The sequence below is a fragment of the Mytilus edulis genome, chromosome 13, assembly GCF_963676685.1.
Source record: "Mytilus edulis chromosome 13, xbMytEdul2.2, whole genome shotgun sequence".
NCBI classification, from domain to species: Eukaryota; Metazoa; Mollusca; class Bivalvia; order Mytilida; family Mytilidae; genus Mytilus; species Mytilus edulis.
The window spans coordinates 65,158,032-65,302,210 of NC_092356.1; the positions used below are offsets into that span (position 1 = coordinate 65,158,032).

At 31.4% G+C, this 144,179-nt stretch overlaps 1 protein-coding gene across 1 annotated transcript; it reads right to left on the reverse strand.

The window, feature by feature from the left end:
• Positions 1 to 15,102: 15,102 nt before the first annotated feature.
• LOC139502368 (feeding circuit activating peptides-like) lies at positions 15,103 to 65,088 on the reverse strand. Its single transcript, XM_071291829.1, has 2 exons — positions 64,533 to 65,088; positions 15,103 to 17,053 (listed from the first exon to the last, which is right to left on the reverse strand). The coding sequence occupies exons 1-2, from the start codon at positions 64,617 to 64,619 to the stop codon at positions 15,710 to 15,712; spliced, it is 1,431 nt and encodes a 476-aa protein (XP_071147930.1). The 5' UTR covers positions 64,620 to 65,088; the 3' UTR covers positions 15,103 to 15,709.
• Between the last annotated feature and the right edge of the window lie 79,091 nt (positions 65,089 to 144,179).

Here is a 144,179-nt window from a genome sequence, read left to right on the forward strand (position 1 = left end):
CATGATGTTAAAATTACCCATTTATAACTTTTCTTACAAGCTATGATGGATATCAGGTTCATCTTTAAAACACTCATATTTGTTTTTGCGTTATCAAAATATTCTGGCTGTATATACCGACCTTGTATCCGTATTCCGAATATCAATTTCAAACGTTTCCCCCTAGTTATGAGAATTGATCTTAGAAAAATTAAATGTGAATATGTTTCTGTTTTTTTTGTCCTATTTTGTCAGAATATATGCTTATTTCGCAGAATACAGTAATGTGAGATTTTATTTGAGAAGCATGTAATCAAAAAAGCATTAACCCTCTAACAGAGCAATAAACTGATGGAGGAATACTCGATGGGCTAATAACTAGCTTACATAATATTAGATGCATGCAATACATTTAATGGTAACAATTACATAATCATGTAACTCTCAATCCCTTGTCGCACAAAGTATTATAATTCGATCTTATTGGCAAATAAAAACCAACTTTATGATATGATAGCAATTATTTGTTGAAATATCTTATAACAAAATACCCAGGGACCAACATACTCCTTGTAAGCAGGAGGAACGTACGAAGTTTAGAATAAATTTATACAAATTGTACGTAAACTGTCAAAAAATGTCTTCCTTCTTATAAGTTCACGGCGTCGAGTCAACCACCACTGCAATGTTTAATGGCAACGAAACCACGTTAAACGTTCTTAAAAAACAACAGTTTGATAAAGAGTAGCAATATCAGAGGTTGGTTTGTTTTAGGTCTCCAATATCAATTGTAACCATCTGAAGGTACATATGTGTTTCATAGCGAATGAGAACTGTATATCGCTTGCTATCAACTCGGATTATATAATTTCAAGTAATAATAAAGTTTTAACAAGCCTTTTGGAGAGTTTATTTATACTTTTTAAATTATATAATGATAGTTTATATCAAGCTGTAGTCATTTTTACAGGTTTTTCAATAGACGTATTTACACTTGTATGCAAATTTGTCCGCCATTACGTAAAATCACACAGGTTCCCGTAAACTTTGACATCATAATTTAAATTATTTGACGTCACAATTTAAAAGTGATTGTTGCTTGACGTCAAAAGGTGATTTGGAGTAGATCTAAGGTCATTCGGAGGCAAGATTCAGCTAAATACCAAAAGTGTAAATACGTTTATATAGATTATATCACTGCATCGAGTTTAATACGGGATTTATCCACTGTAGACCGTCAAATTTAAAAATTCAAAATTTAACTGCCGAGAGTTGGTAAATACCGTATAACACGAGAGTACTGGGATCTGTCACGCAAATGACATTTTCAGACATGTAAACATTTTCCTTCTTTAAGAATCATCTGCAAAAAAAATGTGTCATTCTATTTGACGTCACCAATCAAAGTTGCCATTTTTATCTTCGTAATTTTGAGTGTCTTCATAATCTACATCCGATTAACACAATCCCCAGAACATGTAGCCTGAAAACTTCATTAGACTGTGTAGTTTTATAACGTCTCTAGAATATTTAGTTTTGACACCGTCCCTAGAATATGTAGTTTGATAACGTCCTTCGAATATGTAGTTTGACACCGTCCCTAGAATATGTAGTTTGATAACGTCCTTCGAATATGTAGTTTGACACCGTTTCTAGAATATGTAGTTTGATAACGTCCTTCGAATATGTAGTTTGACACCGTTCCTAGAATATGTCGTTTGATAACGTCCTTCGAATATGTAGTTTGACACTGTTTCTAGAATATGTAGTTTGATAACGTCCTTCGAATATGTAGTTTGACACCATTCCTAGAATATGTCGTTTGATAACGTCCTTCGAATATGTAGTTTGACACCGTCCCTAGAATATGTAGTTTGATAACGTCCTTCGAATATGTAGTTTGACACCGTTTCTAGAATATGTAGTTTGATAACGTCCTTCGAATATGTAGTTTGACACCGTTCCTAAAATATGTAGTTTGATAACGTCCTTCGAATATGTAGTTTAACACCGTTCCTAGAATATGTCGTTTGATAACGTCCTTCGAATATGTAGTTTGACACCGTTCCTAGAATATGTCGTTTGATAACGTCCTTCGAATATGTAGTTTGACACCGTTTCTAGAATATGTAGTTTGATAACGTCCTTCGAATATGTAGTTTGACACCGTTCCTAGAATATGTCGTTTGATAACGTCCTTCGAATATGTAGTTTGACACCGTCCCTAGAATATGTAGTTTGATAACGTCCTTCGAATATGTAGTTTGACACCGTTTCTAGAATATGTAGTTTGATAACGTCCTTCGAATATGTAGTTTGACACCGTTCCTAAAATATGTAGTTTGATAACGTCCTTCGAATATGTAGTTTAACACCGTTCCTAGAATATGTAGTTTGATAACGTCCTTCGAATATGTAGTTTGACACCGTTCCTAGAATATGTCGTTTGATAACGTCCTTCGAATATGTAGTTTGACACCGTTTCTAGAATATGTAGTTTGATAACGTCCTTCGAATATGTAGTTTGACACCGTTCCTAGAATATGTCGTTTGATAACGTCCTTCGAATATGTAGTTTGACACCGTTAATATGTAGTTTGATAACGTCCTTCGAATATGTAGTTTGACACCGTTTCTAGAATATGTAGTTTGATAACGTCCTTCGAATATGTAGTTTGACACCGTTCCTAAAATATGTAGTTTGATAACGTCATTCGAATATGTAGTTTAACACCGTTCCTAGAATATGTCGTTTGATAACGTCCTTCGAATATGTAGTTTGACACCGTTCCTAGAATATGTCGTTTGATAACGTCCTTCGAATATGTAGTTTGACACTGTTCCGAGAATATGTAGTTTGACACCGTTCCTAAAATATGTAGTTTGATAACGTCCTTCGAATATGTAGTTTAACACCGTTCCTAGAATAGGTAGTTTTACACCGTTTCTAGAATATGTAGTTTAACACCGTCCCTAGAATATGTAGTTTGACATCGTCCCTTGAATATGTAGTTTGACAATAACTCTGAATCTAAATACCGGCTATAAATTTGATTAGTAATAAAATCGGTTTTATTATTATTAAAAAAAGAGTTTTGAATTTATGGAGCTTTTGTTTTAAAATACACAGCAATATAACATTGTAAGAAAATAAACTAATGTGATTTATGTATCCAACACTGAGAAAAGAGATCCAGTTCTAAAAAATTACGATAACATCTTTTTAAAGTTGTCCACTTATAGATGATACCAGGTCGTCAAATCTTATCCATAATTTTTTTTAGACACCTCGTTACAATTCTGAAAGAAAACACTTTATTCTGAAAGAATACACTTTCTGTTCATACTTTTATGAAGAGTTGATATCAATTTTGACTCTACAGCATATCTTTAAGAGTAGCATGGGGTCATTATAACAACCCCTTTGATTGGAATATGAATATTGAAACAGACATAAAAATCCTTTAATTTGTTGGTCTAGTCTGTTGTTTGGTGTAATATTCCTCTACTCATATCGAATGGCGTGTATGACATGAACCATTTGTGTCTAATATTTCTGAAAAACTAATCATATTACCTATAAGCGAAACCCGAAAACTGTAGCTACATGTCAATTCAATTTGTACGCACAGATAAATAAATTCTAGAAACACATATTTGCTATTTATTCACTTTAGCTAGTTCTTAATTATTTATGTTTTGTCAGTTTTTTTCAATTATATACTTTCTCCCAAGCTTAGACGGCTATTTAAGAAATAAATATCTCGTATGCAATTATCTGATTGATACTCGATTATATATTTAAGATTATATAGAAATACGCAGGCTGTTATTTACAAACTACATATTTCCCTACCATATATAAATCACTGCTTATAGTACAACACATCCAGAAAACTTATGAATTATATTGTCCCAATTATAGGTCAAATAGAAGTGATTTATTGGTCGATTTGACAATTAAAGCTAGGAAAGAGTGAAGCTTGACCGAGAGAGCTAACCTCTGAGACTTCAGATTCAGAGCGATCTCGAGTATAATATATATTTGCTTTAGAATACACCAACCGTGCAATACCCATATGGGTAGTCAAAGTAGTTTAAAAAAACACAAACTCTATAGTAGTATGCTTAAAACACTCATATCCCTCTTAAATACTTGACATAGACATTGAAAAAAGCTTTTGAATTTGGACAGGCACATAAAAATGTGGCGGGGTTATATTGTGCAAATATTCAAATTGTTTTAACGCCAACCATTATTTGAAAGTCAAACTTCCGATTTCTAATATTAAATTTTCCTGATTAAGTGTAAACAAGATTTTGTCCATCTTTATCAGTGTTAGTTCCCCTAACAACTCTCATTAAAGCGCTTTAAACTTCCTTGTTTAACTTCTTGGCTGACATTCAGACAATGTGATATTTCTGATAGGAATTTACAGTTTACTTATAGGACAAGCCGCAATTAAAATTCTTCAATTATAGCTCTTTTAAAATTGATAAAATACATCAGAAAGAATAAGAGATATCTTGTATTCTATATGAGGTATTTTATTATGTTTATTATATATTCCTATAAGCCTTACCATGTTTTAAGAGATATCTTGTATTCTATATGAGGTATTTTATTAGGTTTATTACATATTCCTATACCATGTTTTAAGAGATATCTTGTATTCTATATGAGGTATTATGTTTATTACATATTCCTATAAGATTTGCAATGTTTTAAGAGGACTTTTTAGTGATGATTTGTCAAAGTAATTCATCCACTGTGATACCATGCTGCAAACATTCCGGTTATGAACTCAAACCACACACGTGACAGGTGCGTTCAATGTGAATCTTACTTGATTAGGATATGGTCATTTGTTCTTTTCAGGAAATCAGACTTCCGTCAGGAATAAAACCTTTGCGTCAATAGTGTTGAAATTAAAGCCATGTTCGCCTGATTGGTGTAGTTTCTTCACTGTGTTATTTGACTCTGTATTTGTGTATTTCTGTCTTTAATTTTTGCTAATATGCTAGGTCTTTATGCTATTTTGTGCTTCTTTGTAAAATATTTGGTATGATGGTTTTTTTTAATGATTAAGACTATAACACAATTTTGACTGCTGTTTTACATATTATGTCTGTTCGTTTTGTTCACACATCGTTGTCTATATATTGGAATTTGATGCGACTGACATACAAGTAAAATGTTTAGGTAGCTATAAAACCAGGTTCAATCCACCATTTCTACATAAGAAAATGCCTGTACCAAGTCAGGAATATGGCAGTTGTTATCCATTCGTTTGATATGTTTGACCTTTAGATTTTATCCTATTTGATTAGGGTCTTTTCGTTTGAATTTTCCTCAGAGTTCAGTATTTTTGTCATTTTACTTTTGTCTATAGATGTTGAATTATTTTTTTTGCAGTTCAGTGTTTCTGTTGCTCCGCTGTGTTTCCGTTGTGTTCATGTGTGTTTCCGTTTTGTTCCTCTTTGTTTCTGTTGTTCCGCTGTGTTTCCGTTGTATTCATGTGTGTTTCCGTTTTGTGCCCCAGTGTTTCTGTTGTTCCGCTGTGTTTCCGTTGTATTCATGTGTGTTTCCGTTTTGTTCCTCTGTGTTTCTGTTTTTCCGCTGTGTTTACGTTGTATTTATGTGTGTTTCGGTTTTGTTCCTTTGTGTTTCTGTTGTTCCGCTGTGTTTCCGTTGTATTCATGTGTGTTTCCGTTTTGTGCCTCTGTGTTTCTGTTGTTCCGCTGTGTTTCCGTTGTATTCATGTGTGTTTCCGTTTTGTGCCTCTGTGTTTCTGTTGTTCCGCTGTGTTTCCGTTGTATTCATGTGTGTTTCCGTTTTGTGCCTCTGTGTTTCTGTTGTTCCGCTGTGTTTCCGTTGTATTCATGTGTGTTTCTGTTTTGTTCCTGTGTGTTTCTGTTGTTCCGTTGATGAGATTGTCTTGGTTTAAATTTATCCCGTATTCGCTTAATCGATTTATGACTATTGAACAGGGAATGCTACTGTTTCCTTTATTTATATACTTCAAAAAGTCAATACAATTTAATTTTTATTCAGCGGTACAGGTTGCTGTTGAAAGCAGCATTATTTTTAAGAAAGTTTGCATTAATAGTTGAATCTAACCAAAATAAGATCTTTTTCATTAAAAGACAATCTGTAGCTTTACTTCGAAGATAATTTTGGCTTAATTTGAGGGTGTCCTTTCATTATTGTGTATGATTAAGAAGGCAATTTTCAAAATTTTTGGTCGCTGACTTGTTGAGCATTTATCTATACTTTTAGTTTAAACAGTATTTATTAATGAAAAATGTCAAGACAAATATTACAATGTTACATAAAGTTCAAATATGGGATTCGGAAAAATCTATACTTTTGATAAACCTTTATATGTCAATACACTCATGGATGTGTATTTCTGTATCATTATCAACGGACTACGTTTTTATATTTTATTTGATTTTCCATATAGCACTTGTACTGATTACAGTCAATGTACAATTCATTGTAGGCATCTATAGAATAATTAACAAATTATTTCATAGAATCTAACTGATTTCGTTTTAGTTTAATGTCACAAAAAAAATGTACAAACCTTGGAATTAATAGGAAATCACGCTGTTCTTTATTTAAAAAAAAACCAAAAAAAAAAACCAATAGTACACTAAATTTAGCAACCATTTATCTAAAGTATTTTCGTCGTCGTGGACTCCTAATTTGCTTTGTGTTGTTGATTGTTTTTACTTTTCATTTTCTGGACTTATTGTATGTGCCTATCCCAGGTCAGTAGCCTGTAATTCAGTGGTTGTCGTTTGTGTATGTGTTATATATTTGTTTTTCGTTCATTTCTATTATATAAATTAGGCCGTTAGTTTTCTCATTTGAATTGTTTTACATTGTCATTACGGGGTCTTTTATAGCTGACTATGCGGTATGGGCTTTGTTCATTGTCGAAGGCCATACGGTGACCTATTGTTGTTTATTTCTGTGTCATTTTGGTCTCTTGTGGTGAGTTGTCTCATTGGAAATCATACCACATCTTCTGTTTTATAATATTTGTCTTTTTTCCGTGTCGACTAATCAGCTTTTGTAGTCTATAAAGTCATATATCGGTTTTTCATTTTTCTGTGTTTGTCGTTAACTTTTGAGGGTTTGTCTCTTGAAATAATCCAATTTTAATCCTTGTAATAGAACTAGGAGCTTATTTCCAAAACAACAGTTTAACTATACGAAACAGTTGCGATGTTGCTACGCTTAACTGTCACGTGAAAAGTTGAATGAAAAGAAACCATTCAGGACATAATCCTATGTGATTTCTGTTTATATTTATGCAGAATATATAATTACAGTTATTCTAATCCTTATCAAATGTTCAATAGGATTACATGCTTAACCGGCTCGTTGATAAAAGTTGTCAATGAAATTATGTTTATGTAAATAACAACAGCGGCTATAGCTAATTTTGTGGGAATATTAATGAAAGCAAATTAAACACAATTTGTTTATTACAGCGTAAAAATATTACAGTACTGTTAGTTAGCTTGGTTATCATCTAGAGTTATCATATATATGTGTTATGTTTTGGATTAAAACTAGTATCGATACCGTATAATATAACAACGTTACATTAATTTCAATACCAATCGCAAATAAAGAACATTTTGGTATGCGCATGAAAAATAGCACTATAAAATAAACACACAAATGAATTAAATAAAAGCAATAGACATATCATCAGTGAACAAGAATGTCATCCTGTATGCGGTCTCATTAGTTACATAATGGTTATTTTTAAAAATGGCTATGTTAACCTACGTTGGTTTATTTACTTTTTTGGTTTAACAATGACTCTGTTGTCATTTCCGTGAACTGATGTCTTTAAATACGTAATGGTCATTAACAAATACTTCCGATTTCCATTTAAATTTTACGTTAAGAATTCATTAACCTACAAGTAGTGTTGCTTCATTTTAAGCGACAGTTTGTTACCAATAGATGTGAATTACTTTCCTAGATTATGTATATTTGATGATGAATTTAATTTCCTTGCTCAAATGAATGGTCGTTTTGTTAGAAGCTACACTGTGTAGGATGTTTTATTATGTGTTTTTTCTCACCATATTGTTTTGATATGCTAACTGTAGGATTGTGAATATACGTTACACTTGTTTGCACAACTAAATGGTACGTTTATTCGAAGCTAAGGTATCTGGACCATGTGTTGTTGATTTTTACCATGCTGTTTGTTCGTCTTTTGTGTCGGCGAAGTCTTGGTTTGAATATTGATAAGGTCTATCATGTCATTTTTATAAATTTTTGGTTTACAAAACTTTGAATTATTCGAAAAACTAATGATTTTCCTATCCCAGGAATAGATTACCGTAGTCGTATTTGGCACAACTTTTTGAAATGTTGGGTTCTCAATGCTCTTCAACTTTGTACTTGTTAAGCTTTATAACTATTTTGGTCCTAGCGTCACTGATGAGTCTCATGTAGACTAAACGCGCGTCTAGCGTATTAAATTATAATCCTGGTACCTTTGATAACGTTTTACACCACTGGGTCGATGTCACTGCTGGTTGATGTTTCGTCCCCGAGGCTATCACCAGCCCAGTAGTCAGCACTTTGAAATTCGGTGTTGACATGAATATCACTTATATGGTCATTTTTATAAATTTTCTGTTTACTAAACTTTGACTTTTTAGAAAACCTAAGGATTTTCTTATCCAAGGAATATATTACCTTAGCCGTATTTGACACAACTTTTCGGAATGTTGGGTTCTTAATGCTCTTCGACTTTGTACTTGTTTGGCTTTATAACTATTATGGTCTGAGCGTCACTGATGAGTCTTATGTAGACAAAACGCGCGTCTGGCGTATTAAACTATAATCCTGATACCTTTGATAACGTTTTACACCACTGGGTCGATGCAACTGCTGGTGGACGTTTCGTCCACGAGGCTATCACCAGCCCAGTAGTCAGCACATCGGTGTTGACATGAATAATAATTATGTGGTGATTTTTTTATAAATTTTCTGTTTACAAAACTTTGAATTTTTCGAAAAACTAAGGATTTTCTTATCCAAGGAATAGATTACCGTATCCGTATTTGGCACAACTTTTCGGAATGTTTGGTCCTCAATGCTCTTCACCTTTGAACTTGTTTTGCTTTATAAGTATTTTGATCTGAACGTCACTGATGAGTCTTTTGTAGACGAAACGCGCGTCTGGCGTATTAAATGAAAGCCACATGTAAAGTAGTATTTTGCACTTTCAGTCCAAAAATCAAGAGCAGTTATGAAAAATATTTTCAACATCCTACATCCTTAATATCAATGTCGAGCACATACATACGTTGACCGAAATTCCCGTTTTTAGTGACCATTGCATCATTTTGTAAGCTGTGTTTTTCGTTAACGCTTTTTAGTAAGGTGCCCAGTATAGAAAAAGACGTCTAGTTAACCAGTTTAAGATAACGGACAACACACGGCTATATTTATATACGAACTATTGGAAAATCTTTATATTTTTCAATCATGAATGTCGTCGTAAGATCCCGTGGTGACGTTTTTCGAAATTTTATGGTTTCTTATGGTACCCAAAGATACCACATTATACACTTCAACACGAAAAATAAAATGATTGATCTCTGTGTTATTTGCTCAAATGAGGGTCTGGATGGGGGTTTGTTATTCTGTAAACATTTAATTTTCACCCCTTTTTTCTCTAATCTTTAAAAAAATAACCCCTTTTTCTCTAATCTTCAAAAAATTAACCCTTTTTTTTCTCTAATCTTCATTTTTCTTGCCCTTTATTCTTTAATCTTCATTTTTTTAACGGCATTATTCTTTAATCATTTAACCCCATCCAAACCCTCTCAAATGGTACTTAGCATTTAGCTTAAAAATTACGTTAATCATATAACTAAATCTGAAAAATTTTCATATCATTTTTAGTATAAATGTTTCATGATTTTTGTAGAACTATTTTATTTCGCTTATATTTTCCACATTTTGAACGAAATAAAATTTATTACGTGTTACTTTCACAGGATTTCTACTCTGATTAAAGCAATACGAGATTTTTCATATGTGTGCCAAATATCTTCCGTGTATTGTCAATCGATGCGACGAAAATAGCAATTTAAAACACACATTTAGTCTGAATTTCTGCCTTGATTTGGGGCAATATGCGCAATTGTTTCTACATTGGCGGTAATGGTAACGTTTTCTTCTGTTGCTCAGCCCATATCATAAACTTGTATATGTATGATGGCTTGTTTCGAAGCTGAGACATATTTACATATGTGGTTAAATTTTCGGGGTACGAAGTGTGATTCATTTTCCCGTAAATTAGCAAACCCCGAGTATCCTTTTGCGATGTGGCTCCTCATGGTAAAAAATCCCATTTTTGACACAATAAGTTCTTTAAAAATTTAATACTTTGAACACATTTAATGGCTCCATAGTTTATACACATTTATTCTGTGTTCCCTTACTTTCTAAATTAACACAAATGGTTCAGCTCAGTCATTTGTTTATCATAGAAATGTGTCAAATATCACTACACAGAGATTTTTTGTTTACACGTGACTTTTGAGTTCCTCTTTTCAAGGCGCATTAGGGATATTGTCCCATTTGAACACGCCTTATCTCGTGTCGTTAACCGTTTTGTAACTCACACGATCAGGTCATTAACTAAGACAATTGTCATTTACTTAGTTTCACTTTTCTGATAATTGTATGGTCGTTTTGTATGTTTTGAATGGTCCAGTAAATTTGAAGATCGTTGTTTTGTTTTAGGAATATTAAAAAAAAAATGTTAAAACTTTAATTGTTTCAATTGATAGCTAGTTTTATTATAATTGTATTGTAACAATTGTTATAATACAAATGAAATCCTTCGGTCACGTTTCAGTGGCGGAGGGAGCACAGAAAGATCCTGTATATTTTAGTATGTTACATGATGCTTCCGACCTAGATAACCTCCGGCGTACTGATGATTAGAAAATATTGTACCACAATTCTTGCTCTAAATTTTACATTAGTAGACACAAATGCAGTTATTTTAGAGATGAATCAAATTCTTGTTCATCTGTAAACGAGTTTCAGGTCATATATAGAATGTCGTCAAATTCCTGACTGGAAAAAAATTCTTGGAGTCGGTGAGAACAAGCAGGCCTAAATCAGATTTCGAACAAATGTACAAATTTATGTCCATGTCAGGCAAATGACATCTGTCAAAATGTAAATACTCGTCTGGTTGTAGTTAGAAACATCGATGACGACGAAGATGACGATGTATAAGATTTAATGTTTCTGTTGGTATCTTATTGATCATTGGTAGCAATCGAATGAAAATTGAGCAGTCACCATATATTTCCAACAATTGATAAAATATCTACTCAATTTTGAAATATCGGGAAATATGGTAATCATCTATGTAGTGCGGAACGATATGTAATGCCAAAACAATCCTGACATATGGTCTCCAACCTTGACGTGGTTGGTTGGCTTTTAAACTTACAAGAGTCCATAGAACGTAGTAGCTTCGATCATAATTTTTTATTTGCATTTGACATTTTATTTTTCGTTTTCGTCGTTTTTGCCATGCTGTTGTCGTTAGCTTGTCATCAATTTATGAGTTTTAAATATCCCGTTGGTTTTTGTTTGCTATTGTTTCTAAAACATAACATCATAACCCTCTCCCTGATTTTATTCTTTGAATACTTGTAAACATTATGGCCAATTGCTGCTTATCTAGTCATGTTTATATGTAGGATTGGGTGTTTTAATTGTTTCGAACAGAAGTTTTGTTTTCATAACTTTATCTCCCTTTTTCTCCATTTGCTGTAACTGATATTTAACCAAGTTCGACATTTATGTTACACAAATTTAGAAACAAATCAACAAAATAGACGCTTTCACACTCAATAACAGAAATTTGACATTAACCTAGAAATTGACGAACACTTTATTGCAGAAAACGTGATAAACACATTTTATTTTCGACAAATTATTAAAGTTAAGATCTAAAAAGCATCTTTAGATCTGACTTGTAACGAATTGAATATAAAAGTACCCAATTTTAAAATTGAAATGGGTCATGGTTACTGTTATTTAACAGATGTTGAACATTTCAGATTTGCACCCTATAGGTAAAACATATCAATCTAAATTCATTTTTGGTGTCAGATAAAAATTTAAAAAAAGAGGGGTGAAAGATACCAGAGGAATTGTCAAACTCATTAATCGAAAATAAACTGACACCGCCATGGCTAAAAATAAAAAAAAACAATTACAGACAAATAATAGTACACAAGAAATAACATAGAAATTAAAAGACTGAGCAACACAAACCCCACCAAAAACTTGAGGTGATCTCAGGTGTTCCGGAAGGGTAAGTAGATACTGCTCCACATGTGGGACCCGTCGTGTTGCTCTTGTTTTTACAAATCCGGTAAATAGTCTAATTCGGTAGGTCACATTCGTGAAAAGGGAAGGGGATTGTAGTTAAGACGTAAGAAACATATCCGATATCAAATGTGAAACGGTTATTCCATAACGGTAAAACAACTCGTGTTAACATCCGTGTAAATGAAGAAACAAAAGATATTTTTTCCATTAATTAGTTGTATTAATTTTACTCAAAACACATGTATGTAGTAAAAACAAGCCCTATAAACGTGACTCTGCATTTTCCTAAAAAACCTTTTTTACCTTTGACCCTTATTCTTAAGAACGTGACCACTGCAGATTATTTCACTGCTACTATTTTCCGATGCCCGTCAATGGAAGAAATAATGTGACAAATGCTGTTTTAGTTATTTAACTACAAAATATACTTATCTATTTTTTAAGAAGTAGTGTTATATCGAGCGTAAAAAGCAGCTATACCAACATTTTTTAACAAATACTTATTTTGCGGACGCCGTCTTATTCTATAGCGTATTTTAAAAAGTAGTAAATAAACAACATTTGTCATAAAAAAAACATGAGTGATTTTAATCACTGTTTTCTGGTACATTTTTGAAGCTGCTTTTAAAATTGTAGAATAACAAAAATACTGAACTCCAAGGAAGATTAAAACAGAAAGTCCTTAATAAAATGGCAAAATCAAATGACAAAACACATCAAACGAATGGACAACAACTTTCATATTCCGGACTTGATACATGCATTTTAAATTTAGCTATACGGTTATCCAGAAATCCTATCTCGTTCCAGCATCTAAAAAAATGTTAGCGATTTAACCGTCCCATCTTTATCCTTAATAAGTAGAGATACAGTTTCCGTTAATCGTCATTTTCATTGAATATCTTAATATCTTTCTAGTATGTGTTTTGCGTTTTTTGTCTGGTTTGAATTGTATGTTTGAAGGTGTTAATTGAACTGTCCATGATTGGATATTATGTATTTAATTATTGATTCCTCTGTGGCTGTTATGTTGTTTGTTTTTTAGCTGAACAACACGTGTCAATCTTTGATCATGATTTTAAATAGTGTATGCAATTATTGATTCATATGATTAATGATTTTAAAACTGCATCTCCTGATTATATCATAGGTCAGTCTGTGTTCGTGTTGATATTGTCAATATTTAGTTGCTAATTTTTGTGTCTGTCTGTTTGTATTATGTGGGCTGTAATCAGTTCTATATGTCTGATTGTAATCAAGAGCGGTACAGTTAGTATTTCAGATTAAGAGAATATGCATTTAAACTCTTTTACTTTTAGCTTTGATAACTGTTTACATCACTAGGTCGATGCCACTGCTGGTGGACGTTTCGTTCCCAAGGGTATCACCAGCACTTCGGTGTTGACATGAATATCAATTATATGGTAATTTTTATAAATTTCCTGTTTACAAAACTATAAATTTTACAAAAACCTAAGTTTTTTCTTATCTCAGGAATAGATTACCTTAGCCGTATTTGGTACATATTTTAGGAATTGTTGCTCCTCAATGCTCATCAACTTTGTAGTTGTTTTGCTTTATAACTATTCTGATCTGTGCGTCATTGATGAGTCTTATATAGACGAACATCATGATATCATAGTATTCCTTTTTTCTCTCTATCCAAACATCTGAATAAGGTACAACATGACTTTGATATTTATGTTGGTACTAACTGAATAAAATTATGCTACTTTCCAAACACCTAAGCTCACATTCAATTTGAAGTGGATTGATTGTCCTTATTCTTTGGGATTATGTGTAACTTAATTTGTTTTACATAAATAAGGCCGTTAGTTTTCTCGTTTGAATTGTTTTACATTGTCTTATCGGGGCCTTTTATAGCTGACTATGCGGTATGGGCTTTGATCATTGTTGAAGGCCGTACGGTGACCTATAGTTGTTAATGTCTGTGTCATTTTGGTCTTTTGTGGATAGTTGTCTCATTGGCAATCATACCACATCTTCTTCTTTTTTATATTACACGAATTTTGTTATTTTTACAAAGTCCTGGTCCAAAGATCGATATATTCAAAGCTGGTTTGCCTCTATACAGGATTTTAAGAAACTTACTATGTACAGAATTATAAAATTCGATTTTTGTTTTGAAGATTACGTAGATTATAATTATAATTCACATTTTGTGACAAAGCTCCGTAGTAGTTCTATGAAGTAAAATGTTAAATATACCAAGAGAAACCAAATTATGTACTTGTTATTATATGAAAAGTGTTGAGGCTGAGTACCATTTTACTTTAGTATGTCCTGTGTATAGATTTGTACGGCTGCAGTTTTTACCAAACTATTACTATTCGTGGCCAAATGTGACAAAACTTATGTATTTATATCAAACAAAATCTAGATCTTTAGATGGAACATTATGTAATTATTTGAAATCTGCCTGGCTGATTATATAGCATCCAAAAAGTTATTTGTATTGTTTCTCTGTTGTTTATTATGTGTCACAATGTAAATATGTTTGTGTTACTATAGCATGTAACTACTGCTGTGCAAATAAAGAATTCATTCATTCAATTAATCATTCAATTAATGAACAAAACAAGACTACTACAAGAAAAATGATGAAATAATATTGATAGATCATACACTCAACAGTAAAAATAAATAAATGTATAAACATGACGATTGTTTGGTAGTTTAATAGCTGACACTTTAACCACTTGCTTAAAGAGTTTATTTTATCATTCATATATTATCGTATACATTTTAATTTTAAATTCCATCCATGATAAACAGAAAAAGGATATTAATCAATAGACTGTGTGTGTGTGTGTGTTTTTGTATGTGTGTTGTAAAGGTGACTTAGTTAAGGTCATCTATTCTGAAATGGACCAATGCATGTCGTCTTTAAGTTAACGAGGAACACTTTTGTAAGTGCAAAATATTGTTTTTTCTAAGAAAACCAATATACGCCTGAAAAACTAATATTTGACTTTTATGAAAATTGATTTCTTTATTTTTCTGAAAAAATCTTTTAACGGTTGATGTTTTTTTTTATATATGTTTTCTATTTCTTTCGTAAACCATACTATCTCAAGTCAAAGGAATGTATAAGTGAACAATTTCAGTCAGTCTGAATATTTTATTCAGACCAGCAATGCCACGCCATCTCGCCATGGCCGGTCCAAGCAAAACCATATGGTTTGAACAACGATATCACAGTTAGTATGAACTTGCACCAAACTTTATTTCCTGAAGGCAGCAGTTGTTGTTATTTCTCTGAAATACAGTAAACAAATGCTGGAATGGTTTTATCCGTCAACTTGACTTTGCATTTTCTTCTACAGATTTGCTAATATCGTTATCTGTTTCACGTTTGATTCTGTCATTATCCATGCTGTCCTCTGTATCTGTTAAAGCTATATCGTCATCGATATCATTTCCTTGGTCTCGTTTCCTATACCCATATAGAGACATACCACCTAAAGAGTCTATTCCTCGTTTCTTAAAATCATGAAATCCCATATTACCAAGAGTATCAAGTCCTCTTTTATAATTGTGGAACCCCATATTACCAAGTGTATCCAATCCTCTTTTGTAATCGTGGAACCCCATATTACCAAGTGTATCTAGTCCTCTTTTGTAACCATGGAATCCCATATTTCCAAGTGTGTCAAGTCCTCTTTTATTACCATATAACCCCATGTTACCTAGAGTGTCGAGTCCTCTTTTATAATTATGAAATCCCATATTACCTAGAGTGTCAAGTCCTCTCTTGTAACCATGGAATCCCATATTACCTAGCGTATCAAGTCCTCTTTTATAACCGTGAAATCCCATATTACCTAATGTATCTAGTCCTCTTTTATAACCATGAAATCCCATATTACCTAAAGTATCAAGTCCTCTCTTGTAACCATGGAATCCCATATTTCCTAGTGTATCTAACCCCCTCTTTTTAAAGTCATGGAAACCCATATTTCCAAGTGTGTCCAATCCTCGCTTCTTATAATTATGATATCCCATTCCACCTAATGTGTCAATGCCTCTCTTTTTTAATCCATGGAAATTCATTCCTCCAAGAGTATCTAAACTCCTTTTCTTGAAATCATGAAATCCCATGTTACCAAGAGTATCTAACCCTCTCTTTTTAAAATCATGAAATCCCATATTACCAAGTGTATCTAACCCTCTCTTTTTAAAATCATGAAATCCCATATTTCCAAGTGTATCTAACCCTTTCTTTTTGTAGCTATGAAATCCCATATTCCCAAGTGTATCTAAACCCCGTTTGAGGTAACTCATTCCACCTAACGTATCTAGTCCACGTTTTTCCTCATTGTTTTTCTCCATATTTGATTCTAAAAACATTCGGAGTTCCTCAGCACTATTTGGATTCACTGTATCTTCCAGAACTATTTGATCACCCGGTGACAATTCATCTAGAAGTTTTGCATCCCATGATCCATTATCAGAATCAAGTAACCTTTGTAGTTGTTCCTTTATTTTAGTCCAATTAATTTCTTCTTCCGTTTCACGGACGTGCGTACGGTGATTATTAACGCCGGAAATCCGGTCCAATGGTGTAATTGGTGTTGTTGTTAATGTCCATTTCTTTAATTCTTCCAATAGCCTACTTGAGCGTTTTTGTCTGAATTTGTCCTAAAAAAATAAAGACGAACATTGAATAACATAATATATATAGGAAAATTAAAACATAAAACATCAAGGGCAATTTCGTTTGTAATATTTGGAATTCCATGCCCCGTTTGATAATCGTTAAAAATATAGCAAATATTTTTACAATCTATATGTGCCTGTCCCAAGTCAGGGCCTGTTATTCATTGGTTATCATTGGTTTGTGTTTGTCCTTGTTTGGTGTTTGTTGATTATTTCATAAATAAGGTTGTAAGTTTTTTTGTTCGAATTTTATAACATTTTCATCTCGAGGTCTATCATAGTTGACAATACTGTATGTTTTTTCTCGTTGTTAAAGTCGTATGCTGTCATATCATTGCTTACATCTTCCCCATTTTGATTCGGATGGAATTGCAATTCAATGCATTTGTTATCATACCACATCTCCAAATCATTATACCATTTGATTTGTTTTGTTTTTTTAAATCTCGACGATCACCCGCGTATTCTTTCAATTTCTGTTTAGACAAAACATTGTACAATTTAAATAACTCTTTTGTAGGTTTGTTTACAGAATATAAAGCATCATATGGTACCTATTGCAATCATTTAAAAAAAAACTTTCTACATGTGTAAGAGCAGATAATTCGCCTTTTCAGAATCTAAAGGATTATGGGTAATCTCATTGTTCGTACACCAAAATGAAAATAACGTTACGTCATTGGTTGCATTTCCATTGTTTAGAACATTTTAAACCAATCACAAAGTTTTGATGTACGCTTTTGAAAATATTACCCAGAATGCATCAGATTCTGATTTGCCTAGTAACGTAGAATCTGCTAATAACTGTAAAATGTAAAGCAATGCAGAATCTTGTAATAACGACTAAATGTGTGGTAATAGAAATTCTACTAGAAACAAATCATGTTTCAACAACGCTTGTACGTGTAGTGACTTATATTTCCCTATCATCGACGTTTTGTGATAGTAACGAAGATTATCTTAGAAATAGCTATAGGTTGAATGAAAAAAACTATTTCGTATGCCCCATTTCTGAGCATCATATTTTCTGGTCTGTCCGTCCGTTCGTCCGTTTGTCGTACTTTCTTTCGTCCGTTCGTCCGTCCGTTCTTTCGTCCGTCTGTCTCGCTTCAGGTTAAAGTTTTTGGTCGAGGTATTTTTTGATGAAGTTGAAGTCCGATCAACTTGAAACGTAGTACATATGTTCCCTATGATACGATCTTTCTAATTTTAATGCCAAATTTTAGTTTTTATCTCTTTTTCACGGTCCACTGAACATAGAAAAAGATAGTGCGGATGGGGCATCCGTGTAATAGGGACACATTCTTGTTTTAAATGAAAATACAAACCTAGATTTTAAATTAATTCAAAATTTGTTTTGAGAAGATTGAATTGTTTAGTCATTAGTTGTTGAACATGAATTTAAATCTTATTTCCCCTGTAATTACCACTGTTTCATTAACTAACAACTCCATGCAAAAAAATAGGGTAATTCAATTTTGTTAATTGCTTGCATAAACAGACTTTGATATTTAATAATTTTACTGAATTTGATCATAATTCTATTTAAAGATGTGTTGTGTTGTATCAGAAAGTACTTTAAAGTCAAATTCAGTTAAATGCATTGTTAATTTTGACTATAATAGAATAAGAGTTGAAATTCACAGTTCAATAAGGTTTACCAGAAAATTTAAGAAGCGCAAACTATCAATATAACAGTATTCTATGTAAAACACGTTTCATAATGTTACCGTTGATTAAAATTTGTGGGTTTTTAAGCTCTACACCTGCGTATTGGACTTGATGTTTCAACTCAGTTAAATAGGGCACTACTGATGAGTCTTTTGTAGACGAAACGCGCAACTGGAATTACAAATTATAACCCTGTTATTGGATGAGTTTTTGGTCTGCACAGTAATTAATGTGAAGAAAAGAGTCATCTATAACATACAACCAGATAAGGTTTTACTGCATACGCTCATTGAACTTGAAATGAACATTCATATGAAAAAGTAAAATGACAAAAATACTGAACTCATAGGAAAATTCTGTCCGGAAAGATCCTTCACAAATGGCAAACAGCCAAAAAATTTAGACAGAAAATATAATGTTTTGTTACTAGATACAGTTAGTATGCTATCCTTGTTCCAATGTCTCCAATCGGGCGTTAGTGTAGTTAGGATGCTATCTTAGTTATAATGCCTCCAATCGAGCTTTAGTGTAGTTAGGATGCCATCTTAGTTCTAATGGCTCCAATCGGGCATTAGTGTAGTTAGGATGATATCTTAGTTCTAATGCCTCCAATCGGGCGTTAGTGTAGTTAGGATGCTATCTGAGTTATAATGCCTCCAATCGGGCGTTAGTGAAGTTAGGATGCTATCCTAGTTCTAATGCCTCCAATCGGGCTTTAGTGTAGTTAGGATGCTATCCTAGTTCTAATGCCTCCAATCCGGCGTTAGCGTAGTTAGGATGCTATCCTAGTTCTAATGCTTCCAATCGGGCGTTAGTGTAGTTAGGATGCTATCTTAGTTCCAATGTCTCCAATCGGGCGTAAGTGTAGTTAGGATGCTATCCTAGTTCTAATGCCTCCAATCGGGCGTTAGTGTAGTAAGGATGCTATCCTTGTTCCAATGTCTCCAATCAGGCGTTACAGCCCTTGGATGGTGTAAACTTCCTCAAAAAACGTGTATGGTGTAATGATGTATGACGTATGGTGCAATGGTGTAAGGTGTATGGTGCTATGGTGTATGGTGTAAGGGGAATGGTGTAATGGTGTTTGAGGAATGGTGTGATTGTGTAACGTGCGATCGGGAATGGTGTGAATGATTGTGTACGACATTTCATTGGTTGAAAACGAAGTTCTTTTTATTTTATTTTTTCGTATTGTAAACATAAACAAAAATAATAATTTTAATATTTGAAATTTAATTGCATTATGGGTAATTTCGGATCGTGTAGATAGAATGGGAAATGGTGTATGGTGTAATATGTAAGGTGTATGGTGCAAAGGTGTAACGTGTATAGTGTTATGGTACAAGGTGTATGGTGTAATAGTGTATGGTGTATGGTGTAATGGTGTATGGTGTTAGTGGGAAGTTTACACCATCCAAGGACTGTAGTGTAGTTCGGATGCTATCTTATTTCTCATGCCTCCAATCGGGCGTTAGTGTAGTTAGGATGCTATCCTAGTTGTAATGCCCCCAATCGGGTGTTAGTGTAGTTGGGATGCTTTCCTAGTTCCAATGTCTCTAATCTAGTATTCAAACTTGGCACACCAGGAGGTATTGACATTTAAATCTTCAATGCTACAATAATCAACTTTAATCAGATCTCATTGTGTAAAGGATGTACACCCTTATAAACGAGCTTATTGTATTCCAATCAAAGCATATTTCCCTTGAGAACATACGGTCGCAGTTGTAATTATTATATTTATTGTCACCGGAAGACGCGTGGAAATTAATTTTTAAGACACGGACAGTCAACGTATGAAATGATTCATTAGTTTAATTGAAACATTCAGAAATGAATGATCACTTGATGTGATTGGTCAATCATTTATTACTTGTACCTGAGGTTTATTCCGTTGGAATCAATAGAAGGAGATGTTTCAGTGAGATAGAAACCAAACAGAAGTAATATCTAGAAATATAGCCACTGTAAAGAATTTCCATTGGTTAAGTACAAATTTTATAACCAAGTCGAATTAATTGATTATTTACATTAAAATTGTAAAATACTGTGAGCTATAAAATTGATTCAACATTGGGATGAAAATACCAAGGGGACAATCAAAAACCATAATTTAGTCGACAATACCATGTTCAATAAAAAAGTTAAGCAGACAGACAAAGAAATCACAAAACGTAAACCTCTATAAAATGCTGGGTTAACTCATATCTACTAAATTACCAATAAGTGCAATATATATAAGTGATAACACGCATTCCTAACTAATTGTGCATATTATATATGAAAACATTTACATTACGAATTACAAGTACGAATGATTCTAAGCGTTTACATAATGAGGCATTTTATCTTTGAATTCATGATAAAATTAGTTTGTCTCTATAAATCACATAACATTTAAAATTGAAAGATTGGATCTTTTCATTAATGAATTGCGTGACGAGAGGCGTTTCACACCGATTAATATTGAGGTTTTGGATGACGGCCTTCTTTTCAGTATTTTTTTATTTTTATAGACGAATTTTCTCCATATTTGTCATAAATGTTGCTTGTCATTCTCTATTTTTTTTATTTTTTTTTTATTTTAGCATCTTATTATTTTCCATTCTTTTGTTTGCCTATTTTTATTCATTCGTTATTTATTTGGCATTTTATTTGGCAAATTTTTCCCATTATTCTTAAAAAAAAAAAAAAACTTTCAAGACCCTCAGTGATGTGTCTTCATTAAAGGTTTTTTGTATTATACTGTCACCGCTTTTTCGCAATGAAAATCTGAAATTTCAGATGTTTTTATACAATTCATCAATTGAATTTAATTTTCTCTATCTTTTAGCTGAACCTTGTATACGTTACGTTATCATGAAATGCTGACTGATTAAAAAAAGACTTGACTACAATAATTAAGCGAATACTTAACCACATACTACGAGGAGAACACAAATGATACCTTAAACTCGGTCAAGGTAATAGAGCTCATTTGGGTTAAGTGATTCAATTAAGATAATAGTCACGACAAGGCTAGTGTAATAAATTGATGTATAGTCTTTAAGCTTAATCAATTTGAAACATCTGCTCTATCGTAAAAAATAAATGAGATACAACTATTTGATGCTTAGTTCTTAAGAACTAACTATAAATTTAATAAAAGTTACTACTTAACTAAACAAGAATATGTCATTTCTGTGGAATACGATTTTGTAAGCAGAAAAAACGTAGTGCATTTTAATGTCTTGACGGTGTATACAAATTATGTTGATAGTCATTCCTTTTGCGATTTCACTACTTGTATTGCCCTAAAATAAAGGACCGTACAGTAATATTTGTACCTTATCTTTTAAATTCACCTTTTATGTCACATTTTGTTTATTAAGGTTCTCATTGTTCCCCATATATATATATATATATTAAAAAGTAAATAACAGATATACCGAACTTCAAGTAAAATTCAATACGAAAAGTCTCATATCAAATGGCAAAAAGAAAAGCTCAACCACATCAAACAAAAAATAAAAACAATGTGTGTTTGAAATTGAGCTTTCTAGTTAAAGTAAAGTTGATCAATTTCGTAAGTGTCACTCTGATTCATGTAGAAAAGAATGAATTGAGATATTATCTAACGGATATACGTTAACGCGTCATCAGCCCAACAAACAGTGAATGTAAAAACATTTATCGTTTACAAGCAAACGATATGACAATGTCACATCATAATATTATGTCAATGAAGACTTCGCGCAGTATATAATTCTATTAATATATATGTCATAATTTACAAGCAGACGATATGACAATGTCATGTGATATGTCAATGAAGATTCCGTTCGGTAGATAATTCTATTAATACATATATCGGATAATATTTTGAATAACGATTTTGAATTTTTTCATAATTATGATTATTTTCATTAGTAAAAATGTGCTTTCCTTCATTTTCTGTGGAATGCTATCACGACAAGACAGAACAGGAAGTAGGAATTCTCATTAGAAATAAATTTAATATCCATTCCACACTTTACAAATGTGGAGGAAATAATGTCCCAATAATGGAAGATAAAGCTTGACAAATGGGACAAATACTGTAGATGGCTAATTCTTTTTATAAATTATCACTTTCCTTACGATGTGAAACGGACGAAAAAACAAGAGTAATGGAGGGTCAATAGTCATTAATAATTCAATGTTCATTTCCGTATTACTGTAGTGGACATCAACTTCGTCAATGGCTTCTTTGGTCAAATTAGTATTCACAAGGCGTATAGTTGATGAGCTGTTGTTGCTGCTCTAATTAGAACACAGTCCATAATTCAAGAGTTTTACAGAGAGCAATATAATATTAACAGCACCATTTTGAGATCATAGATAAAGTAAAATAGTATACATATGCTATTTTTCTACTATTCATGTCAAAATAAGCATAGTCTATCTCAGTATGTAAAACAGTGATATTTTATGTGAATTTTGAGAGGATTTTATGTGAATTTTGAGAGGATTTTATGAATGTTTCGATGGGGTTAATGCCATGTTGTTGAGAAAAAGGGAAAGTCAAATATCTTTTTATCACAATTCAAGATGATGGCTTAATATTAGATACGCAACAAATTGAATTACACATATATGTTGCATTCCCCTGGAGTGGCAATTGTACTTGGTAAACGAGTGCCTGCTGTCCACAGCGTCATTTTCTTAAAAAGCGGAAAAAAGAACGAAACAACATCAATAAGTTAACTAATACGTTGTCAAGTAGACAAACTTTCAAACAATACTTAAAAGTTTACACAAATTACATTTGATATTCACTATAAACGAAGATGAATAATCGAAGGTACTTGTCGAAATAGAAATTGCCACTTATATACTTTTATATACGATACCAGCTTACTGAAGTCATTTTACAGAAACTGGTAAATAAGATGTTATCAATTGGCTCTTGATATCGACGCGATCACTCGGCTGTTGAGATCGACGCAATCATTTTTAATTTGGATTGACGCGTTGTAAAAGAGTGAACAAATACAAAAAAATATTTACGGTGAAATTCATATTGCTCAACCTTTATTTTTCTATGAAGCGTGTTTCACTGTATTTTCATTTGATCAAACTGATTTCAGTTTTTCTATGACTAATAGGTTTAATTGCCCTTATCTTTCACATACTTTTTTGGAGATAGGTAAAAAGTACTTCAAAAATGATTAAAACTCTCATTTAAGACATAGTCTACCTTCATATGTTATTCCATCTCCAGGGAATCAATAACAATCTAATCAATACAAGCATTAGCCTTTCAAAAAGGGCTAGTCGACTCTTAGCTGATGAAAATGGAAAGTGCTCTCGCTTTGTAGATTAATTCATTTACTGGAATAGCCACGTGCATCAATCAACAAATTTTACCACACACGTGAGGTCACACGTTATGAAGTAGTATATATCGTTTAACGTTGTTGTTTACGAAACTCCAAAAGATTCGACTATTTATAGATAAAAGTTACCTGTGTACCAATATCATGAAATGCATGATAAATGACCAGGCAAAATCTAATTGCTAAAATAGAGAGGACAAATCCGATACTCTACGGGATTGAAGGACATTTACTATGTTTGGATTGTCCTAACCAATCAATAAACTTTGATTATTCACGTCTCGTAATATCTTCCAATCAGGTAGCAAGAAAAATTCACGCACTAACTGTCCATCGTTTTATTCTTTATATCGACTCCTAGGAGTCGATAATAACATATTCACGATTTACTAAAAATTTGGACTTAATTTTAGTTTTAGTTTAAAATACCAATTGTACTTTTTGAATACTATCATAATTACATTGTATTGCATCAGTTTTGTACTTTTGTTCTATTAACAATTACTACTGAGAAAAGTCCATTAAAATCACGATGTCATTGATATATTACATAGAATCAAAATGCCAATATCTGAAACATATCTTAGTAAACATGTTCACTTTAGTATGATTAATTTTCTGTATAATATATAGCAATATTTCATTTTGGATGCTATTATTACATCGTTGTTACACTTTAAACGGTGACAATTAAGTTTGAAATATAAAACGGTATTATTATATAACTGTAAAAATAAATAATATTTGTGAAATAGAATTTTCAAATCAAATTTTTACAATTACCCAACCGTTGCGTAATTTCATTACATTCATATGACAGTGTTTTTCGCAGATCGACAGTTTTATTGAGCATTGTTGTAGAATTCATATTATAGACTTCTATTTAGATCCTTTTCATTGATATTTATTTGTAACAGATTATGTTACATGAGATTAATATCGGTGATAAAGTCGAGACAAAAAGAGGGGGAGTGATATCTGAGGATTGTCACAAAATGAGTTGGAATTAAGGATACTAAAAGACGAAAAACGAAAATAAAGAGGTGTGAAATGATAAATGAAACCATTTTTCAACATAAAGACCAAAGAACAAACATTTAAACAATTACCAGTGACCGTTCTTCCTTTAAACATTTCTTAAGAGACAATCATCACCACTGTCGATGGTACAACAAAGGGGAAAAGACTTATACTGAAAACAAAATCAATAACCAAACCACTGGATATCAGTTTCTAACACTGTTTTATCGGAAACCATTGGAGATTGAACCATTGTACTAGGTGGAAGTACAAGAAGCCAGAGCAACTCTGTAAGATATTAAAATCCACAAAAAGAAGAACAGATAACAGTCTGACCAAAAGAAGAAACGAATAGAAATATTGATTGCTACAAAATATATCCAATTGGCATATCAAACGTAACATGTTCTATTCAATACAGAAAGGCTTAAATTATTATGCGAAATAAGTAAAATCTGCATGATTGTTTATTTCAATAGTTGTGAGGTTATAAAGGTAAACAAGGTCGCAAAATGTATTGTTTAGTGTACAGGGTCTCTAACTATGTTGTTAATATATAAAAGAAGATGTGGTATGATTGCCAATGAGACAACTGTCCACAAGAGACCAAAATGACACAGACATTAACAACTATAAGTCACCGTACGGTGTTCAACGATGAGAAAAGCCCATACCGCATAGTCAGCTATAAAAGGCCCCGATATGACAATGTAAAACAATTCAAACGAGAAAACTAACGGCCTTATATATGTATGGTAAGTATGATTCTGGTATTATTTCTTAAAGGTCAGGATAAAAACAAGGTGTCTACCTGCGTTGTTTACAAGGTTCTTGGTACAGTTTTAAACAGTGATTGAGTTGTGCATTATTTCTGGATATACTGTCGTATACATTCAATATGATTTTACTAAGTAGGTGATATAAGTTTCATTAAATGCGTCAGCAATTCTTATAGAATTTGATTGCACAAACCGTAAAACTGTGAAGTATGACAAAAGCTATTTTCGTTTAATTATTGTATTTGAAGTGAAATGAACAACAAGTACAGAGTCAACGTATTATCAGATATGTCAATGGTTAAGTATGGGATATTTTGTTTATAAATAAGGAATATGCAGCTTTGATATTTACTTTTAAAATAATAAAAAAAGAATTAAAGAAATTCCGACAGTGCTAATATATATTGATTATGTTATTGGAATTGTGCCTTTGTATCCTGGATCAAAATAAAGTAAAAATGGTATATAGAGCAGTCGGTACACAAAGTAAAAAAAAAAAGAATATAGCAAGGTCAGTGAAGAGAGGACATTCTTAGATAAAATCGGACAACATTTACGAATCTTTCAAATACAGAAAATAAGAAGATTTCAAGAAGGCAATTAACGCATTGCATTTAAAATACAACAAGATATATTAACAAAAAAAAACATCAAATGGAATTACAAAAAGAAGTAAAAAGACAGCTGACTAGGAACCATTTCTTTGGAAGTAATAAGGCAAAACTTTAAAAATATCAACTTATAATTTGTTTCTCCAGACTGACGTTTCGTCTTCATGAGACTCATGAGTGGCGCTCGATTTTAAACAGGTGAAAGGTCAATCGGACAATTACCGAAACGTCCGAAACTTGTACCAAACACGTCTAATGAAATATACGCATTGAACTTATATCTTTTTTGTTCAAAACACGGCTAATAAAATATATGCATGGGATCGATATCTTTTGTTTAAAGATAAAATTACAAGCCTGTTTTTGTTAATTCCCTAAGACTTCTGAGAGATTATCCATTTGATTACATCTAACGTAGAATGGTATCAGTTAAAATGTAGTGCTTTACGATAACAATACAAAATCCTTTTGCAAATAAGACTGATTTTGGACCATCGTTTTTGTGTGTGTTTTTAAACCACATAAGACATTCTTACTTCCGGTATTTCTCGTTTTATCTACATTATATTTATCCAACTCTAAACAGGGTCCGGACGCGATCTGTTAAAGTTGCAAGGAAAGGAAAACATGGCTGTCTCTTTCCAACAAATCGTAATTTTCTAATTGCACTTGTACTTTTATTGGCCTTTTAACATTTTCTATTATAGCGTCGCAGATGAGTTTTTTGTAGACGAAACACACGTCTGGCTTTCAAATTGGTCAGCCTGGTTTCTATGATGAGTTTATTTATTAATTTGCCAATTAAAATATTAAAATAACAATACAACTTGTAAACTTTATAAAATATCGGCTTTCAATGTCAATAATAATTTTACTGAATGTATCTAATGATTTTGGAAGTGACTGCACCGTAAATGATAAATCAACCATACATGTGAAGTAATGTCATACAATAATAGTTATCAAAGGTACCAGGATTATAATTTAGTACGCCAGACGCGCGTTTCGTCTACATAAGCCTCATCAGTGACGCTCATATCAAAATATTTATAAAGCCAAACAAGTACAAAGTTGAAGAGCATTGAGGATACAAGGATCCATCTCATTTGAAAATTGTATGCTGTTTGAACTTTTGAACATATAAATTCCATTTGAGTTTAAAAGATTGATTATTTTCTTTTTCGGTAGAAACATCCATGTGATTTTTACCAATTCCAATTTAAGTTTTGTAATGAAATTAGAAATTTGTATGTCAGGTTTTCATGACAGTTTCATTATTTGTTTCATTAGCCCCCAAAAGCATATTGCAATACAGAAAACATAAATGATGAAGAATTTTCTGGTGACCTTCTACATTTACTTGCATGAGTATTAAATAAAATGATTTAGGTTTTCAATTTGTCACGATGTTTAGAGCAATTGAAAAGATTTTTAATATGTTCGTCCTTGATTGTATCAATAGCCTTGTTATCAGAGATCTTGTACTGACAAGGCCCGATGGTGACAAACCATTTGATGTTCTGTTAATTTACTGTTTTTAAAATATTAAAAATAATCATAAATTCTATTGATTATTTAACCACAGACGAAAGCCTCAACCAGATTCGACACAACCTTTATATAAATTTAAGTTTTCAACGCAAATGCAACGATAATCTTGCTAACGCGATACGCGAGTCGGATGTACTTAAATATAATTCTTGTGTCTTTGATTATTTTTGTCACTAGGTCATTATGCGGCCATCAAGAAACAAGACCCAATTAAATGTAGCTAATATTGAAATAAGAAAATGAGGTACGATATGCAATGAGACAACTCTCCACAACAGACAAAATGATATGGAAATTAACAACTATAGGTCACCATACGTCCTTCAGTATTGTCCAAAACTCATACCTCATAGTCAGCTATAAAAGTCCCCGAAATGACAATTCAATCGAGAAGACTAAGTGCCTAATCTATATATAACAATAAAACAAATAATGAACGAAAAACAAATAAGATACGTAGCAAAAAACAAAAACCACTGAATTAAGTCTGATTTTAAATGGAATGCAATCGGAACAGTTACACAAAGGTTTCGTTCTATAATATGAAATAATACGAAGTTACAAACAGGCATCCACAAATTATGAATTAATGGTAACCAAGGTTTGAGAGAAAAAAGATGAAAGAATATCTACTTATCGTTATACATTGTATACACAGAAACTAACGACAGAGAAACTTGTCACGTGCCCACTTAATACTCGCGTATACTTTGGATGCGTGACATGTTAGAATAATTCATATAATTAATCGCATATATACCTTTTACTGATCCCATTAATAAATTACTTTTCAAACGTTCTACTTTGTATCCCGATCAAATGCAATAGAAGATACTTTTATACTTTATTTAGATACATTATCTTTCTTGTGCTTTCTCGAAATTGTTATGCATACAACATTTATTACATTTTCTATTCGACCAGTTTTTCTTTCCTGTTCAGTGATCAATATATAACATGTATCACGATACCCTCTGACTGTAGCTAACATAATTGAAGTCAAATATACGTAAATATCTACAATTTAAGCTATAAACAAGACTAAACGTTTCATATACTTCAAAATAAGTTAAGATCGTACATGTCGTAATGGCCAGCTTGAGATTGAAATTCATTTACCATTGTACACACCACGATTAAGTTTTATGGTAATGCATCGCATTCACACACCTTAATATACACCAAACAAAATTTTTGACTTACATATATTAAGTACAAAACATGCATAAAATTCCTATTCTATTATATAATTTATCGAAGGATAAACGTAATTACAAATAAAGTATGGGGCGAACCAGGCGAAATGAATGTTGGGTATTTATTCTATCATTGTATCAATATTAGAACATGAAATTTAGGTACAAACAGTTCAAGTGTAAGTAGCATATTCTTATTCACTGTCACCTTTCTATGACATCATTATATATGTACTTTATATGACGACTAATTCATCTTAAGTATAATTTAAGTAGTGTGTTCTATCTATAGCTGATAATTTCTATCGGAAACACCTCCAATAAGCACGTAAAGAGTCTCAATGATATAATAACTTACCACCATTCATTTTACCGGATGTACCACCATAACATATTTTTAGTAATGCCCAGCCTTTGATAATTCATCTAATCAAATAAATAATTTGGTGCATGTTTTAAACTTTTAATCATAAATACATATCTGTAGACACAGTCTCATTGAAACATCTGTATCAAACGCTTTCATCAATTATATCGGAAATAAATTTGAGACCATGCATTGCCTCATCAATTGTATAATGATGGATGTATTTTCTTCAATAGTTTACATGATAGAAATAGTTGGTTTTGTCACCTTTGTTGACATCGACATATTTCATTCATAGATGTCCAACATCCTTCATTACTTTATTGAGATTGGATCGTAATCTATAACATTTAGTTAAGCTTTTGTATTTGTGGTTTTATCATCAAAATGAACCTTTAGACCTTCAGAAGTGTTATTCATCATGTTACGAAAAATTATAACGTAATTTGTAATTTATATACTAGTATTTGTTGCAATTTCGTTAAAATGTTCCATTGCAGACATCAGAAATGGAACAAGAAAAAGAAGATTAAAAGGAACTAATGGCAGACTCTATATGATACCATTAAATATAACTTCTCATTGGTTCCGTCGTTACTAATTACCTTTTGATTTTCTCTAATTAGTGCATTCGATTTTAAAACATGACAACGTATTTCTAAAAGTTGATCATTGTTCCGATAACGTTAATCAGTGCATGATTTTTCTTTGAGCAACACTCCTTTTCATGCTTTTAATGCTATGCTAAGTGCATATAAATCCTCTTCAACAAAACCTTTGTCCTATGAAGTGAACATGAGTGAAGAAATGTAATCCAATTCATTTAAAAATTTAAGTACAGTACAGTTCCTTCATTGTCTCTGACTCTTCAATCTTAGTGCGTTCCTTAAATCTAAAAACACTTTCTAAATGTGTAACTTACTAGGTCTACCATAGTTATAGATTAAACACAAAGGTAATCAAAGTGACTGTGATGAATATCCGAAATAAAATATATCCAGGTTTTTTGGCGATATTACAACAGTTACTGTATTTTTATATTCATTTATTCATAATTTGAAATTTATGCTTTTGCTTCAAATAATTCATGATTTAGGTTTGAGAGTTAGACTTTGAAAATGATACTTTCATCAGTGTTGTGTTGTTTACTTTCAGATTACATTAAGTTCCCGTATCATATATAAAGATTCGAGGAAGACATTTTAGATTCGATGTCTTTCTGAGCAAACACTGATGCGACTGTATTACAAGATTTATGAAATTCGTACACGGTATCACAACAAATCTTAAAGTAAATGTGATCTCTGGTTGGTTTAGTAGACCTTGACAAATTTGGACAGGGCGCTGTTGGTCATAGTCGAAGTTAGTGGGATGAAGTCATCAGTTCGTGGTAGACTTAATTGGGCGAGACGATATGACGAAGCTATAAAATCAGGATTAACCCACCATTTTATTCGGCAAATGCATGTACCAAGTTTGGAAAATGGCAGTTGTTGTTTACTTTTTATTGTGATTGATAGCGTTTGATTTTTTTTAGTTTTAAGGACGTTACCTTTTTGAATTTGTCTTGTAGTTAGATATTTTTGTTATATTTTGTCTTGAAATTCAGATTTTTTTTATTACCAAACACACATCGAAAAAATACGTTTTTGTTCCCTTTAGAGCAAATCCCCTTTTTAGTGAAAAGATTTCCCTAGGAGTCATTTTTATCTTATCTTTTTTGTAATGGTTTATATATATTCTCATCATTTTATTTTATATAGAAGTACGCGTGTTTTAATTTCTATCTTATATTTATAGCTTATATTCAAATAGTTTTACAAACAATAAAACCTTTAAATTTATGAATACCTTTTCCTGATTAGTACAGTGCCTACTTACATTGCAGAACCAAATATTTGTTATTGAATTTATACAAATTAATCGTCGTAGAAACCTAACAGCTGGTACTTTCTATTGATTTACATTCATTCATTCATAGAAACATTGTTTTACATCTCTCTAGGAAAGTTTGTTCCTGGATGTTAATAATAATCACATTTGTATTCTGTCTTTTTATATGCAAATAAGACATAGTTTCTTATACAGCATGGCCAATAAATCATATTCGAAAAGAAACCTTATATAAGTTTGTGGCCGCAAATGACAAAAGACTTCAAGACCAACCGAATGACTTCCGGATCAATCAGGAGCACTGCCGGATCAAACGAGAGTACGTCAAACTGGAATGACACTACTGATGTCTTAAGTAAATGTTACATGATTTAATTTAAAAACTAACTATTTAGCGACCTTACTGTCCAGAAAATTACTCTGAATGACTTGTTTTAGAATTAAGTTTGACATGATCTCACTGTTTTGAAATCAATGATCAACTGTGACTTGATGTTACAGATTTAAAGAAAATAGTGTATGTCATCTAAATATTCAATGTCACAGATAGATTCCTAACAAAATGATTTGATTTGTGATATTATTTCTGATAAAACTTTTGTTTTAACTAACACATTCACTGGTGGTAAGCGGATGGTCGTAACTAAAAGTTACGACCATCCGGAGATGGGAGACAACTCTAGGCATAAGTTTTTCTTTTCCGATTTTCGTGCACTAAAAGGTTCATTTGAACCAAACCGCTTGTCTCGTACATACTGTTCGGCAGTCCGGTGATATTAAAACCAAATTTGATGCATTAAAACATTCCAATTTTCGTAAAATAGTCATTCAAAAATTCAAGCATGATGGTCGTAACTTTAAATGTGTGATGGTCGTAACTTCAACTATAGTATTTTGGATGATGGTCGTAACCGACACAAGATGGTCGTAACTTTGAAAGATGACCGTAACTCGAGTATTTAGACAAACTTGTATTAATGTATTTTAATTGTTAAGGTAATAGACTCAGATGTAATATATGATTTGCTACAAACAATACTATTTATCTTACCTCCTATACATTTCCAGGAATATGATTGGTTAAAAGCGTCCGCGTGCAAACCGTGTATATTTGATATTAGGTTAGTAGGGAGGCGGGGCTTATCTCATACACGGTTAGTAGTGGAGTTACGTCCCTTTATATTCCTTATTAGGTAAGAAGGGGGCGGGGCTTATTTCATACACGGTTAGTAATGGTGTTATGTCCCTTTATAAAAAGCAAAACGGTACTGAGAAAAAAAATCTTAAAAGTTCCAACAGACGAAGAAATTGATGATTAAGATTGAAACAAATTCATAAAACACATTTAAACCTTACAAGTTATTGTTTGCATCTGTTTTTGTAGGATCAATGGAAGTATTTTCTTAGTGCTTACAGTATTGCAGACTTGCTCATTTTGAGAACCACTAGTCTTAATTTCACACGTTAAGATAGTCGGTAAGATAAATTCGTTACATAGTGTGCTAGTGACGTAATACGGTATATATGGGGTCAGTAAATTCCATATGGGGATTCGAGCTTCGCTCTCACCCCATATGGAATTTACTGACCCCATATATACCGTATTAGGTCACTAGCACACTATGTAACTAATATTGTAACTCTGGTAATGATATGCAGAAATCAAGCTAGAGAATTATTAAACATACACATTTCTGATGGATTTCAAACGCTCATCTTATAGGAGCAACAGTGAAAACTAATAAATAAAAATAAATAAATAAATAAATAATCTTTATTTGAAGAGGATGATCCCATTAGTTAAAACTAACCTTCCTGAGAGTCCTCAAAATAATAATAACATAGTTATAAGTACACACAGTATTATAAAGTTATATTATACACAATATACAATTATTATTGAAATAATAATGAAAAGGCATAATAATTTGCACAATTGATGAAAAATTTGTAACATTTTGTTTTAAAAGATACAAGTGTATCACTCATTTTGATTTCATTTGGTAAACTGTTCCATATTTGAGAACCTGAATATGTAAATGTTTTCTTTAAAAAAATTGTTTTTGGTTTTGGAAGATTTAATAGTTTTTTATCAGCTGAACGTAAGTTATAGTTTTGATTATCAGTAAAATGAAAATTTTCTTCTAAATAGTTAGGAACCATACCATTAATTGATTTAAATACAAGTATTTCCTTTTGGTATTGAATTCGTTTTTCCACATTTAACCAGTGTAAACTATTAAACAATAAACTGGATGATGTCATTATGTCAGCTTCTACTATAACCCTAGCAGATTTCTTTAATAATTGATTAAGTTTATCTATTCCACTCTCACAACAACTTCCCCATATATTGCAACAATAATCAAATAATGGCAGAATATAAGCATTAAAATAGATAATACGTATATGCATAGGTAAATATTTTCTTATCTTTTGTAATAAGTTGATTCTATTTGATATAGTAATTGACATTTTATCTTTTTGCTGACTCCAATTAAAGTTTTTGTCAATATATAAACCAAGTAGTTTTTCACAATCTACATTTTCTATTTGTTCATTTGAAATATTGATATCAAAACTGTTTCCAGTTAAACAAAGCCATTGTTTTGAACCAATAATCATTGATTTACTCTTTTTTTGCATTTAATTTCATACAATTTTGCGAGCACCAGTTTTCAATTACATGAATATCATTTTGAAGGTTAGAAGCTAACTGAATTACATCATTACCTTTACAATGTAATGTAGAATCGTCTGCATATAAATCTATTAATGAATGTTCTATGTTAAGTGGTAAATCATTGATATATAAAATAAATAACAAAGGGCCCAGGATAGAACCTTGTGATACACCAGTGTTTCTGCATTTAGTATTAGACATGACGTTATTGACCTTAACTTGTTGGCTTCGTTCAAACAAGTATGACTTAAACCAGTCAAGTGTACTATTAGACCGTTGATTTTCCCGTTTGAATGGTTTTACACTAGTAATTGTGGGGCCCTTTATAGCTTGTGGTTCGGTGTGAGCCAAGGCTCCGTGTTGAAGGCCGTACTTTAACCTATAATGGTTTACTTTTTAAATTGTTATTTGTATGGAGAGTTGTCTCATTGGCACTCACACCACATCTTCCTATATCTATTAGAAACATTATAATATTCAAGTTTTTTCAATAAAATTATATGATTAACCAGATCAAAAGCTTTCTTTAAATCTAAAAATATAACTCCATTTATCTCTCCATTATCTTTTTTTGCTAACCATTCATCTACTAATTTAGTATGTGCAGTAGTATACGAATGTTTAGTTCTGAAACTTGACTGTGTAGTATTAAGAAGGTCATTACTATTTAAAAATATATACAAACTATTAGCTATATGTCGTTCTATGATTTTAGATAGACAAGCCAAAACTGCTATTGGTCTATAATTATCAGGATTACAGGCATTGCCACTTTTAAAAATTGGGCATACTCTTGCAGTTTTAAAAATACTTGGAAATTTACCATAATTGATGTTTAGATATATGTCAAAGCTGGTAAAATGACATTGCTGCACATACTCAAAATAATTGGTCCGACATCATCTAAACCAGTTGCTTTCGACTTGTCAAGTTTTTTTAAATACATATTTACATCTAAAATGCTCATTTCTGGTATAATGAATTTTTCACTACCCCTTTGTAACTTTGATTTTACAAATTTATTAAGTGCATCAATTTAATCAACTCGCATTAAGCCAAAAAGTATGTTAGGGTTGAGAATTGATATATTTTTTACTGTACGTTAAGACATTAAATTATTAAATGCACGTGTATTCCCTTATATTTGTTTTTAGTATTTTTTATTTACGACTTTTTTTTTTATCTGCAATCATGTCGGCAGATGAAATTATTAAACGTACAGTCTGAACAATCATCTTTAAATCATTTATTGCAGCTCTTATGTCTTAGAGTTTTTGAGTCTTTGTTTACTCCTTGACTTTTTTAAAATTGTTATTGTCTTATAAACTATTGGCCTTCAAATATTCGTCTTTTGGTCGTTCATGAGGAAATAGAATCCACAAATGCACTTCTGAGTCAGGATTGAGTTCAATATCGTAGCTGCTACGTAGTGCTACGTAGATCTTGACGATTGAACATGCAGCTATAGACTAGTTGTTACATAGATATTGATAGCAGCTACGTAGCCGCTACGATATTGAACTCAACCCAGGATTTTATTACGTGTTGTCGTTATTTTTTATCGATTACATAACGATTATATATTGCTGTATAGTATTGATATTAGTTCTAAGTATTGGTACGGAATGAAAACTGAATCCATGGTGTCGCAATGATCATTGTGTTAACTTCGAAAGTAGGAAAATTGTTGATATATATTTTACACTGCTACATGCACTGAATTTAAGAGTAAAATAAAATACTTGTTTGTAGCCAGGATAATGTTACAAAGACTTAGGTCAAACTAAATGTACTGCGGCAATTATTACATACAAATCCCGGTATGCAGGTTGAAAATCATGTGTAAGTTATATGTTTACATTGTATGAATGGCTACAAGCTACTCATGGACTTCGTCATTGGGCATTACTGTGCACCTGATTATCAGCTTGATTTCACCAAACAACAATATGACGTCTAAGCATCCAGGCTAAGAATAAAGCGTATGTTCTTTTTAAAACTCAGGTACGTTCCTGCAAATTCGCGGGTATGCTCTAGTCTCGATAACGACCTTCATAACCTATCAATATGTTAAGCTTATTTTGACTCCTTATTAATACTCTTTCGACTTAATGTATCATTCTTCAATTGAAAATTTAAAAAAATCAACTAGTAAGTACATCCTCAAAAAGTTTATGTTTGCAATAGATGCGAATTCCAAACGGAAAAAAAATTAGGATACTGCTATTTCATGTGATGTCCAATTTGTTAATTTGTTTCTTAAACTCATTTATTTTGTAATTAAAACAATTACATGTATTTGATACATTTTGTGCTTTTTATTTCTAACAAAGAATGATCATAACCAGAGCTGTGTTTCTTGTTTTAAAATGATTTCTCCACTTTTGAGAAATTTACATTGTTAATGAATTTAACCGCTTACATTAATTCAACTATTTGCCTCTTTATTAATTTTATACATTATATTTTAAGAATATATGACTGTTCATTTCATTTTGTATTGTTTCGTTCGATTCGTTCCATTTTCTTCTTTACAGGTATCCCTCTCTCCATCTAGTTTTTATTATTTGGTGAAAACAACTTCACAAATATATAATATGATATATGATATATTCATATAACAGAAGACACGTTTAGAACTCTTGACTGGTTCGGTTACATTTGAAAAATTTGGAATTTTAAATCGAACTTTAATCAAAGTTCCCCAAAACTAATATTTGAAAACTTTTAAAATTTCTGAATTGATAAGTGTTACACGCATTGACATTGCTTTATTTTACATTGTATGTAAAAAATGAAAAAAAAATCTTCAGAAGTACATCATATGAAATACTAGTATGCATATAATAAAAGACACGTTTAAAACTCTTGACTTGCCTTATTCGGTCTTATTTAAAACAGAGTTACGACCATCACAAATTTAAGTTACGACCATCCTCAATATTTTGTTTTTTTAGTTACGACCATCATGCTTGAATTTTTGAATGACTATTTTACGAAAATTGGAATGTTTTAATGCATCAAATTTGGTTTTAATATCACCGGACTGTCGAATAGTATGTACGAGACAAGCGGTTTGGTTCAAATGAACCTTTTAGTGCACAAAAATTGGAAAAGAAAAACTTATGCCTAGAGTTGTCTCCCATCTCCAGATGGTCGTAACTTTTAGTTACGACCATCCGCTTACCACCAGTGCACATTGGCTCCTTTTACTTCTTGTGTGTTTATATGAATATCGATTTTCCTTTTAATGTTTGTCAATAACAGGAGTTGTAAATTATGAGATAAAAATAACAGTTACCTATCGGTAAAAACAGTATAATAATGTTAAAAAGAGATTTCACTTATGTTTTCTACCCGGGTCAAGAGTTTTGAAAAGATACTAGAGTCTATAAAACAGGTCCATTAACAACAAGTTTCATTTAAGGACAGACACATTGATACATAATTTGAGACAACACTTTTGAAAAGATTCCTCATATGGGAAGGACTCGTCAACATGTTGAACCAATTTTTAATCACTTTTTTATGACATGGAACTCTTCTATCTATAGCAAACAAAACAAAACAAATTACTGTGAATGACTTTACTGTTTTAGATTTAAGTTTGACATGATTTTACTGTTTTAAAATAAACTGTGACATGAATCAATTATTATGGTTGTAAAGATCAACTGTGACTTGATGATACTGTTTTGTAAAAAAATAATGTAAAATTATTTTATTGTCACAGTTTCATGTAAAAATATTTCGTGACATTTTTGTTCAGACTTTTGTCATTACTAACATATACAAGGTATATCATATGGTTATACCAATTTCTATTTTCTTTTTGTTAATAACTGAAGATGGAAATTGTGAAATGCTAATAACAGTAACCCTATCAACAGAAATACTAAGAAGATATTTACTAATGTTTTCTACCTCCAACCTATTCAAGAGGAGTTTTGTTGTTTTAGATTGTACAGTCTAAAACAGGTCCATTAACAACAAGTTCCCTTTAAGGACAGACACATTTATAAATTATTTGCGACAACTCATGTCAAGATTCCTCATATGAGACTGACTCGTTAGCATGATTAACCATTTTCAGTTACTTTTTTATGATATGGAACTATGCGGTAAAACAAAACAAAAATAAACGTTACAGTATTTGTTAGATGGCATTTTTCAATAATTTAGTATTTGATATATTGGATTGCTTAATAACTCATTATTCATTAGAATGTATTTCATAAGTTTTCGTTATTTTGTTTCAAAGGTTTACAGATAGAGGCACTAATTTAATTATTCAGAATCTTTAACAAATCAAGATGTTCCAGGATGCCAATGAGACAACTCTTCACCAGAAACTAAAATTAAAAGGAACCACCAACCATATGTCATCACACGGTTTTCAATAGTGTACTAAACCCATACCACATAGTAAGTTATAAAAGGTCTAAATGACAAATTTCAAACGATTCAAACGAAAACAAGAATATGATATACAGAAGCAAACTAAAACCACTGAATAAAAGACTCCTGACTTGGGACAGGTACACACAGAATGTGATGACAAATCTATATAACCTTATTTATAACAATCCACAGCTTCTACAGTTTAAACACAACTAAAAAATATCAGTCAGATTTTACAGAAAGCAAACAAAACTCACATTACTGGCTAATATACTATCATGATGTTCTACCAAAGTTTACTACTGTACTTCCGAGAAGATTTAATACATGTACAAGTGAATTAAAGAGATCTACTCAAGGATCGTCGATTGAAATTCCAAATAGATTGTATACATGTACAGGGAAATTAAAGATACATGTAACCTACGCAAATGTTGACAAATATTGTTCTGACCAAAGTTTGGAAATGTATACAGGGTATAGGGAAATTATAGAAATTGAATCACATAATGAAATACTAGACACGATATTAACTTTCAATTGTGTGTTATCTCAAATGATTTCCTAAATAACTGTTATTTCATCTGCCAACAGCTAGACATTTGATCCTCTTTTCAACAATATTACGACTTGTCATCACTTTAACAATCAATATATTTTCATTATCTTTCGGAAATGAACAACTACAAATTAAAAAAAAGTTATAACAATACATGAATGTCATTTGGTTTAGACATATTGTTGGGGAAAAAAATAACCTGAAATCATTAGAATTTCTGCTGACATGTTCATAAAATGCATTTTATCTAGATGACATGAAAACACTAAATTTAACAGAAATAATAAGTTATCCCTTTTAAGATCATCACAAAAATCATCTATATTTATCAAAGTCGAATTTTGTCAATACAGATTGCAATGATATCAAAGTCAGTGACGTTTTCATCTGCCTTTTATTTACTCCTTTAGAATAATTGATCCTTTTAACCCCGAGACTAGCAGATAAATAGGAGCATCTAATATATTAAAGCAGCTTACACAGCTTATTCTACATGAGTAATTCCTTTTAACATTAACTTTGTATAACATATAGTTTGTAATACAATTGTCAGTGTTTTAAAATTGTCTAAATACAAGCCCTTAGAGATTGCAAAATACAAGGTGTAAACAGTAGCATTACGAGATTCAGTTTTTCTATAATTTGATAATTTGTTAAAACCAAGTATCAAGCCAAGAATTGTTTTCCATTCGCTCGGTGTGTTTTGTCATCTGATTAAGGACATTCCGTTTTTAGTTTTGCTCGGAGTTCGGTATTTTTGTTATTTTACTTCAAATGGCAAAATAAAAAGCTCAAACACATCAAACTAACGAATAACAACTGTCATATTCTTGAAAATGGTAGATTGGACCTGGTTCTATAACTAGACATAATAGATCAATCTAAAGCACATTCGTTCAACTAGCGCAAGCAAGTTTAAACCATTGAACTCAAACAGAATTTGTCATTGACAGATTTCAGAGATCTAGATGATGAAAACAATCTATCACCTTTTACCTAATACAACATGGCAGATATCCTTTATCATTTTTTATTGTCAATGATGATATTTGAGCCGTGAAGATAAAATCCGACACATCGGACTATTACAGACAGAATAGAGTATTGAATAGAAAAGCACAAGACAAGGACTATTAAACACGTCATTGTATAGTTATAAGAGGTAATAAATCGTAGAACAGTTGTTTACATTACGGTAAGGATTAAACTAGGTTAATGATCAACATAAATATAGCTTAATATTATCAAACGAATTATCTTATATAAAAAGTCGAACTAAGAGTTTAGCAAAGTTATCTCACAAAAATGTATATTTTATTTCACATTTTCTGGAAATGGAAAACAGCAAAAACAAATACAAACCAAACAAATTAATAAATGGAAAAAAGAATTAAAAACAAAACAAAAAACAAGTAACACACACACACACACACACACACGCGCGCGCGCAAACAGAGGAAAACCTTTATTTCACTATAAAGGAGAGTAATTTGTTGGACACCTTTCCCATAACGGTCTTCTCAATAAAATTGATAAAATGTGCCTACTTGATAAATGTGTTAACCCAAAAGGTGATTCGAAACCAGTCAAAACACTTATATGTTTGGATAGAGGGTTTAATTGTCGTTTGATCCACTCAAGACTTATTTAAGGTATACGGTATGTTGACACTTATTTAAAGCCGAACGTCCACCAGACATCAGCGATAACATAACGGGGAAATATCTAGCATATATAAATATTTATATCCTCTATTATAGCTATTAATTATATAGTACTTGACTTCCCTCGTTATACTATTTCATTGCCGCGTGTAGTTTTATGATTGAACCAATCTATAGATACCACGAACTGCTGTATAAAACAATCCTGTCGAATGCAGAATTTGATAAAAAGATCAAATAGCAATAAAAATTCTCCTTTCTTGTCTTCTCATTACCAATAATTAACATTGAACAGAATGTCAATACTCTTTTGACAAAATCGACAATTACAGACATCAAACGTGGCATTACTGCTTTGATTTTGAGTATTAAACCAATGAATTCCTAGTTAATCACCTATCGTTTATTGCCTAATTGACACACGTAATTAAAGTACATAATTTGTCAACTGTAGTTAAATGTCCGTGTTATTACATGATAACATATAAATTAAAAACCTGTATTTTATCATGATCTGAATTAGGATATGCCTCTATCTATAGTAGTTAAGTGGAAACCAAAATACGTTTCTCAGTTATTTAATACAACATGCGTTTTAATTTGAGATTTGTGCAGTCGCCTAAGAAATTAAGATGGAAAACACCGATAGAAGCCGGTGTAATGAAATTATATATGCACTCTACATGATTTACTCCTTAGTTAAACATTAGGTTTTGTTTACCATTTAAATAAAGACAATAATTAGTAGGGCGTGATCTCTCTGGTTAGGCTTGACTCCGCGTTTATTTAATAGGACGAAAATTCAAAATACATGTAGAAATAATTGGTGTCAAAATGTTCTGATATTTGTACAATGGTTTTATGCCATTCAAAATAATCTATAGTAAATAAAGTCATGCACAAACCTCTGTTTTATGTTTGAGTACGAAATAATCATTGGTCCTTTTAATTAGGATAAAGCCAATAAACTGGTTAGTTCAATACCTATAATATTTACTTGAGTTTCAATGCAAACAAAGGAAGAATCCAGTTTCAAGCAATACTAATGAATATTATGTCTTTTGACTAAATTCGTTTTATAATTTAGAAAATACTGTACGAGTTTTCAATTTTTTACATCACTGGGTCGATACCTCTGCTGGTGGACTATCAGTACCCGATGGTATCATCAGCTCAGTAGTCAGTACATTGGTACTGACATGATTTAACAAACTTTACTAAATTTGCCCGTTTATAAATTTTGAAATTATCAAGAAACTAAGGTTTCAACTCCCTCAGGCAAAGTTGGCTTTAAATGAATTTGGCTATTTATTTTAGGTATATTTGACGTATAGCTCTTCAACGGTTTCGGCACTTATACATCTTCGGATTTCAAGTGTTTAGCTTTGAGCGTTCCTGATGAAGGTAAATCCAGAAAAGCGCTTCGGACGCAAGAAATTATTAAACGCGTTGTTTTCTTTGTTTTTAATATATAAATGGACATCGGTACCATATCGAGCTGATAAGATAAATAGTTCAAAGTGCTCCAAATTCATGTTTGATGCACGTCTATGCACATGTTTTCTCTGACTTCTACATGTACGATTTTGAATGTTAACAAACCATTTTTACTACGAATTTCACTTTTAGAATATTTTACTCTAATCCTTTCATGTACGACGGTTTATTTAATATCTTTAAAAATGGTTTGAATATAGAGGCGGATCTTTCCATTCGATTGGTGTGTTTGAGCTTTTGATTTTGTCATTTGATAAGGGACTTCTTGTTTTGAATTTTCTTGCTATTTTACTTTGGGACTATGGTTCCTGTTAACAGTTTTCATAACCAACGTATCGCAATTCTTAAGAACAGAAAACACCAAATATACTGATCTGCAAGGTGGTTCCCTAATCAATTATTCAAATTTCCATGCATGAAATTTAATAGAAACCTAGAACTTAAATGAAAGAATGTTAAAAATACCGAGTGGTTTGCTTCATCTCAAAACTTTTAATACATTTATGATAAGTTTCTGTGTTACGTATAAACCCTGCACTGAAGACAGTATTTTGTATAAACTGACTCACGATTTATTTATTGTTTGATTATAGTCAAGAAAGTCCAGTCGTTGAGTTCACTTACATTAAGTACTATCATGCATAATCAAAAGTTGTCGAATATATAAAATTCTGGATATAATTGGCAGCAACTGTCATTATTTGTATGATATAATTTTTGATGAAATAACATTAAAAACGATTTTAGTCCTAAAAAGGCGACACAATAACTTTTGAGGCAAATTAATCATATCTATGTCTGGTATCAAATTGTTTCTGTTTTTATACTTTACTTGGAAATAATAAAACGCTTCATATTACACCTATATAAGTACTGATGCCCGTTTATGAATTTTGAAATTATCAAGAAACTAAGGTTTCGACTCCCCCAAGTAAAGTTGGCTTTAAATGAATTTGGCTATTAATTTTAGGTATTTTTGATATATAGCTCTTCAACGGTTTCGGTACTTATACATCTTCGGATTTCAAGTGTTTAGCTTTGAGCGTTCCTGATGAAGGTAAATCCAGAAAAGCGCTTCGGACGCAAGAAATTATTAAACGTGTTGTTTTCTTTGTTTTTAATATATAAATGGACATCGGTACCATATCGAGCTGATAAGATAAATAGTTCAAAGTGCTCCAAATTCATGTTTGATGCACGTCCATGCACATGTTTACTCTGACTTCTACATGTACGATTTTGAATGTTAACAAACCATTTTTACTACGAATTTCACTTTTAGAATATTTTACTCTAATCCTTTCATGTACGACGGTTTATTTAATATCTTTAAAAATGGTTTGAATATAGAGGCGGATCTTTCCATTCGATTGATGTGTTTGAGCTTTTGATTTTGTCATTTGATAAGGGACTTCTTGTTTTGAATTTTCTTGCTATTTTACTTTGGGACTATGGTTCCTGTTAACAGTTTTCATAACCAACGTATCGCAATTCTTAAGAACAGAAAACACCAAATATACTGATCTGCAAGGTGGTTCCCTAATCAATTATTTAAATTTCCATGCATGAAATTTAATAGAAACCTAGAACTTAAATGAAAGAATGTTAAAAATACCGAGTGGTTTGCTTCATCTCAAAACTTTTAATACATTTATGATAAGTTTCTGTGTTACGTATAAACCCTGCACTGAAGACAGTATTTTGTATAAACTGACTCACGATTTATTCATTGTTTGATTATAGTCAACAAAGTCCAGTCGTTGAGTTCACTTACATTAAGTACTATCATTCATAATCAAAAGTTGTCGAATATATAAAATTCTGGATATAATTGGCAGCAACTGTCATTATTTGTATGATATAATTTTTGATGAAATAACATTAAAAAAAGATTTTAGTCCTAAAAAGGCGACACAATAACTTTTGAGGCAAATTAATCATATCTTTGTCTGGTATCAAATTGTTTCTGTTTTTATACTTTACTTGGAAATAATAAAACGCTTCCTATTACACCTATATAAGTACTGATGTGAACCCGGACATATGTAATCATAACATATATATTTCCATTTTAAATGATGTATGGTTTCGTGATTATTTTGTTGGGGATCTACCTCTCAATTTCCCCAACTTATGAACACTTTTGTTTTAGAAATGTCACACCTATAATTTCAAGACACAATTAAGTACTTTATGAAAAATTATCGTAGTTTACTCACATATGATCGAATAAAATGTCGTTTGTTGCAATTGATGTTCTCTAAAACCTTATATCAAAATATAATTCATATTATTCATTAATTATATTTATTGTAGCGGTTTTGTGTTTTAGTGATGACTGTTATGTAGACCTGTAATTTATAATCTGATAAGTTGACATTAATTTGTTTTGTATATGTACTTTTGTACGATATAGGATGGTTGCTTCAGTACGAAAATAATTCCATGTAATATGTTGTGCAAATGAACCTCCATTATACAGAATCTTCAAACAAGTATTGAATAGACCTACAAACAAAACATTGCATGAAATCCTCAACTTTTTTTTTTTTGGCTAGCCATCAAACTCAAAAGTTTTTTAAATTTCCGGTACCAAATCAGGAATATGACAGTTGTTATTGTTTCTATGTATGCTGGCGTTTGTTTTAAATGCACTTCTATGTTCCTGTTGTTCCTTTGTTTTCCTCTTAAAAATAATGTGTCTCTAAATTTTAGTTTGTAACCCGGATTCGTTTTCTCTCAATCGATATATGATTTTTGAACACCGGTATACAATAAGACGTGTCATGGTACTTGTCTATCCCATATTCATGTATTTGGTTTTGATGTTATATTTGTTATTCTCGTGGGATTTTGTCTGATGCTTAGTCCGTTTCTGTGTGTTAGTTACATTGTAGTGTTGTGTCGTTGTTCTCCTCTTATATATTTAATGCGTTTCCCTCAGTTTAAGTTTGTTACCCCGATTTTGTTTTTTGTCCATGGATTTATGAGTTTGAACAGCGGTATACTACTGTTGCCTTTATTTATTCAACTGTTGCCTTTATTCATGTGAATAAAACATAAGGGTATTTAACATTCTAAACATACCCATATTTAAAGTTAAATGATCGACCCCTTCTTAAACAAAAGAAGTTTTGAAGTCTTTCGAATTTTGCACGTCTGGTGTCGGTTGTTCAAACGGTAAAAATTCAGGGCACAAACTATACTCAGATAAACAAAGAATATCAGAGAAAACAGGTCTACAAAACAAACCTCGCAAAAATATATTGTTAAAAACAAAAAACACTCATAACCAATTCTTAGGAAATTTGAAGCTATTTAAAAAGGTGGTACTCATCAACCTACAAACAATTGTCACAATATCAGAAACTTTCCGAAAAGATCTCGGTTGTCTGACTGCATCCTTTTGTATCATCGAAATAGTATATTATAATATAGAACTAAACAGCAAAGTATTTGTAGCGTTTCTAGACAGTAGGAAGACCTTTGATACGATATGCCGTTATGCACTTATGTTGAATTATTCAACTTTGGTATCAAAGTTAAGCATGATCTCTGATAAAAGATATGTATAGTATAAAAACCAAGTTATTGTTAATCAATGCAAATCAAATATCTTTGCAGTTTAAAAAGGGGTTAACCAATGAGGGGTATTGTCTGGGTTTTTTAATTTAGTGAATTGGTACGATATCACCTATATATATCATGTATATTAGTGATGACAACTTTCCAGATGAGGGGAATGTAATGTTTCGAATGTAGTCGAGTCGAAACATGACAATGAATTGTTGATTCGCATTTACTCAAACAATGTCTTTAACTAAATATTTCTAAGTAAATACCACTTTTTGTTTAATATATTTCAATAGCAATATGGTATATTGGGTTATGTTTAAATAGAAAATTTCATTCGTATTTCGATGAAAAACAATAACATGTATTCTACTGAAATATATAATGATTACACCGAACGACAGACGACAGTCTGATATGACGTCACATATCCTGTTTAGACAGATTCACCATATCACAATAATTACCAGTAATGTTTCATTATTTCTTTATTAGATATGATTCTTACATAAACTATGCATAAAGAATCACTCAACAGAAATAAATTCAAATGTCAAGAACTTACAAATTATTTGTCTGAATATGATATACCACGCAATCTCAATAAAGGCGATTTACTCGCTTGTCGTAAGCAGATGAGAAGTTAAAATTTCTCGGAAAATGACAAATGAGCATTCAATTTAACCTTAAAATTAGCGTTCTCTCGTTCTATACATATAAAATTGTTGTCGTTCCACGACATATTTTGGCGACTAAAATTTAGCATTTAACTTTTGGTGCCATTTGATTAATGCAAAACAAAAATAGTTATGCTTCAAATGCCTATAAATGAGGGTCTGTATTGGGGGGGGGGGGGGGGGGGGGGGATCTGTTATTCTGTAAACATTTAATTTTCACCCCTTTTTTCTCTAATCTATAAAAATTAACCCCTTTTTTCTCTAATCTTCAAAAAATTAACCGCTTTTTTCTCTAATCTTCATTTTTTTTTGCCCGTTATTCTCTAATCTTCATTTTTTAAAGGGCATTATTCTTTAATCATTTAACCCCATCCAAACCCTCATAAATGTAGATTAAATTTAAATAATGGTTTTGCGGTCAAATTAAAAAATGCTCTTTCAAAAATAGGGTTTAATCATGTATGGGAAAATCAAAGTACGTTCTCTAAAAAATGCCTTATAAATACTGTAGGTAAAAAATTGGCTGAAAGGCATACAGATTTCTGGAAAGACAGTCTTTTTAACGACCAAAACAACCCTAATGGAAACAAATTAGGAACATATAGAAAATTAAAAAAAGAGTACAAATAAGAAAACTTTTTATTCATAGATTTAGATCGACACATGATATCAAATTTTATAGAAATAAGAATAAGTAATAGTTATTTAAATATTGAACAGAGTAGACACCGTAAATTACCGTTGGAAAAAATAGTATGTCATCTCTGTAAAAAGGATGTAGAAGATGAATATCACTTTACTTTAAAATGTCAAATTTTAGAAAAATGTAGGCAAAATCTTTTTCAAGAAGTAGAGAATATAGTTCCAGATTTCACCAAAATGTTGATGAGGAAAAATTTGTATTTATGTTTACTTTAAATGAGTATGACGTAACTAAAATTATTGTCATGGGAGTTAATGGTTTATATGTGTTAAGAAACAGCCTAGCTGATAAGAAAAACTAGTGGATGTAAAAAAATGATGACTATTTTATATTTTCCTATAGTATTTGTTATGATATATTTTATAACAATTACAATAATATGAATGTTTGTAATTGTACTTTCAAATTTGCAAAGGTATTACCTCCTCCAAAACATTTAAATATATAGTCTTATAAGAATATGAATGTTGTTTAAATTTAGATATTATATGTTTGTAATGATTGTCATGCTTGTCTTGGTAACAATCCAATGTTTGGATTTTACACCAATAAAATGATTTGATTTGATTTGATTCATGATTTCGAACTTCAAGAACCGATACCCCATATATACATGTGTCTACTCCGTACTAGGAGGGAAACATAAAATGTGACAATAAGTTCATCATTACGACAGAAGAGATAAATTCGGATCCCTTGTTGAACATCACACTTAAAATGTGTTTCCTGAAAACCTTGATAATCAGTCATACGTCCATTTACTGATGGGTTATACATCTGGTAATGTACAAGAATTGGAGGGTTCAATACTCCTAAAACTAATTTGTCTCCGCAAACAGTGTATGCCTCGTTCCAAGAATTGTCTTGTGATGTTCGTCTGTAAATAATTGATAAGTCACACATTATTCGTCTGTTAATAATTGATTGGTTACACATTATCGGTGCTGTCCCTTAATTTGCAACTTAATCTCTATTTTTAGTGATTTACTTCCAAATTGTGCAAGGGTACGAAAATTGTCTGGGAAAAAAATTTAATAATGATTATAATAGAAATAATAATAATATCATGCATCCTGGTGGTTGAAGGTCGTTATTCGAATAAGGTAAGATACACAGTAAGATAAACACTTTAATTTTTATTTTAAGAATTGAAAACGTATCATCAAAGGCATTCGTTTAGACAAACCACAACAAATCGGATAACTCTTAGAGAAATTCGAAGACAAACCACAACAAATCTGATAACTCTAGAGAATACACAAACTTTAATTTAATGAACTGCTTTTTGTTAAGCCTTATGACATGCGGAGGACATCTCTGCTCGCTGCGACAAATAAGACTATTTAATACACTGGTTCCCTGTTTATTGCTTCTTATGAATTCTCTGACTATAACACAAAGACTTTCTAATTATCTCCCTAGGGAAGAACACTCCTTTGTTACTAATTGGACAATAGACAGTAAATAGTGTTTATGAGATTACAAAACAACTTATTTTGCAAAAACTTCAATCGCGTCCTCGTAAACAACATAGTTTGATAAATAGGTTGCTGATAATACTGCACTGGTACGGCTTTACAATTTCAGATGACCTTTATAGATGCGTTCCTCGATGATAATCAACCGAAACAGGCAGGTGACCATTTTTCACTGCAATTTACACTAGTGCCATTTTCAAAAAGGTTCGTCAGTCGTTAGAAAAAATAACAGAATCATAGTTTCATTTATGTACTTGTAACAACATTAAGTACTTTCTTCTGTTTTTGATAGATTATCATAATTACAATGCCCGTAGCTCTGAAATGTTACAAAATTTTTAGAATACTTCTAACTGTAGAAAACTTCTCAAAGAGGTTCGGTTAATGCATGATTCAATGAAGAATATCGTTCATAAAACGGATTCGTTAAGACAAAATTCAATGAAGAAAATATCATTCGTAAAGATGATTGGTTAAGTCAGAATTCGATGAAGAATATCATTCGTAAAGAGGATTGGTTAAGTCAGAACTCATAGAAAAATACTGTTTGTAAAGAATCTTGGTTTGGACAGAATTCGATGAAGAATACCGTTCGTAGAGATCAAAAGATTGAAAAAAATTAAAAAAAGATGGAAGGTTTGAGAGCATAACAACAAATTGACTCCTTATTTAAAGACAAAAACATTTAACGAAATACTTTTCCTTAGTGAGTTGCGCGCCTTTTTTTTTTATATACAATTGAATAATTTCATGAACTGAACATTCATCAAACAAAATATATTCATTAACATCATGCCAAATTAACATAAATAATTCAGCCGTTATATTCTGCTGTTCTATGGTGGTTGGTCAATGGTAGACAGTCGTCTCCTTGAAATCATACTACATCTCCTAATGTTATACAGCAGACAAAACAGTAGTTAAACAACTATAGTAGTCACATTAACTCGTACCAAAGTGAGATATTTACTTCAGATTAACAATCTAAGCTTTCTAAGTATGTAATAAAAACACAAGTTTTTTTTATCATTTACATATAAGAATATGTCATCCATTTTGTATTATTTAGGAATTGCATCATATAAAACAAATTCTATGAAGAAAAAGCGGATATATTGATGTCACTATTCTTTTTTATGCATATCCTGTTATTTTATAAAAGTAAAATCACAAAAATACTGAACTTTGAAAAAAAATTCAAAACGGAAGATCACTAATTAAATAGCAAAATCAAGTGATGAAACATTTAAACGAATGGACAACAACTATCATATTCCTGACTTGATACTGGCATTTTCAAATGTAGAAAATGGTGGACTGAACCGGGTTTTATAGCGCTAATCCTTTCATTTGTATGACAGTCGCATCAGATTCTAATTTATTTACAACGATGCGTGAACAAAACAGTAACATTGTCAAAAAAGGTGTACAGCAGTCATCCTTATTTCCATGCATATTTTTTTTAGATATATTTTTAACGTCTGGAATTTCTCATAATTGTTTATCGTTTTTGCTATGGTATTGTTTTTCGTTCGTCCGTTCGTCTGTCCCGCTTCAGATTTAAGTTTTTGGTCAAGGTTGTTTTTGATGAAGTTGCAGTTCAATCAACTTGAAGTTAAGTACATATGTTCCTTATGATATGATAAAGCGTTTGACCCCATTTTCATGGTCAACATAGAAAATGATGAGTGGGGCATCCGTGTACTATTCTTGTTATAGTATCTTTTGATTTTCTCAGTCTGATGTTTAATCTCACGTGATGAAATATATTATGATGATATAATTTCTTTATTATATATTTGTAATACCATTCTTTGTCACTCAAAGAAATCTGCATTAATCTGTACAAACGATACTTCAGCACGATTTGTAAACCTAGCTTTACTTTTTGGAAAAGATAATCAAAACTTCATAGAAACTCGATTTAAAAATGGATGCTTAATATTAAACAAATATTTAGAATGATATAATTTTAGGAGTTACCTTTTAAGTTGTGAAAAGAATGACTTAATTTTTAGGTATTTAAACTAATGTTTTAGTCCCAATTGATTTGAATTGTTGATCTAAATGTAATTGATATTTGACAAATTTTTGTTTGATGTTGGTAGATTTTGAGATATTATTAATTTGAGATATTTAATTAATTTTTAGCTAACAATAGCTATAGAATTTAGAAACAATTACTTCTGTCAATAGCGAATCACGTATTTTAAGTATATATAAATTAGTCTAAGCAATCTGATATTCATGTTGAGTGTAGCTGAAAGTTCTTAAAATTAATAATTTAAAGAAGGTGATAATTTGTGTGTATATTTGAGTTTCCTTGCTTATGATGACTTTGAAAAAAAACCACATTACAAATACTAAAGTAAAACAAACAATTTAATTGTTTTACATTGTCATTTCGGGGCCTTTTATAGCTGACTATGCGGTATGGGCTTTGCTCATTGTTGAAGGCCGTACGGTGACCTATTATAGTTGTTTTAAATTTCTATGTCATGTTGGTCTCTTGTAGAGAGTTGTCTAATTGGCAATCATACAACATCTTTATATTTTAGGTCTGTTTGATTTCATATTATAGGTAAAACAAATATGTTAGTCATCGTTTTTACCCTTGTTAGAATGTGTTTTGTGGATCGAATAAGTCAACCAAATGGTTTACACTTGCTTCACGTCCAATGTTGACGTTCGTTTACTTTTGATAGCTAAATACGCCTAGTTCACGCTCACCTCATTTCTAGCTAAGGGGTTAATTTAAAGGTAATGGTATGAAAGGATTTATGACGTTTTTAGAAAAAATTAGAAATTCAAATAAAATAGATCTCAGTTAGATAATAGTATATGTTTATAGTTTATTAAGATACATGTAATTAAAAGTAAATAGGATACATATTTCAAATCAATCATAAGAACTTTATCTTAGATGCAAGGTGATCAGTACTAGTACAAGTCAAGTACCTCATAACATAAGTTATTTGGCACGCTAAATGAAGGTTATAAGGTTAGTATTGTCAAGGATTTGTATAGTTTGGTATTGTCGGACTGAGGTGTGAGGAATTCGGTGGTAAAATTACTATTAAATTCAAGGTTATAACCATATTCACAAAATGTGTAGATACTACAGCATCATGAATATTCAGTTATACATTTAGGCACAAAGGATACATTTAGGCACAAAGGAATGTTATTAATAACCAATCATAAAGTTTAGATACGAAGATTGACGTATAAAAAGACACTGCTTAAAATTGAACAAATCTTTAATTATCTACTATTATAAAGATCAGAAATTGAAATTCTTCCAAAAATATTATTCTATTTAAATTAAGAAATAATAATCCTAACGCTTTTCAAAAAAAAATAAATACATTTTGCATATTATGAAGCAATAAATGTTTTGGCAACAAATTCCATCGTTGCAAAAGAAGCTCAATCTTGTCTGGGGAACAGGAATGTCGGGTAATGAATAGTGACTATAAAAGCAAATATATTAAGTCTACTGCCCGTATATTACAATCCTTGTTCCTACCAGCAAATTGAGTTGTCTTATTTATTTCATTAAAAAGGTAATTTATATACTGTTACGTAAAGTTATTTAATGAAAGAAATAATTGCAAATTATTAGGAAATAATTCAATAAATATAAATATATACGGTCGGGGTCGAGAAAATTACAGAGGTCAGAACGGAGTTCAAAATCAGAATAGCCGTGGTGTGCATAAATAGGTAAATTGCGGATTTTGGAATATTAATGGTTGGAAGTCTGATGTAAATAGCGATAAATATATATTTTTAATCTCATGTGTAAAACATTATAATTTGGATATACTTGGGACTAGCGGAGACGCATCTTGCTGGAGATAAAGTTATTAGCGTTGAAGGTTATCAGTGGTTTGGTCTTAATCGTAAAAATATTCATGTCCGAGCAAAATCCGGATCGGGTGGTGTTGGAATTTTAGTACGAAATAGCATATGCAATGTATTTGATGTTACAATTGCAGATAATGACACTGAGGGAATTTTATGGATTAAACTTGAGAATAACTATTTTACGATCAAAAAGAAAAGAAATAATAAACATAACAGTCCTTGTTCCTACCAGCAAATTGAGTTGTCTTATTATTTCATTAAAAAGGGAAAGAAGGCGCGAGTCCCACTCTCGCTGCCAAGCCAGTCCATAACAACGACATGCAGTCCCCAGATGTCCAGACATTCTTCTACCTACAAGAACCGTAGAAGAACTGAGCAAATGAGTGGAGGCAAATCAAAATCATGTTTATCAATTTCGAAATCACCAAAGACAACCATAAAAACAACAGTAACAAGGGACCTCCATGTGAAGTCCTCATTACAACAAAAACTATAAAATCCCCGTCACAACAGTAACATGGAAACAGATTCAATGAGGTCGAATTATTCTCCTTTTTATTAGTGAATATTTCATCAGCGATGTTTCTTCGCTTATTTTAACAAAACTGAACAGAACTTGCGTTGAAAGCAAATTATTATTTTACTTTCATTAATCATGATTGAACAAAAAAAAATCACATCTTCATTTTTTTTTATATCTCGTATCTAGTGCCCATGTAATTAAGACAAACGTCGACTATTTGTTTGATGAGTTAATCTAGAAGCTTAATACACTGTGCTGATTCAACCAAATACACCATCTTACAATCTGTCATGTTTTTTTTTTATCTGTTTTTTACTTGTCGTCTTACCTTATACTAATATAATATGTTCTTGTTCTTTCTACTAAACTCCTTCATTTCAACGGTGAAAAATATCTTCCTCTTGTTGTTTTAAGGGTTTATCGAAAGTTTATCTCAATTTCAATTAAAAACTGTCCAATGGAGAGCTAAATTTATCTTTTCATTAAGATGCTCGTGGTCGTAAGTTTAAGCCTCGAGCAATTAATCAATGTATTATAAACTTTGTATTTTCTGAAGCTAATGCACTGAAACTTTTGTTTAAAAAAAGGAGTGGATATGCCAAAGATGGCTATCAGACTGCACCTTTGTCAAAAGAAAAAGGACAAAAAGAATAATGGTTACAACCACTAGTCATTAGGCATCCTGAATCACACCCTACAGTGTGAGATTCTCCAAGAGGATAAAGAATGAATCTTGGAGTAAACATTTAAATTATTTGCCCTTGTTGATGTGAAAATCAAAATGTAATTATACTTGAGAATCAAAAAAGGATTTATACATGTGTTAGCGTGAAATTAAAAATTCATGAAATGTTAAGTTATCATATCATAGTGAAGTATAACACACGTGAAGTGTTTGTTTTAGCATGTATATACAGCTATGGTTCTAGCTGGTTAGTCAGTGCTTGATAAGAAGTATTTAAAACCCCTTTCTTATTAAACCTATAATATATAGTAATCTGTTTTACACATTCCCCATTTATATTATTAATTTTAAGTTTCACATTCGCCCATTTCTTTGGTTTCCAGGAAAATTAATCTGTAGCATGTTAATGTATCATTCTTATTTTCCTAGACAAGGATCTAACTTGTTCGAAAGTTTTTGAAACTATTATAATATATAATTAAAAACAATTAATTTTCTCTCAACCCACCTACACACGACAAAAATCTAATGTTTCAACACCGATGGTAATTGAAGTTATACTGTGTTACATCAAGAACATTAAATTAGAATTAAATAGGCCTACAGTAAAGGTGATATCTAGTAAACAGGTTTATACGGCTTCAGTATACTGCGTAGGATTTTCTGGATAGGACTAGAGCTATAATAGTATCATGAAAGTTCATCTCACGTATCCTTCATTCATATCTAATTCTCATATTTTTGTTGGCAAATAAAACTACAAGATGTTCCTGATAGAAGTATTGACAAATTCCTTGATGGTTTGATACGATGTCTTGATTAATATTTCTTATATTTGTTAATATTGAATTTTTAACTTCATAATATGGAAATACGGAGGAAAATACGGCTTATAGTTTTAACATTTCAAATACAAAAACTAAATCAAACAGATGAATATGAAAATTTAGATTGTAACATTTGTTTTAGCATTATGTCGTCATACGGTGAATTATTAAACAAAAGGAAACTATTAGATATATCGTTTCCAAGGTATTACAAGATAACGCAAAATTAATAACGCGGGGAAACAAGAATAATGATATCAACTCTTCCGATCTAAAAGGAAATACAAGGTTATTAATTTTTTTCTATTAAAAATGTTAATATTTTACCGACTATATTGCAATGGTTTCAGCTAAGGGCAATCCACAGGAGAGGATGGTAGCTTGAGTCTAGAGTAGATTGGTGGATATTATTTAAATTGACATTATTCTGAACATTATTCTTGAGTGAACACTTTGATCATCGAACTAAATTAGACATGAAAAGGAATACCGAAGCAAACATTGTCAATATTTTGTTTTTTCAACAGTACAGCGAAAAGCTTTTTCGATTGCATAACGTTTAAGATTTTTGTTTTTTCTGATAATTTTCAACAGGTTGACATGAACAATAAGTAATACACATTAATTTAAATTAAAACATTTAGACAGAAAAAAAGAACACAAAGCAAAGGAAGAAAGATCCCAAAACCCGCCAATAGATATGGGGTGATCAGAAGAGGTTTGTTTTCTCCTTTGATTTTTGTTAACATTTGTTATGTCAGTGTCTTTTATGGCTTGCTGTATGTGGTATGTGGTTCGTTCATTGTTGAAGGCGAATTCCGGTTAATTCTCTGAAACCAAAAAAATGGACGAAAAACTTAATATACCAAATTATCTAACCTAAAAATGTGCACTAACTAGATATAGGAAGATGTGGTGTGAGTGCCAATGAGACAACTCTCCATACAAATAACAATTTAAAAAGTAAACCATTATAGGTTAAAGTACGGCCTTCAACACGGAGCCTTGGCTCACACCGAACAACAAGCTATAAAGGGCCCCAAAATTACTTGTGTAAAACCATTCAAACGGGAAAATCAACGGTCTAATCTATATAAACAAAACGAGAAACGAGAAACACGTATATATTACATAAACAAACGACAACTACTGTACATCAGATTCCTGACTTAGGACAGGTGCAAACATTTGCAGCGGGATTAAACGTTTTAATGGATCCAAACCTTCTCCCTTTTTCTGAAACTAGTATCGATTCTATCAGTGTAGTGTGGAGTATTTTGTGAACTTTTTTCTTCTTTTTGCCATTGTGTTATATATCTTTTTTCGATTTTTGTTGTCATTGTGTTGCGTTTATCTCTTCAATAAAAGTTTTAGTATTTCGACGTATATATATATAAAAGCCTAGTTTTATAGGTTAATCTATAAGTTCGTGTTTTTATACTCTCCCTATGATATCATGACTTAAAATTTCGTTTTACAACAATATGTATTTTTAATTTCAAAGAAGATACTTCCGAATTTAGATGACAAACAGATGTTAACTTCTGCGTTATTTGCTGGAAATGTATTTCATTGGCAATCATTACAAATCTTCTGCTTTTTATAAGACATTGGATGTCATTGTCATCACAGATGCCTACCATAATGCATTTGTATTTCAGAGAGACCACGAGGTTTGATATTCAAATTTCAGGAACCACATACCCTTCCGAAGCACCTAAAGCCACCCAGAGTTTTAATGAGTTCGTGTTCCTTAATTGTTAGTTTAATTTGTAGTTAAAAGCAGCTTTGCTAATGAATCTTAACGATTCAGTAAATTGTCGAACTCTTTACCACTACGTTACATTGCAGAAAAGACCACAATGCAGGGATTATCTTTTTAACAATTGTTTATCTATAAAAAAAAATATTTTAGAAAAAAAAACTCAGAAGTCATTAACGCTACATGTAACTGCCTTTCTAATTACACGTTTAGATGGCATGCTTGTTTTGATTGCAATTTAGAAGACTTATGAAGAATATCTCTTGTTTTATACTTGTATTCGGCACGTTGTTGTGTATACCGTTTGTATTTGTTTATAATGAACGGCATACACAGATTTTTAATTGAAATTCACTGTAAAGTTAAACATGGATATATTTTTTACTTGGATAAATTCTACTAGATTAGAGAAATCTTTTTCGGTTGGATTGACCAGTAATATATTTAAGTATAATGCAAATTGATTGATATTTCGTGTTATTGGTTAAAGATAAAGGACGAGTATTTTCTTAGACATCTAAACAAAATATCACCATTCAATGATTCATATAATGGCTTACATATTTCACTAAATAACCCGTTTGCAACTGACGCGATTCTTGCTGGTTCTAGATCTTCGCAAAAGAAAATCATTCATCATAACTATACTTTTTTCATATTTAATATGACTTTTATATCTTCACTAAAAAGTTCATTCCGATTAAAAATAAAGCTCGTTTTGTAAAATACTACCTAAGCTCCCCATAATACTTAATATATTTATTTTCTCACAATTCATTAGTGTACATTAAAAGGTAAATCGGTTTACTACTGGGTATCATCGATACCATTCGTATAGCCTCGGTGGTTATCTTTATATATCTTGTTGTTTCCGTCTGCTAAGCCTTATTCTCTGTGGATTGGTATAAATAATTTCAGCATAATGACATTTAAATAAAGTTTGACGTTTTCAAATAAGATTGACGTATTATTTCAATTGTTCGTAAATTGAAACAAACCTTGCAGAGATTAAGTTAAAATATTGATACAGACTTTGATCAACAACGACGTAATTTACTGAAAATCATTGGCAATCATACACCATCTTCTGATTTTTATGTTTTTATTGTAATTAAAAAAAATCAATTTGGTTTTAAAAACTTTTATAAAGAGGTGTCTATAAATAAGAAAATCCTTCTTTTTTTATACTGTGACTTAAAAAATATAACTTTGTAAAATTTACAAAACCTTTTATAGCTGACTATGCGGTATGAGCTTTGCTCATTGCTGAAGGCCGTACTTTGACTTATACAATGTAACTAACACTTTCTGTGTAATGTAGTGTTTTGTGGAGAGTTGTCTCGTTGGCAATGATAGTTTAAAAAGAACAATACTTTTTATGAGTTATGTACTTTCTTGATTCAAGTCCCAATAATCGACCATCTACATGTGTGAGAGTAAAGTTCGAAGGCCGTACGGTTACCTATGATTGTTGATATCTGTGTCATTTTGGTCTCTTGTGGAGAGTTATCAAATTGGCAATCATGCCACATCTTCCAACATCTTTTTATTGTTTCTGTGATGTCATTTACTTTAAAATAAATGGTACGGATGCGATCGACATAGTCATGACACTTGGAACTATTTTAAGTAAAATGGTTAACTCTCAAACTTAGCTATCAGAGCGTTGAATTGTGAAATTCTCCCTAACATCTCTTTTGTTCTAATACAAGGAGTCAGAATATCATTTTCTTGTTAGTATGCGTCAGAACTGTGTTGTATTCATTTGTTTGCGCATGTCATTTCTTGAATTTTACAGATATTTGTCATACCATCCACAAGTATGAAACTCCGGAATGTCCAACATAGACGCTGTCAATTATCAAATTCGATACATATGTTAGATTAAAACTGCCCTTTATAACATTTTATGTTCTTGTAAGTCTATTGGATGTTACGGTTAATTAGAGGACAACAAAATAAAAGATTGTATAAAAAATGTAGCCTTCAGTTGAATGTTAAATTCTATAAAAGTCATTTAATTTATTCTATTAAGTTCCTGCTTTTGTAGAAGTCATTAGAGATGAGGCCGTAAAGCTTTCAGTCAAATGTTCAATATGATAAAAGTCATTTGATTTACCGAATAAGATCAATTTGTAGAATAATGTAGGGAGGTTCACGATAAATCGCCGAGGTCTTGTCACTTTATTCTCATGTGTGACGAATGAAGACACCCATCTTCTTCATCTTTATACAAAGCAATGTAAGAAATAGTCAAAATATGCATTAAATCCTGAAGCGTTAAATTAGAAAGGTCTTGATGGAAGTTTATTGAAAAATATTAATCAAATTATTATGTTATATATGTACTTCCATTACTTGTTATTACCGAGAGAGATACTTGAATCATCTCTTGTGAACAATCCTTTATAAAGCCCCAGTAACACTTTCACGTTTTACTACGTTTTAAAATGCTACGTTTCAACTACGTTAAAAAAAAATGTCCCGTTATTTTGAAAGCTAGGTTTTACTAGGTTTTAGCTACGTTCTTATCACGTTTTGCTACGTATTAGTACGTGTAGACCCACGTTTCCACCACGAATTGATACGTTTTGACACGTAGTAATATAAGCACGTTTTGTTGAGTTCCGTTAAGCTTTGATACGTATTTACTAGTTTTCTATTTCGTTTCAATTTTCGCTACGTTTGTTGTTTAATTTTCAAAACATACGGGGCAGGTTCCGTTTTGAACAAAAGATCACTACGTTTCGATAAGCTTCGTTACGTATAGTCCCGTTTCGCTACGCTTTAAAAACGTAGTAAAACGTAGCTCTTGAAACGTGAGTGTGTGACTGGGGCTTAAAAAGAACACCAGTTTTGTAGGCGATTCAGTCTTTTAACTAACCTTCTTAGCAAATACAATTGTGTCACTCATTTTACTCTCAGAACTTAATGTAGAAGGTCAATTTATTTTCAAAATTCTTCCTTTTGACAATTTCATTTGGTATAAAAAAATAACTTGACTCTGACTACCACGCGTACCCTGTCGACGCACTTGACCTTTCTTTTTTAAAGGTTCAATCTAAACCGATTGTTTTTTACTCCTACTTTTTACTGTTTTATACAATAATTACATGTCATGTATCCTTCATTGGAATTCGTTATTTTGACAACAATCACGAAGCACTCTAATACCGTATGAAATACAACAGCTATTATTACACGTGCTATTGTGCAAAATTAAAATAATGCATTAAAAAACAAACGAAAAACTTGACATCACTCATAATTTCATGTTTGAAGCATTAAAATGTAATAATAAGAATTGGATGCATCTTTTTATAATAGTATAGCGTGTGTAAATGCGTTGATCGTCAGCACATTTCTTTATATAATTAATATACAAAATATGCTTCGGTCAATAAGAGGAACATTTTTCATTCTTTACGAGTTAAGGGTTAACTGGTAACCTACCTTACTCTTACATTTAATTTTAATACTTCGTACAGGTTTTCGATTGTGTGTTATGTATACATACTTTCTACCCCGGAAGGTTACACCAAACGCTATGTCAATACCTCAACGGAAGAGATACTTATATCTCATTATATTCTCGTGCCTAAGTACTGTTCACTTAACATGTTTTGAAATAAGTCATCTTCAATTTTCTATATTCAAATGTACTTTTGACAGACTCTTTTCTAAATCTACTTAGTAAACACCTCCTTTTAACAAAAGAATGTTGAACATACTACAAAAGTTGTATACCAGAGTAACATATCAGACAATTAAGTGAAACATTTGGTATTGATTCTTGTAAAAGCAACACGTGCGGCTGGATTACCCACGCGCGTCTGGAATACCCGGATGTTACAGGTACATCTCGCGGGAGCAGGTACTGTGCGCTCCAGGAAAAGATTTTGGTAGGTTTGAAATTTAATAAGGCGATATGGTATGATTCCCAATAAGACCCAGCTATTCAACTGGTTCAATTTATGTGAACAATGGCAACTATAGAAACAATGAGCAAACCCCATTCCGTATAGTCAACTATTAAAGGCACAGCCGTGACATGTTAAAATGTGTGACAATCAGCATACTGTCGGTACAAAGCATTATTGGTTATCTACTAATGATAAAGAAGTTACTTAATGTGTAAATGACAAGTAGCAGGAAAGAATAGGACAATATTCAGTTATATATGAATATAATTTTGTATTCGATTTGTTCCTTAGTAATTATTTGTGACACATTCTTTTGGGAAGATGAGTCGAAAAACCTATTAAGTATATACTATTATGGCTTGATACATATTTGGAATTGACAATGACAATCATATACTAGGTGTATAAGGCTAAATTGAAGATAGTTATGGAAATATGTTTTTCTATATGATGGCAATAGTGATTATGACCAGCACGCAAACGTGTAGACTAGAAAAATAACAACGATGCTTTCTCATGCTCAAAATCATTTTCATTATTCTAAGTTAATATATTGAGCTCATTTGTGAAATACGATGATAGCAAACCCAGCGATAGACGGATGCAACGGTGTGAGGTCAGATACTTAACAAAGCTATGTAATATGAACGTAAATTCTATTCTTCTTCTCCCGTAGGGAAGTAACTGAAATGTCCTTTATCTGTTCATATATAATTCGAACCTAATGCATGTATGGAAGATTATTAACTATTATTCACATTATTATTGAAATAATAAATCTCCTAAGTAAGAGTTTCCACGTAGCTGTCTTTTCAGCAAATACAGAATAAGTATAAAACTATCACCTATACAGATTTAAAATTCTCTACGAGAAAACAGAATCTCCGGAAAAGTTCCTCTTTCTTAGCAATTTGAAAGAAGGAACATGGCTTGGGATTTTTGAAGTTTAACTTGAGAAGTACCGATAATTCACATGAGAAAATTTTGAGAAGTACCGATAATTTACATGGCAAAACCTTTAGAAGCATCGCTATTTCAAATTGCAAAACCTTGAGAAGTACCGATAATGTACATGCAAAACCTAGCAAAGTACCGATCATTTCCATGAGAAAACCCTTATTACAAAAGAACTGGCGACAAAAAACGTATGGAGTATAGTGACTTAAACCAAGATGACTTGTAGAAATCTAAAACAATAGACAGGTGTTTTAATAGTTCATTGTACTTCGATTTAAAAAAATGTAAAAGCTACATGTAAATTAAAAATTATTGAAACAGTCTGAACCAAGTAACCTGGTCATTTTTACCCGATGTTATTCACATTCAACAGATTATCCTAAATTCAGATTTAGTAACTTGATCACAGTTTTACCAAAATTATCAGACTGCCATATTCGGATAACTTTGCATTGTATTTCCTGAGATCCGACAACGTTTTATATTATTTCAGTCTTTTATATAATTCACCAACACATCTAATAGATCTATGATATATGATGAAGTATATAAAGTTTAATGAAAAAAATAAGAAAATCTGTGTTCACAATTCATATCACTTACAATATTCTAAATAAAGATTAAAAAAACTATATAAACAGTATAGCAATGCCACTATTGATCATCATAATAAAATAAATCATCGTAGGCTGCTTACAAGATACAAGTTAACAGAACTCGGTTAAACTGTTTATTACAAACTTTAGGTAAATACTTGTTATTTTTGACAGTTGAAGCAGTTATAATGAACTAGCTCAAGGTTCTTAATGTTATCAAGTAGATAATCAACGTTTTTGTTCACTTTCTAATTTTGTATTCTGTATTCGTTTCTCATGCTTTCAAATTTGACAACTAATTGAATGATAAAATGATTCAATTTCAGTTCAAAATAAGTCATTGAAATAATTAATTTATCTAATTTCAAGTTGAAACAATAAATTTATCTTTTGATATGAGTCGAATTTATGAGTCAATTTTGTACATTAATCTTAGTCTGTTTGTCTTAGTATGAAGATACATGTACTAAGAATGGACGATCTAACTATTATCAGTGGAAAAAAGTGTTACGGAAGGAATGAAAAGACGACGGTCGAGTAATAGTAAAAAAAACATTCAACATAAAGATGAAAATCGACCAATACTAACGCCACAAAAACAATATTTCTTTCTGAGATGATAACAGACAACAGATAGCAAAAGAAATAAAATTATAAAAAATGGTGAAGAAATATACGAAACTAAATGTCGGTATATACGTGAGAGAACGTCAACTTGAGAGAAACAAAAGAGGAACACGAGGAGCACTTTTTACAATGAGGTGTTTAAAATGGACTAAAATTAAACGACTTTTATAGAAAAAAATTACAGAATTCAAAGCATTGAAATAAGCAACATATTTGTATCAAAAGAAAAAAAAAACTCTATACAGAAGACAACCATTGCAGTGAATTATTTAATTAAAAAAAACCCCACAATTATTAAAATGTATGTAACATGAAGCCAATACAAGCAATATTTAGCATGCAATGGTCGCCACATGAAATTTTTTATTTTTCTTCAAAGTGGGTTTGAATTTGTATCGTTTAATCATTACTTTGCTTTAAATTAGTCAATCGTATCACATATTGTTACTTAATATTGCTTTGTTTTCTGCTTTTTTTTTGGTATATTGGTCTCTAATGTTTATAACATTTGCCATATTTTAAATATGTTTTAGTGCTATAGCATAGTTAATTCTTTTTGCAATAAAGAATTCATTCAAATTAAAATGAAATAAAGGAAAAGTTAAGCTGTTTCATTTAGTGAAGACGGTGGTATTACATTTTCGCAGCATTAGGTTGGCCTTTTGTGTACCCATGGCAGGTGAAGGAAGTCAAATTAGGAGCACTGTGATTGGATGTAAGGGAACAATATATTTTTTATTTATCTATGAATAATTGCAGTGTGTATACAATTACACCATAAATTTTGAAACCTATTGAAATATTTTCTAGAGAATTATTCGAAAAGACTTCCAAAATTTCATATAATTGGTGGAAAATGACGGTGGGCATGGATAACATAAACAAGCTCCGTTGGAACTTGGTCATGATACTATTTGGCATTAATTTTCAAAACAGAATAATAAAGCACTAACACTACTTATAACTGTTTTATCCAGGTTTTTATCATAAAAAGTGGTAAATTTAGAAAATGTTAATATTGTCGCCTATGGCAGAATAAATAGTACCGTTTTCCCTTTAAAGTTCTAATCAATACTAGCGAGAAAAAAACCTCTGTTCTATCAAAGATAATCATTTTGTTACATTTCCGTTTTTTAAATGAAAATCTGTTATAACTATCTTAAATATCAGATACACACTTTGCTTGGCGGATATCGTACCTGCAGGGGGAAGGTTTTAATTTCAAACATTCATTTGCACCATAGACTTCTATTTCCTTTTTAATATATTTCAACAATATGATCAAGTATCTTTCAAACGTAATTTGACGGAATATTAGCGGTTCAACATCATGAGTTGTCAAGTATTACATTATATTTTATCAGTTTCTTGTACAAAATTCATCCCAAACGTTTACATATATCAAGCATAAACATGAACAATTTATTTAAAGTCGGCTGTGATACATTAAACATTTCATCGCAAGCTTTACATATATATCTGTGAATGAAAATCAAGCCATTTAAATTTACTTAAATTATGTGATACGGCTTCAGATTAAAGAGTTCTCCTATGTATCTAAATATAGGGTATATCATTTTTTTTAAATACCAACGCATTCTAAATATGTTCAAAAGCCACAGAAAACTATGAAAACATACGTGGGTCTCGCACATACAAAACCAAACAGAGAGTTTCTGCTTATCTATATAATAACGTAATTTTATTTAATTTTATAAAACGATCTTTTGACGTTTAATTATCCTGCGATTTGAAAAAAAAAATAACGACCAAATTTAGACTTAATTTTTGTTTTTCTTCCAGAATTAAAAAAAAAACCTATATACAATACATGAAATGTTATAATTCAAACTTAATGGTGTTTTTTTGGGGGGTGACAAAACCTTCTACTCTTTATTTACAATTATTCTCAAAACACTTTCTTTCTCGTTACCTCAAGTTAAATTTTGTATTGCTTTCAGGCAAAACTGTTATATTAAGGATTGGACTAATATTAATAAATATTACTTACAGAATTTCCTTCATTCTTTAAAGATTTCCCATGAATACTAATTAGCATCAAGCATAATATTCCTGGAAGTAAGGTCTTTCTCGTCATCCTAGGACGGAACTACAAGATATGTCACTATATACAATGTTTCTCCAAGCAATTAACACTTTGGATATGTCTTTGGTAATTTTCCCGGAATTGTCGTCTCTTTCCGATATCCGAGCGGGTATTTTATAGTCATTATGGACAAACCCACGACACACGTGTTATGGGAGGCGTTATAAAAGTTTGTTTATCTATTGAAGTTTTATCAATATCTGTAACAATAGACCGTTCGAACAAATAAATTACTTCCTTTTCAAATTGAACGACAGTAGTTGTCATTTCACTCCATTGTCTGCCATTGGTCAACTTTGAAAATAAATATTCAATTATTACTCCGATTATAAACATTTACTGTAAATTTGTAAAAGCCACATAGTACGTGTTATATGTCAGAGCATGAAGTCAATTGATAAAATGACTATTTATAACGACTACATCTCGCTTGACGACTTATAACGAGCACTTGTTAAGTGATTTGATAGTTTAACTAATTAGTCTCGAGTGATGCTATGTCATATGTAGCCTGTTATTAAGAGAGGCGTACTATTTCAAATATTTGTTTTACTTATGTTTCTATTAGTGTGTTGAACATCTTCCAGAAATGAATTAAAATAGATATTGTTTCTATAAAAAAAAGAAAGAAGAATTTAACGGGAGAATCAAAAAAAAAAAAAAAAAGGAATGAGACGAACTGTAAAATACAAACAGACAAATGTCCACACGACAAGAATTAGGTTATTCACGTTATGTGAGTAGATATAGGAAGATGTGGTATGAGTGCCAAAACGAGACAACTCACCATGCGAGGAATGTTTTTCCATATCTCAATAATAACCATTGGTTTTGGTATTGAGATTTCGCGTGTGACAAATATAGACAAAAATCCAAACATGTTACCCTATTCATATGATGTAATACCAGATATTAATACACTTTCGTTTCTAGTGTATATAAAAAAGAAGATGTGGTATGATTGCCAATGAGACACTGACAACTATCCACAAAAGACCAAAATGACACAGACATTAACAACTATAGGTCAACGTACGGCCATGAAGGTTAACTCATTTATCTTTTTGTCAATTTGCACTTGATAACTAGCACATTAAAACTTCCACTGTATCATTGTATATGGCGAAGTCGACGGGTTAAATTTAACAAAGCTGTAAATTTCCCAGAATTTCAACTGCATACTTTTTTTATGTCATTTTATCACCATAGTTTTTGTGCACCTTTGATTAATAGGTAATGTAAAATTGTGTGTGTTATTCTTGGTAAGACCTTGGTGGTTATCATAATTATATAAATGATATATTCGCTTTATCAGCGTTAAAAATAAGGAGATGTGGACACTGTAATGATTGTCAATCCACCAAAGTTCAAATGAAATAAATATTAGCAATTATAGGTAACCATACGGCCTTCAACAATGTTCTTTTTTTACGTTTTAACGAACCCAACTACAATGTACATAAAAAAAAACAACACGGGACCTGCCTGGTAGAGGTAAACTTTCTTTCAGTTATTTGGAACTGAAATTTTGATCGTGTTGGCCCCTGCGTAACGTTTTGTGTGCGTCCGTTCATTCGTCCGTGTGTCCTTCCGGTCTTGTTAGCACTTTCGCGGGTACAATTCTTGCCAGATTTTTATAAACTTATACTATAGGTTACTATCAGGAATATCGCAGACAAGTTCTAAAATTATAGCCAATCGACATTTTTGAAAAGAATTATGCCCCTTCGAAATATTGATTTGATGGAAAATGGCCTCGTTAGCACTCTCACGGGTCCAATTCTCGGCAGAACATTTGAACTCTGCGACTGTCATACCAGTGAGAGGTCTATCTAGCTCTAAAACCAGGTTAAATTAATCTTTTTTTAATTAATAAAATACCTGTACCAAGTCAAGAATATGACAGTCGTTATCCATTCGTTTGATGTGTTTGAAATTTTGATTTTGGCATTTGCCGAGAATTGTTGTAGAGAAGGCTAAACGTGAAATAAAGTATCAGCGAAAATAAGTAGGTTTACAGTATCTGTTTTTGTTAATTCTTTTTGGTACATTTGTTAGACCGTTAGTTTTCTCGTTTGAATTGTTATACATCTGTGATTTTGGGGCCTTTTATAGCTGATTATGCGGTATGGGCTATGCTCATTGTTTTAGGCCGTATGATGAACTATAGCTGTTAATTTCTGTGTCATTTGTTCTCTTGTGGAGAGTTGTTTCATTGACAATCATACCACATCTTTTTTTTTTATATAAATGTACTATAATTTTAGTAGAGAAGTACACTAAACAATACATAAATATACCATTATGCAGTGTATACATTATGCAGTGTAGTATACATTAAGCAGTGTATACATTAAGCAGTGAAGTATACATTAAGCAGTGTAGTATCCATTGTGCAGTGTAGTATACATTGTGCAGTGTAGTATACATTATGCAGTATAGTATACATTGTGCAGTGTAGTATACATTATGCAGTGTAGTATACATTGTGCAGTATAGTATACATTATGCAGTGTAGTATACATTATGCAGTGTATACATTATGCAGCATAGTATACATTGTGCAGTGTAGTATACATTGTGCAGTGTAGTATACATTATGCAGTGTAGTATACATTGTGCAGTATAGTATACATTATGCAGTGTAGTATACATTATGCAATGTAGTATACATTGTGCAGAGTAGTATACATTATGCAGTGTAGTATACATTATGCAGTGTATACATTATGCAGTGTAGTATACATTATGCAATGTAGTATACATTATGCAGTGTAGTATACATTGTGCAGTGTAGTATACATTGTGCAGTGTAGTAAACATTATGCAGTGTAGTATACATTGTGCAGTATAGTATACATTATGCAGTGTAGTATACATTATGCAGTGTATACATTATGCAGTGTAGTATACATTGTGCAGTGTAGTATACATTGTGCAGTGTAGTATACATTATGCAGTGTAGTATACATTGTGCAGTATAGTATACATTATGCAGTGTAGTATACATTATGCAATGTAGTATACATTGTGCAGTGTAGTATACATTATGCAGTGTAGTATACATTATGCAGTGTAGTATACATTATGCAGTGTAGTATACATTATGCAGTGTACATGTAGTATACATTATGCAGTGTAGTATACATTATGCAGTGTAGTATATATATTATGCAGTGTAGTATACATTATGCAGTGTAGTATACATTATGCAGTGTAGTATACATTATGCAGTGTACATGTAGTTACATTATGCAGTGTAGTATACATTATGCAGTGTAGTATACATTATGCAGTTTAGTATACATTATGCAGTGTAGTATACATTATGCAGTGTAGTAACACATACAACATAAATATACCATAATGCAGTGGAGTAGCAAACTAAATAAAACCTTAATATGCCATTTTAGAATATTGATCAATATGATCAAAGTAAAATTTAAAAAAATAATCATAAAAGATAAGTGTTTATGCTATTTACTTCATCTTTTGTGAACAAAGTTTAATTATTAACTTTAAATGGAGGCGAACAAACTTAAAGGGATTAAACCAGACAAGTTAATGCAGCCTGCTTCGTAAACAGTTGGAGGAAAAATGATTTTAGTTGTAATGCCATAAACAACAGTTTTATACATATTAATACAAGGATAAAAACAGAAGATTATCGAATTATGGTTTAAAATAATCATAAAAATGTAGCTAAGTCATACGTAAATGATTTGAAATATAAATCTTTTTGTGCGAATTTCAGATTTAGCATATTAATTGTAACAGCTTTTGTTGTAATGAAATTAAAGTTTAATACATTTGATATTTCACAGTTTATTGACAAGCACGATATTAAATATAAAATAATTGAAATCAATATGCAATTGAAAAAATGAAAAGAAACATTAACCAAATTTATCATATTTTGATTGTGTAAAGAAGTAATTAATATTTAAAGCATTACATATTGAGTACTGTTAGATCGATTCTTATTTTCCCTCTAAAACTAGGTAAGTTTTACGCTTATATTATTGGATATTGTAAAAACGACCACTAAACATACAAAAATACCGTACCGCTCTGATATATAAAAAGTCTAATAAGCATTTCTAATAAGCTATGCTAGTTTATAGTATGTGCGTATAAAACAATTTGGGTGTCAGTTGATCAATTTGTCTTTTCCCACTTTCGTCAATATTGCCCCCTCCCCTCCCTCATAAGGAAAAAAAACAAAAAGTGCACCTTTGAATCTATTCTTCTGTGACTTTTCAAGGGATTGCACTATAAGAATACTTCATTGGTGTGAAATTTCAACTACCTCTTTTGTAATGTTTGTTCGTTTTTCAATCAACATGTTGGTGGTTCTATAATGACGTAGAACTTTCATGTCAATTTCTAGTTTAAATTAAAAAAAAAAAGGAGACTTCGGCAAATGACCACAATGACACTTTCACGCAGTATGAATGTGGGCATTCCTCAGTTTTCGAGAAAAAAAATGTATACGAACCTTCTTACAACACTTTTAGATCTACATTTTGTAACCTAGTCTGTTTCCCGGTCGTTATTGAATTTCTTGCCAATTGTTAATAATTTAATTTTGGATGTGACGCGTTTTTTGATTGGCTGACGTTATTTTGTTATCAGCCCATAGACATAATTTAGTCATGTGACCGTGACGTCATCAACGTTTTTTTCATGGTTTTCTACGGTTTAAAATGGAATTTCGAAATAAATTATAAGAAATGACTGTAATATTTTTTCTGTCTATTCGAAATAACATAAACAATGTGGCGCACACTGTTAAATATTATGTTTTATGTTATTTTATTCAATGTGCACCAAATGTTTTATGTTATTTCTTCATAGACAGAAAAAAAAAATACAGTCATTCCTTAAATATTTGTATATTCCGAGGGCATACTGAATGTTTCATGGAGGGGACAACATTGTATATTCCGAGGGCATACTGAATGTTTTATGGAGGGGACCAACCTAGATCTATCCATACTGTTAATTTGATTGACATATCAATGACTGTTATAAATGTAGTAAAGGACATACAATACAGTTTTGTGCCCATGATGACTTTTTACGACAATTGGCATACACACCTTTTGTTACTTAGTCAATTCAAATATGTTATAAACTGGGAAATACCCTTATGTGCTACTTTTAGAGACAAATAGGGTCGATTTTAGTCATTTGGTCAAAACTAAATTGTTCAAAAGATAGACACAAGCAGATTTTGTAAAATCATCTGGAATATTTACTTTAAAAAAGTTGCTTTAAATGTATGTAACAGTTATTTATTGTAATTAATTCATTTTAATTTGATTTTTCATCTTTTTAGAAAAGAGGCGATTTTTTTTATTAAGCTAACAACAAAATACAACATAAAATTGAGAATGGAAATGGGGAATGTGTCAAAGAGACAACAACCCGACCAAAGAGCAGACAACAGCCGAAGGCCACCAATGGGTCTTCAATGCAGCGGGAAACTCCCGCACTCGTAGGCGTGCTTCAGTTGGCTTCTTAACAAAAATGTATACTAGTTCAGTGATAATGGCCGTCATACTAAACTCCGAAATATACACAGGAAACTAAAATTAAAGAATTATACAAGACTAACAAAGGCAAGAGGCCCCTGACTTGGGACACACGCAAAAAAATGCGGCGGGGCTAAACATGTTTTTTTTTAGATCTCTACACCCTCCCGAACCTAACAAACACACAACAATAAACTCAGTAAACTCAGTTCAATAGAGTCCAAGTCCGAGGTCAGAAAAGATGACATAAGAAATTAACCAAATGAAAATGACACCTAAATTAACAGAGGACTACTAGCAGTTACTGACATGCCAGCTCAAGACCTCAATTAAACTGATTGAAAGATTATGTCTTCATCGTATGAATATCAAGTTCAATCCCTCCCGTTAGAGGTTTAATATTATACCGTCATAAAGTATATGAGAAGAACATAACTCGTATCATGCCAGCAACTGGTTTTACAATAAATGTGTTTATTTCCCATGCAAAGACCCTATAAGTGAATCAATATTAAAGTCAAAATATGCAATCTTTAATGACCTAGCAACATGATCGTAACTATATCCCTTCTAAATAAGTCTGTTTAAAGGTTTTGTTAGCTTATGAGGTGAATGCTGACATTTTTGTGCTTTGTAAAGAATATTACCATAAAATTGGATGTGAAATACCTGAACCTATAAGATGTCTGCATGTTGAATTATATTTACGAATGATGTCCTTGTACCGATGATGAAATGTAGTAAATATTTTGACTAGTTTGTCATATCGAAAACCTTGATGTAGTTATTGTTTAGTAATACTCAAAATTCTCTTGCTAAAATCTAATACTTTGTTACATACAGGAGCGATGCTTACAAGTTGAAATATATCAACACCATAAGATGGTGACAAGGGAACGTCACAATCTGAAAATGGACAGATAACGATAGGAAATAAAAAAATCTCCTCTTTTATTATAAATTTTGATATTGAGTTTCCCTTTAATGATATAGATATCAAGATCGCGGACAGGTCAGTGTTCATTATTAGTACTATCTTTATTTAAAGTTTGTTTAACAGGGTAAATTTCTTTAGTATACATACTGAATACGTCATTATTGAGAGCCAATATATCACCCAAATATCTAAAAGTATTGTTAAATTTTGTATCAGATGTTGTTTCGTTTGGTCTTTGCTGATTTTAGTCATACACTGTAACTCATAACAATACATGAACAGGGTCACAATAAGTGGTGAACAGATAGTCCCCATTGGAATTCCTATAACTTGACGATACCGAATCCCCAAAGCGAACAAAAATGTTATCTAGTAAAAATTCAAGGGCAATAATAGTAACAAAGCATGTCCAATTGACATAGTTCTTTCTTTGTTGTTACATAAAAAAAGACCTAAAGAATTTGAACTTATGTATTCGCATTCTGACTTTTTAAATGCAAATTTATTTAGGTGTGTGATTTTTTCTTAATAAGAATATGAGGCAAATTAAGTGGTATATAGGGTAAAAAAATTATTAAAACTTTGAACAGATTCAAAATCACCAATATAAGCGTGCAATTTATCAAGTACATATAACGAATTTTGGACACTCCAAAAGTCATTAATTCCACTATATCAAATGCCTAATTTGAACAATTTATTATTAGGTTTTTGATTGTACCAAGTGTACTAGTAAGTAGAATAGACAATTTAGTAGTAGAACAATGGCTTGAAGACGAAATAAATCTATATTTGTAAGGTGTTCTGTGTAGCTTTGGGAGCCAGTACACGTTTTGGTTGCTATTTTTATATAGAGGGAGAGGATAAGGTGTCAGCGTAGCGGGTTATTTATCAGTGTGCACCACATTTGTTTATGTTATTTCGAATAGACTGACAAAATATTACAGTTATTTCTTATAATTTAATTCTAAATTCCTTTTTTAAACCGACATCAACCCCGAAAAAACGTTTATGACGTCATGGTAACATGACAAAATTGTGTCTATGATATGATAAACAAAACGACGTCAACCAATCAGAAGACGCGTTACATCCAAAATTAAACTACTTACATATAAAGGGAGAGGATAAGGTGTCTGCACGTGGATAGGTGATGTTGCTGTAGAATTGAGAAGTTAAAAGTACCGGTTCCAGCCCCGGTTTGAGAGGAAGTAATGCATCAGATCAACTCTAACATTTTCTGAAAATTCAGAACAACACTTACTAAATTGTCAATAGAACTAAGAAGATGGCAAAATATAGACCGATTTTGAATTTTATGCTCTAACAGACAAGTAAGTGACGAGTACCACTATATTTTTGAATGCAATTTTATAACTGAGAAGCATAAACGGTGCATACATACTTATTTTATAAATAGACATAATGCAAATTAATTTCAGGAAGTAATGCCCAGTTATCGTAAGGAATAAAACTTTGCACATGTATCAAATATGTAAAAACTAAAGATGGTCCTCCTGGCTTGTTAATCGTATATTTTAATGTTTTCTGTATATTTCATAAATAAAATGGTTAGTTGTCTAAACATGTATCGTTTGTATATTGTAAATTTGGTGTTTGTTTCTTTTTTCTTCTTCACATAAATAGTATATCTGTACCGATGTTATGCATTGACTGTTGAAAATAAAAATGTAAAGTGCAAATGTAGGGATAACAGAGATATGTGTTAGCTTAATCAATTTATGACTTTGAACAGCGTCATACTACTGTTGCCTTAGTTAGCATGTATTGTACAAAATATGCTTTTACTTTAGTATAAAAAAACAAGTCCACGAGTGCGGGTGCAGTTGTGTACCCCATATAATCGATCAGTGATGGGGTCAAAAAATACCCCATAGGGTCGACCAGTAAGGGGGAATATTTGTACCCCATAGGGTCATCCAGTGAGGGTGTAGATTTGTATCCCTTAAAGTCCACCAGTCAGGGTACAGATGTATAACCAAAGTGGACCAGTGAGGATGTACATGTGTACCCCATAAGCATGATGAATAGATGTTGAAACTATATTGTTGATCAAAGAGGGGCGAAAGATACCAGAAGAACAGTCAAACTCTTCAATCGAAAATAAATTAACAACGTCATGGATAACAATGAAAAAGACAACCATACAAATAGTACACAAGAAACAACATGAAAAATTAAAGACTAAGCAACACGAACCCCACCAAAAACTAGAGGTGATCTCATGTGCCGGATGGGTAAGCCGATCCTGCTCCACACGTGTCACACGTTGTGTTGCTTATGTTATAATAAATCCGGTAAATAGTCTTATTCGGTAGGTCACAGACATAAGGAACATATCCGATATCATTTGTGAAACGGTTATTCAGTAACGGTCAACCAACCCGTGATGGCGTCCGTAAAATTTACGAAGGGATGATTTCAACTTCACCATTTGGAACTCTTGGTTTAATAGCTTCCTTGTGAGCAGCAACTTTTTATCAAGGAAAGAATGATAGATAATACAAATGTGTTGCATTTTTATTATGTCATCATAAATGTATTTTTTCTGAATCAATGCGATTCCTCAAAAGGTAAAGATTGTTTTATAATTTGTTAAAGGATCCACGGATGATTAACAGCTTTATATATATATAATTAGCTATAACTATATTTAAACAATATTTGTGATTAAATATTTTATTTCTTCTTCCTGAGAACCTGAAACAACACAAGGTCTGGTTCTGGTTCACGTTTGCATTGTACTGTTTTGTAGACGGCTGAATTTGTCGTTTTATTCGATGGTTCAGTTGGTCTCTCATCGACATTTTGATTTTCTCTTTGGCATCATACTCCTCCGCCTTGTAAATGACACCCTTTTTGTGCAGCAGAATGTAAGAAAGAACTTATGACTACATATATAGGGACACATTCTTGTTTTTCTTTTGGTTTGCACATTTAAATTATACTAGAACACACCCGCGAAATCGCGGGGAAATAGAGCGTATGTAAACTGTAAAAAAAATATACTGACTGGAGAATTTCAGGAGAGATATCAAAAGGCAAAGGTACTTAGGGACTGGGCTCATTTTTTGCCCTCCCCCTATTTTCCAAATACCGATTTTTATACCTTCTGTTTTTCTGTACTCTATGAACATGCATATATACTTAAATTACTATGCAGAGAATTTCAGGAGAGGTATCAAAAGTCAATGGTACTTAGGGACTGGGCACTGCCCCCCATTTCGTTAAAAAAAATTGTTGATTATATGGGGAATCACTGAAGCATGAGAGGAACTCCCCTCCCTTTTAGGTCAGTCAGTGCCCCCTCCCTTTATATGAAAAGTTCTGGATCCGCCATTGTAACCTAATTGATAGTAAAAATAATAGCAAATATTATTCATTTTCGTTTTCCTCCCAAAATAACCCAAACTGAAACACGTTAAGCAAGGATGATACATGCTAGAACTCAAAATGACAGCAGAAAGCAAATTCATATACTTTATTCATAGTCTTTGTATATTCAAAGTACAGAAAAACACAAACCGGAAGTTTAATCTGACTTAAAGTTTTGTCTAATGACGGGAAAATATCCGGACGCATTCTTTTTCGTTTTTTATATCCCAAAATAACCCAAACTGAATGATCATAAGAATGGATGACAAATGCGACTATACATGTTACCTATAGGACACAGAGGCATGATGATTAATTTATTGTGGAAGGAGGAGAAGCGACACCCAAAATGAGGTCTTCTTGTTTAATAGTATAGATTTACGATATTTTGAACATCGGTACAGTACTATTAGTTATTAAATATATCACGGTATAGCGCTGTTGTCTCTTATTGATAGAATTTTAGGGATCAAGTTGGTTTACTTTACTGATCTAGTTTTGCTAAAACAAATGAGGATAGCATTAGGCCAGCGGAATATTTGTTTTGATAGTTGACTTTTGTTGCTTTATTTTAGAACGTAAACCATAGCAATTCATTACTGTTTTCCTAACTATACAAGTTTGTTTGATATGCAAAAAAATCGCTGTACTTCCTGTATTTTGCAGCAATATTTTTTCTTCATTTGTGTAAATTTTCAAGTAGTAGCACTATAATGGTGTCAAATCAAACTACATCTAGGTGACCTAATTGTACTGCAATTTATTTTACTATTAGTCAAAAAACGCGACAGTTAGTTATAAATGTAGGGATAAATACATATATAATCTTGGCATAGAAACGGTAAAAAGTAATTAATTACTTTTTGTCAATCATCGATAATTGTTTCTCTAATCCTGATGAAATCTCACTTATTGCGTAGAGTAAGGGTTTTAGGGATGAAATGCATATATAGTGAAAGGGATAGATTTCTTTATGTATCTTATTCAAATAGATTTCAACACATTAAATGTCAATTGATTATTAAAATACGCAGCAAATACTTTTAGAATATAAAATGACGCCTTCAAAAAGAAAAACTTACTAACTCCTCCTTTCAGACATGCATCGCATGCGTAAATGGAAGTTTGTGTGTGGATGTTTATTTGCAATTACATTACATCTTATATAAATACCCTATCAATGCATAAACTACCAACACCTGAATTCCTGCATTGGGAACCATCTACACAAGCAGTGGCATCAGTATATCAGTGTTTGTGTGCTTTTTAAATCTATACAGGAACAAAATAAAAATAAGCGAAATATACCGAAAGAATAATCACACTCGTACGTCGAACACAAAATGACAATATCATGTAAAAAAAATACCACCCGAAAAACAACAGTATATCAAACAACAAAGAAACACAAAAACAAAGCTAACACCAATAAAACAAGGAGGTGATCACAATTGCTCCGAAAGGATAATTAAGTTTATCTTTATCAACATGCGACACCCCTCGAGGTCTTAATGTAAGTACAAATTAAACATAACCTTTATACAGATTTAGAAAAACATTAGCATGTCTTTGGTTAACTGACTTGTGTCTAAAATATGCAGTTGTCGTATTTTTGCACAGTTGTCAGTGAAAAAAGGCTATGATACTAGCACGTGAATATTATATGAGACACGCAGAATTATATACTAGTATAAACGTAATACAAAACGATGAAACTTGATATGCTGTAAAAATGTCAAGTACACAGCTGAGTTATAGAGCACATTTTAAACTTTCAAAGCGATCCATTGTTCAAAGCACATTGCAATATGTGTTCGTTGCCTTTGCATAATAATGGTTACACATTTGGGAGGAAGTGAATTATCTGTTTAACCATAGTATTCACTTTGGTGTTAGCTTACAGTTTCCCTATTGCAATTGTGAGCGGTGTTGCGCGTAATTTGTATATGATGTTTTTCGTTTCCAATAATGTATTTTAGCTGCAAGCATCATAGTAAATCTTGATATATTATAATGTGACAAGTCTAATTTCGTTTATATTTAATAAACTTATTAACCTAGTGTCTTCCTTGTAATAAGCATTATGCAACAGTTAATCGTACATGCTTCTCATTAATAGCAAAATAGCAATAATCTTAATACATTCAAAATTGTAGAGAAAATACCAATTGGGAAAACAATATTTCATAACAGCTACAATATGATCACAAGAAGAACAGAAATCCATGAAAAACAGTTTCATAAACAATACCAGGAACATTTAAGATTAAACAACACAAACGGCACAAAAACTGAAGGATTTCAAGGAATTATGCGCTCTACTAATAGCAGCCGTTTCATTGCTTACGAAATATAAATAGAAAATATTGAAATATTGCAAAATATTTGATTCAGATTTTGGAAATCATTTTGGGATTGTTAAGATACGAATATCAAGGTTAAGTACTTGTAAATTATTCACAACAAAATGATACTCAACAAATATTTATTATAAACAAGTGTCTTCAAGTGTCTTTTCATCTTCAAGTGCCTCTCATAATCTTAATAATTGATATTTTTCGTGCTGGAGACTCTGTCTACTCTAAATCAACGTAATTATACTCTAAATTCAAGAACATTTAAAAGGTGGTACACTATAGATCAAAGTGTAGAACGTGTTACACCCACTGTAAAATCATTTGGAAATATTCAATTTTAATTTTTTCGATCGCTCTCAATTGAACTAATTAAAGTGCGATTTAATCATATTATTGATAGTTAGTGTCTTTCTAATTAAAATAATTGAGAAGTGCAGTTTTTTTGTTCGTTTTCAACTTATACATTAAGATACAATTATAAAGACATGTATGGCTTAGGCAGATAATTTCTGGTCGGGTCGAACACTTTATTTTGAGTTTCGATCGACACTTTTATATGAAAAGAACAATAAATCAAAGAACAAAAATAGTTACCATGACGAGAATTTCATATCAATTTAATATATTCATTAAAGTACACATATAGCTTGATGTTAGTGGTGAACCAAGACTTCGTATTAAAGGCCTTACTTTGACCGATAATGGTTTACTTTTATGGAGATTTTTATATATATAGATACATGTAAAATTGAGAATGGAAATGGGGAATGTGCCAAAGAGACAACAACCCGACCATAGAATAAAAAAACAAAACAAAACAAAAAAAACAACAGCAGAAGGTCACCAACAGGTCTTCAATGTAGCGAGAAATTCCCGCACCCGGAGGCGTCCTTGAGGTAGCCCCTTAACAAATATATACTAGTTCAGTGATAATGAACGCCATACTACATTTTGTAATTTCCGAATTGTACACAAGAAACTAAAATTAAAATAATACAAGACTAACAAAGGCCAGAAGTATAAACTTTGAAATTGTTTTCAAATGTTCAGATATAAATGAAAAAAATAGCGTGTGTATAGTCTTATTGACATGGTCTTACAAAACGTTTTATTCAATCAAATAGAAATACAATAACGATACAAAGATAAATGTTTGTACTTAAACGACCCTTAATATTGAATACCGATGACTATCTTTATGGTAATGTTAATAAATTATAGAATATTAACCTTTGCTGCATATCATTACTGTACAACTATTTGATAATTGGCTAACTTTATATAAGGAGTAGTGGCGAGGTTATTCGATATATACAGGAGAATAAATTAATTAAGACTAGAACATTACGATTCTTTTGCATCTATTGTTTCTTTGAATACAACGATGTTATAAAAGAAAACTAATAGATTGAAAATAAACTGACAACGCCATGGTTAAAAATAAAAAGGCAAACAGACAAAATAATAGTACAGAAAACTGAAAACTAAGCAACACGAACCCCACCAAAATCTGGAGGTTATCTCTGGTGCTCCGGAAGGGTAAGCAGATCATACTCTATATGTGGCACCCGTCGTGTTGCTTATGTGCTCCACAAAACCTCTTTCTATATTATTAACATCAATTTTATCAGCAATCAAAGACGGGCTTCAAAGTAATTGCCTATTCTACAGGTGGCGTGAATCAGAGGTTGATACTTAAAAATTCCAAAGATCTTTTAGAGTAAATACAATCTAACTCTATTTTATCTTGTAATAGTAATATGAGGCAGGCATTACCTGTAAATGGGGACGAAGTCTGTATGAATTATTTTTTTGTAACTTAAATATTTGTTAAAAAAAAAGAAACGGAAATACCGTAACGTTTCCGATTTTGGTTCTGTTGTTAGGGATTTTAGTTGTGACGTTATTTAAATTATGACGTCATATGCAATGTAAACAAAGAAACGCTATCACCAGGTAACGTTTTTTCATATCAAGGAATTATTAAAAATGAAATTGGTATTGCGCGTTCCTTCCTATTTTATACTAGACTGATAAATATATATTTTACTCAAAGTTTCATACAAACGAGACCGGAAAAAGAAAGTACATTGAATCATTTCTGCGCATGTCCGGGATTTCAAAACATGACAAAAAAAAATTGAACGATTTTGAGTTCATTAGTACAATGAAAAATTCGGGAAATTTTCCCCAATTTTTTTTTTATTGAATTTTCTACTGTTATTGGGGACTTCGTCCCCATATTAAAACTTTTGACTTTCCTACACTTTACACAAGTATACCACATTCCAAACTAAAAGACAAATTGAAAGAGTTGGTATTGCTTTGTTTCATAAAAAAGAATGGTAAACGTAGATACAAGTATCTTGTCTTAGTGATGGACAAATCCTACTTCGTAAAGGATCTCTCTGATTCAAGCCAAAAAATCTCTGAAACTGATATTATCAAGATGCTTGATTTTTTGAATGACAACATATTTGTTACGTTCGGAGGACGTGTTTTTCAACAGACTGTCGGCATTCCAATGGGAACCAATTGTGCCCCTCTTCATGTCGACTTAATCTTTATCATAATGAGGCTGACTTCATACAGGAACTTCTTAGGAAGAAGGATAAGAAGTAAGCAATATCCTTTTATTCTTCTTTCCGCTATATAGATGCGGTTCTTTCACTGAATAATTCAAAATTTGGTGACTATGTTGAATGCATCTATCCCATCGAACTAGAGAAAAAGGATACAACAGATACAGCTTAGTCGGCCTCATATCTTGACTTACACCTAGCAATTGACAATAAGGGTCGGTTGAAAACAAAACTTTACGACAAAGGAGATGATTTCGACTTTCCAATTGTGAACTTTCCATTTCTAAGTAGCAACGTTCCAGCGTCACCTGCATACGGGGTATATATCTCCCAATTGATACGATATACCCGTGCTTGCATTTCCTATCATGATTTTCTTGATAAAGGGTTGCTGTTTACAAGGAAGCTATTAAACCAAGAGTTCAAAATGGTGAAGTTGAAATCATCCCTTCGTAAATTTTACGGACGCCATCATGGGTTGGTTGACCGTTATTGAATAACCGTTTCACAAATGATATCGGATATGTTCCTTACGTCGTACCTACAATCCCCTTCCCTTTTATGACTGTCGAATAAGACTATTTACCGGATTTGTTATAACATAAGCAACACAACGGGTGTTACATGTGGAGCAGGATCTGCTTACCCTTCCGGAGCACCTGAGATCACCCCTAGCTTTTGGTGGGGTTCGTGTTGATTATTTTTTAGTTTTCTATGTTGTGTCATGTGTTCTATTGTTTGTCTGTTTGTCTTCTTTCATTTTTAGCTGAGCGTTGTGAGTCTATTTTCGAGTTATGAGTTTGTATGTTATTACAAAGTCGGTAAATAGTCTAATTCGGTAAGTCACATTCGTTATAAATCATTCAGAGAACAACTGTATTGTACAATCATCGTCCTTAACTCTCTGTCAATCATTCCACATCTCCTTTTGTGTAGAGTCAATTTTGATGAAAGATCTAGACATGAGGTACACATATAGTTTTGATGATATCCTTAAATTGTTGTGACTCTCTGAAATGTATTGTTGGGAGACAGGCCAGAACATCATCATCTGAACCTTGAATAAATGAACTTTGCAGGATGCGCTATCGTATGTTTTCTGTATATATGAATTGCCAAAATACATATTTAAACATAAATAACATTAAAACGGATAAGATAAATATGACGGCAGTATAGCGATATCAGTGTTAATGAATATTATTTATTGGAGATATGATACCAAGTTTGTAACATCACGGTGTCTAATAAGAAATGAAGTCATCAAAATTAGATTAAAAACCAATTATATCTTCCTCCCACCTATTAGGGTATCTGCAAATATATTATGACATTTGATCTATTACGATAACCCTTAACAATATTGTACTATTTGATGAAGTTATGCTTTTATCTTTCCAAACAAATTCCTTTCTTAGCTAATTGTAAACATAAAGAATATAATCTATGTCATTGTTTGTCTGATAGTTGTTATAATTGATCGGTGCTGTAAGTTCATGGCAATCTGTTTAAAAATGAGTGCAGTTAAGATTTATTGTAATACATTTTGATATGCTAATCGAGCTGGTCAACCCTGGTTACCTTTTAACAAAATAGAGCGTACAAAAGTTAAATCCTGATAGATATTGATAAATTATTTATTTTTTACAACGCCAGAAACGCATTTGGTTTAAACTCGAATCATCTATGATAATTAAATCAAATTAAATTGCAGGACCAAAAACAAAACTAAACCTTTATATTGCTGTGTTTGCCTAATAACTTCTCCTCATGCAAGTTTTTCCGATCGCAGATTCTGAGACTTTTGGATGAGGGCGTCTAAATAAATATTTATTTCAAGGACCCGATTGCGTATATTTTTTTATATCCGATATAGCACGATAAAGACCAAAAAATTGCGAAAAATCATTGAGTGGAAGGATATATATAATGTTCTTAAAATACAAATTAAAGGAGATTGTTGTCCTATCAAATATTTCGAAATAAATAATTGAGAAAAAAAAATGTTTTATTATACTCATTAAATTTTACATAATGTGCATTGCCTTTCATGTCCATCACTCAACAAGTTTCTTTCTTTTTAATACATATGACAAGTGTTGTGAATGCAAACATTTTAACCTACCCGCTCACTCGCATAATCTTTCAAACGAATAACCAGTTAACCGGTGATGAAGTTAAAATCGTGTTCAAAATGTTTATGGATGAATATATGTTATTGGTTCGACCACTAGACATTAAATGTGCATTTTCAATCGGCGACTGTTTTTAAACATGAACAAGCATTAAAGTAGAATGCGTTTCCCCGGCATATTCCTTATGTTACTGTCCCAAGACGGGAAGGAGTATGTAATTCAGTTTTTTTCGTTTGTTGCTGAATAGCCTATTTGTTATTCTTTTATTGTTTGTTCATAAAACAGGCCGTCAGTTTTCTTATTTGAATAGTCTAACATACATTTTGCGATTATGAGGTAATTTATAGCTTATTTTGTGGTATTGATTTTGCTCATTGTTGAAGGCCGTTAACTGACCTATGCTTATTAAATTCTATGTCATATGCTCTCTATCTAAATATACCGAATCATGTATTCGAAAAGACGTTTTTTGTCCAGAAACCTGCTGTCAAAAAAAAAAAAAGTTGTGTTTTAATAAAAGGACAAGTGAAGAAATGTTTTTGCTTTTGGTTAAGGTATAATGAGGATTGGTTAAGAGAATTTTTTTTTTAAATTTATAATTAATTTCGAGATTTTAAATTCTATTACATTCTTTGTAACTTTGTGTATTGGCTTACACCAAGATGCCATAAACATAAGTTCAAAGTGATGAAAGATCTCACCCTTTTTCGTAAACCCTAATATTTTGGTTTAAATTAGATTCACTTAATCGGACTAACGCTCTCATTGGTGAATTTAATACATGCTTTGGTTATATAACCTTGTATGTGACACATGACCTCGCTGAGACAAACAAAACATAATTAAAAAGAGGGTAAAGATGGACACTATAGAGAACCGTCGAGCTCCTTCAATGGTGTAACAAAGACAATTTATTTCAAACTCTATTTTTAAAATGATTTTACACTGTAAAACTATTGAATGAGCTCAGCATTTCTCTATTGTTTAAAATGAACTTCCATTGCGTTGTAGTTTGTTATATGTTTCGAATATCCAGGGAAAACAATTAAATATGACTTTCACAGAAACGCGATAGAAGGAAAATTAAATGTTTATTTTATGCATTTTGAGCAACTGTAACTTATGTAGTATTTGTTGTTGGCAAAGTACATTCATAAAAGGTAATTAAGTTCTAAATGTAATTACGTTAAAAATGTAATTAAAACCAATGTTTTATACATTTCATTTACGATCATCTGATAAAATAACTTTTTGTTAATATTTGATCAAAAAAATAAATCGCTATAGCATTTGATTTTATATTTATTTAGTGGACTGATATTTGCTTTATGAAAGCGTTGAGCATATTTATTTATGATAATTTCAGGTAATTTAATGTTTTCCGTATTGGCAACAGGGATGTTATGTTCTGTAAATTATCAAGTGACCATTTAACTGTTATCTAATTTAATGGTTTTGCTGTTTCATGATTTTTGTCTTTTGTGGTCTGTTGTACCGTTGTTTTTGTTGTTGTGTGTATATGTTTTTTCAAGTTTAGGTTTTTCCACATCTATCGCTTGTTTATCATGTTTGATAGCTCCTTATTATTGTTTGCCGTTCATTGAAATTATTGACAAACTACGGTTTCTATATGCTTAGACAAAGTTGACCTTATCAGGGTTGTGTTATTTTAGGCTCTTTTTTATCATTTAACTCTCAAAATGGAAATGTTCTTATATATCTCTAAGTTTTCATAAAAAAAAGTTAATTACAATAATACTGCGACACTGTTTACTTGCGTTTTCGAATAAACCATGTGGGGATTTTTAAGAACTGAAAAGAACTTCAGAAATTTTTAAGTATCAGTTATTTTCTAAAATAATCAAAACCTTTTTAATTTCCCAAATTTACACATGACTGTGTACTATTGTTGGTCTGTTTGTGTTTTTCATTTTTAGCCTTGGCGTTGTCAGTTTATTTTCGATTTATGAGTTTGGCTGTCCCGCTGGTATCTTTCATCCCTCTTTTACACCACCATAACACACGAAAAATTAAAAACAAACGTGTTGAATACATCATCCACACAGCATTCCACCATAAAAATGGTACCATACCGTACTCATTTATTTAACTTCAATAATAAATCTTGCTACGCCGATGAACAAGAAATCAGTATGCTAATTCCATTTAAAAATCTTTCATGTGGAGTCCAATTAATCACTTCTCCTAATCGACAACTTCTTCAAGTTATTTTCATATAAGTTGGAGTTCCTTCAAAAATTTTAAGATCGAAAAGGCTAGCATAAAAATTCTGATCGGGTGCTATTAATTCATCCTCTTAAACTAAATTAAAGAAAAAAGTAAACTGACAAACAACCAAAAAATGAACATGAATAAAAATCCAAACATAAATTCCTCACGGAAAGGGCAAAATTAAAAACTCTATCACAATAACCGAATGGATTAAAACTGTTCGGATTGCATTCACAATGTTCCGTCTGTTATATAATATCCTTAAAAAACTCACTTAGTTTTGTGAATATTGCATAACACCTAAAGATGTTAAAATCACAATTGGTAGTAATACGACTTAAAATATCGTTCAGAATATTTAGAAAGATAAAGTTATGATATTCATATAATTATAAACATTGCAGTTTGAATGTCGGTTTTGTAATTACATTTTCTGCACAAATGCATTGAGTTTTACAGTAGTTAACCGGTGTTCAAAAGATATAAATTGATTGAGAAAAAAAACCAATCCGGGTTGCAAACCAAAATCGAGGGAACACATTAATTATAAGAGGAAAACACAGGTACAACAGGAACACCAACATTTTTTCAATATGAAAACAATTAACTATGAGTAAAACATTTATTTTATGACATAAATCACCTACATTGTCACATTTCGGTTTTCATTCAGCTTTCAGGGGTTGTAGTCACATCATTCCTTTTGGTATCACACCTACATACATTTCGTTGTGAGTTTATGTTTCAAAAATAAACTTATGCGGCTCAAAACTTTATTGCTCATAACAATTATTTGAGAAATGGTAAGATTAGTATAAATCTGACAAATTCATATGCAAATATTTGGAAATTGTGAGTTAAAATGAAGAAATTGTAACTTTGAATCTTTCAAACAATATTAAAAAGGAAAAGAAAATGCTTCGTTTTCAACATTGTTTCCTCATTAAAACATTCAAAATGTTGATTGTAGTTCATCCAGTTGGATTAAACAATCATTTTAAACTTGAACTCTTTACAAAAAATAGCACAAAATGTCAAAACAAATCTTGACAAATGAAAAGATCGGGGGCTTGATAGTTTCTTCTACCGTGTCACCTGCAGTCTAAATACGTCAGTGTCTATACTTTTTATACAGAGATCATGCATATTTCTCTAAAATTTACTTTCTTTTACAAGGTCAAAGCTTAAATTTGTTGCAACCTATTAAAATCAAATGTATATTTAGTAGTTTCTGTTTATCTAGTCACTTAAATACGTATATCAATGATAAGTTATGTCTACAAATAGGCAAAATATCTGGTAGTTGAACCCTTTTGATGGTTAAACCATCAGTGTATTAATCATGTTATTAACTTTTTGCGAACTTGTAATAATATTCAGCATTTTTTTTTGAATTTTCTATTTGTTCTCTTTTCGAGTGTTGTATTTTTGTTTTTAAAGAAAATAAGTTTCAACCATTTCAAGAACTCAAGTTTATAGGCCTCAACAGTATTTTGCGACCTACTATAAATGTCTCGCATACATGTTGTCTACAAATATTGAATCCAATTAACAACATTCCTTTATATATGATTTGAGATTTAATTGTAATTAAAGTATAAAACGAGAAGAAAAATCATTGTTGCACGCAAAACTACGCTCATAATAAAGAGAACTCAGCTCAAAGAACAGATTTTATAGATTTTATATGGACATTGAATAATTTAATATTAAGATAATATAGCTAAAAGTACATATTTGTTCATGGACATTGAAGATAAACAGTCCCTTTTATAGATGTGTAATTTTCATGGTATCTTCATGTTGCAAGCAGTGTTTACATGTCTTGATGTATTTCCTATGCAAATAGCATTTAATTAGGGTTGAACTGTCAAATGGGATCAACATCATATTATCAATGTTCAAAATTTTCCAACAAATAACCGCTTCAGTTAAGATGTCAAATGGTCTATAACAGTTATCCTGACAGAATCTGGCAAACTTTAGGAACGATTAGACCTGATCCCAACCATGTCTTGTAAATCATATGCTTAACATAAAAACCTGAATAAACCTAAGTAAGAAGGTGTGTTATAATTGCCTCAATATTTAATCATAAACATTATAACTGAACTGTGACTGCTGTACTCCAACGTTTGACGTTGAGACCGGTTATGTCTTTTTGTTATGTTCGGATATTGTTGTCAGTTTAATAGATTTTTATGCAACTGTCATACAAGTGAGAGTTTAAGCTAGCTATACAACCAGGTTTATTGCACAAAGGTAAATTGCCGTAAAGAAATTGTTTTACATTATAGCGAATAGCTAGATAGCTTCCATCAGATACCATAATTTGTATATTCTCATTGATAATTGATATTTGATAATTTCATACCAAATAGTAAGCTAAATAAAAATAAAAATCACAAAAATAATGAACTCCGAGGAAAATTCATTCGGAAAGTCCCTAATCACATTGCAAAATCAAATGACAAAACACATCAAACGAATGGACAACAACTGTCATATTCCTGACGTGGAACATGCATTTTCAAATGTAGAAAATGGTGGATTGAACCTGGGTTTTAAAGCGCTAAACCTCTCACTTGTACGACAGTCTCATCTAAATGAATGTCAACGGGAAGTCCAAATTGGGAACAAAACAAAAAAGTAATAAACAGTCTGATTCAAATATAGTAGTTCAGGACTTCCATTTTTTGAATTTTCATTACCGTATTTTAGTACATACATGTAGGTGTTTCTTTAGTTGTTTTCTAATTCAAAATGTCTGATCAAGATTTGAACATTTTTGAATCCAATGCTGCCTTTTATTTCAGCTACATGTTTCAATCCAAGAATATTGTATCACCTTATCAGTGAAAATAGTGTCATTTTACGTCAGTGATTACGCAGGCTGTTTACTTTTGACGCAATTTAAACAAACTTCCGGTTGGAAGCTCTCGAACATTGATTGGATAATTTCTAAAACTTTGATCAAGAAAGTTTATCAAAAAGCTGTTTGAGACATTGTTTACATTTTTTATTACATAAATTTACACAGACTCAAACTTAGTAATTAGTATTGACGATTTTATGCAAGATAATTTTATCAAATACTTGTCAAACATAAACATTTCCAGATATAGCGTGCACGTGCTGAGTTGTCGTCTGTACAAGACTGCTTTATGTCATATATTTATTAGAATTGATCCCTATAGGATGATGTCCCGTCTGGCATGTTATGAATGGAACCATCTCTGTGATTGGGTTTCTAACACAAAAGTAATGCATGTTTATTTTTCTTTCTCTAAGTTACGGTGATTGATAGATAGTTTTTTGTTTTCTGAAAAAAATTACCATATCATAAAGACAGATCAAAGTACAATGTAATAACTAAATATAAAAACAAAACATAATTGTCTTCTTTAAAGATCGTCTTTCTTAATCAAGTTTTATATATCAATCATGTGTGTTGATTATTTGCGTATATTACCCACATTAAACCTTCATTAATAAAACTTTTATTAGTATGAAATGCTTAAGCCAAAAGATTTCAATATTTTTTCTCAAAATTTATAACAATGTTGAGAGCAAGGAAATATTAACCCAATACACAATCATTATCAGGACTCTAGTCTAACCATATTAGTGTCAAAATATGTTGTAGTTGGAAACTTTTAACAAATTTATGTTATTATGATTTCATTTTAAATGATATATCTAAGATGTATATGATTTTACCATAAGAGAAATGACGAAAAGTTATTAGAAAAAATATAGCTAGTCAATTTAATGTTTCACAGCGTTTAAAAAAAATGTACAATCACAAAAATACTGAACTCCGAGAAAAATTCAAAACGGAAAGTCTCTAATCAAATAGCAAAATCAAAAGATAAAACATATCAAACGAATGGATAACAACTGTCATATTCCTGACTCGGTACAGGCATTTTCTTGTGTAAACATTGTGGATGTGAACCCGGTTTTATAGCTAGCTTAAAATCTCACTTGTTTGACAGTCGCATCAAATTCCATTATATTGAAAACGATGCATGTACAAAACAAACAGACATATAAGGTAAAAATGTCCAAAAGAGGGGTGCAGCAGTCAAAATTGTGTTATAATCTTAAAATCACTAACAAAACAAACAAGTATGTAACAAAGAAGCAAAGAATGACAAATAGACCAAATAATAGAAATTAATTATATCCTGAAAAGGGTACGTTGTTTTTGCTCTACCTACATCTACAGTTAACCAAGCTTGCGTAAACAAATTATTGATATCCAATCCATGACGACAGTAAATAAAGGCAACAGTAGTATACCGCTGTTCAAAACTCATAAATCCATGGACAAAAAACAAAATCGGGGTAACAAACCAAAACCGAGCGAAACGCATTAAATATAAGAGGAGAACAACGACACAACATCGAAACGCAACACACACAGAAACAGACCAATCATCAGACAAAACACCACGAGAATAACAAATGTAACATGAAAACCAAATACATGAATTTGGGATAGACAAGTACCGTGCCACGTCTTATCTCAATATCTCAAAAATTAGAGAAAACACAAACGACTCAACGTTAAAATGCAACACAAAGAGAAACGAACAATATATAACAATGACCATCTTATACCAGAGATAAATATAACTAATGTACCTTTTACACTCGTGTTTGACTATATCTTTTTATTTTATAAGAAAATAATCTGCTTTATTGTATGAAATCCTATTTGCAGAACTGACACACAAGTTTTTCATAACGATTTTATAAGTTAAACCGAAGTATTTCTTGGAGATTTGTTAAAAGCAATATTGTTGTGTGTTATATTTTGTAGACTAATATTATCAACAGACGCTGAGGGAGTAAAAAGAAATAAGTCATAAATATATATAGTATGTCTCGTATGGAAGAAATAATCAAGTGTTAAAACTAATCTTTTTTAATTATTTTATGTATCCGTTGAGAAATTTCCTCACGAAATTCAACAGAGTTATATCAAATTAAGGATAATTTCTTATCAGACCTGGAAGTCATGATTGGGCATTCAAAGATTGATAGCTAAAGAAATGCAGTAGTAAATATTCGTAAATTGATTGAAGGCGGTGTCGTTGGTACTACATTTAATTTATGCATTCGCAAACGAATGTATTATTCTGCACCTGGAATGTATTCATTAACCTTTCACGAAAGGATTATAGTCATCCCATTTAAGATCTAGAACTTCAAATGTAGTACAACACTACAGAAAACCTTATGATGCTCTAAACATTTCTTCGGTGTTTTGAGTTGTTGGGGAAAAAAATCTTTTATGAACCAACAGCACATCCTTTATATTATTTCTATAAGATATTTCAGTAAAACATTTAAAATTGCGATATTTAATATTGGAAACTACTAGGATTGTCTCATATTATAATCTAAAAATTAGACCGTTAAAAAATTAAGCTATCAGAGTAAAATATCAAATAGCAGGTGTTCATTTAGCCTAGTGTTTGGTTTTATCACTTTTAATGCAACAACGTTAGTAACGTTAGTAACGTTCTTTTGATTGCATAACGTCACTTATTTTCATGGCATCAATCGACAATTGATGCTGTAGAACGTATGCGCAAGCACAGACGATATATGACAGATTTTGAATACATGTATTTATAATGAAATCCCTCTTTTTGAAGAGGGACGAAAGATACCAAAGGGACAGTCAAACTCATAAATCTAAAACAAACTGACAACGCCATGGCTAAAAATGAAAAAGACAAACAGAAAAAACAATAGTACACATGACAATACATAGAAAACTAAAGAATAAACAACACGAACCCCACCAAAAACTAGGGGTGATCTCAGGTGCTCCTAAAGGGTAAGCAGATCCTGCTCCACATGTGGCACCCGTCGTATTGCTTATGTGATTACAAATCCGGTAAATAGTCTAATTCGGTAGGTCACATTCATAAAAGGGAAGGGGATTGTAGTTACGACGTAAGGAACATATCCGATATCATTTGTGAAACGGTTATTCCATATCGGTCAACCAACTCGTGATGGCGTCCGTAAAATTTACGAAGGGATGATTTCAACTTCACCATTTGGAACTCTTGGTTTAATAGCTTCCTTGTGAGCAACAACCCTCTATCAAGAAAATCATGATAGGAAATGCAAGCATTGGAATATCGTATCAATTGGGAGATATATACCCCGTATGCAGGTGCTGCTGGAATGTTGCTACTTAGAAATGGAAAGTTCACAATTGGAAAGCTGAAATCATTTCTTTTGTCGTAAAGTTTTGTTTTCAACCGACCCTCATTGTCAATTTCTAGATGTCAGTCCAGATATGAAGCCAACTTATCTGTATCTGTAGTATCCTTTATCTCCAATCCGATGGGATAGCTGCGTTCCACATAGTCACCAAATTTTGAATTGTTAGTGAAAGAACGTCATCTATATAGCGGAAAGTAGAGTTAAAGGATATTGCTAACTTCTTAACTTTCTTCCTAAGAAGTTCCTGCATGAAGTCAGCCTCATAATAATAAAGAAACAAGTCGGCAAGTAGAGGGGCACAGTTTGTTCCCATTGGGATGCCGACAGTCTGTTGAAAAACACGTCCTTCGAACGTTAAAATATTTTGTTAATCAAGAAATCAAGCATCTTGATAATATCGGTTTCAGAGAATTTTTTGTTTGAATCAGAGTGATTCTTTACAAAGTATGATTTATCCCTCCCTAAGACAAGATACTTGTATCTACGTTGGTCATTATTTTTTATGAAGCAAAGTAATACCAACTCTTTCAATTTGTCTTTTAGTTTGGAATGTGGAATACTTGTGTAAAGAGTAGAAAAGTCAAATGTTTTTATACTATTACAAGATGAAAGAGAGTTAGATTGTATGTACTCTAAAAGATCTTTGGAATTTTTAAGTATCCACATCTGATTCACGCCACCTCTTGAATATGCAGTTTCACAATAACTTTGAAGGCCGTCTTTGATTGCTGATAAAATAGATGTTAATAATTTAGAAAGAGGTTTCGTGGAGCACTTGGAAGACCCAGCAATATACCGTTGTTTGTAAGAACATTTATGTAGTTTAGGTATCCAATACAGTGATGGAAGACCCAGTTCTTCATCTTTGGTTGAAATACCAAAGGAACAAAGAACAGACCTATGATTATCCAGGATTTCCTCTTTGGTAAGTGTCGTGAGGGTATATGTTGAGTTTCCAAGTGAATTGTCTATACCTTATTCGTTTGATCAAGCAATTAATGTAGTGACTTTTACAGACAAAAACGATGTTATTTGGGGCTTTGTCTGCTGGGACAACAACATATTTATCATGAAGGTCGGATAAGTGTTTAGCAACATTTGGGTCTTTAAAGATTGACGTAGCATGGGCATTGATGGACCCATTCAGTTTCTTAATTCTGATTTGTATTAACGACCTCACTGCCTTAATCTATTAGGATAGAGTGTCTACGTCTTCCTTTTCACGTTTAGCCCATTGCCTGGCATAATTCTCGACTGAGTCCATCAAAAGTTGTATTTCCAATTGATGGATTTAGGCTCACGATATTTCGGACCTTTCAATAACACATTTCGAAGAGAAGTGTTATTAACAATGTTAAGGTCACCGGTAATAACGTGGCCAGCAGGATTGAAAGTACCTTAGAGTTTAGTATTATATTTATATTTGTTTTCATTACCTTTACCGAACATCGTAGATTAGAGACTTAAGAGAAAACTGCAAGAAAGATATTCATGAGGAAAAAAAACGCAAACATATCGTAAGTCATACAAGACAGATAACACAATGAATACAATTAAAAGATTGACAGATAAGGAAGAGCCCATTATACACTACAAAACAAAACCGATGACAAACTCCGTAAATCCGGTTGTAAAAATAGGGGCTTTTAAAAAATCTCAGCGGCTCTCGTAGTTAAACTTTAATTCCAATGTATTGATTAACATCATAAAATGTGTACGGGAACGAGGCCTCACCAATAGAGGATTGGTTAATGGTTCCTGTTAAATACTTATAAAAATATGGGTAACAATGGTATTGGTAATACAACAGAAAAGTGTAACCAATGACACAGATATAAACAAGTGTTTTTTTTAGAAACATGCAACTGTAAAACAACAGATTTAACGACTATGAACACATGTTCATGCCCTACTTGCTTTTTTCTTTGTTGTGCTCTTTTGTTGATTTCATAAAATGCAAATATAATAATTTTTTCAATAGAAAACAATACAGTTAACATATCAACACCAACTTGCAGTGTATTTCCCCCTTTAACTATTCGCCCATTATCACCTATTGCAATGTTTAAGGAATGTATGGTATGAGTTGACATTGACGAATTCCATCACACATAACAATAACATTGGTGACCGAATAATTTGTATATTTTAATTAGAATAATATAATGGCGATGACATTACCATTGATTTCCGTTACAATAACAGTTAGTTATGCTTGGTATGTAATTTTCTTCTCTGTTATAAACAATCAACCAGCAGTGAACCATCCCCTGGTATCTGAAGCGTCTTTTTTGACATAATTCAAGATTTAGTTTACAAATCATGTAGATGGCAATATAAATTTCCATAAGTTTCGTACATCTGGATTTACTGTACGCCAAATTATTTTCACAAATACTTTATTTCGCGTTTAGTCATTTTTATTCGACTTCGCGGCGAATAATATTTGCCATTCTAATTTCATATATGTATTTATATAAGAGAAGATATTAGTTGAACATATTACATTTACGAAGATTTGAATCTTCTTTTTTCTACTCCTCACAAAAATAGTTTGGTTTACAGATTTTAGAAAAACAAGAACTACGCGTCCAGAAATTATAACTATTATGACTATTTAAGATATCTATGTCCTTGGTAAAACTCTTTTAGGTAACATTAATTTAGAAAGAAAAGACTTAACAATGATTCTTATCTCGATCTATTTACTTTAAACTCCTTGATCGTCTTTTTTTAAAAGATTTAAATACAAGATTTTTACAGAGATGAATTTATAGTAAAACATATGTATATAGCTTTGTTTTTAGTTTTCTCGAAATTTTAATTTCTTACGACACACATTTTCAAATGTCACCAATAATGTAGTGAAACAATACACTCTTCAAACGGAGGAAAGAATGCTTTGATGACTTAATTGGTTCCCTGGTGATACTTATACAACAAACATGTTTTAACTACATCGTAAGCTTATATTACCCTTCGGAACAATATTGTCTTTCTTTTAGGATACATGAATGTACATGCAAAAGTAATATTCCAGGTCAAATACAGATTTGTGCTTAAACGAAAACTCCGTTGTGGACATTGTCAAAGTTGCTTTTTAATAATCCGGTTATAAAGGCAGACGATGATACTAAGCCAACATTCGCAACTCATAAATCGAAGACAAAAAAAAGACTTACAAAGTTCAAACAATTTATCATGAAAACAGTTAGAAGCATGATAACGATTAATGTGAAATATGAACAAATATTCCGAGAATCAATCTCTGTAAAGATAACGTTTCGGCATTTTTGAAGCTGGGGACCAACGTGACGTTGTTATAGTATGGTTCCCTTCGGAAGCCACACAGAAGCAGGAAATTTCTGACTGTTAGGTATGCACAATGGTATGAATTATGTTGATGGCTATTCAGAGTATACTCCTATCTGCAGTAGTTTTGAAGGTGCCTCAGACGAAATTGCCTGTTCTAACGTAACGTCATGACTCAAGGTTTTCCAGAATGTATGCTATAAGATATTGTGCTTATTCCCCTCAAACAAAACACAAGTCTCTAATGTGTCATTCTGGGGGAATTTAGTTTGTTTTCCACTGCGTTAGTGAATTCCTGCTTTCTCTTCTTGACACAGACCTACATGTAACATTCTTTTGTTTTCAAATTTGCCCTTGTTAACAGATTTAAACGAGCCAATGTTTGACCGTAATACACATATCGGAATGGAAAATTTTAAGACATTTTCATAGTACACCCGATATGATTCGATAGAGACTTTTTCATACCAGATTCCTCTATTAATCTGTTGTTTTTATCGCATATCAACTCTAATTGGGGTCATTTAATTCCTGTTTTCAATAGTGGACAATTAAAGGCAACAGTAGTATACCGCTGTTTACAAGGCATCAATCGATAGAGGGAAAACAAATCCGGGTTAACCGGAAGAGGTAAAAACAGAACAACAGAAACACTGAAATGCAGCAAAATCAATCACCAATGCAACATACAGAAAAACGTATTATTAGATAACCACCTTCATATTCATGAATTTGTACAGGACATATTAAAAAATGGTTGGTTGAACCTGGTTTTGAGGCTATTAAAACCTTGCAGTTTTAAGAATACATATGAAATGACAACATTACATCACAGAAAAACAAAACAAGTAAATACAAGAACACTCAGGACCACATAAATGAATAAAATTAAAGTACATTTAGACATGTTAACCACAGAATAACAAAGAATACCCAAAATTAATTTACGACAATACACAAACAGCATTATAGAATAACGAACTGTGCGTCACACGAATGCATCAATGCCATAAAAATTGGCGTCACATGTAAATTTCTAAAAATTGGATGGAAATCTGGATTAGATTTGTAATGGTTACATGTTATTTGTTGTATTATAACAATTACAAGAATATCAATATAGAATTGTGTTAGTAGTTAAATAAATAATTGTATTTTCTAACTATGTCGGGTTTGTCGTCTAAGTCAAACTTTAAAAAACAAATAAATCTGCTGAAAAAGCTGAAATAATATAAATGAACTGACTGATTAATTATCTTTACATACGAACAGAAAAAACAAAATACTAATAAAACTACAAATGATTTTAGCTAGCAAAATCGAGGGAATTGTGCAAATGATGATACAAGCATGAAAATTAGCAAAACGTATCATTATTATGTACTTTATAATAAAAAAACTGCTGGCCATTAAAGAAAATAATTTTTTCAAGATGGCCACGGCCTTTTTCTAAAATGGCTGTTTTTTTGTTTGGAAATACTGATTTTTCTGGAAAAATTTTCTTTGAACTTCTTTTAGTAAAAAAAAACAATTATCAGGTTTGGTGGCTACCTTCCTGACATGTGACGTATTTACTAGAAATGAATATTTTACATTTCAGGATTTGCGCATACGCGACATTGAAACTAAGTTCAATCAATAACAATGAACTAATACTATATATTTAGTGTTTTTTTATTTTCAATAATGTTATGAATTGGTATGATAACATTAAGGTTATGATACACATGCGTTTTAATAATGTTTCGCATGCGCAAACTATTTTTAGACATAAAGAGCGATTTGCATGCACTACCAGGGCACTCTGGATACATCGTAGTTCATCTCATTACTAAAATCATCGAGTATCTCTTATAGCTGTTCAAGAGAGTGTAACTTCTATGGTGCCACGGTTTGAAAAAAACACTCCCATTCAGTTGCAATGATCAGGTATATGATGGATAATGCGATAAATATGGTAAATCCCGGAGAAACATCAATTGTAACTGCAGATCAGCCACTTTTCGTTATGGCTAAACAAATTCAGTGGGAATGGCCTGATTTGTACCGATAAGATAAGTTTATCGTCATGTTTGGGGGATTGTACATTGAAATGACTTGTTATAAAATTCTGGGTGATAAATTGCGTGATAGTGGATGGACATGTGCCCTCACTGAAGCTGATATTGCAACCCCTAGAACGGCAGATTTTTTTTATGTATGTTCCAATGTACCTAGGACTAGACACGCGCATCAAATAACGGCGTGTGGTTTGCTTGAATTGTAAATGTCGGCGTATGAAAGCTAAACGCAGAAAATATAATTTGTTCATAACTCTGTGACGTTCAACGAATTGATAGACTGGTGTAAATAAAAAGAGGCATCTCAACCAGACTTTAATTCATGGCGATCAATTATAAATATAGAACTTCTTGTGCTGTTTATAATATGCTAATTTCATTAGTCAGATCTCGTAATTTACAAACACTCCATATGAAGCATGATAATGTATTTGTTTAGGTCTTGATCGTGTAAACTATGATCGATCGTTAACGATCCATCTCCGAGATATGGCTTCCCTTCCCGAACATCACCCACAGGTGGCAATGAAACTTGAAAATGATAATTTCACTGTACGTAAGAGCAGCAAATGTTTTTCTTATAGCACAATTGATACGGCAAAAAAACAGAATAATGCAATTGTGATGGGCGATCTTAATGCCATATAAATATTAACCAAAAATCGTTTTTAGACAAATGGATGATAGTTGGACCAGAAGTCAGTAGACTTGAAGATGAATTTGAAAGTTCTAGTGGTTTGAGTCATTCTACAACAGATGAACGACATAATGAAGACTGTACAAAAGCAAAAAACAATTTTTTTTAAAAAGCTTCAAAAGCGTTTTAAAGTAGGGAAATAGTTTGGAAATGCATTTCTAGAAAGGTCGTCAGATTTGTGAAAGATTTACTCTATTAAGGAAATTGTTGATTCGGAAGCAGGTAAGATATGAATAATATAAAACTCCAAGATATTGGTCATAACAATATAAATACGAAGATCTTTTGAAGCAAATGCAAAACTTCCTATTATGGCTGTAAAATGAAACTTGAAACTTATTTGTCAAAAACAAAGCTAGAGAACCTAAAGAGTGATTGCGATATTTGTTCAAGACTTTTCATTTCTCGTTACAGTAGACAATTTGACTTGGAATATTTCTTTATCCATAAAAACTAAATTGTTCCTCCGTCTTTGTCGCAGGATGTCACTTTGGACATTGGTATAAAATCGCTGCTAATAGGTAAACTTTTTGAGATTTGCTGATCCAAATTCTGACTCATTTATCGTTGGTGGATCAGCAATGGTGAATTCCAGGCCACCAAGATGGACAAAAATATTTGATGATTATGCAAATGATGTCATACTGTCTGAAATAAAATGTTGCATCGATAAGTATTCAAGAGTCGACATTGTATTTGATGTTTACTAAATGAATAATTTAAAAGACTGTGACAAGACAAAGGCAAGGTCCTTGTGCTAGACGGAAACGTGTTGGTTCTGGTAGAACACCAAGGGTTTGAGTAGTTTTCTCCGTTGAGATGACAACTAAACGAACATTTTCAGGTTTATTGTTAACAGAATTTCTTCTTTAAAGACTAATAAAAATGTGTATGTTACAGATACACAAATGTTTGTCGATGTTCGGCATGATTATGAAAATTGTTGTAAAAGTTATGTTCGTTAGTACTGACACAGATGTAGTATTATTAAAAATGCAGCATTTGCAAAATTAGGTGGAACAAATTGTGGATCGGTTTTGGAGGAATAAAAACTGTTTATGGTTTCCTGTACGTGACTTATCAAATTAGTTTGGTCCTTGTGTATCTGCTCTTCCTTTCTTCTATGCATTCAGTGGATGTGACACTTTGTCGGATGTTCATGGGAAAGGAAAGAGGTCAGCTGGGCTGACATGGGAAGTATTTCCAGATGTAACGGACGTTTTTTCGCTTAAGTATGAAAAACACCGACATTGGCATCATATAAACATGTGTTTACAACATGAACATAATGAATGACAGAACAACATCAACATTTGCTGTTAACGAGGCACGATTGTTTGACAGGAAGCAGCGGCAGTGTGATACAACCCCGCCTACAAGAAATTCTTTTCTTGAGCACATCCAAAGAGAAGCTCATCAAGGAGGACATGTTTGGGCTCAGCCTGATTCATGTATTCGATAGGTACATGAACCAAGTCATGAACACTGGGGTTGAATGAAAGAAAAAATCAATGGCAGTTGGAAACCAAAATGGACTTCTTTGACTACCGTTGCATCCTCGTGTCAGGAACTTTTGAAATGCGGAGGCAAAAAATCCAGCTGTGTTGGTAATTGTAACTGATCCTGTATTGGCCTTCTTTGTACGGGTTTTTGTTTTGGCAACTATCAGATAATTATAAGATAAACAACCTGTCTTTCTTTCCAAACTGGACATTTTAACTTACCAAAAAGAAGAGATATTACTTGTTAAGTTGAAAGATAGTATAAAACATTACATTTTTAACGATTTAGCCGCCATTTTTGAACCGGAAGTCACTCTTTTTCTTCATTTATGAATTGTTTTGTCGTACTTTAAGAACTTTTATGTCAGTTTTACCAAAACTTACATTCGATTACGCCTATTACACAGCTTTGAATGATTTACGAAATATGGCTTATTGGATATGACGCCATTTGCAAAATGAGCGGTGGCCATCTTGAAAAAATGGGATTTTTTTATGGCCAGCAGCTGATTTTTTTTAATTATCATTTAGTTAACCTTTATACCAAATTTCATGCTTGTATCACGATTTGCAATATCTCCCACTATAAGACATAACACAACATACACTCAGAATAACAAATAAACATCATAGCTAAATACATGAATGTTGGATGTACAAATACCGCGACACATCTTATAGCAATGCGAAATCGCACTCAGCAAAACAGTCATATTCGGGAATAAGTCGCATTCGGTACTTTAAAGAACAGATAACGTAAATGGTTAACCACAATATAAAATATGGAAACAATTTTAAGAAAGAAAAAAAATGATGGATTGAACCTGATTTTGTGGCAAGTCAAACCTCACGCTTTAATGGCAATGTTAAATATGACACTAAAATGACAACATTACATGACAGGACTACAATAAAATAAATGGAAGGACAAAGAAACACAAAATAAAAAAACCAATCGAAAATTATGACAAAATAATAGTTATAAAAGGTACCAGACTTATAATTTAATACCCGAGACGCGTGTTTCGTAAACATATAAGACTCATTAGTGACGCTCAGGACAAAATAACGAAGAATGCCTAACAAAGATGAAGAGCACTGATGATCCAAAATTCAAAAATGGTGCGCCAAATACGGCTTAGGTTATCTGCCTGGCATAAGAAATCCTCAGTATTTGGAATAACTCAGTTAATTTATAAAAATGACCATATGATTGATATATATGTTAACACAAAAGTGACGTCACAGGTAATTTTCTATAAAATTAGGATAGAGCTCAAGATTAGGTGTGTAATACTGATTTTATATGTATATGAAAATAACAATACTTATTAATTTAAAATTGTGTTAGTTATATGATAATTAATTGAATTATCTAGCTATGTCGGTATTTCCTATAAATCAAACTGCGATTAAACAAACTGTAAGGTTAGTTGATCCAAACCCAAATCTTATCCATGAACTGGGTGATGAATTATCTTTACCCTCGAATAGATCAGAAAAAGTAAAAATTACAACTACAAACGATTAAACATTTGACAATAACAAATATGACATCGAAACTAAATACATGAATTTTGGATAGCAAAATACCGTGACACGTTTAATAGCAATGCGAATTTTCACTCAGCAAAACAATAAAAGAGGGACGAAAGATACCAAAGGGACAGTCAAACTCATAAATCTAAAACAAGGGACTATCGGGAATAGGTCACGTTTGATACTTAAAAGATCAGACGATGTAATGGCAAACCACAATCTAAGACGTGTTAAAAATGTTCTTAATTTGGATATAGACACATCATTTAAGCATATTATATTTTTCAGTAATTTATAAACACGACATGAGTCTTTTTAAAGTTCAGCAAAAGTTCACAAATTAAATGTGTCAATAGCACAGTAATCCATCTGTGATGGATCATCACTTTAAAATTCGATTCTAACATTCAAGCTAACGAGATGGAACAATAAAACGTGTTTAAAATAACAACAAAGAACGGCCACGCTAACAACATAAACAATCGAAAACGGAAAGCAGTTTTAAAGTGTTAGATAATGAAGTTAAGAGAAACATTTATAGAGAACAGAAAAAGACAAAGCATCTTCATGTATAAACCAGTATTATATATATAAGTAATAATACTCTATGTCCTTATTATAACGGAAAGGCAATTACAGTTGTCGATATTTTACACTGAGCGTGAGCGAGTTGAAAAATATGGTATACAATAATGCTGACATAGACACAGAGCATTACATGAAGAAATTATTTCGATTCTTAATTCTATAGGTCGAATCGTACGAAAAAAAACCGTTTTGGGTTTTCCTCGGAGTTCACTATTTTGTGATTTAACTTTTGACTGTTATCGTTTTCTCCCAATGACTTATGTACATTACTTTTAACATGTTTTGTAAAATTGAAAAACTAATGTCATTACATATATGAATTTTTAACAACAAAAAAACTTTATTAGAATTAAAATGAAAATAACGATAAAGTAAATAAAAGTTTATGCGCATGTGTTAACCATATTTTGTGCTTTTTAAAACACGGTTTGGTTAAAATATGAAATAAGGACGCTACATCATAATCTCATTTTAATTATCTTTTCTTACTAACCATACAAGTTTTCTTATTTAGTGGTCTTTACTGTTCTCTAATTAAATGTGATCAATTTTAACATGTGAAAAACAACAGAGATATGGCATGACAGCTCATGGGACACATGGATAACAACGACTATAATAGGTCAATGTGTGGCCTTCTACAATCAGCAAAACTCATATGTATCGCGATAAAAGGCTTGTTTCCAAAGGTGAAACGTTTCAAAAGAAAAAAACGTTTATCTTGACAATCAGTGAGTTATACATTCACGTGACATAAAGTTCAACAAAAGTAGAAATAATTAATTGTGTGTGCATGTTTTCTAATTGTGAACGACGAGGCTAATAGCACATAGTAAGGAAATTGTTATACCGGTTGTTAATGCAAATAATATTTCGTTATTCCACTTCCTCATCAATTATCGTTCCCCTCGGAAACCATGGTAAACATCATTCCACTTTATAAACAAAGTTGAACCCCATAATAAAAGCTAATAAATAATTATAAATCATTTGCTGATTTTACTTTATAGATGCATTTAAGTTTTGCTCAAATTATCTGTTCTTATAACTGCGATAAATATTATTGTTTCTAATTCAGAAAATTACAATATAATTGAAATAATTGAATAAATAGGTTTGGAACCTCCTTAACTCGGTTGTAAAGTTAATAACATTGTGTTTGTCACCTTTTGATCTATAGTAAGAATTTACTATTTTGTTCAAGGATGCATCTGCTAGAACATCATATTCCATTAGTAAAATGAATTAGTATTATCTTTTTAAACTATTTAAACTAATAATGCTGTACTTTAACATGACCTCCTCAAGTAATAGTTTAATCTAGATATGTTATGGAATTATCGTGGTAACGCAACTAAGCCGTGTTAAGCTTGAGGTCTTGGTACTTTAACATGAACTCAAGGTTAATATAATTCCATTGCTTGTTTATATGTCACAACTGCGTCATTGTATATCATGTTTTGTAAACATCACACTGATTATTACCTCTATAGTAGCATTGCAAAACAACTTTTAAACGCCTTAATCCATTTACACAACTGTTTATGTTTAGTTTTCCTTTTTTCTATTTTAAATATAACACAAGCTGTGCATATGTTCCGGACCATATGAGTATTTGGACCATACGCGTATGGTCATGACAATATGGGTATATACATGTACGCATTTGGTCCGACCATACCCGTACGATCGGACCATACGCGTATGGTCGGGGTAATTAACTCTCTGTTACACTCTTTTACAGTTTACTTTTTAAACTTATAAATTATTTATATGGTATGACAGTTCATTAATAAGACGTTATCATATAGATGATTTTATTATTATACTATAATAAAAATTAGCTTGATAAGAATTAGAAGTTTCACATAGTTAATTTTATTTTTATATACTATGAGAAAACTATGATAAACACATTTTATACCGATGGTCATAACCGATGGTCATTACCGATTTTTTTTAATTACGAGTGACTTAAAAAAATTAAAAAAGTTACACAAAATTTGATGGCACTGGAAAGTAACATAGTTTATTTAATTTGTCTTGTGAATATTGTATATTGCAGTCATGTTACGATATTTGAGATCTATAGCTTTTTAAAAACACCGTAGACATATCGGAATGGCCCAAGACATCGATATTACTGCAGGCAGCTACAAAAAGAATAGCTTTGCACTCGCAAACAAAAGGTATAAATGAAAAGGATCGTGCACAACCAAAACTTGCAAAAGCAAAAAAACTATGATACCGTGTGGAAGTAAATGTCACCTCAAGCCTACATACAAGAATGTAATTAGAGATGAAAACTAGCTATGGCTTCAATGTTTTATTTTTACAAATATTTTGAATCATAAAAATAACATACTGTCATGAAACCATCATTGTTTTTTTAGATAAAGATTTGTCTTATTGAAACTTTTAAATGTAATTAAGAAAAAATACCTATATGGTCAAAATACTCATATGGTCCGGCCCATAAATAACCAAACGAGTATAATACTCATATGGTCCGACCATACGCGTATGGTCGGACCATACTAGTATACGCATATGGTCATGACCATACGCGTATGGTTCAAATACTCATATGGTCCGCAACATAACCATCATTATATTTTTTAGATAAAGTTTTTGTATTATTGAAACGTTTATGATTCAATTTGAAAAAAATACCCAAATAATGGTCGGGCCCGTTGATAAGCGAACGAGTATTATACTCATATGGTCCGACCATACGCGTACGATCAGACCATACGCGTATGGTCAAACCATATGCGTATACGTATATGGTCATGACCATACGCGTATGGTCCAAATACTCATATGGTCTGGAACATTTATATAAATGAAATTTTAAGCATGAGTCACGTTTGAATAAGGAAATACGGTATTTCTATACACCATATTCATGACAACTGATCAGAGTTTCAGGAGATAATAATTTAACATTGGTTAGAAATAAATTTTGATTTGATTTTTTGTGTTTTAATGCCACTTTTAAGCACCACATATATGCTATTTCATGGCGGCCACTTTTTATTGGTGAAAGAAGCCGGAGTGCCGAGAGAAAACCACCGATAGGAAAACTGACAATCCTAGTCAGCTATATTTAAGTCGAGTGCACCCGCATAAGCGGGGTTCAAACTCACAACCTCAGTGATGACTGGCTAGGGATTACAGTATTCACTATTATCTACTTACACCACTCGCCACGTAGGCTCCCTAGAAATAAAGATAAAACATAAATATGAGGACCAGACGATACTTAAACGTATGTTTTTTTTAACTTTTGAAAGGTCATATCACTGGAAGATCAGCCTCAATAACTGTGTTTCTCTTTTCGTTCCATTTTGGTTGTCAATATATGTATAACATTTTAAGCATTTTATGCTCTTCAACTGCGTTTTTCATTTTGGCTTTCCAACTGTGTCGAGCGCCGCTGATGAGTCCTATATATGTTGACCAAACGGCGTTCCAAATTAAAACTCTTTTTCTTTGGTAAGGTCTTGCAAACTCTGAGTTGAAATAGCAGCTGCTGAATGTTGCGTCCTTGGTTATCTACACAGTAGTCAGAAGTATTTATTGACATGCAGTATAATTTCTGCAATTTAAATGATTATCAAATATACTTAGTTTTTCCTATTGAGGCATGTGCTTCTTTATCTGTTTTCAAGAATTTTAGAAATTGTCAGATTCAAATGCTCTTAAAACTAGATTTGAGATTCAGTCGTTTTACTGTCTTGAATCGTAATCAAATGATGAGTCGGATGTCGACGACATAAGTGTCTGGAGTAAGAAATCATATTTATTAAAAAAGAGTTTTTACCTTTCAGGAGCTATTTAGTTTATTGCCGGAGATTTTTGTTTGTCTGTTCGTTTGTTATCAAATTATTTGCCTTACTTCGAATTATGATTTTGATATCTTTTTTCTATATAAATTGTTTGCTTTACTTCGAATTAAGATTTTAATATCTTCTTTCTATTTAAATGAGAAAAAAAAAGATCCCAAGGTCATCTAAATAGAGACTCGAAACACCACACGTGGTTTGTCTCTATCAGTATGGACAAGAAACATTTACAAAACAACACATGTTCAATACACTTGTAAGTTTTCATAATTCTTTAACAGTTTGTCCTCAAGTATATAAGCATCATATACACTTAAATCGAAAATTTGCGTTAAGGTGTACCTGATAAATTAATGCAGAAAGACATTTTCAACGCTTAAAAGTCAAGGTGTAATTTTCATCTCCAAAAAGTGCATATCAATTTTTCGGTTTCAATCATTTTAAGTGTAGAGTCACATACAGTGCTTGTTATGATCGAATCAATTATCCGTCAAGTTTTCAATTCAATGGACTTAACATGTAACTCATTAAATGTGGTATATTACTCTCCAGGGTAAGGATGTAAAGAAAGTTAAATTAATCACAACAAATATTGACCTTCAGCATATCATTGTAACAACCTTGTGAATAATAAATTAATAAATTGTACTATAAAACAAGGGAGACATCTCTGCAGATTTAAAATCTAAGATTAAATTCATGATCTATATAAACAAATAAACTCATCATAGATACCGGGATTGAAATTTAGTATTTACGCCAGACGCGCGTTTTGTCTACAAAAGACTCAGCAGTGACGCTCGTATTTAAAAATGTTAAAAGGCCACTCGAAACGAGAAACCTTTCAATAATTTTAAAGAAATACACCAATCATAAAAACACTCCCCAAAAATTTCTCATTACAAGCTATGTTACTAGAATTTAATGTCAGAAATAAAGGTTCAATAAAACAAAGCTTTGCTTAAATCACAAGATCATATTTTACATCATAACCTTAATAGTAACAACGTGTGATCAAGAAATATAAACAGCTGACTTATTATCTAGAGGTTTTTACAACTTTATTTACTTTGCACTGGTTATGTTTCTACTTATTTACGTCATTTGTATAACTTTAATATATCGGTCTGAGAACAAGTCATCAATAAATGTGAACCACTATCCCCAGTAAATCACATTAGATGAATGTTTCGTGAGAACCCGTTAATTTGGAACAACAATTGCGTGTTATTCCAAAAAAAAATAACCTTCACTTCAAAATGAAAAGTAACAGCCGTGATGACATGTGCCCCAACAAAAACATGCACAGGAAAATTAAAGAAAAACTTGTTGTCTTAACTTCATAAAATTAAATTATAAGATATAGTTCATGTGCCATTTAATGGTGTTGTTCATGTTGCTTTGTCATTACTGTACTATCCAATGCTTTATCGAAATTGTTTGTTTTTAGCATTTTTCATCTTCTCGTGATGTGGCGTAGTATGTTTTTATCAACACGTATGTCTAAAATGTCTAATCAGTATCTTCCAACTTTCATTTTTTTTTTTTTTTTTTATCTCATCGGTTAATTGATATTGTATTGGAATCCCGCCACTTCATCATTATATATTTTTTACAAATTACTTTGAACCGGAGTAACACAACATGTGTCGCGAATGAGGATAGAATTGTGTTTGCTCTTTTCATGAGTGTGCTTCCCTTTTACATAGTCATTCACACAGAGAAATAAAAGCTTAACAAGACAATAAATGCTATTAAAAGGTGTCACAAAACAACTTACAGGTAACACACATTACGCATGATTCGAGCATCACTGATGAGTCTGTTGTAGACGAAACACGCGTCTAGCGTAAGTGTACATTTGTAGTCCTGGTATCTATGATGAGTGTATTTACGCACAGATAAATGTACTCTTTTCGCTAGCTACTCACTACAAATAAAAATATATGTCTCTCCTAAGGGAAACAACTGAAAAATAAATCTCGTATTGCAGATTCGAAGAGGGAGTTTGTCAAAAATAAAAAAAAGATGTGGTATGAGTGCCAATGAGACAACTCTCCATCCAACTAACAATTCATAAACAGCAAACCATTATAGATCAAGGTTTAGTCTTCAACACGAAGCCTTGGCTCACACCGAACAGGAAGCTATAAAGGGGCCCAAAAAAAGTGTCAACCAATCAAACGGGAAAATCAACAGTCTTATCTATATAAAGCGCTGTATTTAATTTTAACTAAACTTGACAAACATTTTTACCCACTGACCACTATACAGAGATACAATGTAATACCAATTAAAGCATAAATAGCTTTTCTTTATAAGCGATCGATTAATCCTGCTTATTCAATTTCGAAATTGAACATTTTAATTGTCTTTAAACATTTCAAGCCTGTCTTTAATGATAAAATTATTATTCCCTTATATACTATAACAAATGTATAGCTTGTTGCATATATGTATGACTTACTTCCGTACGTACGACCGTACGTAAAACAAACATATAAAATGTACTTTATCAATAGTATAGTTTTTTATGTCTGGGGAAATTATATTTATAGTGATTATTTAACACAATTTGTCTTTTCCGAGCCGTAAAGTGACAATAATTAAGAAACTGTTATTTTGCATTTTATTAACTTTGATCTTCAAAACAACAAACGAATTGTCGTAAAATGAATAGACAGAAGTGGGCATGAAAACAATTGGATGGGGGTTTGAAGTCAATTTTATTATTATTTTTCTGCTTTGAAAGTGAAAGTAAAATGGTCTGGATTCTGATACTAATGTCACTGTATACTAAATGTTTTCTTTGAATGCACAATAGATGAAAGGTTTGCGTATGAATTACTTCATAACTATGAAAAAATATGATAAAAGAGATACAAATCAAAGTTTCAATTAGAAATTATTAAGAAACTATGGCATCGACCCCATCAAACAAACTTGCACTTAGTTGGATATGCTTATTGTTTTTCAAGTCCCTCAAATATTTAAAGATGAATATGGCATTAGCTTTCAAATACTTAGGTTTTCCGAATAAAGGTTTACCCCGGAAAACGTTTCATATGAACAAAATTTATACACGATCATGTTCATTAAATAATTGTTATGTTGATACAATATGTCAGATGTTTTTTCTTTCATGTTATAATTTATTTAATATGTATTGTTTTTTAACCTTATCCATGAATACATTTTGAATACAGTGGAAATATTTGATAAGATTTTCAACTTACTGTTAAAAAAACAATATTTACAAGGCGACCTTAAACTTTGATATTTATTATTACATGTTTCATGTTATTCAGTATATCGATTTGTAACGTCATACACTCCACATTTACCGTGGAGTACGGCATAGTCTTTTCTTTCTGCATTTTTTAAAATTATGTTCACCAGGTACATGCATTGTTGCAATTTCAATTTGTAGAAACTAAAATTTGGTTTAAAATCGTAAATTTATTGACAACAAATTCTATATAGTTGTTTAAAAACATAAAAAGAGATACCAAAGAGACAATCATAAAATCATATTGAAGAACGAAGGACAGCAACTTGAACAAAGGATAAAAAAAAACTACGAGACACTTCATAATCCCCGGGGGAATAACGAGTCCAGTAACCGGTTTTTCGATAATAACATGAAAATACGGATTTTGTGTAAAAGAAAATTCCTGTTACAAAGATTTTGAAGTTATTTAAAATTAAGGAACGTGAAAGTCTTGACTCCTTGTCCGATTTTTGCTTAACATTTTTGTCCTTTTTGGTTTGTAGCTCTTTTGGTTTTCAAATATGTTGACCTCGAGCATCACTCATAATATACTATAATATAAGAGACATTGATTGTCGAAATGCGCATCTATTGCAGAGACAATTGAACATTAAATATATACTGGTTTTTGTATACTTGCTGATACATGCCAAAACGGAAGATTGTATAGTCGTTCCAAAGAACAATACCCCATGCTTTCAGCATTTACTCCTAAACGTTTTGACAAAAAGATATGTACATTATTGCACAGAATCTTGAAATAGCTTTGGATAACCACATTTTGACTGATATAAATAAGATTAAGAAAGAATAGTGACGATGAAAAGGGATAATAGGAGTAGTTGGTTTTACCTGCAATAATACCCTAATGACAACAACACAAAACCTCAACTTTACTACAAGATAGAATTTGTTTGGTAATGTTTTCAATTAAAGCCTAAGGCTTTGAAACAGAATGTTACTGTATGATTCTTAAATTTATGTTAGAATGAAACTTGTTAAAAAATTTATCAAATAAAATGCTTGGAAACGGAATGTTACTATGTGATCCTTACATTTATACTACAGGAAATAATTAATATTGGACCAAGTAATTAATGTACCTGTATTGGTGTTCCGTTCGGTCTCCATAAATTTGATATAAATACAATATCAATAGTTTATTGAGCCTGACTAACACAACTTAGTGATTTTTAATTTTTAAACTATATAATCATTTGAAGGGTGATTTATTTGTAAGTTAAGTTATGGTGAAATGCATTCAAACTTGTATTAAATCAAACCACATAAACGCATAAAAGATAGGCCTGCTATAATTTAATTTTTGTTTGAATACATAATGAATTAAAACCACATAGTTTTACAATAAAGTACATAACTTTCACAATTTAAGTGACTGTTATTAATTTACATGCGTGTGAAATCAACTTTTCAGGTGTAAATATGACAGAATCAGTTGGTATTACATTTATTTATGCCAACTGTGTTTTATTTTCCTTCCATTTACAACTCTTAACAAAAGGATTTACAGCCTTTTCGCATGAATATTGTTTGTTTTCTGAGAATGAGTTGCATTTCAAACGTCTAAATTGGAATTATAACAGGAACTACTTCAAAGTTGTTTAAGGTTTCATAATCATTTAGTGTTTATTTACATGGATATTAAATCTAATTTATTTTGTTTACCAGGTATTGCATCTTTTTTTTTTGCTTTCCCTAGGGTCGAGGCGTTTGTTTGTTTGTAATTTGTTTCCTTTACAGTACGTTTTACGAGATGTCTGTTACTATGTAGCTATATCTATATCGTTTATAATTACATTTGAGATGCGTTTCATATTTTATTCAATTCTATGGAAATTTCATACAAGGGATTTTTTTTTTAGCTTTTTATTCAGTTTTAATTCACCATGTTCTACATAAGGAAATGCCTATACGAATGTGACAGTTGTTTTCCATTCGTGTGATGTTTTTGGGGTTTTTATTTTGCCAAAGTGGTTTTAGGGGAATGTAATCAGATCCTGGGCCGTGTATTGTGGCCATCGTTTTTCTATGGTAAATGTCAAACTCGATGATAAATTAAAATTGAAGAAAAAAAAAGATACGGCATTGTGACTTTGACACTTGGAACTCATTTGTGACACAGTTATTTAAGACCACTCATCTATATCACGATGATATCATTACAATAGCAAACTTAACTTCTCATCGTTCATCCGTGAAAAGATGATATCAATGAATGGTCCACTATCTTCAAAATAGGTCTCTTTAAATGATATCTAATGCAAGTCTTAGTTATAGTTGGACAATAAAAAAAACCTGTGTAAGAAAATTCATTGGTACGAGATCTTAGCTGAGTGTTATCAGATACAAGTTCGACGTTCAATTCTAAGTTAAGTGATTTGATTATCAATAATCAAAGCCGATGTTTAAATTGCTTAACCCAACCGATTTTTTACGAAGATTCCCGCGGTATTCATAATATTTCTCACACATCAGTTTTAATCCGTTTTCTGTTATAGTTTCATTTGTTGCCACTATATACAACTGACCTTACGTCAATTAGTAGGATACTTATATTTATTGTTATCTGTGCAGACTTACATTTATTGTATTCTGTTGGTGTGTAAGATCTCATGAGGTTTTTAAACCAAATAAATGCTATTAGACACATACAAAACGGTCAAAACTCTTCTAAAGAACAAAAAAACAAATAATGTTTACTCCTAAGCTCAGTAGTAACTTCCTCTGAAAAGACAAAAGTAAAATTTCAAAAATACTGTACTCTTAGGAAAATGCAAAGCGGAAAATTCATAGTATGTCTGCACTAAGTCAGAAAAATGACAGTTGTTATCAATTCATTTTATGTTTTTTTCAGGTTTTGAGAGTGCCTTTTGTTTAGGGACTTTCCATTTAAAAATGTCATTGAGTTCTGTAGTTGTGTTATTTGATTTTTCGGAACTGACCTAGTTAATATCGTGTTTTTTTTAGTTAACAAATTTAAGTTAGAAATAATAATTTGCTGAATTACTCTATGTATTTTAAATTCCCTTCAGTAATTCAGCTTCTACCGTTTCATTGTATTAATACAAACTTTGTTTTCAAATGTATGGGTTAGAGCGTTCATGAAAAGTATATATTAAGGCGACAAAAGTTTAAATATGTTCACACAAAAATAACAAAAACTGAGGAAACCTTCAAAAAAAGAAAAAGCGCTTTTGATGTTTGTGTAGCAGAGTGATTTTTATGATCATTTTATATATATTGTAAAAATCATCAATTTAATTGCTATATTTATTCTAAAGTTTAATTACATATCTTGAATATTGTATATTCAGTTTAAATTATTACTTGCAAACCTTACTTTTATGTATAGTAATATTCATGTTATTTTCTATATGAATACTCATTAGGGATTTACTTAAATCATTGTATTTGATTGGCTGTTAGTATTTCGCGGTCAAGTTTAATTTCCTTTGTTTTGTACCTGTAAATTTCCACGGACGATAGCCATGACAGTCCATTGAATTTATATCTGTTTATATTGACCACATAGATTACCTGTAAACCTTATATATTTTGGACAATATATTTATTGAATACTGTAAGTTACTTCTTTATTAACATTATTTATATTTTTTCACGTAAATAACATTATAGTAAAGTTTCTATTTTCATGTAATGTTCTCCTCATATCGCATGCATGTAACACAAGTACACCAGACGTACATGCCACGGTAGAATTGTATTGTTAATGAGCGCACATTACTATTTGAGTATTGTCATGAATAGTCTATATTTTATAAATGACGGCTTATAAAGTAAAAGTGTTTCCATTTATATAAAGTAATAGTTTTTGTAGCAAATAGTTTTTATCAAGTACAAATATGAATGAGTAAAGAATACTTGTTACATTGTATATTTTTATAATTAGAGTCCGGGTATTTATGTACGTATTTTGGTTTCAGGACTACATATAATGTGTAATTATATAGGACACATGATTGTGTGATGTTAATATCAGGCGGAAACCCGGTTGAAACAGAACAAAAGAATTGAATCTCTTTGTTAGAGAAAGCGATAAATGCTTACTGTAATGTTTACTATAGTAACATAAAATTTAAAAGTTAATCGAAACAAATAAAATGGCAATTTTTTTCTCAATTACGAAGTGTTCTATTTTAAAAACACCATTTGCATAAGGTTTCAATTTATCTATTACATAGTTAAGCAGAACAATTAGATATCAAGTCAACGACATGGGTATCTATCAAGTTGGATGTAGAAAATGCATAACCTCCGAATTTTTTGAAAAAATTACCACTGACAGAGAACATATTAATCTATTAGTTCAGTAATTGTCGTGTCTGCCGTTCCATTATGTGACTCAAGAAAAAAATTTAAAAAAAAGGGTAACAATTGTATCGAAAAGAGAAAATCGATTGCACCTTTTTATGTTAGGGTGTGTTTGAGTTGAATATTTTGTCTTGAAAACGTACAAAGCAAGAATATTTGATACATCATATCGCTTCAGATTCTAATATTTTTATATATTAAAGCTACAGGTTGACTTTATAACATAAAAAAATCACAGTACCAAAAGATGAAATATATGGGTCAAGTGAAATACCTATCTAATGAATCATAAAAACAGAGTAGGTGTGTTCGAATAGCTATTTTTTTTTACTAAAAGTACTTGACGACAGTCTTTCAAGTTGGATGATGAAAATGCATATCTTCGAAAAAAATCATTTTTTTGTGTGTGAAAACTAAAGTTTATAGTCTTCAACCACTAAAAACATCTAGTCTGCCCTTTCACGACATATTTAATTAGAATTTTTTAAAATGTTTATGAATTTTTAAAAATTCCACCTGACAACCGATTAGACAATAGTTTTAAGTTAAATCAATGAAGAGACAAGATCATTAACTGATGCTCATTTGCAATTGCAAGTAGATATATTTGTCTTTTATAATACAACTGACTTATAAGGATCGTAATGGTGCTATACGGCTAAATTAATCGGTTTCCAAGAGCAAAATTGGCAGCGCGTCATCCCTACAATGGCTTCCATTTCTACGATTGTGAAAATTAACTGGCGTAATGGGCAGATAATTTTGACGAAGTAGATTCCTGACTGAATATGATGTGCCGTTAACATTATCAGTACAACTCACTCCACAAGTGGTAAGAGTATATTTATTTATATTATATTGTATTGTAAGCATGAGTTACCTCCCGTTAATTTGGAGCTTTTAACGAATCGATAATATTGACATCATTAGTCTTTGTGATTATTATATGTGCAACTTTATGATTGTTGTATGATATTATGTAGTTGTCTATTATACGTATTATATATTTTAATGAAGTTATAATTAATTATTGTAGATGTAACATTTATTATATACCGTTTGTAAGGTAAACTAGTATTATTTACAAATACACAGACATTACGTATCTATCTAAGGCGTACATGTAAGTTTTGTCAATTTCATGTTATCTGTAGCGACATATTGTATCTTCAGAAGAAGGAATTTACTTTAAAATTTAAGGTAGCACAATACAAAGATTTGTTCACTCCCAATAAAACAACTTTAAACTGATGTAATTCATTTCATCCTTCTTTATGTTTTATAAATGAGGTACCAAAAGAAAGAAGAAAGATTAATCTTTCAAATTGTGATAATTTCATTATGACATAATTATTACATAATTAATTATTATGTAATTAGTCACTATATTGTGATGTCCACACTTGAATGAATTTAGCGTCTTTGTTCTTCATAGCATCCCAAAATATTTTATAGATTCTTGTACAACACAGCTTGACCTCCAAAACTGTGTCTCAGATTTCCAAAAACATCAATAGAACAAATTTTATACCCAATTGAATTAAGTGGTCTCTAATGAATTGATGTTGCAAATTTCTTTGAAGATTTATGAGAGAATGAAATACAATAGGAAAAATCTGAGACACAGTTTTGGAGGTCAAACTGTGTTGTGCAAGAATCTATAATTTTTTTTACGATGCTATGAAGAACAAAGAAGCTAAATTCATTCAAGTATGGACATCACAGAATGACAACTAATTACATAACAATTAATTATGTAATAATTATGTCATAATGAAATTATCACAATTTGAAAGATTAATCATTTTTCTTTCTTTTGTTACCTCATTATAAAATTTAAAGAAAGATGAGTGGAATTACATCAGTTTAAAGATGTCTGATTGGGGATGAAAAATCTTTGTATTGTGCTACCTTAAATAGTAATGTTGATCTTATTAGACTATTTAAATACACAGTAAAACATTATATAACTTACCTGTATGAATATTTGTGTGATGCAAGATGTATGAGAAATGTTTTTGAGAAACACTTTTTAAAGAATAATATTCTGGTACAAGAAACCGAAGGTATCATAACATTTAATTTCTGATTATTGTGCTGATTATATATGTGATTATACTTAAAACCATTGCCTTGTGATATTTGTGTGTAATATGTAATATATCTGTTGTATATATATGTTGAAGAATTGAATAAAGATAAAAAAAAAAAATCATTTGTGAAAGTGCACTTCACACCCGATGATAATTTTTAGAATGAAAACATTGAACATTTTCTACTTACAATACATATTACTTGCTACTTGGTTAATAACAGTTTAACTATTATTTATTATATTTCTGTACTATATAACCTGTGAAATTCATAAAGTATATATATTTTATATGTTATATGAAATAGCCTGTTATTTATATATGTTGTATTGCTATTTCAGACTTGTTTTTATCTACTGGTACAATAAAGCATCATAACCCCTAGCTCTCGTTAGTTGTTATTCAATGCACAGAAAATGATTTATTCAAATTAAAAACATGTCAAAAGTTAACAAGGGGGAGTAAACGAAATATAAGTTAAACACAATCACACATCACCAATGTAGAAAAATTGAAACAATGACAAGCATCAATGAAAATTGTTTTTCATGCACTATTCGTTTCTCCTCCATTAATTTTAACATAAGTCGAATGAATCAAAGACGATCAATGTCATGGCCAAAAAAAATTAAAATATCGAACGATAAAACTTACAATTGCGTTAATAGAACCTCACCAACAAGTCGAAGGACCAGCATCCATCTACCCTAGTTACACACGTTGTATATTTAGTGTCTAAATAAATCTGTGAAAAAACAAATACGATAAAAAAAAACAACATCAAAGCAATATGGATCTGCATTTTTTTCTTTAAGTCGTCACAAAATTGATTAACCATCGTCACTAACATGAACATTGTATAATTATCTATTATGATGCAATGAATATAATTATCTATTATGATGCAATAAATTCGTCAACTGCGTAATAGTGGTTAGTGGTTAGTGGTATAGAACTTCTATAAAACTTCGATAATACGCGTGTTAGAATTTTAACCCAAAGATGAAGAACTTGAGTTTCTCTCACTTCATACGATACCTTAAATACACGAGTGTCTCTACAAATTAAACAACGTGATATTGCTGTGTCTTACAATGCGTCAAGACACATCTCTCTAAGTAAATAATAATTGTATTGTTTATAAGTGCCGGGCTTCACAGTAATGGTGAAACTTCATTGTCTTGGAGCGGTGTGAATCAGATGTGAATATTAAAACACTTCAAAGATCTGTAAAACTACATACAGGTCAATTGTATCTTGTTACAGTATTAAAGCAATTGAACATTCTATCCATAACTCAAATATGCCTTACTCTAAACTAAGAGACAACTAAATGGCTAACTTCGTTTCAAAGAAATTATTGGTTACACAGATTACCGTCTCTTGTCTTAGGAAGGGGTAAAATATTCCTCTCTTCCGAACAGAATATTCTCTGATACTGATTCAATCATAATGCTTTATTTCTAAATTGACAACGGAGGTGGTGCTTTTCAACAAGCAATTCAACGGGAACATTCTGTGCTCCTCTTCTTGTCGATTTATCCTTTTGCAGACTTCATATAGGAGATTCACAGAAAGAATGAAAACTAGCTTTAACCTTTAACATCAGGTTCCGTTATATAGACAAATTCCTCCCACCTAATAATCTAACCTGACAATATCAAAGCTATCAACCAATGGAACATGTAGCCAAAATAATTTTATCCAATGTGACATACCGAACTAGCCTGATCATCACCCGTGAACAACACGACTTCTGTGGAACAGGATCTGTCTACAATTTAAGAACATCTTACATCACCCCTTGGTTTTGGATGGGTTGTATTGCTCAGTCAATGTTGTGTTTGTGTATTAATGTTTGTCTTTTCTTTTTTTGCTATTAATTCTAGTATGTCTGTGACTTATTTGTTTCATTATCCCTTTGTAATCGTTCGCCTCTTTCATTTTGTATAGTACCTTCTCAATAGTACACATTCCATCCTTCCATACCAGATTTGTCAATGATACTATTAAACTTCTTAAATTAGAAATTTTCAATTAAAAATATTAATATAAGTATTAAAGATCTCGGAAGTATAACGCAAAGTAAATCTAATTAGTCTTGGACATAGTAAAAGTTTATAAGGAATCTGGTGTCCACACAGTCAGACAAATTGTGTTGGCTTTCGTTTTTTTATGGACATAAACATGAATGAAATTCCTATTTTCATTCATCGTTTTGAATATTGTACCTACATATAATCCTCATGAATTTTATAACAATGAGAATTATTGCTCTATTGTTCCTACTCACTATTCATTTGTTATGAAGTTTTTACAAAAAAATAGAATTTCATTTAAATAAAAAAATTTACAATGAAAATCACTTGAACTAAATTTCCAGGTTAATTGGTACTTCATAATAACCAAGTTCTTTTAAAAGAAAAAAAAACCAAATGGTTTTTCATTTATCGTCTGTCTTTCATACAAGTAAAATACTTAATTTGACATGTTTTTTCGTATGATTTCGAATGACATGACGTCAATTTTGGGTAAATTTATACAATAAAGAGAGCAAACATGCAGTAGGAGGTAAACATACACCGTACCAACAGCACATTACAAACTATTGCACAAATCTAGAGTTTAGTTGTTAAGCGGTTCATTTGTTTTCAAATAACCACAAATACTAAGGTTCGTGTATCAATGATATGATTGGTAAATTTAGAAAAGGTTCAAATTGATTAAACCATAACTGTGATAATGTCTTTCGTAGATATATATTGGTGAAAGAATAATGTTTTCTTTGTACTTAGAAGCAATGTTATGTTTGTAAGTTGTTTTTTTTTCATGATAATCTTGATATTTTGAGTGTCAATATATCACATTTTGCTTCATTACATATATTTTGTTTTCACTTTCTAAAATGCTAATTATTCAATTTTATATATCTGTTTTAATGCTCTGATCCAGTTCTTCTTTCTATCAAATTTTAGTATCCATGTTTTTTTTTATAATGTGATATCAACAAAATTTCATAGATACTATAATACGCCTCCAGACGAACTTGATGATACACAATATCGTTCAATATACTTTGTCATAAATAGGAGTGTACATATAATTGTTTGAAGAAAACTACTCAGGTAACGCAATGTATTAAAGTGTCAAAAACGATAACAATTAAAATCTTGAAAAGAGCCCTTCAATTTTTGGTTTCATGTGAAGTGTTTTGTAGAATGTTATAATAGATGTAGGAAGATGTGGTGTGAGTGCCAATGAGACAACCTTCCATCCAAATAACAATTTTAAAAAAAATAAAGCATTATAGGTCAATGTACGGTTTCAACAAGGAGCCTTGGCTCACATCGAACAACAAGCTATAAAGGGCCCCAAAATTAATAGTGTAAAACCATTCAAACGGGAAAACCAACGGTCTAATCTATATAAAAAACGAGAAACGAGAAACACGTATAGATTACTTAAACAAACGACAACTACTGTACATCAGATTCTTTTTATAAGTCTTTTTGCCCTTTAATTTTTATTTTCGTCTGTTTTCAACGACTTATGAGTTTTGAATGTCACTATGATATTTTCTCCCTGATTTTTAGTTTTTACGTGGAATGAATTAAGCAATGTTATGTTTGTACGTTTCTTGATAATCTTGATATTTTGAGTGTCAATATATCACATTTTGCTTCATTACATATATTTTGTTTTCACTTTCTAAAATGCTAATTATTCAATTTCATATATCTGTTTTAATGCTCTGATCCAGTTCTTCTTTCTATCAAATTTTAGTATCCATGTTTTTTTTTATAATGTGATATCAACAAAATTTCATAGATACTATAATACGCCTCTAAACGAACTTGACGATACACAATATATCCTCTATAATCTATATTAAAAAACGAGAAACGAGAAACGAGAAACACGTATAGATTACTTAAACAAACGACAACTACTGTACATCAAATTCTTTTTATAAGTATTTTTGCCCTTTATTTTTAATTTTCGTCTGTTTTCAACGACTTATGAGTTTTGAATGTCACTATGATATTTTCTCCCTGATTTTTAGTTTTTACGTGGAATGAAGCATCATTGATTGATGACAAATACACACGGGTTGGTTTATAACTCCATTTGTCATCAAATTGTTTCTCTTATTCTTTGAGCTATAGTTTTAATTACCCTCGTTATCACCAATATATATAATGTTGATATAATAATATCTATTGGTATAAACTTAATAAACCATTCGAACGTTTAGGAAAAGCCAAATGTAAACGTGCCGTTTTCGTAACATCTAATATTCATTTTTGTAATTACTCATCACAAGAAATTTCGTTTGTTGCAATTTGACAAAAGTCCATAAAAAGCAAATTACACGGATGATTGACATTGGAGATGGGATACATGGTCGTATTCGTTCGAAGCAACACGTATATGCAGGTAATCTATTTCCCAAAGCACTGGCTATTTTTGTGGCCTAAATTTAAAAACAGCCATACCGGCCGCTTAGCATATAAAACAAATCTAATGTATTTTTCTCCTTGCAAGATATATGTTGTTTTATTACTGCATCAAATTAGTCTCTATACATATTTTAAAACATCAGAATTTGCTCTGGCGAATGAACATGATCAACTGTAGACGACATCATATGAGGAAGTTGGAACATGGATTAAGTATACTAGTATCTAGCAATGGTTCGACTAAACATTTACTGTTTTGAATCAAAATGAATAATACCCATGCATTCAAGTAACAAATTAAATGTTCATGAGGTCACTTGCAAGTTTGTAATCATGGTCAGCAAAACAAAATCTGCGTGGTATAAGTATGGTTTGGAATGTAGTGCGCATTGCTCGTTATTATGTTTTATTCTTTTAAATGGTACATTAGTGACAAACTTGTATGGCACTGGCTCGATACCGCTATAGGTAAACTGTAATCAGCTCATACAAATCTGTCTTAAATTGCTCGTATATAAATTTATAAACCATTTAAGAACTAAGTTTCAATTCCCTGAAGGAAAGTTGACTTTAGATGGATTTTTTTCATTTATTTGTGTGTGTCCATTTTTGTTATGAACCTGTTCACCTCTGTCTATTCTTAAACATCCATGGCTTTCTTTGACTGTTTATGATGAGAGCTAATCAAGAACAGCACTTCGTTCGCATGAAATTATCACAATGTTTATTTTATTTAGAAATGTTATTTGATACTCAACCCTTTTGTTTCTGCAATCCTTAATCACCACTCTCCGAAAACAAAATCGAGCAAGGTATTTAACAAAGATGATAAATTGCTGATTTGTAATTGTGAGTTGTCACTTTATCTACCTTAATCTATGCATAACATTGGAAGCCATTGTACGTTATATATTATTAATTTTATATTTTCAATTCTTTAAGGCAATTCTCAAAGTAAAATCGAAAAAAAGAACAGATGTACACATCTGTCGAAAGAATGCCCTAAATTTAAAACATACATGCATGAGAATGAAAGATACATTCTGAAGTCCAACATGTCCAATGAAGAATGTAAACACCAAGACCTCAATATTTTAAACGAAATCACATAAAGGAAAAGTCAATTGCCAAGAACACTTACTGTGTCTTTTATGTTTTAATATAGAATTGTGTATGATTATTATGTAAATGTATATATTTGTCTGTTATAAAAGCTCAGAAAGCATATGTTTATTTGTTATATAACATGCCGACTATAAATAAAGCTTTGAATTGAATTTAATATATCTGGAGGGAAACTAAACGACAGAGGGACGTAGAGATAGCATAATATTTGAACTTCAATCAGAGTGTGGGAATAAAAAGCGGGAAACCCATGGTTGTATTTTTTTTCAATTTCTGGAAACCTTTGCTATTAAGTCTCTACATGATCAGAAAGTAAAATTCCAATTAAAGAGATGTATTTAACGCTGTGATTCAAGAGGCGTATATCTATTAATAATAACTCCAACGTGCTTAAATGTGATATGTGCGTGCATGCTATGACAAATTGAATTTCTAAATAATGTAAAGGGAAATTTTATAACATAAACATTTCATAATGTAAAAACCGTACAAGGATTACGTGTTAAGGATTACAATATCAGGCGCCAGGAAATTGTGGTATATGTTAAGTTTCTGATAAGGAATAACTTAAATTCATAACACATTTAACACACAACTAATAGAAATGTGCGTTCTTTCTCACTAATGATACACTCACTATATTTTTCGGTAAACTTGAAGCTGGTGGATTGGGGAATTTAATAATACATACCACAATACTTTATGCTTGAATGAAGATTTGATGCAACTGGCATGGGTAAAAACAATGAAATGTCACCATATTATTTTCAACAATGAGTGAAATACCTTCTGTATACTAGATCACAACATTACAAAATGTTATATGATTCACACCAGAAAAAAACGATGGCCTGATTTATAACAATGAACAAATGACAAACAAATATGACAGACAGCAAACCAAACAACAGCCTCCTGATAAATATGACAGACATAAATATAGTGTTGTAGCTTAAACATGGTTTTGGTTGCCCTAAAACTATGAATATGACATTTGAGTTGGTTGGCCGTTATGGAATAACCGTTTCACAAATGATATCGGATATGTTCCTCACGTCGTAACTACAATCCCATTCCCTTTCATGAATGTGACCTACCGAATTAGACTATTTACCGGATTTGTAATCACATAAGCAACACGACGGGTGCCACATGTGGAGCAGGATCTGCTTACCCTTCCGGAGCACCTGAGATCACCCCTAGTTTTTAGTGGGGTTCGTGTTGTTTATTCTTTAGTTTTCTATGTTGTGTCATGTGTTCTATTGTTTTTCTGTTTGTTTTTTTCATTTTTAGCCATGGCGTTGTCAGTTTGTTTTAGATTTATGAGTTTGACTGTCCCTTTGGTATCTTTCGTCCCTCTTTTGTTGTCCTTTCGCATGATGTGTTTTGATATGATTAGGAACTTTCCGTTTCGAATTTTCTTCTGAGTACAGTATTTTTGCAATTTTACTTTCTACACTCTCAAAACAGAGGAAGTATTGTAAGAGCACATCATAAGTTGTATACAAGTTTGGACATTGGTTTACTCATCAGAATTTCCAACCTACATATACATAAACACAAAAGACACATAGTACCGACCTATAGGAACTCTAAGACACTAATTCAAAGCCGATTACCACTAATAAATAAATCACGTTCTAACAAAATGAAGTATCAATTAGTGCACATACAACGAATTCAATGTAAAGAAGTCTAGAAACTGTCTGAAACAAGAATAAACGTGTAAATGCCAAACTGTGAATATCCAATTCAATCATTGACCAAAATTACTATACTTTCAAAAAGATTGAAGGATTTCACCAGATAATGGCTCTTTTTGTAATCCTTAAGAGTGCTCAAAATAGCACCAGGTTAGCTCTACATTACTTATTTTATTTGATGAAAACATGTATCATATAAGCTTCATCTAGTGTGTTTACCTAATTCATTTGTAATTAAAATTCAACAAGGATAAAACTAAAAGCAATTTATTTCGTCACCTAGCTGATTATTTTATCTGGAATCTTTAGTTAAGAACAGAACATATTTTATATATCGTGCACTTCACTGAGGCGATTAACTCGAAATACCTTTCATCAATAAAAAGTTTCAATATAAACTCGTTAGCATGGAGCTGTATATTCAGGGATTACACAATTTATGGCAACAATATAATGAATCTATCATCTATCGTGTGCAAATGAACAAGTTTCAATGAAAATAAAGATAAACGGCATTGCATCGATGAAAGTATCAAATTTAAAAGAAAGACAATAACCACTTTATCTCATATTGAATGACACTTTACATAACAACAGATTACTTGCGATATACTGGATGTTTGGTTTTGGTTTATGACATAATTTTACAAGGAACTAATTGTTGTAATTTAATGATGTTTTTTTAAATTATTTATTGACTTTAAGAAAGGAATATTTGTTTGTCATAATTTATAATAAATACATACTAATCACCATATGGTTGTATTTATTGGATTAAGAGTTTTATTTTTAATCTGTATATGTTTTATTGCTCTATTTGTTCACTTCTGTTTACACATGCTCTTTTTCGGCTAACAAGTAGATTTGAAATTTAGCAATCAATGTGCAAGACATCACGTTTTACCAATAACTAATTACAGAATTCTACTAAGTGCCATTCGACCCGACTCAGAAAATAAATAACAATAAGACTGGAAAAAATATAATATAATGGGTAATATAATAACTACACAAAAGCCTTAAATGCATTGTCATTCATTAAAGTAGAAATTATATGAACTTTCAGCTACATAGTAATTGTACAACGCACTTCTTATAGATCTAACTTCCACTCACTTAATGGTATTTATATTCCTTAAATGTGTTCAAATGAGACTCAATGTTCCGTTTTGAGTTTATTGACTATATGAATATAACGTGATATCTTTGCTTCTGGACAGAGTGTAAATTGTTTTGGTCATCACATAACAAATTTAAAAACAATTATAAACATGCTTGTTATAAAACCGACCTTATGTGTCAGTTTAGTACAAAAGGTACAAAATAGAACCCATATTCATATAACATTATCACGTTTTCGTCCTCATCTGCAGGTAAATATTTTGGCACATGACATGAACTAAGAATCCATAAGTTTAGTCATGGATTTGTCAGTCTTCCTTTGACATATGATTAAAGATTGTAATGTGGATATCTTCTTACTTATTTCAACCTGTAATTATTGTTTCGAGGATTGATAATCTAGAATATATTTACTTGACAATTAATGTTGTCTACAGATTAATTATTATTATTATTATAAATGTACTGTACAAGGTTGAGTATCTGTTTTTTTTTTATAAGAAACGTTAACAGATGTTCGCCAACTTCATGAACAATCAGAATTAAATGGAAGTATTAACTTTAAAGGAACATTAACAAGTCATCAATGATTGACCCATAATATAAGACAGTAGCAATGATGTTTATAGTAAAGATCATTATAAGAATTAACATTTAATAGTTAACATGACGTCAATTGTTGTTTTCGAGTGAACGAAAACGTGTCTTGCGAGATGAAATCGGTATTGTATATTTCTAGCAGGAGCCCGCAAAAGCTCGTAATTGAAGTATAGATACAGTATGTTCATTAGCCAGAGTTTCGGTATTTATAGTTGTCCTGCTGGAAATTTATTTTTGTTACCTTAAAGATATAATTATAGTCGTCAGTTCCGACAATTAAAGTATTTTGCACTATCCTGTAGTATAAATTATCAAAACAGGTGTGTATATAAATATATGTTTACACAATTTGTATCTGGATTCACTAATCCTGTCTTAATTCAGTGTTTGGATTCCCTGAGGTACGTTCTCTACTTTGGTATATTCCAAATAGGTTTACGAGTTTTAAACATTGGTAAATTACATTTGTTTCTTATTCATGATTCTGACTTGCGAAATAGTTGTCTCGAGCTTGGTTAATGAAAGGGTTTCCAACAAACATATGAAATAACGTAAGTCCATCGGTGTTGTTGATTTGGTAAATGCAGAATAGGAAACAAATCTTTTGATTTGATAGTTGTTCGTGAAAAGAATGTTATCTGTGAATTTTTTTCTTATATAAAAGTATATCATCGATTTAGGTTTAAAAATGTATACATTCTTTTATGGTATCTGAGCAGACATGCTTGTTTTTCACTTAACAATTTGATATGATGTTAAAGCACATGTGGAACAGGATCTGTTTACCTTTCTGGATCACCCGCAATTTTAAGTAGGATTTGTGTTACTTAGTTTTTAGTTTTCTATGTTTTGTTATGCTAAATTTCTTTTGTATCCATGGTCTTGTCATTTTGTCTTCGACCTATGAGTTTGAATGTCTCTCATGCATTTTCGCGTCTTTTGTATATCTTTGAGAGTTTATAATTATTTCATTCTCAACGTTATTATATATAGAGCTAATCATATTGTATAGATCGTTGTCTATAACTTAATGAATACAATGTTAACCTCTGAATTACCTTTCTAACTATCGTGTTTGTGTTTTTATGATACTTTCTTATTGTTGTGTCCCCGACATCACCTTGAAGTCTCATATGCTTGTTACTAATTGGGATCAGCGTGTCATTCTTGATCAGCATTTGTTTAGGTCTTAATTTTATAAAGATCATTTGAATGTTATTTTGTATTTGCACATAGAATGTTGTGTAAACATATATATTTCTTGTGGATAGTTGTCTCATTGGCAATCATGCCACATCTTCTTTTCTTTTTATTTATTCCTGTTATATAACACAAATTATTCATTTATCTATTAGCACTTTGTGACAACTTGTGTAGTGTATACAATAAGTCCCCCGATTGCGTCGAAATTAGGCAATGTCTGCAAACGTCATTTTTTAATTTGATGTCATCAACAGAGATTGTGTACACGAAATTTTGATTTCAATTAAAATACAGTTAGCAATTGATAATACAAGACAATAACAATCAAAACCAAGGAGTAAATAAAGGTCTCGTAAAACCAAAGGACATTCACATTAACAGTTATGAATAATGAATAAGAAACAACACAAACTCCCCTAAAAACAGGGAGTGAAATCAGGCGCTCCGGAAGGGTAAGCGTTTCCTGCACCGTATACGGCACCCGTCATGTTATTTCTTTGTTCAGTCCGGTAATGATGGAAGGTTATTATGACTGCAGAGGAATATAAGATATGATTCTGACACACTTTTGTCATAATGTCCAATCAGCTCATGATGGCGACCGTTAAATTTCTTGAGTGCTGACCTTAATTTGATTGATTCATAGCCCTGTCTTAGCAACTTTTGAGAAAGCAGTATTCCTCGTTAAACAAAATCAACGTACTTTGAGCTAGCTCTAGAGTAAATAGAGATCTAGTATATAGTAAATTCTCATATTATTGTTACTTGCTTCGTTCATCGAGAGCAATTTCACATTCTTCCATATTCAAATTTTTGCAATTATTAAACAACAATGATGCTATGCTTTAGCAATATAAGCAGCAGATAAAGCTAGCCATAAAACCAGGTTTAAAGTAAAATAATAAAAACAAGGAAAAAACTCAAAACTCAAAATTCCAAATGAAATGTCGAAATCAAAGCTCACACATATCAAACGAATGAACGGCAATTGTCAAATTCATGACTAGCTACTTGGTACAGGCATTTTCTATGTCGCAAAAATGGGTGAATTAAACCTTGTTTTATAGCTAGCTTAATCTCACACTTCAATGGCAGCCGCCAATACAAACATTTTGTTGACAACCATGAGTGAACACAACAAACAGATATGAAAGGTAAAAATGTCACAATATGGGTATAGCAGTCAATTTTGGGTTATTATCTTCATCATTATAAAAAACAATCAATCCATCATTCTTTTCATAAAATGTCCAACACCAAATAAAGCTTAACGCAACGGTAGAATACCGCTGTTAAAAAGTCATTTATTCATTGAGAGAGAAAACAAATCCGGGTAGCAATTAAAACCGAAGGAAAGTACAAAAGAAAAAACAAGTACATAATAAGGCAGTTGTGTATCAAAAGGTCCGTTTTAAAGTATTTTGACGTTTGTCTTTGGTGTACTCCAGTGTTTCTGTTATTACGTTGTTTTCCTCTTGCAGTTGATGTGTTTTCCTCGGTTAAAGTTTGTAACACGGATTTGTTTTCTGCTTGTCGATTTATGACTTTTAAACGTCGGTATTATATTGTTTCCTTTCTTTATTAAAAAATGCAAAACAACGGGTTTTTTTAAATGAGTTTGCTGTCATCGTAGTATAAATGCATGTAACAGTAGATGTATGGGACAGCAACATATCTGAATTATACGTTCGACGTTACCTCAAGTATTGTTTATTCAAAACAATATTGTGGGTGCACCTAAATTTTAGTCAGCTATTTTCATTTTTATGACAGATTGAAAGATTTAGTCAGATTATGTTTATGTCTAGATATAGAAAAGATTTTTTTTTATATTTGAATAGGCTTTAGAGAGCTAGCGCTAAAGATAGTAGTCACATTATGCAAACGGGTAAAACATCAGTGGTCAATAATTTACAACATATTAAGGTATTTCATTTTGTCATTTTGTCTTAAATGCCATCCTTCTGTTGTTAGCGTGTTGTTAGATGATATCGTTCATGGTAACTTACGAACTCAGTCATCTCATTATAACTATATTAGAGTGCCAAGATGTTAAAGATTGATATTTATTTTCTTAGAAGAATAATCAATCATAATAAATATATTTCTATATTTTAAGCATTTTAAACATCTTTATTCTATTTTAGTCTATAAGATCGATGTTCTCTTATTCAATCATGTTCCCCTAGGTTTATTATTCACCTTACTATGTTATTTCTCTATTCCTGTTATTTTGAACACAAGGAGTCATCTTTTATAACAAAAACAAAACAGTTTTTTTTTAACAAAAACTAAAATGTCACCACGCCCTTATCTTGAACGTGATTTTGTTGTTGTTTACCACATATAAACGTCGCAGTGTTAGAGTTAAAAAAAATATATGTAAATTTACATTTTTTACATCGATTTTCAGTAAATCAATGTCAAATATTGCACGGAAGACATAGAATATAAAAGGAAATGTTTTGAGTTTAAATCCCTGGAGATTATTTAATATGTGATTGTCAAATGCATTGGTTACAAATTATGTGCACGACAATCCAATTGTGTATTCCTAAAAGAAGAAATATTGTTTGATTGCTAGTTAGGTAATCAGGCTATTTACATATCGACGTTTTGCCAATGGATCTTTGCGATTCTAACTCATTTTAACTGTTAGATAAAACAATCCCCCCTTGAAGAAGAAAGGTGAACGCCATTAAACATAACATAAGCATTAACAAAACTCTAATGTATATTAAAGCAGGGAATAAAAAAACCTGCCAATTCTTCATGAATTTTTTGAAAGAAATTCGAGGGTCAACGTAAATGGTGATCCGTGTTTTTGCATGTCAATCTACGTTGTGTATTGAACTCAGAAAGAGTTTTGATAAGTTATTTTGACCTTATACTCGTAAAAATAATATAAAATGAAATCTGTCACAAGGCATTTATTTAAGGGGAAAATCAACATGACTATTAAAATGTAAATAAACAGTACATGGGCAAATGATATGCATACATTATGAAAATATTACTTGCCATATGTGGAGCAGGACCTTCTTTGTGTTATCTTTTGCAGCAATGGGGAAAATAGAAATTCAGTTAAATGTCTAAATAAAAGTATTCCTTCTTCAATGAAGCATTACTTGACAGTAATCCCAAGCAACGTCTCAAATGCATTTTCTTTACAAATTTTCGAATTAAAGATAACCTGACTTCTATAACAAGGCGTTCTAAATTCTAATTGTAAAGAAATCGTAGATGACTAAAAAATAATACGACTCAAATCTATATTAAATCGACCATCCGGTAATAAAAAGCCTTAAATAGTTATTTTTATTTCATATCACAAATTTTGTTTTATGAAGTGGTGATATGGGAGAGCAAAATCACCTTTTTCAAATATAAAGTCACTTGTTACGCAACCATTTCATATATGCTTGATCGGGTATAATTTATTAGGTATTGCAAGTCCAATATCACTTCTAGAACGAAGAATCACATAAAATTCTTACACAATTACAATGAACGATACTTCAGTTAACATATTTGCTTATTGACGAATGTGCTAAAAAAGGCAATGTATTTTCTACAAAATAAAAATTATGATCTTTAATAAAGCGAACATATTGCATTTTGTTTGATTTCATCATCAACTGTATTAGGTTTTTAATTGTTTAATCTTCATTTGGTATGAAATGAAATAAACCCTTAGTTTAAACAAATATTCCATCTCTCCATGGATTTTGTCAATTTTCTTCGTCAAATAAACATGATAAAATGAACAGCCTATTAATTAATACTGTTCAAATATTTCCGCTAAGATCATTAAGATGATTTGTTTCAGGAAATTATACTGCTGTGTGCATTCCGTGTCTCCATTATCAACAAACTCAAACAAACATTGGACAAACAAATACAAAAAAATATTATAAACCCATTCAAATCAATTTGAGGATTGATAAATTATAGGTGAGGTATTTAACACCAATTTCAGCACTTTTAGCTATTTCGCGGCGTTTTTATTTACAGGAGAGGGATCTTCTCAGTTTAAACCTTTGTCTGTCACTAATGCATTAAAGTTCCAAACTCAATTTTAGATTCGATAAATGTGTTTTGTGTTATCAACCTTCACAATACATAAAATTATAATATTGCATGCAACAAATTTGAAAAGAAAAAAAAAACACGGCCGAGGATCTGGATATGGGTGTATTGGATTAATTATTTAGGAAGATGTGTTTCTTTTAGTGTAATGAATTTTTTGTTTTTTATCTGATACATTCCTCGTTATTTTTTCTCTTTTTTTTTTTTGAGAGAGAGAGAGAGAGAGAGAGAGAGAGAGAGAGAGAGAGAGATGTCTTTTATTTCGTGTAAATTTATATTGTATTGCTTACAAAAGCATTAATATTATCAAATTGCTATAGTTAAAGACATGATTGTTATATTATAAAGCACCATCCTACATGTATGTAGATTTTAGTGAAATGCAGGAAGCTATTTTGTCTGTCATTTCCGAGATCAATTTGAGATGAACAGTTGTTCTCATTCAAAATTCGTAGAAAATGTAATGAAAAGTGTAAAGTGTTTCCTTTTAACCATGCAACAAAATTGAAAAGAAAAAAAATACAGCCCAGGATTTGAATATGGGTGTATTGGATGAATTATTTAGGAAGGTGTATTTTTTTTTATGAAATCTCATTTTGTGTTTTTTCTAAATCTGATACATTCCTTGCTATTTTTTTCATATTTTTTTTATTTTTTTATTTTTGAGAAAGAGAATTGCTATGGTTAAAGACATAGTTTTTATATTATAAAGCACCATCCTACATGTATGTAGATTTTAGTGAAATGCAGGAAGCTATTTTGTGTGTTATTTCCGAGATCAATTTAAGATGAACAGTTGTTCTCATTCAAAATAATCATTCGAAATTCGTAGAAAATGTAATGAAAAGTGTAAAGTGTTTCCTTTTAACCTATTTCAATTATCAAACTCAGCGGTTTTACATGTTAAAGTTCATTAATCATAAAAAATGTATAGCTTGTTTAAATTATTTCATTTAATGTCTTGAATTAGGATAGAAGACTCTCTTGCCATTATTTGAGTTTCCAATCTCTAACTTGAATGGATGTCTTTATTTAATTATAAAATTTCAAGTAAGACAAATTAATGTGACGGGATCTTCTCATGTCAAATTTAAATTATAAGCGACGTTTTGTTGTACTTTATGGTATAATTCAAGGCCATCAAAACAACTTGACGGAAAAGAAGATTTTTTTTATTTTATTGATAATTTGCTTTGCTTAATACACACATGACACTGCTTCCGCTTTTGCTAGATTTACCTCGAGTGTTAATTTGTTGGAGGCTAAAAGTGTAAATCATTTAATAGATTTCAACATACTTCATACACATTTGCCAATTCGAATTCCGATAGAGACAAGTAATTTTGTAATGAAAGTCATGCTGTCCAGTTCCGCCTCTATGCATAAGCACTGTCTAATGCACGGATGGTACCTTCGTACATTGTTTGTTTTCTAGCTTCTGTTATAACCTGAAAGAATGAGTATAAAGGTATACTAACTGTATAAGTCGTCAAGATAACATTTTCTTGAATAACTTGCAACACTGAAATCAAAAAGTGTTTGACAAATCTAGTAATAATAATCTATCTAATCATGAAATGTGCTCAAAACTAAAAAAAGATTCAGATTTGAGTAACATAATAACAAACTTAAAGCTCGCCTAAATGGAGAAAGATGGCGTTCGTAAACTTTCACAGGGATGGATTCAGTTTTACTATTAGCAACCATTGGTTAAAAACCTGACTTTCTTTTCATGTCTAAAAAGATGACAAATTTAACTGACCAAAGAATAACTGTTGTTATATCTCTCAAGTCTCTTGCATATTAAAGTTGGATGAGTGATTGATGTGCCAATGCATTTTACGATTTAGAATGCACATATAAAGCTTGATACCAAATATCAGAAAGATCTTGTCCGTAATTCCTTTGATCAATGGAACGAATTGTTCATACAAAACCAGTATGTTTGGAATATATGAGTATTTGGTAGGATTGAAAAATGAACAAGCATGTGACAATAACACAATTTTGCTAACAGTTCAGCTGAGGACTTCATTCGGGTGGATGCGTAATTTTCTCGCTGCTTTGAAAACCCATTGATTGGCTTCGGCTGTTGTCTGCTCTTTGGTCAGGTTGTTGTCTTTTTGACATATTCCCCATTTCTATTCTTAATTTTATGACATGTTATACATGCCTGGAAATATATAACATGTTCACATAAATATTCATGCTAAACTTTGAAACCATCTGACTTGTGGTGCCTGCCGAAAATGGGACACTCATTTCGTCTGACCGACTTACGGACTTACGGACAGAGCTAAAACCAGAAACTAACCTCTATTAAGACAGTTGTATAACAAGTTTTATATAGGACAAAGGAGAACAGAAACACAATATCAATAATCGAATTCAATTCACTTATATACTTCGTGTCATCCACGCAAAAAGAAATCTTGAGATCGTTACATAAAATTTATCAATTATACGGAATCGATCAAGGCTAACAACAATGTTACCAATAAGATAAACTATGAAAAGACATACAGCATTACACAACGCAACAAAGGCCGTACTGTTATCTTTAATTGCTTACATCCACTTCATTTGAGGAGAGTTGTCACATTGGCAATCACACCACATCTCATTTTATCTTCAACTTTGTACATATTTGGCTTTATAACTATTTAGTTCTGAGCGTCACTGATGAGTCTTATGAAGACGAAACGCTCGTTTGGAGTTTGACATTTTAATCCTAGTACCTTTGATAACTGTTTATACATAATGTACCATGTTAAACATGTTTGGAACTCTCGGGTTGGGGAAGTGCATGATGTTACAGCACAATATAAATACAAACCGTGTAAATCATTTGCAACGAGATTAACTAAAATGTCTGTTTGAGGAACAAAACCCATCAACATTAAAACAATAAACACAATAAACACATAGCACTAAAATAAGAGTACTTGCATTTATTGAAAACTAGTTCAAAACCAATTACTACTAATAAATATATCATGTTCTCGCAGACTAAGTTATCAATCATTACACATCTAATGAATTTAGTCTAAAAACGTTATAAACAGTTGGAGAAACGCATGACTTTGTTAACTACTAAAATATAGCATCGACAATTCGAAGGATCCTAATTTTCCTATAAGCCTTGGTTTTTTCTATTCTTCGTCGATTTGTGATTTGTATTCTTCCCTATGGAAATATATAATAAAAACATTCGGGTGAAGTTTGCGATATTTTCAAGCAGACCAGTATTACATTCCTTTTGCAGTTTTAGTTCAAGAGAGAAAATGGCCTACCAGTCATTATCACGTGCTATGTGTCTGATATGTGATTTTAAGTAAATTAAATGGTGTTATGAATTATTCCTTGAGTTCGTTATCAAATCTCAGTGAGGAATCTGTAAAATGAAGGTACCCAACTAGTTAACTTTATAGGGGAAAATACGTATTTCAGGAAAAAAAACCACTTATTTAACAAGCTTGTAACTCGGATTTCTTTTCTCTCAATCGCTTTGATACTTTTGAAAAGATGTATACTACAGTTGCCTTTATTTGTATATGTACATGAATTAAATGTAAATTGATTTCATACGTTTTCTTGACAGACCTCAAGCGCTGTTCTTTTTACAATAATAAATTGGTGCTAATTAATAATAAGGTTAGGAATTTTTACAGCATTGCAAGTTGCGACTATTTGAAATATTTTATTTTAAAATGTAGACATTGTCTTGTTATGTGTTCCTTTATGTATTGGATTGTTCCAAAATGATATGTTTTATTTCTCAATATTAAAGACTGTTAAAAAAATTATGGATTGTACCTCAATGTTATGGAATGTTCCACAAAGTTAACGATTGTGCCACAATGTTCTATATTGTACAAAAATGTTATGGAATGATCCACCATGTTATCGATTGTGCCACAATATTATGTATTTGTCTTTATGCCGACATATATATGTTGTATTTTTGGTACAAGATTCAAGTGCAGTCATTTTTAAACAAAAGAAGTTGGTGATCACAATGTCAACTTTCCAGTCTGAAATATTAATTTATATTCCCAACGTCATTGTGTTCTATCACCTTGTAGGCGATCACAGTACAATTGATCACCGTTTTATCGGTAAAACCTTCATAATTATATCAATCACTGGAAAAGTTTAATTAAGGTCATCAGACGGTTTTTATTTACACATGAGCTAATTACTTGGTTTCTGTTTGTTTACACTGTGTGCAATGACCAAAGTAAATAATATTTGTTTCTGTATAAGTACAAACATCTGGCATGGTTACACGTATTTCAGGTCAATGGTTAGTGGCGACCTTTGATCAGTTGTCATGTAGAAAGTTTTCAGTTTCTAAAAGAACAATTAAAAGATATAAAAATATGTAATACTAAACTAGATAAATATTTAGTTATATAAACTGTTTTGGTCATGTTTAACAGCAATGAAAAAATATTTGTTTGCACACATACCTCCTTGTCTTATCATCAAACACACGATTTATTTATGGAAAAGACATATTTTTGTTCATAACTGTTTCACAGAGTTGAGACTCATTACTGGTGGTTGCAATACAATATGTTGAAGATAGGCGGAAGATATCAAGTGGATATTCAAATTCATAAGTGAAAATAAACTAATATTGTTGAGGCAAAAAATTTAAAATAGACTAAAATTACAAACAACAGTCTATTAGACGCAACACAAAAGACTGAAGACCAAGCAACACTTACCCCACCCAAAACCAGGGTGATATCTGGAAGTGTAAGAAGATTCTGCTCGACTGTTGTCATCCGTCATGTTTTCAGAATAGGTTAACATTCAGTTATAACAGTACGATGCTACATTCGAGAAAAGGAGGATGGAATTGGGATATCGACTATTCTTGAACATATCCGTCGTCAGGTGATATATATTGGTCGATAGTATGATGTAAATAAGAAGATCAAACGAGAAAACAAAATGTATAATGAAGTTAACAATAATGGGTCAAAGTGATTTGTTTTGTGTAATTTGGTCACTGCCTCATTGACGTCAACCCATATTTTTTAATGCTATCTTAACTTTAATACTCCGACAAATTTATGACAAAATTCACCGAAACGTTTTGTAACTTATTCGATCACCATCTGTAACTTGTGCCATTTTAAATATGTCTCAGTTACCACTTAATGACACATTTTAAACAATCAAAACAAGAAAACTAACAGACCCTCCTCCTAACCAGGGACGATGGTGTAACAGTACAACATAATAAAAGCTATACAAATCATTTCGATATGACTTGGCTCATCAGATCGATATAAAGCACAAAAAAAATGAAAAAAATGATACAAAATGCAGATCAGAGAGTAGTTGCAGTACTGACATGGATTTTAAACTAAAAAATAATCAGTACACATCCAACGTCAAATGGATTTAGTGTAAAGATGCAATTAACTGTCAGAGAAAAACATGATTTTGTATAAGCCAAAATAGAGGTATCGACAAATTGTAGAAACTGGTTGTATATATATGTTTGATAAAAATGTCTTTTTTATTTTAAATATTGTTGGTTGTTACTTCATTGACGTAACCTCTTAATTTCATTCTATTTATACTGAGCTAAGATCAAAGTTCAATATTCATATACACATGGAAAAAAGTATTGCAACACCAAATTGAAATTGAAATTAAAAAAAACACTCTTTATTTTTTTGTGATATAATTTGGTAAAATAGAATTAGTTAAACATTATTTAAGTATCACATGAGTTTAATCAATAGATATCGACTCGATAAGTTTTTATCTGCACATACAGCTACTGTACCCGTAAACAGCAAAACAGATGTTTTCATCCTCATTGTTTTCAATACTTTAACTAACCAAGTTTTTAAAGTTATGTGATTGACACCTTGTAATGGGTCCTTGACAACTTTTAACTGCAGCAAGATGGCAGACTATCACCATAAGAGAAGCAGGGATGTCGATGTAACAACTGCACGTATTGTTGGTTATCACCATTCCACTATAAGTCGTTTTGAGAATAAAAATCAGGCAATAAACGCTGTTAAAGACCTTTCAAGATAATGAAGACCCCCTATACCATTTGCTAGGGTAAATCAAGCATAATGAAGGTTGGTCAGAAGGAAACCCATTGCATACAAGACAATCCTAAAAAGAGAGTGATGGCCATACAGGAGCCTTTTAACAAGAACTGTTCGAGATCGATTCATTGCTACTGGTTATCGTGCGACAAGACCATTTCGGAGACCTTTGCTAACGAACAGACACACAGTTTTCCGTATCATACGTAGTGCAGAGCTCGCCAAAGTTGGAAATTAGCATCGTGGAGGAAGATCAAATGTTCAAATAGAATTCGGTTCATCTTCCGTGGCCCGATCGTAGCCCGGATTTGAACCATATCGAGCATATTTGGGACACTATTGGACGGAAAGTGCACGAAAGGACACCCCAGTTCAAACACATCATGAAATAAATAATGCCCTTCATCAGAAATGGTTGCTGCTACCTTAGCAACAAATTAGTCGATTTATGGCAGGAATCAGAAGACGTTAAGATGCGGTTATCTGTTTGAATGGAGGCTGCGCACAAAGTACTAATTCTTTGGCATATAACGAACAACCATGATGTGAACAGTCATCTGAACATTAATTTTGAAATGTCTGACATTGTAAAGTTCGACTACAGTAAAAGTTGTAAAATGCATTTTTTTGTATAAAATTGTGGTTATATAAATCATTTTTTTTTCAAACATTTTTTGTTCGTTTCAATGCCAATGTTATCATAAACTATGTTTCAATAATATTATACATATATTTTATTATATTTCATCCAAAAAAAGAGGCTGATTTTTCAAGTTTAAAAAAATCAAGGTGTTGCAATACTTTTTTCCATGTGTATATATTAAACACTTTTTTATTTTATAAAATATCGTTCTAGCGCGGCTTGTGACTATGAACTAGTTCCCAAACACTGTATTTGATATCAATAGAGTAAGAGAGATAATGGACAAATTATGTAACCAGTAATTTGACAATTCAAAACTATCCAGGGAGCAAACTTTTCTCGCCTCTATCTTTTTCATTCTATTAACACTCTTGTAAAAAACGTATATTGATATAAATAAATAGTGAAAATAACAAACACGAATGGCTATTAAATGAATATCATAATTACCCATTATAGTCACATAAGATATATATATATAAAAAAATAAAGTCAATAATATGTATATAGCACTGGCGTTTCTCCGTATATAGTTTATTTTATTGTGATTGTTTTATCTCCGTTTGTCTGTTTATACTGAGAACTATAACAATAGTATCTTCAAAATTCATTTCGGTCCAAAATGTTATGAAATTCATGTACATACTTTAAGTAATTTATAAATTTACGTACATAGTTTAATCATTAATGTACAAAAACAACTGAAAGAAACTAATTAATAAAATTATTTTTAACCAGTAAAGTAAAAAATAAAGTTTACAAACAAAATTAATGAGAATTAATTTGACAAGATATCTATATATACAGTTTATAAAATGAAACAAATGATAATTTATAAAGCTGGTACATCTATACTGAGAGCAAGATGACAAAACACTCAGTTAAAACAAACTGGTTGACGGGAAATGAGCGTCGTCAAATGAGACTACTCTATCATTTTTAGTACTGTCACAGTTGGTTGCGTTTCGATTGGGTGTCTACAAATGGCGGTCACGGCGCGCACTTGCTACTACCAGATAATTATCAAATTAAAAAAATGTAATTGAATGATTGATAAATTATTGGTGTTACAGTAATGGAAGCATGTATTATTTTTACAGAAATGAATAACTTTAATTAAGATTAAGTGATGGGAATCCAAAAAGGTGTTTCGATAGATATTTATTTTGGTTAAAATGACACGTGGGTCGAACGTAATCATAATAGAATTTTCTTTCCCATTTATCAAACGATAAAATGTAATTGGCAAAATATTGAACAGCTATCCCGTCATTCATAATAAATAAAATTTGTTTCAGATTTTGATAGGTGTTTTTGTGACATTAGAAACTGAATATAATATGAATATATAATGGAATCGCATTACCAGTATATTCAATTTGATATTTATTATGTTTGTCATTTATTCATTGTTTTATATTTAATAGCAATTTGCGATTTTATCTACTATACTATTTGTTAGATGGAAACTTCCTGAAAAAGTCTGAAGGTTGATAAAAAAATACATAGTTATGAAATAACTCATTTGGACTGAATCGTATGATAGTGGGTTTTATTCAATTTGAAATGATCATTTTCGAAAACGCATCAGAAAGGCGAATTTCCGGTTAAAGTATAGATTTCCTACTATTAACAAAATGTCACATATTATTACAGAATGTGACGAATTAAATTTCTTAAAATAATTAACCTTAAAAGAGGGACGAAAGATACCAAAGGGACAGTCAAACTCATAAATCGAAAATAAACTGATAACGCCAGGGCTAAAAATGAACAAGACAAACAGACAAACAATAGTACACATAATACAACATCGAAACTTAAGAATAAATAACACGAACCCCACCAAAAACTCGGGGTGATCTCAGGTGCTCCGGAAGGATAAACCGATACTGCTCCACATGTGGCACCAGTCGTGCTGCTTATGCTTATCTTAAGTTACATTTAAATGAAATTGTAGTTACCTACAGATCTTATTAGGTGCATTAGGTAAGGATAAAAGCATTATGATATTCATTGCTTTCAATGATTATGGTTTTTTGATATGCGTGATGAAACTTTTAAGAACTGACAGAAACGCCCGGGGCGCGAAAATTTGTAAGTTATAACTTTGGTTTCATTTTTTTTCTTGTCACATTCAAACTTGCGTAATTAGAATATTTGCGTTAATTGAAAGACATTAAAACAGGAGAACGGTGAAAATGTGTATAAAACGTACAATCACGTATATATGATAAAGACTAGGCGAGGTTAAATTATATCTACAGGAATTCATATTCAAATATATCATAATTTGCTGTACAATGAAATGATAAACGTGAACTATTTATTTGAAACAAAATCATTCATTTCATAACAGCAATTATACGTGCAATATGGACAATAATAGAGTGTAGGTCGAGGAATTATCTGTACTAACACTATCAAATAGTTAAGTATGATTTTTTTTCATCTAAATTATGATTAAATTTACGCTTTTTTGTAGACTTTTTGTTCCTCAAGTATGTCATCAAGATAGGTTTTCTTTACTTCTTGTGTTAAATCTATTCATTGTTCAATTAGAGGGGGCGCTGCGAAAGAATAAATATGTAATCAGGAAAACTCGTTTCTTTTTAATTGATTTCTGAATAAAATGACAATGTTCATGTCCTTTTATATCCATTACAAGAAAGCTATTGTTGTAGGCATACTACTGATTTTTTTATTTGACATCTTTCAGATATGTATCTGATATAGTAAATTTATGATCGTAATTAAAATTCAAAATCACAAAACAATTAAATGGGTAAACAGAATCTTTATTTATACAATGATAATTTCCTCGGAATATGTCATAAAATAATAATAAAACTGTAATATAGCATCGTCTGTAAATAAATATGGTCATCCTTTTATTAAAACAAAATAATAATAACTTGATAATTATCTTAATTTCCTCCAATGTATTCATAAATTAATATGGAATCAAATCATTGTGTGATAACGAGATGATAAGATAATATTTGATTTTGAAATTAATCGGAGAAAACAACTTCTGTAATAAAAATGATTTACAATTTGTTAAAATTGAAATTTAACTTCACATTACAATAGCAATTTGAAGAAATTAATATTGTCAGTGATGACATCTATTACACAAACACGTTGAAGTGGATGACAACTATTAAATAAACACGTGAAAGTAGGGGACATCCATTCAATAACCACGTTGATGTGGGGGGACAAACCTTGAATAAACACGTGGAAGTGGGGGACATCCATTATATAACCAAACACGTGCATGTGTGGGACAAACATTAGATAAACACATGGAAGATGGGAGATAACATTAAGTTAACACAAGGAAGAGATATGGGACAAACAGATAATCAACATGTGGCAAATATTTTTAATAATATAGTTTCAGTCCTATACTTGTGCATCTTAGAGGCTAAAGGGGTGGTAAAAACCAGGATAAGCATGACCAAAACACAAGAAAGAGTTAGGAGATAAACAGATAATCAACATGTGGCAAAGATTTTAATTGATATAGTTTCAGTTCTATACGTGTGCATCTTAGAGGCTAAAGGTGTTGTATAAACCAAGATAAGCATGAAGAAAACTTACTATGAAAATGTTAACATGTGCTATATTCTTTGTTTTGTTTATCGCAATCATAAATGACAGTTAAATAGTAAAACAATTATTCGCTTTTAGAAGCCAGTTTGCTTCATTATTTTAAAATTAGGTCATGTGACCTTCAGATTGTCCCTTTAAGTAAAGATGTGTTACTCATAAATAAGGGGTGTTCAATTAGCAAAAGGACATAATGTCAACATTTAAAGTGAAACAAGGATAAACCAATTGATTGACTGATACGATCCCCAAACATTCGTTTAAACAGGTAAAAACGATGATCAACATATATTTTTAACCTGTAATGTGAAATCAAGCAGATTAAGAAATTAAAGTCAAATTGCACTAGATCGCTATCTATTTAAAACAATATATATGTAGATATCGGGTTATATGACCAACGTCAGTCCTCGGAAATGCCCAGATGGTTACCTAGTTGGCAAATGCTGATTCATATTATCAATCCAATGCATTGCTAAATGTTCATTTAATACTTTTACAACTTTGATATAAATCAAATATACGAATTTAAGTCATTTGTCAAGATTTCATATGCTTTTTTTTCGTTAGCCAAATATTTGTCTATTCCCTATGATGTGAGCAGGTAGCTGAGTGGTCTTGCTGAAGTAGTTTACTTTCTGTATCACTTACCTGTCAACACTAAGACTGTGAGTTCGACCCCGGACTATGAATGTTTCTCGTTCTCTCCGAACACTCCTGGATCCTTTACCAATAAAATCTTATCGTCATGATAAAGCCAAACCTGTTGAAAGTGGCGTTTAAAATCAAGCTTCAATAAATTAAACCATTAATAAGCATATTTTTAATAAAGTAAATGTTTTGTATTTGTTTCCCTAATAGGGCTTATTCTTTGCTATTTATTGTTCGCTAGCTTCAGCCTGGTAATTGTGACCTATAAGAAAGTCTCTCAAATAACTTTGCTATAACAATTAAAGAGTCTAAATATCAAATATTCTTTTCTACAAATCTACTACATATTTACCAAAATGAAAGATTTATTCATCTCTGAATCTTACTGAAGAAGACAATTTTGCAAATGTACATGTGTTGTTCAATATTGCAGCAACGTTTACCAAAATTAAAATTATTGTATATCTGCTTGACAATGTACCTAGTAATAGTAACATAGATTATAACATACTTATATCTTTTTTGTTGTTGATATGATAACATTTTGACTAAATATGGAATTTTAAGATTGTGGTTTGAGCTATCTCTATGGATTAATAGTTTGCTCACACGGTAAAGGATTATTTATCCCAAAGTATGCGCTGATAGCATGTGTTCTGTGACATTAAGTAAAGAGTAGTAGCTTATTTGGATATTTGAAATGTTAAAAAAAAAAATCGGGCATAATGTACTCTAACTGGTTAATTATTCTAAGTTTTTTTAAAACATAATAAACAAGATCAGATACGATTTGTGGCTTCAGAATGTGATACGGTCAATGATTTAATTGTTGTAGACTCTTTGTAACCCAATATGAACAAACAAATGTTTTTCTAAAACATGGCACGGTCAATAAATTGACAATTCATTAGAATAAATAAACGAAGAGAATATAAATGAAGTCAGATGATATGTGTATCTAAAAAACATTTCAATTAAGATTTATTGCACCTGTTTCGTAATGATAAAATATTTCTAAACTAAAATTAATAGATTTTCTCGTTGTTTGAGTAATGGGGATTTAATTACTGGCAGTTTTATTCACTTGTCGGTTGGTATTACCATTTTTATTATTTTCCGAATAAATTCAAATAATATTAACGGTATTAGATGTAATTTTATATTTTTTGCATTCCATATTTGATTGCAATTAAATTTTGTGAAAGCTTATCCGCCAAACATGTTATTCCCTCTCTGATACTTTTATTATTTTGTTTATGTGTCCTACTTACGGTATTCTATGGATTTAGTTGACACATTGACACGATTTTGTTTTAACTGTTCTATAATGGTTTTTAAATTAAGTACTATTAATTCTGATATAATAAGGGGGAATGATATAATGGGACCAATCAAAATCTATGAATCATGATTATTGTATACCTTCAAAACTACTTTAAAAATCTAAGATAACATGAAATCACAAACACTCGCTCAAAGTTACAATACAAATATATTATAATTGTGTAGATTTTAAGTTGATAAGTTACGTAATGTTACTACAAAGTATGACTGCCACTCCCTCTGGTGAGTTGATCATTCAACTGTTTAGGTCGTTTTATTTGTTTATGGTATCAGATATTTTGTTGCTGTGGCTTTTTTAGTCTCTTGAGTTTCTGATAAGCGTTATTCTTCAAATATGCGTCTTACGCAAGAACGTTTTTACCTCATTAAATTTCGTGTCTCTCAATTCTGGAACTTATTCTTGCGTGTTTCGTTACAATTAATTAAAATTACAGTATTATTCTTACATAAAACTGATAACGGCTTAATATCTTAATTGTTTCTTTGAAATATGGTCATGAAATAGGAGAAAACATACTTTCATCTGATGTCTTCTATCACGCTGTTTGACAAAATTATCCTGATGAAATTCAATTAATTGGTTGTAAATGATTTTTGCAATGTTACATGATATAGGAATTACTATTTGCTAATTATCATTAAGGCTAAAATCACCATGAAACGTGCTTATCTAACTTTGAAAGCGAAATTTTTTATTCGACGTAGATATCACTTTCGATAGAAATTATACTTAATAATTCAAACTAAAGATTCAATGTACCGCATTAAAAATGCATTAAAAAAAGAAAATGAAAAAGTATTCTCGTTCATTGAAAATTCCGTCAACAATTACAAATTAAATAATTTTTACAACGATTTTTCCCTTTAAAAACTTATCCAAGATCTACGTAAACCTAATTTTCAATAGTAAAACCTACAATTGAGATAGGTCAGGCCTCAAATTAAATACAGTTCTCTCAGTTTTGGTTAGTTGCCCTGATTTTGTTTTTTTGTCCATGGATTTATGAGTTTTGAACAGCGGTATACTTCTGTTACCTTTATTTACCTCTCATACTTTTTCATATTTATTTTTCTTTCTTAAATTTGTTTTGCAATTGTTTAGTTGGCACATAATGTATAGACATCTGTGTATTGTTGACAACAACTTGGTGTTCTCTAAATGTATGTAGGTGTCATGATTTTCCTGATAGAGGATTGCTGCTCACAAGGAGGCTATTAAACGAAGAGTTCCAAATAGCGAAGCTGAAATCATACTTTTGTAAATTTTACGGGCGCCATCACGAGTTGGTTGACCGTTATGGAATAACCGTTTCACAGATGATATCGCATATGTTCCTTATGTCGTGAATACAATACCCTTATCTTTCACGAATGTGACCTACCGAATTAGACTATTCACCTGATTTGTAATAACATAAGCAACACGACGGGTGCCACATGTTGAGCAGGATCTGCATACCCTTCCGGAGCACATGAGATCACCCTAGTTTTTGGTGGGGTTTGTGTTGCTTGGTCTTTAGTTTTCTATATTGTGTCTTCTGTAATATCATTTGTCTGTTTGTCTTTTTATTTTTTAGCCTTGGCGTTGTTAGTTTATTTTCAATCAATGAGTATGACTGTCCCTCTGGTATCTTTTGACCCTTTATGTTGCTACTGTCATATTTGTTTAATCTACCTCTTATTAACTTATATTAAGGGCATATCCAACAGTTTATTTCTGACGGTGAGATTTTTTCCCCTTTAAGATACATAGGCTATTTCTTACCTGCTTAAATCAAATATGCTATAAACATTATACCTTCATGTACTACTTTTTGAGTAAAATGAGGTCGAAATTTCAGATTTTCCCTCAAAATTCGGATTTGTGGACGTATTTTACCTCAAAACGGAAATGCATAACTTTTTTTGTTTTAAAAGTTAAACACAAGCTGTTTTTTGTTAAATTATTTATAAGTTCTCTTTTATACAAGTATCCTATAAACTAATGACTTTTGTTTAGAAATAACTAAAATTTATCAAATGGTGATGAATGTACAAAAAAACGTCATTTTGTGCTGTGTATCTATCAAATTAAAAAAAAAATATGCAACATTGACTTTTTTATGAAAATTTGTACAAATAATCTTTCTATGTAATCAAACAAATGGGTTTTTTTTTTAAACGAGGGGTCCAAGAACTCGTTTAAAAGTTTTGTGTTTGTGTGTGTTTGTCTGTGTGTTTATTTCAGTCGTAAATGAAATGTATTTGAGGAAAAATATCATTCCTCATTCTTCATTCTGCTGTTTTAAGACATGTATAGTGGCTCATTTATATACTTGTTCGTCTTAAAACAGCAACAATCATCATTTAATATTGGCGTGGATAAGTTAGAAAAATAAACTTAATATGGATTTAGTACATCACTGTTGCATATATCTGCCCCGCCCCTACGTTGCACTTAGTTAGGTCGTATAAATCAGCTCAATAAGTCGACTTGCCAGTTAAGTATACTTGTCATATAATATCCGCAACATTCAGTTTTTGATGTATTAACGACAGCATTGTAGCTGTATCATCATATTTCAACAAGCAAATATATCATAAACATAGATACGAAGGCAATAAATTCCATCAATACTAAAGATGTATGCTATGGCATCATACACAAATATGGATCACTAACTACTCTGTTGTATCAAAAGAAAGGGAATCCAAAATGTTTGATATCCAAAGTGAAAGAAGAACTACGATTGTACTATGTGATTTCGGTTTAGAGTCGTTTATCGTTTCCAATGACAATAAACTTTATCATACGAACACTGTAACATGTACACTTTTTTTGTTGTCTGCAGATTGACAACTAAGGTAGACAACTTTTGAAGAAAGACAACGGACTTAAGGATCCATATGCAATAGCTTATGACAAGATCACAAATCGTTTTTGCGTTGTAAATTTGTATAATAACATTCTGAGAGGAGATTGAAGAAATACTGATTTATATTTGTTAAGGAGTTGTATTTGATTTATCTATAATGTATCTCTGTATGAATAAAGTAGGTAATTTCTTTATGGACGAAAAAACAAAAACAACAAAAAGGAACTTTTCTCAGCATACCATTTTACACTTGCATTCAATATTTAGACTAATTGTTAAAGTACGCTTTGATTGGTTCATTAGACGTTACCAAAGAAATAATGTTCAAATCAAGAAGACAGAAACAATGATATTTCGTAGTTACTTGATGATTGTTATGAAAAAAGGCATGACGGTTCAATACGTGTTAGCTCCTTCAGGAAAACCATGTTTGTCTATCTGTGAGTTTATGTCTGTCAACGAATTTAATTTGTGATTTTGACCGTTAAAGCTTTTTGGTGCGGACTTCAGTTATTTTGGCTTACAATCTGATTTAGTATCATGAACACAACCATGTTTATAAACTTTGCATATATTTTGAAATCGATCACACGTTGTATATCAATTGACATATTAACATGCTATACGAAGAGGAGAAAGGTTGCTTCTACTGACAAATTAGATGTGTATTGATCAATATTTCAGTTTGATTAATTTGTAGGATGATATTTGCTTTGAACCTACTTTTGACTTTATATAACTAAGCAGCATTTTTTATTAGAGTAACATAATGAGTTTAACACGCAGGTCTTTTCTTGAGCACCTGAGATCCTCACTGTCTTTTGGGATTCGTCTGGCTCTGAACTTTATTTGCCTATATACTGTTTTGTGCACTTATTTGTTTGTTCATCTTTTTTTTCATTAAATGTCAGTTTCTTTTCGTTGAATTAGATTTGAATATCTGCTAGGAATCTGCCTCCTCTAGTTTTTTTACAGTATCTCCGATTAGACCTTTCAGTTAAAGTAGTGATAAATTAAAATCAAGGATATATTTACGATGCAAGAACTGGTTTAAAAAGTGAGTATTGAAAAGAATTCATTCAAATATCTGAAAATTGAGTTGAAACTTAATCACTGCCTTTCTTTTTCATGGGAAGGGTTTGGTATGAGTTCTCTTTTATAAAGGGAAAGGAACTCACAATAAGTAACCCCCCCCCCCCCAAAAAAAAAAAGGTGTCCAATCAAAATTTAATATAAAGATATTATCTACTGTGGTATATCTGTTATTTGAATCAGGTTTGTGTTTTTATCAGAAAAAAAGTATACTTCATCACCTTCAGTTACAAAGTTGTATTTACTGTTTTTCATGTTTTTATCAAGGAATA

What these genes read in the sequence shown, in the direction of transcription:
- LOC139502368 (XM_071291829.1), bottom strand. Translation starts at nt 64,619, where the DNA reads ATGACGAGAAAGACCTTACTTCCAGGAATATTATGCTTGATGCTAATT. An exon ending in TAAAGAATGAAGGAAATTCT is followed by an intron (nt 17,054 to 64,532) that starts GTAAGTAATATT and finishes TTATTTTTTTAG; the next exon opens with GACAAATTCAGACAAAAACG.